Below are 121,896 nucleotides of genomic sequence, written 5' to 3'. Positions count from 1 at the left end.
CCCCGAGTTGTGAGTGACCTGGCTTCCCCGGAGCGTTGGGGCCGGAAGCCACAATGGGGTGCCACGAGGAGGCCTGCGTCGGCGCTCACCTCGCGCCCGCAGCCTGGTGCAGGCTTCTGAACACAGCCCGCTCTGCGCCCTTCCCCGCGCCCTCTGCCAGGGTGGGCCCGATGGAACGGCTCCTTCGGGATCGGGCACGTGGGAAGAAGACAAAGCTTAGTAGAGACAACTGAGCAGGCTTCCTCGTGCCTCGGGACACTGGAGTTGAACTTGCAGGCGGCCATGCTAGCCCCACGATGCCCTTTCTCAGCCAGGGTCGAGGGGTGGTGGCCGAGACAGAGGATCCGTGGATCTCCGCTTTGGCAGCCGCTTTGGTGACTTGGTGAGGAGGTCAGAGAAAGAGTGGTTGGAACACAATGGAAATGAAAAGCGTTGGCCCAAGGGGAGCAGTACGCCAGGAACGAACGCCTCTGCGGGAGGCCGAAGGCAGCCCTTTCCCACCCCGGTCGTCCTCCTCACCCCTCTCTCCACCAGCTTAGTGTGCGCGAGGGTCGCTGCTCTCTAGATGGCTAAAAAAGGCAACGCGAACCCAGCGGGCTTTGAATTCTCAGGGCGCCCTCCCTTTGTTTAACAGCTTTTAGAGAAAGGAAATTGTAAGAGAGATTTTAACTTCCTCCGAAGAGGAGAAACCCCTTTTCCACAGGCCACAGGTATAGCCAACCCCCCCCCCCACACACACACACACACACATACACATACATATTCTGTCCTTGAGATTCTCAGGGGGAGAGGGGGTCATTGGTTTGAGGCCCGCTAAAAGGAGGGCCCAGCAGGAGATGCCTCCGATTTGGAAAGCTCAGATTGCACAGGAGTTTCTGTGCACGCCTCCCACGCACCCACCGATTTCTGTTACTTGTAAGAAACGGCCCTTCCGCGCCTCCACAGGCCAAGGTCACAAATGGCCCGATCCCATCCCCCATCAACTGTCAATCCAGCCAATCCTAGCTGCTCTCCCTCTCTGCTCTTCCTCACACCCCTTCCAAGAAGTTCCCATTTGTTTTATTTTTTCTCCAGCCCGAGGTCCTCGGTGGTAGACTACGGTAGACTCCAGCAAGGCTGTTAATTGCCTCACTTGGCAGTCTTTCTCCCCATCCATCAGTCAGAAGCTGGACGGCGGGTGGGTCGGGCGGCAGCGCGCTCCAAAGCCCAGGACCGGGGCGCCGCCGGGGATCTCGCGGCTCAGTAGGCAGGCATTAGGCGCTACTAAGAAGCTGAAATGAGCCCATTAACGCGGAGGCGCCCTTCCCCCACCATCCACTCTCGGAGCTCCAGAACCGCTCGGGATTCTGGCTCTGTCGCTCGGCTCTCGAGGTCACAGCGACCCTAGCACCCACTGGAAGGAAGGCGGGGCGGGAGCCGCGCCTCCTCCTCCGCAGCGGGAGCCAGACCCCAAACAATACGCTAATCCCAGCGAAGGTAAAACTGCTCCCCGCCACCCTTCCCACCTCGCCCAAGCCTCTCTGGCCCACCCTTCCCAGAGGCCAGCGCGAAGTCAGCCGCGTTAGCACCCTGGACAGCGCATCCGGGCCGGCAGGCGACGCCGAATCCCTCCCGCCTTGCGCTCGGCGGGAGCTCGCCTGCACACCTCCCACCCACTCACCCCGACTCCAGCTCCTGAGCACTGTCAGTCTCTCCTCCTCATTCAGCGCACTCCCGCCGCCCGCTCCTCCATCCGTTTCGGGTTCCCTCGCCTTCAAAATCACTCAGGCGCTCTGCGCTTTCCCCTCTCCTGGCTCTGAGAACCCTCCCGTCCCCTTCCCTACTTAACATTCTAGGCTTTCAGAGCGTTGCCGCCACGTCTCAAAGCCCTAACTCCAACACACACACACACACACACACACACACACACACGCACACACACGCACACGCACACACACGCCCACGCAGACACGCACGTTTCCTGTCCCTGAGTGAAACCTACCCGCGGCCGCGCGGGTCCCCGCACGTTGCCCTCCTCTTTTCACACACACACACACACACACACACACGCACACACACACGCACACACACGCACGCGCGCGCGCGCAGGACCGAGCCGAGGGCAGCTCGCCCACACTTCGCACTCGGAGGCGATCTGCTCCAGTCTCGCAGCGCCGATGGCATCTCCCGGCTCCAGCTTTTGGTCTTTCGGGTCCGAAGATGGCTCGGGGGACCCCGAGAACCCCGGCACAGGTAGGAAAATCGGGACCTGCAGCAGGCGAGCTTTGAGGGTGGACTGGGGTTGGCGGAGCTAGGGAAGAGGAAGGAGGTTTGCCACCTGCGGTGGGAAACTTGAGCGGCTTCGTCCTCCTCTCGGGGTAGGTCCCTGGCGGCCCAAGAGACCAAACCGCCGCAGGTCCTGATCCCCTAAGAGGACGCCCCGTGAATCCTGGGTCCGCTCCGCCGACGTCTGGGCGAGCCTTCTCAGCAGAGGCGTTTCCTCGACCCTCAATTCCTCAGGCCTGGGACGCTGCCACCATCTTGGTGTTGGGATCCTAGGGAGGGACAGAGTTGCAGCGGGGAAAGGACGCATTGGAAAGGGGAGAAAATTACTGGTTTGAAAGGAGAGCCTGCGAGGAAAGGGACAAGCTCGGTGTCTAGGAAAACTCGCCCGAGCGAGGCAGGGAGGGGAAGGAGTTTGCCTGAGCCGACTGGCCCCTAGAAGCCGCGGTGTGGGCTTCACCTTGGGGAAAGAACCCGAAAACGGAGGGCCGGGCGGGATCGCCAGACTCCCGCGCACTTCCCGCACCTGCCCGCGGTGCCAAGCCCGGGGCGGCCCCTTCCTGGACGCCAGGTTTATCGACACTGTTTACAAAGAACGAAATTTAGCACGTCCGTCTGTCTGCTCTGCTCTTTCTGCCTCGCCGACCTCGTGCCTGTCTTTCCTTACAGCGAGAGCCTGGTGTCAGGTGGCCCAGAAGTTCACCGGAGGCATCGGAAACAAGCTGTGCGGTGAGCGCGGGTACCCCGGGGCGGGAGGCGAAGAGGGCAGGGCGCCTCGGGGCCCCGGCGCCAAGCCACCTTCTCAGCTCTGCATCCTCAGCAGCGGGGTCGGGGTTCCTCGGTGCGGGGTGGGCGAGGGCTAAGGAGCCGGGCCCAGGAGGCGGCTGACCGAAATCCGCGCTCGGTGTCTTTGCCCAGCTCTGCTCTACGGAGACGCCGAGAAGCCAGCGGAGAGTGGCGGGAGCGAGCCCCCGCGGGCCGCCTCCCGGAAGGCCGCTTGTGCTTGCAACCAGAAGCCCTGCAGCTGTCCCAAAGCGGATGTCAACTATGCATTTCTACACGCAACAGGTAAAGGCGCCTCGCTGGGCCCCTGGAGCCAGCGCCCGAGGCTCTGCCCGTGCGCAATCCGGCGCCGCGAGCCCGACCCCCGCGCCCAGGTGGAGGGCGGAGGATGACTTTAGGAGAATCTTCAGCTGAAAGTGAGACACGCAGGGCCTGCCCCGGGTCCGAGACCCGACCCCCGCCTCTGCGCGGTGCGGGGCGACCGCGCTGGAAGGGGCTGCGGTGGCCGAGGTGTCCTCGCGCCGGGAGCTCCTGGTCGGCTTCTTGGTGCTGGTGCGGCCTCGGGTGGGACTCAGTTTCCAGGTCAGAAGTGCAAAGACTTTCTGTCTTTAGAGCGCAAGAGCAATTTGTAACTGCGATTTCACAGGAGAACGATTCTATTCACGTGAGAACTGCAAGCGGTTTTGCTCCCTTGCATTTACATACCTAGTCATCCAAACAAGCGCGCGTCACACACACACACACACACACACACACACACACACACACACACTGACCTCGGACACAACGGGCCTTCCTAATGGGTCCGAGTTCCTAACTTCGCATGTTCCGCTTTGCCTGGTTTGCCCAAACGCGTTGGTTCCTCAAACGCTCTGACGTGGACAATTTCCATAATCGTGTCGGATGATTTACTGAGAAATAACGTTTCCGAAGAGCCCCTGCGAAGAGGCACACTCTGTTTTAAAAAGAAAGCAATGAAGTTTAGAATTGAAATGCAAGAATTCATTTGGGGTGGGGAGAAATACTAATTTCTCTCATTCCTTCCTCTTTGAAAAGTGCCTCCCTTTGAAAGAAAATGCTCTGCGTTTCCAGATTTTTTTAAACATACAATTGCCAGTTCATAGAGAAATTGCTGGATCAGATCTTACCTGGGTATTTTCATAGTAAAATTAAAATGTGGCATTTTGATGACAGTATTCTGGACATATTGGGTTACATAATATACTATATTATTAAAATTAATTCTACCTTTAAAAAAATAAAAAAAATAAAATAAAATGTGGCATGTTGATTTCATTCCTTAGACCTACTGCCAGCCTGTGATGGAGAAAGACCCACCTTGGCATTCCTGCAGGAAGTTATGGATATTTTGCTTCAGTATGTGGTGAAAAGTTTCGATAGATCAACCAAAGTGATTGATTTCCATTACCCTAATGAGCTTCTTCAAGAATATAATTGGGAATTGGCAGACCAACCACAAAATTTGGAGGAAATTTTGATGCATTGCCAAACAACTCTAAAATATGCAATTAAAACAGGTATTGTCCCATCAGAAATAATAAAGCTCTTTTTTCTTTCACAATCTTTATTTTTTTTCTATAAAATATTTTCTGTTTTTTGGAGTTACTGATATTTTCAAATTTACAAAATTTTTCATCATTTAAAAAAATAGACGTTATTAGAATGATGCTAATCAAAAGCACCCTTTACTATTAGCGTTAATGATTCTGAAGTTGATAATGTCAAAACATTATCTAATTATAAATTGTCATATTTTACATTGCACATATTTGGTCAAAGAGATTAAGCACGGATATAGAAACAAGCATTTGTCAGCAGAGGCCAGTAGCAGCGACCCAAAATGCAGAGAGAAAAAAAGGGGGGAATATGAAAATGAATGCTCAAAAAATATGATCTAAACAAAAGCCCAAATGCTGATGTAGTGCTGGTAATTACTTTGGCATAGGAAGGGTGAGAATTTGGACAAACCATCCTATGTAATTATTGATCTAAAAGGGATAATATTTTGGCATTGTCTCAAATGGCCAACACTTTAGATTTGAACTTCAGTTTGTCTCTATTTTCAAAGAAATGTACACAAAAGAAAACACAATTTAAACTACCTTAACAATTTAGCCATATTATACAAAATGTGTGCTTCATAGTCACTCTGTATATAAGATAAGGAGGGGGTGGTTGGGGTGAGGGAAATCAGATATCCTTAGGAGCAAATTTATTGCTTTTTCACAGTACTCTTCACCTTCTATCCATTTTATAGTGCTAGGTATACCATTTGTTCGGGTGCATTCGAAGTTTTAATTTTGTCTACACAAAATCAGCTATTCATCTCCCAGGTCATGATTACCCCTTTCTTTTCTACATCATCTCTAATCATCCTGATACTTCATTAGAGCAATAAAAATGACTGAATTTTTCAGGGGGAAAAAAAGAACTTATGGATCTAAATTGATTTGTGGCTAATTGATTTGGAGCTAAATTTGATCCATATCATTCTAATCAACAACAAACATTTTAAGAATATCTGCTGTGTGATTTTAGCTCTTTGTGTGTGTGAGTGTGCATGTGTATGTGTGTGTAGTGCGGGGGTTATTCTTTGTACATTCTTTAAACCAACAGAGAGGAAAGGTATGCATAGAAGAAACCGTAGGAAATCAATTTACTGAATCATTGGTATCCGCTTTTGTGAGGCTATAGACTTAGGACTAGATATATAGGGAAAGGAATTTAGTTTGGTGATTTCTATCAAATTCCATCTGTGCAGTATGGTTTTGAAGGCTTGTTGGATATCATTCTCAGTTATGTTCATAGAGAATCCACATGATTTATATACTAGATGTTTCTTTCTCCCAGCTTTTCATGTATCTGTAAGTACAAACCTGAAGAATGCTTTTAATTCATTTTTTGTTTAACCCATTCCCTTAACTTAATATTTAAATGTTAATAGTAAAATGCTACCTAATTTTTTTTTTTGCTACCAAACCAAAAAGAATCTATACAAATGTTTCACATCTTTGTCCTTAAAATCTGGTGGTGTCTGAAATACAATTTAAAGACAAGATAATGGGAAATGCAAGTCAATGAAAGTAACTCTGTCAATGTTCCATTTAGTGTCAGGAAAACATGGGTCAATTCAATTCTTTGACTTTTACCATAATGTTTTTACATTTTTGGGGCAAGTATAGCTCTCATGCATGTTATTTAAAGTTCAGGAAAAAATATGATGGATTAAGTTGGATTTTTAAGCAAGGCATATTGATATTAATTCAATATCAATATTATTCATAACATACATATTCTTCCCCCTTACTCTCAAATAGAATTTCAAAGAATTAACAACAGTAATCTTCTCTATAGCATAAACTCCTATAACCTTATTAGTTATAGGAGTTTATGCTATAACTTGACAAAAAGTATTATTTAGGGTCTGTAAAGTAGTTACTACCCTGCTACATTAAGCATTTTAATGCTTCTCAGGAGATTGTTTTTTAAAAATGCATCTTATCACCTGCTTTCTATTGAGAGCCGTTAACCTAAATTTCCACTTGGGATTCAAGCTTTGAGTGGAGTGAGGGGCAGTGGGGAAATAATGCCTTCATGTTTTGATAAAATCACCTCTGTAAGAAATATTAGGACCAAAAACTGCCAAAAATGGTAAAAATCCTGGAATAATTAGCGTTTGTGGGGTCCTTAGATTTGGTGGTGGTGGTGGTTGGGTGATGGAAGGGTTAAATGTTGTCTTGAATCTTTTAACTAAACCATCAGCCAAAGGAATTGAAGGGTTAGTAAGTAAAACCTCCTTCGGTGCATGTTACCAGTACAAAGAGAACAGTTTGGACGACTTTAGGCCCCTCCCCAACTGATTCTAGACAAGCGGTTTGTGCATCCTTCCTGTCTCATTTGCTAATCTGTGGGGAGCATTCTAGAGCCTGGAGCAGCTCTAATCTCACCTTTTAAACTCACCGTATCACTGGCTGCTCAGGCTATCCTGGCCACCTGATTCCTGGCGTAGAGCCTGGCAACACAGAGCCCGGTGGGGGCAGCAGCAGCAGCTGGATGCCAGGGCTGCCAGGACAGCTTGCAAGCTGGAAGGCAGGTCTCTCACTCTCCTTCTCTCAGAGAGCCCTGCCTGGATTACCTGCGGCTTGTAGGGGTCATTTGAAGGGAGCAAAATAATATTTCTGCAGAAATCAAAAGGTCATGTTGTTCTTATCTGTCACACTATCTCCCTCTATATTTTCACATCATTATCAGGAAATGAAAATTTTGAGGGAAGAGAGATTTGGGGAAAATGGACGACCAAGGCCAAAAAGAAATACAGAAGGGAGAAGGGCCATTGAAGTATCAACTTTGTTCCCACCATTTCCCAAAGGCAGTCATCAGGGGCGACTGGTCTTCTGACATTTAGGACCATAACACAGGCCTTGGAATCCCTCTCAATTTTATGCCAAGGTTTTCATGCCAAAGTTTCCATAGAGTTAAATAGTGTGTGCTAGCAAACACCAGGTTCATGGAGAAAATGTCTGTGAATTGGTATGGTAGATGAACAGATAGATTTGCTAATCCTTATTAATTTCCTCGCTTTAAAGAAATGGTTTAAGGAAAGGGAAATGCAGGGGCACCAGGTGGGAACAGAGGACTGTGGTTTCAGCTGTGAGCTCTAATGAAATGGGGAGTCAATGAGGCAGAGAGAAGAGGGTTGTTCCAGAGGGCAGTGGTGGAACCCAAAGAAAGCTTTTTCACTTTCCACGGATACACAGACTGACAGGGTCAGCATCACAGGGCCTGGAAAAGAGCAAAAAAAGATAGAGGGGCACTGTGCAAGGCCAAAGGGAGGTAAAACAATGGTGGAGGTGGGGTAGAGAGCTGCACAAAACCCAATCTCTTTCAAATGTGCTCTTTTCTTTCCTGGCTCCTATCTTTTCTCAGCATCTAATTGTCTAGCCACATGCTGGCGGCTGATAAGAGAGCACTCCAGTCCTAGAGATAGCATCCCTGCTTTCTGCATTGCCTTTTTAAATCGTGTTTTGCCCATGCTAGCATGAGAGATTTTCACATCCCCAGGCTCCAGACAGGTGTCCAGTAAGTGGCAGGTGCCTTTTTATCAGACGCCATTTCCATAATTGTTCATCTTCCAAAATTTTTGCTGCTAAGCAAATCACAGATTTATAGATAGATTTTATGGGGCAAGACACAGAAGTGGAATTCTAATGAGATACTTACCATCACATTTAAAATAATGGCCTCAGGAGTATTTGGATGTCAACCCCCTTTTGAGAGTCTATGAGAAATCCAGAAATTAATTAGATAAGCCTTGCTAATGGACTGATCGGTCCATTGACTATATCTTCATGTATCTTGTTGACAAGACAGTGATGTTGACTGTATTCCTCTTTATTTTAAATCACAGCTATGAAGGAGTTCTGTTGTTTATAATTAAATATTTGGACAGAAAAGAATTGACAAGAATTAGGTTTTTCCATGCCATCTTTAGACAATCATTACCTTTTGAATCAAGGGCAAATCATTCAACAGAATGTCCTATTTTCTCATTTTTGCCTTGTCTTTTGTAATCATCAGCCATTTGTCACTGATATCATTATGAATGTTGGCATGGCTGGCGGATGTCATGGTATGACTGATTCCAGAACAGCTTCAACAAAAAAAGGATTTTTAATAGCACCAGTGTAAACAAGAAAAGTCTGTCTTTGAATAGCTTTGGATTGCACAAGCACTATAGTTTACAAATCTTCTGAAAAAAGGCTACATTTGTTCCACTTTGCAGACCACATTTGTTATTTTTATAAACAATATTTATAGAGAATATTTAAGGACCATATTTAGAAATACCAAAAATCCAAAATGATCTCTCTTGTTAGAGGAAATGTTCCTTTGGGGGCGCGGGTGTGCGTGCATGCATGCGTGCATATTGGGTTTCTGAATATGGATTTCCTACTTCTATAGGATCTGTCAAGGTTCTTTAGCAAAAGAAATTGTGTGTTTGAGAGGCATTAATTTTCATTGGATGCAGTCCTGATTCTGGGCATCCATTTTATTCAGGGCATCCCAGATATTTCAATCAACTCTCCACTGGACTGGATATGGTTGGATTAGCAGCAGACTGGCTGACATCAACAGCAAACACTAACATGTAAGTAGGTAAATGTGTTTTTATGTAATCAAGGATAATTATTAGTGAAGTTTAATAGTCTTTATTCTACTTCTCATGTGAAAATCTCTTTTATTAAGTAGCCCCTAAAATAGTGATGTGGATGTCAGACATACATTGCTGTTCACTCTAACTTAATAGAATATAGTGTTGATATAACTTTCATGCAAAGCTGTACAACATTTTTTAAACACAAAAAGGGACCTTTTTGAATTTTGGATTTATAATAATGTATATTGTAAAAGACAAATGAGATTAGATGTTATCTTTTAAATAGTGTTACTCAGCAATGTTCTTTATTTATTCAGTACTAGAGGCCTGGTGCACCGATTCCAGCACCAGTGGAGTCCCACGGCCTGGCCTGCACGGATCCAGCTAAAACCGGCGGTCTGACATCCCCCAGGGGTTCTGGATTGTGAGAGGTGCAGGACAGGCCAAAGGACCCCATCGGTGCACTAATCTGTGCACCGGGCCTCTAGTATGCATATAAGATCTTTGGTTAATTTCTTCCTTCCCTCTCCCCTACCCCCTTCCCTCTGAGATTCATCAGTCTGTTTTATGTTTCCATGCCTGTGCGTTGAGTGTCTGCCCCCTGGTAGTCAGTGTATGTCATAGCTACCAGTCGAACAGTCAAATGGTTGCTTAGGCTTTTATATATAGAAATGATAAATGACCATTGCGCACTAAGCCAATAATTGAAGCTCTTAACTTTACGGACATAGAAAAATGAGCAAACCTTTTAGAAGACTTTTTTTTTCTCTACTTCATGTATAATCATAACATTTGTGAATGCAGGATTTGAAAAAAGGAAATAGTTCTGTAGATACTATAGTGGTGAATTATTTATTTGAGTTACATAAATAAAATGTGGCCATTACTGCATTTCAGGTTCACCTATGAAATTGCTCCAGTATTTGTGCTTTTGGAATATGTCACCCTAAAGAAAATGAGAGAAATCATTGGCTGGCCAGGTGGCTCTGGCGATGGGATATTTTCTCCTGGTATATGATATTTCAACTTTTCTTTGTGTTTCTTTCTTCTGGTGTGCAGTGCCCTATTATGAACCTGGGAAGTCTTAAATACCATGTTTGTATTTCTGCTTAAGTTCAATAGTCTGTATATTGATAAAAAGAATGAGTGTCATTAGGTACACTTGACCATTGGCCATGCTTCTAAGCCAACTATCCCATGCTTGAACATTAGTTATTTGTGTTCAAAAAGAGCATAAACAAAGATTATATTTACTCAGGACTTCTATTGGGCTCCCACACACAGGATGTATGCATCATGTGGAACAAAAGAATAAAGATGCCTAATAAGAGAATTCACTCTCTGATGCTCTTCCCAGAATTAGAGAAAGGAAAAAGGCAGCCTCATTTAATAAGCATTCTCTGTTTGAGGATGCATGACAGGCAGATACTTAATAGATCCTAAGAACCCTGTTCCTCTCAAGCAACAAGCAGAGAAGCTGATTTACACTAATTTCAAGGAGGGTGGAGAGTGCCTACCAGGCAGTTTGTTAGAACTGAAGGAGAGGGTGATGATTTCTTCAGGAATTTTCTCCTTCCTTCTCTTCTTTATCAAGCCATTCAATCTCTCTCATCCTGCCTTTTATCACCCTCCATTGCATTCTAAGCTCCAGTTATTTACACCTCTTTCAGCCAAGAGAATCAACCTGAAACAAAGGCCTGTGCTTGCTTCCCAGTTTGTGTGTGTGTTTGTGCGGGCACGCGTGTGTGTGACCTTGGTTTGATGCAGAGAAGAAACAGAAGTTAGGAGGGCAGTGGGAAAAAAAGAGCCAGTGACCCATGGAAAAGAAACCCGGTGTGCAGATCATCAACTAATCAGTGCAAGGGGGAGGTCATCATAACGGGTGGGCGACCCCCCGCCCTCCCCCACCCCCTCCCCGCAGAGGAGCCGCTCCACGCCTGCCATTGTGCCAGGCCTCGCAAAGGCCACATTGTGATCTCTCTCCAGCAAATCTACAAAGACAAGGGGATAATGAGGGAGGGAGAAAATAAAACACAGATGGAAAAAAATGATAGATGAGCAACAGTAGACTTAAAATCAAGCAGCTTTTCCTATAAGCTCAGATCTGCTATTTTATTTTATGTTTTTAAAGCTATAGCACTTTTTTTTCAGGTGCTGAAGGAAAACCTGTTAGTTAAATTGTAGAGAAAATTAGCCTTTTCTTTATAAGTCATTGAGTGCCAGCTGTGAAGAATTTTTAGCTATCCTTTATTTGTAGAAAAGTTAGTACTTAGTTTTTTTTTTTTCCTCTGGGAAACCATCCCCTATTGAGGGAACTTTGTCATCATTGCCTGGAACTGATGCTCTTAAGTTCTTAAGGCTTAAGGTATTTTTTCATGAGCAATTAGATAGGGTTCAGAGATCAACATCACTTCTACCTTTATTCTTTCTCCTATTATAAGGTTAGTTGCATGATTGAGTTGTCCCTGAGGGAGCCAGGAGCATCCCAGGATCTATTTTAATGGTTCCCAGGAAGGCAGAGTGAACATGTGCTAACAGCTGCTCATGTGGACCCTAAAAAGTTGACTAAAGGGACTTGAGACAGGCCTAACTTACCTGGCTGGCCTTGAAACCCACCTGTCCCAGAGAAAGCATTGTCTCTGGCAGTTGTGCTAATATAGACTGAGGACTTCCCCAACATCCTCATCAATGACAGCAAATGATCAAGAAAAGGGGTTAGATAAGACTTAAGCTTGATCCTGGGGCTCCTCTTTTGGCCCCAAAGACCTAAAATAGAAGCCATCGATGTCATGTTACAATGCAATGTAGACATTGTAAAGTAGGGAGGGTACAGAAGAAAAGCCATTGGCAATCTGTTTCTTCTCTATAGACATTACAGAGGAAAGATTGATAGCATCCTGAATCACTAATACATGTCTTTCTAGGTAGCAGTCAGCCTTATTTCTGAAGTAAAGGGTCTTACAATTTAAGGGGTGAGGAAAGGGGGAAATCACACATATTACCTGCCTGAGATCTGAAAGTCCTGTTGTCTGGGACTAAACATGAAGAATTAGGCCTGTGGCTGAATATATATAGCTCAGCTGTTTGCCTTACGCCTCCATCTATAACTTCCAGAGGCTTTGTGTTTCACGGAAAGTCCTTTAGGACTTCTAGAAGAAATCCGTTTATGTTATGTCACCTGTGCCTGACAACCAGAGACCCGAGCACTTGTCACTGCTCAGCAAGTCATGAAGGACTGAGTGGGAAAGAAGAAAGGCTTGGCTTACTCACACACCTTCCCTATCTATAGGGTTTCCAGAATGATTCAGGGCTTGCTTTTGCATCCTTTCTCTTGAAGATTCATGGGCAATAAGAGCATGCAGGACTCATGCATCTGTCCTCCTACCTGTGCTGCACAATGCAGTCTGCTCTGTGCAGAGGTCCAGAAGCCTCTTCCTCCCTCTCCGGGATGCTGAACATGACAGAGAATGACTGAGGTGCAAACCGAAGAGTGGGAAGCAGAGCTAGAAGCCTCTTGGACAAGTGTCCTGTGAAATGAAGTTACTTTTTTAAAAATATATATATATTATTGATTTTTTTATAGAGAAGAAGGGAGAGGGATAGAGAGTTAGAAACATCGATGAGAGAGAAACATCGATCAGCTGCCTCCTACACACCCCCTACTGGGGACGTGCCCGCAACCAAGGTACATGCCCTTGACCTGAATCGAACCTGGGACTCTTCAGTCCACAGGCCGACTCTCTATTTGTCTTCTGCTCTCCTTTCTCCCTGGCCTGTCTGAGAAGAATGAGGGCAGCAGTTCTCAATGGGAGAATTTTGCCCCCAATGTTTTCCCTCAGGGGACACTTGGCAATGTCTGGAGACATTTTTTGGTTGTCACTTTGGGGGAGCACAGTGCTGCTGGCATCCAAGGGAGAGAGGCCAGGGGTACTGCTAAACACCATGCAATGTACCGGACAGGCCCCCATAAGTAATTATCCAGCCCAAACTATCATTATGCACCAGAATTAAGAAACCATAGCTAGAGTGCAAGTTTCTTTAAAAGCTGCTCCATTTTCCAACAGCATCCTACACAGTCAGACTTTTAGAAAAGGTGTCTGCTCAGAGCAGGTCTGACCTAGATTCTGCTTGTCCCATGTCTCTGGGGTCCAGAAGTAGGAATCGTCCTCATTCTGACTGATGACAAAGCCAGGATCTTGTTGACTGCTGTGTGTCAGGCTGCCTGCTTGTGTCAGAGCCCAGGGCTCATGGGGCAAAGATCGTGCCCTGTGTAGGCCATTCAACTAAATACAGAGAGCTCTTTTGCTCTTCAGCCACGTGAAGGGAAGGGAACTCAAAGTACTCACATAATGATAGGGCCTGGGCGTGCCCCTCTTTGGGTGAGGGGGAGATAGTACCTTTGCTCTGCCTCATGATCTTGATCTCACAGTTTCCATGCCCACATATTCATTTTCATGCAGAAGAATCTGTGTGTTTTTTTTTTTTCTGGATAGCAAAAATCTTAACCTTTCCAACAATCCTGGGGAAAAGTTCACTCTTCTTTGTACATCAGATAAAATTCTACTTATTAGATACAAATTTTATTGTATGAAATTCTTGACAGTCTGAGGATGACACAGAAAAATAATTCAATATGAATTTAAAATTCCCTTAGTTGCATGTCATCCCATAACTATAAAATAAGGTTTTGTAAACTATTATGATTATATTTAATAATATCTTTAAGAAGGAAGAACAATTTAGGGAAAATTAACAAATAAGTATGGTGAGATGGGCTTGGATGTATATTCTCATTCTGTAAGAATTGTTGATTAACAGCAACTGATTTGTAGCAGTTCAAGTGCAAGGCATTTGTATGAGCTGAAATGAAAAGAAATGTCTTCTACATGAGGATATAAGTAAGATTTTCCTAGCCTCATGCAGAATGACTGCACTCACAAGCTGGGAAAGAAGGCGACAATTTCTTAGTTCTTAAATGCTGCTTCAAAGAGCGGAATCAATTGCAGTTCCTCTTAGTGACAGAGATGGGTGTGGAGGGAGAACATCTGTCCCATGGTTGGGCCCAATGCTCCTTCTCTGGACCCTCTCGGCTAGTGCCTGAGTCTGAGTATTCAGTTCAAGGATAGCCAATAAAAAGTTCTTCTCCTGTATCCAAGGAGGACTCTGGGTCACTGGAAATAGGAATGTGGCTTGCATGTGAAATGATGTTGATAATGACTAGAAAAGGTAACTATGTGTTGCTGTGCACCTTAGGTGGCGCCATATCTAACATGTATGCCATGCTGATTGCACGCTTTAAGATGTTCCCAGAAGTCAAGGAGAAAGGGATGGCCGCTGTTCCCAGGCTCATTGCCTTCACGTCTGAGCATGTACGTGTTTCTGTTCTTTCCAAGTTTAAGGTTCTATTTTGTAAAGCCTGGGTTTAAAAAATGATATTTAGAAATGCTTTATCCCCAGAGGTTCTCTTTCCAAAAGATACTTTTTGGAAAAGAATTAGGGGAGAAAAGAGCTGAGTGGTACAATGGGTTGAATTTCTCTTTGAAATTCAGGAAAACTCGAAGAGAAATCAGGATGTTTTACCTGCGGTTCCTACACTTCACTTTTTCGTACTAATGTTGTGTGTTGGGGAAGGGTAGGAGGAGAGAAAGCAGACCGGCTATGAACTCATTTGGACTATGGATATTACTGCACCTACATAACTCCAAAGTAACCTGTTGATACAGTCTTGGTGTTTAAAAATTCTGACCAGATATCCTACTCTCATGGTACCTTGAACCACTTTAATGTTAACTTAACCAGAGGTTTTATCACTGTGGAGAAATGGCATAGTGATCTGTCATATCTGATCTCTCAGCCAACCACAGGCTCCTACCTACTATCAGGCTGCTGGCCAGGCAGGATGCTGGGAGCTTGGGATTCCCATCTTGAATTCCAGGAAGGAGTCCAGGGCCTTCAAAGAGCTAATGCCACCAAGGCATTGCAACAACTGTCCTTCCTATTCACGTAAATTGAATTAACAGCTCTGCTAGGCCGCCTGCTTCCTCTCACATACCTAAGACTGCTCCATCACAACCTTTCCTCAAAGTAGCCCCAGGTCTGGAAAACAACTGCCTCAAAGATCAAGTAGCCCTTTGATGGTAGGGAAAGTGGAAAAGGGGGAGGGCAGCGAGGGGTTTATAGGGGAACTAGAAGTTCTTGAAAGAGACGTCGTCAGGCAGGAGAAGCAGGGAATCATAGTGGGGCCTCAGCTCTACTACAGAACTTTTCTTTTTATGTTTTAAGGTGTGTGTGTGTGTGTGTGTGTGTGTGTGTGTGTGTGTGTGTTATAACAAGGAAATGAAGGGCAAGTACAAGTTGGAAGCCAGTGAGTACAATTCATAACCACAGCAGTAGCCATAGAATCAAAAGAAACTGATTTATGTTAACAAATTATCTTCAGCCATTGTTTTTAGTCATGTTTACCATAAACGTAGTGGCTTAAGACAACATGACTTCATTGGAGGTCAGAATGGAATGTGGGTGAGCAGGGCTGGGTTCCTTCTGGAGGTGGCAGGGGAGCACCCGTTTCCTCTGCTCGCTCTGACTTCTGTTTCTGTCACCATACCTCCTTCTCTGGTTCTGACTCTCCCGTCCGCTCTTTGCTCTTTCCCTTGTTAGGACCCTTATGATTACTTGGGTCTACCCAGATAACCCAGGTAATCTCCCACCTCAAGACCCTTAACTTAATCACATTTGAAAGATCCCTTTTGCCATGTAAGGTAACATATTCCCAGGTTTCAGGGATTGGGATATGGACATCCTTGGGGAGGAAGACATTGTTCATTCTACTAGGCCTAGTACCCCCCATCATCAGCTCGTTTTCATTTCTCAGCTTTTCCAAAGGTAGAAAAACATGGTGCAATATTTTCTAATTACTGTTTCCCTGCAGTGGATTTGGACCCCTACATAGGTAAATGTTACTATATTCTCAGTCTCAAAAATCCCAGATGATATATTGGGTATCTTTTTCTTTTGGTTTCTGTGCCGATTACACAACCTGAAATGAGGTTGATTAACAAACAAGCTGCCCTGTGCTCTCTGGTTTCTGAATGAGTTTCTTGGGCTCAAGCTTCATGCAAATTGGCTTAACCTTACCCAGAAATCTTGGGTCATATAGCCTGGGAATGATTTTGCTATGCCTTATTTTCCTGATATCGCAAACTTGGAGTCTAATTCTTCATTTCTAAGGAAAGAAAGGTAATTCAGTAATACAACAACCATTTGATTCTCCCTTCTCTTTTTTGGATCTCTATCCACACACATAATTATAAAATAACATTTGAATTATAAACCTGCCCTAAAATACCAACTGGTTCTAACTGGAGGCTTATTTTTGACAAACGAAATGTTTTTCTAATGTATAATACCTTATATCTATCTGGTAACTATTTGACTGTTTCCAACATACTTCCAATTACATTAGCTCATTTGATTCTCACAACAATCTTGTGCAACATACAGAACAGAGATTATTATCAGTATTTTACAAATGGAGAGGCTGCAATTAGCTACGTAGACAGAGTTAGGATTAAATGGGTTTCCTGACTCGCAGACCAGTGAGGTCCCTGCCTCGACTACCAATGTAGAAACCAGATTAAAAGTTTCAGCAACAAAGTTTTGTACACCACAGTTCATCAACTGATTTAACATCTTCTACCTTCCCAAATCAAATTTCCACCAAGAGATTTTTCTTAATGTGAAGGTGATGGTACATTGTTACCTCCCCCAAAGACAACACCTCCTCATTATCTCATAGGGCCGAGCTGGAGGGGGTTTTCCAAATTTATTGAAAGTGCTCCTGTGTCTCCTTGAACAGTTGATCCAAATCATTCTGGACAGGTGAGACAATAATTCGGTCAAAGCCAAGGAAGGGGAAGACGGGGGAGGGTGGAGGTAGTCCAATTCAACAAATATTTATTAACTATATGCTACAATAAAATTTTCCCCTAATGCAGCTTATGTTTTATTAGGGTATTGACAGTGGGTAAACTAATAAATATTTATGCCACATTGTGACAAGAGAATGGGATGGTAGTGAGCTATTCTACAAGATTCTCATAAAAGGTCTCTGTAAAAATGAAACATAGCAGAGACCTACCTCGAATGAGGGAGGGAGCTATATACATATCTGAGGAAGGATTTTTCAAGAAATGAAACAAAATAACAAAGGCATAAATGCAGAACAAGTTGAGTAAGCTCACAGAAGACCAGGAAAGCCAGTACCACCAGGTAGAGAGAGTGAGAGGTAGGGATGTGGGACACAATGTAGGGAAGGGTTAGGGGTAAAGTTAGCTAGGTACTGAGGGCTGTCTTTACATATATATATTATTGACTTCAAAGAGGAAGGGAGAGGGAGAGAGATGGAAACATCAATGATGAGAGAGAATTATTGATTGGCTGCCTTCTGCATGCCCCCCACTGGAGATCCAGCCAGAAACTGGGGCATGTGCCCTGACTGGGAATGGAACTGTGACCTGCCTGGTTCATAGGTTGACACTCAACCACTGAGCCATGCTGGCTGGGCATGAGGGCTTTCTTAATAATCTTCGTGTTCCCTGAGCCCAGAAGAGGATTTCCCTGAAACCCTGTCATCCAGTAGGCACTGAATCTGAGTCTCAGTTAAATACCTGGATGTGACTAACAATGGCTTGAAAGAATTAATGCAACTTTCCAAACTGCTTATCTAAATTATAAAGAGGAAGAGAAACCAGCATGTCAAAAGACTGACCTGGTTTTTTTCAGAACTTTCCACCATTCTCCTTACTCTCCCACCATCCCTAAAGACAGGTAAGACTTACTGCACCAGGGCTGCATACAAGGATGGAGCTCATGCCTGTGGGCTCTCATCCTCATTCTCACTTTGGACAATCTCAACACACCCAAACCCTGCTTACTTTTCACTTACAATTATTTCATAACTATAAAATCCCATACTTATCTGCACATTTTAAATATCAACTGAAACATGTATCCTGTGTCTAGATTAATTAATGCTATTTTATCAAAAGATACCAGTAAATTAATCTTTATTTAGTATAAATTAAAAACATATAGGTTTTAACATCTATTACCCTTGAATTGAAATATGATTTTGTTCTAAATAAGCACTAGATTCTATCAGGGGGCTTATTGTTATTTTTTTCCAAAATCAGGGAGGTGGGGGGGGCCAGAGGGTTTTCATTAGCTCATTCCCCAGCTATCCCATTGATGAACTGATTATTAAAACAGTCTTGATCATTTGAGGGACACATCTGAATCCTTATAGCTGCCAATTTTTGTTCTGCTTTCTGAAGCCACCAGAGCAGTCAGGCCATTCCTCTACTCGTGCTTTGGCATAGCCCTTCAGATACAAAGGCCACGCATATGCCACACGTCCCTCTTTTTCTCTGCTTACGGCCAAGTGTTCTCTGAGACGTCTCTAGACACTTGGTGTCCAGGCTCCTCAGCATCCAGGTTGCTGTTGTGTTCTGGTTCCTCAACAAGTGGTTCCAAACGATGTGGTGCTAAGGATTACAAATGACTCTCCATCAGCGCAGAGAGATGGGCCATTTAAGCTGGCTTCACTGTTCCTTCCTCATTAGGCAGTGTCTTTTTTGTGTGTGTCTCAAGTCTCTTCCGCTTTATGGGTCCCTTGCTATTTGTGGACAACATCTAGCTATTTCCCTGCTCCCTTTCCTGAAATATAAATGCGTTCGGTATCTAATTTTCTTTTTTCATGCCTCATATCACCTTTGTTCCCCATCTTCAAGCTTTCTATTTGGGCATGTGTTTGTCTTTAAGTGTGTGGTATTTGGTACAGTGATCAATTATCCTGGTTAATTGCTCCTCATTTGAGGATCCTTACCCTTTCTCATTAAATACCAGATGAGACGACTTCCTCTCATTGACCAGGTGCATCAGATCTCTTACTTATCCCCAATTTGCCACTTGGCAGTTTAGTGCTTACAAGCTCATTCGCTGAGGGGTCTAATTTGAGGCTTGTGTTTGCTCACTGGGGCAGCTGTTTCCTCTGTTCTGTGCCCTCCTGGCAGGGAGACTTAGCGCTGTTTCGCCCTTTCCTGGGTGGCTTAGGGATCTGCTAAGTAAGCAAGAGAGACTACTATTTTTTTAGTGAGGGAGACATGCATCTTTTCAAACCCAATTAAGCTTTCTCTCCTAGTTCCCAGGTATCTTGGTAACAAATGTCCACTTTGTCTTTTCGAGGTTGTAAAATGAGGCTAATGGCCCTTTCTCATTACTTCTCAGCGACACTGGGCTTTTAAAACGCTTCTGTTCAGTGCCCTGTTAACTGGTTTGCATTATTTGCTACTGTTTTACATGTGATTTCCTCTTGTTTATGAGACACACCCCTAGAAGTATAGCAGTGCCTAAGCTGCATATTTAAGAATTCAAATAAGTCAAAAGTGGGCCTTTGAAAAGAGAGCCCACTCAGGAACCATAACTTAAAATTCCAGCCAGCAGCCCTTTGGAGATGTAAATTGAGGCATTGGCTCCCCTCTTGGACAGCTTAATGATCTGTAGTTAATAGTTGGAGGCTGCTGAGCAGATGCGGTACAGCTGGGCTTAGGTTAGCCTCTCAGCTTTCCACATTGCACAGTGATACAGCCATTAAAAAAAAAAAAAAGATTCAGCTTCCTATCCGGAATCAATAACCAAGAGCACAAAGATGTGGCAGTGCCTTGTCAGTGTGGCCTTTTCCACGCAGCGTTCTGCCCAAGCCAGGAACCAATGCCTCCTTCCAGAGCCCAGCCCCGGCTGGGCAGTCACCTGCACAACAAATAGCCCCTCCAACAACCCTGGGACCAAAAGTGCTGAATGTAAAGCCAATCACTCCTCTTACTTGAGTGCACACAATTTAACTGAACTTTGAGAGAAACTTGAGTGTAATCTCTTGGTAGCAAAATATAAGTTTGGGAGCCATACATACACAGCTGCTGGAGGCAGTCGATGTGCTCTTACCCCTTGTATATAAAATTGGCTTGGATTACTGTGTGTTGGAGTAGAAGGTCCTTTTACAATTTCCAGGGTCTTAGTATTTCACTTAAAGTCCAAGTGAACTCAACAACAATAGCAACAAACAAACCAGCAAACAAACAAAACATCTATACAAGAGTGGTCAAAGGACTTGTATAGACATTTCTTCAAAGAAGATGTACAAATGGCCAATAAGCACATGAAAATATGCTCAGTATCACTAATCATTGGGGAAATGCAAAGCAAATCCATAATGAGGTATCACTCCACACCCATTAGAATGACTATTCTCAAAACAAACAAACAAACAAGTGAACAAAACACAAAATAATTGTTAACAGGATGTGTAGAAACTGGAACCATGGAGCAGTGCTGGTGGGAGTGGAAAATGGTACAGCTGATGTGGAAAGTAGTATGAGACAATTCCTCAAAAATAGAATTACCATATGATCCAGCAATTCACTTCTGAGTATACTCCAAAGAATTAAAAGTATGGCTCAAAGAGATATCTGCACACCCATGCTCATACTACATTATCCATAAGGACAAAAGGTAGTAGCTATCCCAATGTCCATGGACGGATGAATGGAAAACAAAATGTGATGTATATATACAATGAATATGATTCAGCCCTGAAAATGAGGGGAATTCTGATATAAGCTACGACATGGATGAATTGTGAAAACCTTATGCTCAGTGAAACAAGCCACTCACAAAGGATAAATAGTGCATGGTTCCGCTTACATGAGGTTCCTAGGATAGCCAGGTTCATAGAGACAGAAAGTAGAATGGTGGTCTCCAAGGCTGTGGAGAGGGAGGAATGAGGAGCTGTTGTTTCATGGGTCCAGAGTTTCAGGTTTGCAAGATGGAAAGAGTTCTGGAGAAGGATGGTAGTGTTGGGTGCACAACATTAATGTACTTAAGGCCACTGAATTGTGCATTTCTAAGTGGTGAAGATGGTAAATTTTATGTTATCTAGATTTCACCACAATTTTTTAAGCCCAAGTGAAGGATGCCTTCTTCTCTCAGCAATCCAGGCTTTGGAGGGACAGGTTAGAAATAGGAGAAGTGAAAAAAAATAGCTAAGGGAGTGGATTTTAACTTTATATGCAACTAATTACTAATATGCTCTTTTTACAGAGTCATTTTTCTCTCAAGAAGGGAGCTGCAGCCTTGGGCATTGGAACAGACAGCGTGATTCTAATTAAATGTGATGAGAGGTAAGCATGAATATGCAACCCTTTTTGGTTAGCAATTTGCAAATTCCACACATATGTATACCTTTTAGTCTGAAAACAGGTGATGACCATAGGGGCAGAAAACCTGGCTCCATCCTGGCCACTGCCATTCACTTTCTTTTTCACACAGGCTCTTGCCTGGAGTTGTGGGATGGTGTCCCTCAATGCCATGGAGCCTTCCATGCCCCTTGACTGAATCAAAATGTTTGTTAAATCTATTCAAAAATTCTTCACCAAGATGGTGCACAAGGACATTCATCAACACCAACAACTTGATCGCTGATTTATGGTGATGTCATCATTCTAGGCACCCTGGATGGTGTGCACTTGATGGAATAATTACAGAAGTGGGGGCATTTTAGCCAGTAGGGAATAAATAACCCCTCAGCATCTCATCAGCTTTATGCTGGAACCAAAGACGGATCCATGTTTTAATTGACACCCATACCTTCTTAGGCATTCTGTGAATAGGTGGGAGGGAGTGGGGGAGGGGAAAGAAAGATTTAATAGCATTTTAAAGATATTCATGTAAATTATCATTGGCCTGGCCCTAGCTGGTTTGGCTCGGTGGATAAGAGCTTTGGCCTGCGGACTGAAGGGTAAAGGTTTGGTTCCGGCCAAGGGCACATGCCTAGGTTGTGGGATTGATCCCCAGTAGGGGGCATGCAGGAGGCAGCCTATCAATGATTCTCTCTCATCATTGATGTTTCTATCTCTCTATCCCTCTCCCTTCCTCTCTAAAATCAATAAAAATATATTTTAAAAAATTATCATTGGCCTGTAGCTTGGAGCCTATAAAAATAAATTAACCACTTATTTATTGGTATGAATTTATGGGACACACATTTATGATTGTCCACCATACTACTAAGCTCTAGAAAAAGATTAGGCAAAATCCCAGTGCCCTGACAGAATATGATCTAAGTGGAGAGATGGAGAGACATTGATATGGTTGAATTGTGTGGCCCAGAGTACACATTGTATACATTGGTAAGGTTGAAAGGCTTCATGCAGCAGTGAGGGCTTGAGCTGGAGGGTGGGAGGGGGACAAGAGCAGAAGATTGAGTACCACCAGCAAAGCCACAGGAGTAGCAATGAGCTTGTGGGGCTCCAGGAGGGGAAGGGGACAGCCTTCTGGACATGTGGGATTTTGAAAACTCAAAAAAACAAACTGATTAACAGCCATATCTCCCTCTGGAAGATAAAATTACAATAGCCTGCCACGTTCTTGTTCACACCTTTGTATATTGTCAGAATTTGTTTGCAAGGAGTGCACATTACCTCTACAATGAGAAAAAACTGTGATGTTTTCTTTTTTCTTTTTGGGGATAAAAAGCTAAACTTAGCATTTGAACTTGATGAGGCTGGAGACCAGGTAACTTGCAAGCATTTTTATCTGCGAAGGGCATGAGTGAAACACCCTCAGGGAGCAAGGAAGAGGAGAGACTGGTCAGTGACTCTAGCAGTAAGATGGAAGTGAAATGATAGAGTACTGGAGTGAGGTGAACACATTCTGAAAAAGGAACTGCTTATACTTTAAAGGCTGGCAGTGTTCCTCACTATCAGGTACTTGAGGAGAAAATTGGCACAGACACAAAATTTGCTAACTGGGGATAAAGATTTAAATAACAAAACATTTCCTTAATCTGTAGCCAAACGGTTATAAGTAATGAGCCTGGAATCCAGGGAAGAATTGTCTGACAGGCCGTGTTTTTTCCTATCTAATCAGTTTGCCTTCTTAGCTTAATTCATAGGTGTTCTTTAAAAAAATGTGTGTGTGTATATATATATATATATACATATATATATATATATATATGTATATATATATATATATAATTGATTTCACAGAGGAAGGGAGAGGGAATAAGAGATAGAAACATCAATGATGAGAGAGAGTTATTGATCAGCTTTCTCCTGCACGCCCCCTACTGGGGATCGAGCCCACAACCTGGGCATGTGCCCTTGACCAGAATCATACCTTGGACCCTTCAGTTCACAGGCCAATTCTATCCACTGAGCCAAACCAGCTATGGCTTCGTAGGTGCTCTTGAGTTGAATCCCAGTGGGAGGATAGATGATCTGGGAGAACAGAGGGGGCTCTTGACTCCACTCCTTATGGCACCAATATTGCTTCTACTGTGAAAGTCAGGCTATGACCATGGAAATAGCCTTGGGAGGAGTCCACTAAGCCTGCCCGCCAGGTATTTATGGAGCAAAAGGCTGACCTGAGGACATCTGACTGTCTGGAGGCAGCATCATGCTCCATAGAGAAGTGCAGGCCTACTAGTAGAAGAAGGAAAAGCAAAGTGTTGCAGGGAAAGAAACCACTGACAGGGCGGCTGGGACAGAGGCCAAAGGCGTCTGTCATTCACCCCAGTGGGGCCAAGGGGCTTTGTCTCCTTCTGCTCAGGGGCCTTGTGAGAGGAGGAGGGGAGGAACGGAGCAACACAGGAGAAAGAAGAAAGAGAAAAGGAAAGAGGGAAAAAAGCATATGAAATAAAAGGTGGGAGAAATAAGGACTAGAAGAAAAATCTTGTGTGAAGTGAAGCAAGGGGAAGGAAGTAGAGGGAAATGGGAGTGGCAGCGGGAAACATTTTTAACATTTAAAAAGCAATATATGCTCACTTTTAAAAATGTAGAAAATAGCAGGGGAAAATCATAATTCTCCCACCCAAAGATTGTACTATATTGCTGTCTAAACCTTTGAGTCTCTTTTTAAGCATAGAGGTTTATTCTTTTTTCCCCCCTCTCTTTTGAATAATATTTACATTTGTGATCATGTTTCTTTTTCTAACTAAGCATAACATAAATATATTTCTACATTATTACAAATACAACACACTTTACATAATTTTTGAGGTGTGACTGAGGGAAAACATGATAGTATGCTGTTTAAATAAATCTCCGCTCCAGCACTAGCTGGGACAAACGCCTGTTTCATCAGCTAAGGAAAGGAAAAGGTAATGACACCTGCTTCAAAGGGTTGTTGTGCAGATTACATGCATTGACAAATGTAAAATGCTAAAAATGACAGCTAGAACAGAGCAAGCACAAAATATTAGTCCCCTGCTGTTTATTTCCCTATTTCTGGTGTTGCTCTTGTAAACAGCCTTTCCACCCTTCAGGGAACATTCTTACGTGCCCAGGGCTTCTCTATCTATGGTTATTTCTTTGTATAATTGCTAACCTAAACTCTATGAACATTCATAAGGAAAGTGACACATCAGGCCATATTGCCTTCCAACAGGTTTCATGAATTTACTCCTAGCAGTATTGTATGAGAACATTTTGGAAAAGAAAATTAAAGCAATGTTGGTAGCTACAGATAGTCTTTGATTCTAATAATTCATACCATCTGTAGAGCATGAGTTTAAGATTGAGAGCCTGGTCTTGATGGATTAAGTAAAATTGACATGTTTGGAGCCAGGAACCAGGAGGAGGCCTTGAGCAGTCATCTGCAGCCACAGTTCCCACTGGAATATGCTCAAACCCTCCTGGTGGCCATGTTGTTCTTATTATCTACCAAGTCCCCTTGAAAATCAGGCGTGCAGTTCAGAAATCACCTGAGACTGACAAACTTTCTCCTTGTGTGCTTTACAAAGTTCATCCAGACTTTGCAAAACATGAACCTGGATCTGCTCTCTAAGGCTTTCCCTTCTTACAGTTACTTTTTCTGACTGCTCATCAGTCTATCGGTGACTGGGTAACAGATTTTGTCTTGTTCTGCAGATAGTTGACTTAGTAAGAAGCTCACAATTGAAGGCAAATATCCTAGTGAAAGATGAGAATAATCTGTGACCTTCTAACAAGCTCATAGACACATGTAAAAAAATATTCCGAGAGATACTGTCCCTTAATTAGCAATTAAAGGGGCTCAGTTTGGTGATCCATTTAAAGTGAAACATGGTTTTCAGTTAAAACAGTTCTTAGACAGGTATAGTAAATCATTTGTTTGAAATAGGTTCTCTAAGAGTTGAAAATAAAAAAGAATTTTAATTTTATTATTTATACTGTAAAAGGTAAAATAAGATAGGGTAATGGAAGCCTCAGTTTCCAATGCTTTACATTTTAATGGAAGTATCATAAGTAAAAAGAGTACTACATTTTGTAAAAATTAATTATTAAGTTCAAAAGAGGAAAATGTGTTAAATGAATCCTTAATTTCCTAAGTTTTAATTTAAGAGTTCCCTTTCCTTGTCAGCAAAAAGTTGAATATTCCCAGTGATGGGATTACTGAACTTTTATTCAAGTGTCATTGGGTCTGATATTTGCAAAATTTGACTTAGTGGAATCTAAAATATGATGCATTGATGTGCTTAAGGATAGAGAAGAAAATATGAATTAGTATCTAGAGGAAAATAAGTATTTGTAGAAGAATTGAGTGATATTTCAGAATTGGATGAGGCCACTAACCAAAAAGACAATTCCCAGAAGTTAAGACAGGGGATAAGGAGAGAAAACTTCTATTCTATAGATGATAATTTTGGAAGAATAGGAAGTTCCCCTCTGATGGAAGTGAGAACCCTGTGAGCTACTTCTTTTGGCTCTAGGAAGGGGCCTTGGTTAGGAACACAGGTGGACATAGACACAGACTCGGCAAAACTTAGTCTGGTGTGCAAAAGGCAGACTTTGAAACAAGCAGAGGCCGTGGCGAGCTCCAAGCCATGGATGTGAGAGAAGTTGGCTTGTCCCAGGAACTGAAAAGAAGTTCTGAGGGGCAGTGGTCAGAATCCGATAACTCAAATACAATAGGATAGCGATAGCTCAGGTTTTACAGCTGATCGATAGGATGTGTTAATAGAAACTTGATTTTTCATCCAGTTATTACCTGATGTATACACCTATGCATACAAAATGTGAAGAAACTTTTTCATTTCGTTTTTAACAGGTTTTCTTCAAAATGTGTAATGGGATGAATAGTGAGCTCAAATTGAAACTTGAAATCATATGTGTACATGAGAATGTAGGGTTTATATGCATCTTTTATTGGAGAAAGAGTTTCTTCAGGAGACCACAGAATTCTTAGTGTTGGCTAGCATAGCGGTTTACACTGGAAACCGAGCTTTGCTTCCTGTTGTTTAACAGATTTGAGATCTTACCAAAAGCTGGACTGAAAGTGGCAGTTTTTACTTCGTCTGGTTTGTAACCGATAGAATTTTCTTCCCTTACCAGGACTAACTAATAAAGCATGTTCAGAAATAAAAAAGAAGAAAAATACAGATCTTTACCAAAGGGCGCAAAAAAAGATTTGTGTCCTAACTGTACCATGAGCTGGTTAGTTCATGGGTCACTCTCCTCAGAGCCACCACAAACACTAAGTGTGGCAATCAAAGACAATGGTCTCTTTATGGATTACTACTGATTCATCAGGAGGTGCCAATAGGGAGTCTTTGAATATTTGTCAGCCTGCACCATCTCCTGTACATTACTTATTTTGAAAACATTATTTATTGACAGTCCAGACTCCTACTTTTCAGGGTCAGTTTGCTGAGATCTTGCTAAAATTAAAATGTTTCCCGCATAGTTATTCAAGCCAGTTTCAACACTGTCAGAATCAATAACGGCAAAATATTTCTCTGCATAATTTTTTAATAATTTGGTAGCACAGACCTTGGAAAACTCTCTGTTTGCCCATGCATACTGAATGCTAGTAACTGCCTTGGGTAGGTATCTGCCTTCCATCTGACTGTACATGTGCCAGATGTAACTGCAAAGTAGTTCTTCTGCCATTCTCTCAGGTGCATAGTCCAAGAGCCCGAGGCCTGCATTTTAGAGATTCAAGTCTGAGGTTTAAGTCAGGTCTCCAAGAAAAAGTAGATGAATGACCTTAAACAAGCCTCCAGTTTTATCTGGAGCTTCTCAAAAGTGTGCAAACCGATGTGTGCCTGCCTGTATTTTTCTTCTTATAGATTAGTTTCAGTTTACTCACTTATAGTTTCAGATACTAATTATCATCTTACCTCCATTCCATTCTTTGCATTCTTGCAACAAATCCTATTTAGTTCCATGCTAATCCTTTATTTTCTTCTAGATTATATTTTCTAATATTATATTTGAGATTTTTGTAGCTATACTCTAAGATGTATCTATAGATTTGGGGGGCTATATTTGACAGATTTTGCTTTCACAGTTAGCTAATTTCAGGAAATAAATTCAAAGCTTTCCATCGTCTTCTCTATAAAGCTAAAAGAGCATCATCTGCCAATAGTAGACTTGTTAATATTCACTACCAAAACATCAGGGCCTGGCCTTTTGAGGAACAATTTTTTGGAAACTTTTTCCCACTTATTATTTGTGTTTTTTTTTTTCAAATTTTCTATATATTCTTGAATCAATTCTTTTAATTTACATGTTCCTGGAGGAAATTATCTATTTCCCCAAATTTTAAGATTAGCCTAAGGTGCTCCATAGAATTCTCTTATAATATTAAATACATAATATATATACTAGAGACCTGTTGCACAAAATTCATGCACAGGTAGGGTCCCTAGGCCTGGCCAATGATCAGGGCCAATCAGGGCCTTCCAGCTGCCAGCTGGGGCCTTCCTTCATTCCACGCCTCCCCCTGGTGGTCAGCACAGGTCATAGTGAGGGAGCGAACTCCTAGTCTCCCAATCAAACTCCTGAAGAGACATTTTGCATATTAGCCTTTTTATATATATAGAAACCCTTACCTCCTTTCTCTTTTCAAATGTTACATTTTCTCTCTTTTCTTTAATTGGACTAGTCAGATAATTGTATATTCATTGATCTTTTCAATGTTCCATCTTTTGAATTTAAATGTACTTATAGTTTCTAATTCATTGAAACATTCATTCTTTCTGCCTACCTTGTTGTTGGATTAAATATTCAGTTTAGTTGCCTTTATTCTTTGTTATTTAATTGCAGAAGCATTTCAGGCTATTCATTTTCCTCTGAGGATGATTTAGGATGCCTTATATTTTTATCTGTTGTATTCCCATATCATTAATTTTTAAGGTTCTGTAATGGCAGTTTTTATTTTCTCCTGGTCACAAAGTTATTTACAGTAGCCAAGCATGGTTTCTTACATGATAAATTGAACAATTTATCATGATCCTTTTCTTCTCTCTACCAACAAGCTCACAGAAGAGGGATGTTAGTTTGGGGACTAAGAGAAGTGATGAGAGATTGTCAGCACACCTTCTAGCACACAGACATTTCCTTTTCTGCACTCTCCCTCCATTGCCAAATGTCTTGCTCCAAAGCAGCCTTGTTTTAACTGAATTAAGGGGATGACCTAAAAAGCAGGGTCTGTGCCGAGTGCACAGTGGTAGGAGGGAGTCCACGGAACTTGCCAGAAATTGTAGTCTTGCATCATTCAGGGAGGAAATGCATTTATTTCTGAAAAGAGATGAGAGTTGTTTAAACTGATTATTATTATCAACGGTTTAGGGTTGGATTTTTACCCTCATGTTGCCACTTGTCAAAGACAAAAAAGTAAAGTATTCAAAGTAAATCTATACAGTAATCTATTTTTCCTTTCAGGGGAAAAATGATCCCATCTGACCTTGAAAGAAGGATCCTTGAAGCCAAACAAAAAGTAAGTTTTTGTAGGGAGCTTTATCTAGCCCATAACAAGCTAAGGGTACAACTTTGTAGTCCTATCCAGTGGAGAACACACTTTGGTTTTATTTTTTAAAAGAGGACCAGCACCTCAACCTCCCAGCTTTAATGAGAATATGGAATTTTGCATCTACTCATTACTTATTTCTCCGGGTTGTAGGCTCTGCTTTCTAAAGGTCTAAGTTGCTGAATAAATAACATCCACAATAATATTGTAGAAGTTTCCAAAGCATTTGTCTTCTTGTGTGAAGAGGCTTGGCATCAAGCAGACACATTTGAAAGATCAGAAAGTGGAAAATATCAGAATGCTAATGCAGCGTGTCAGTTACTGCTGTGAGGTTATTGGAAAGGGGCCATTTTTCCTGCCTGTACACATACTGGTATGCCTGGCTCTTCAAACGCCTTCTTTTTCAGAAACCATTTAGAACTCTTTTTAGAAGTAACAAGTTCAAGAGACCTGTTACAGATTCCCACAAAGCTCTGGGAAGTCATGTACATCCCTGGATGGTTCGCAAGCCATAGAGCTTATTTCTAGAATTCTCTTAATTTAATGTCCACTGAATATAACCTACAGCTCCTAGTTCAACGCTGTAACACCTTTTGATTATTATGAGTTCAGGAATAATTATTTCTATTTATATGCCTCCCCCAACTCCCACGCCCCATAATGTGCAGCGGGAGATTTCTCTTGTTCTTGTACTAGAACTTCTTTGTAACGTAAATCACAGATTAGGCCTTTGCTGCCACCTACAGACTGACTCTGTAACATCATGTTGTAGCATGTAGAGTAACATGTTCATCTATTTGAGTCATTCTTCTGCAGCCATCTCTTATTTCAATCACTTTCATTTAGCCAGGGCCAGACAGACTGAGAACTACTAACACGCATAAAAGCCAGGGGTTATTGCTTAGCTCCACATGAATCCTCTTCTCTAAGACTCCAAATAAGTTATCTGAGGATTTTCCAAATAGTAGTAATGAGCTGGTTGGAGTTCCTTCTCATTGTTCTCTTTTCCGCTTATTTATTAAATTCAGAGGTCCTTTTATGAACAAGAAAGACTAGAAATTTAGCAAAGGGTAGGAGGAAAGGCCAGAAACCCTCCCTAGAAAATATAAATGACTGTGAGCACCACAAAGCTTATTCCCCTCTGGGTCCAGTGTAGCCTCTTCTGAGAATCAGAATGTCTTCTGTTCTAGAGGAATGGCCTGGAGAACTCCAGTCCTGGAGCGTGAACATTGTTCCTACCAGGCTCTGAGGTTTCAATGGCCTTTCTGATGGCTCCAAAAATGCACCTGTATGAGAGGGGGGATTTCCTTGCTTTTGCCAGCTATTTTAAAGAATCTTTTACATGTCTTGGGGCTTTCTCATTTGCATAGGGATTTGTCCCTTTCCTTGTGAGTGCCACAGCTGGGACCACCGTGTACGGAGCATTTGATCCCCTCTTAGCTGTCGCTGACATTTGCAAAAAGTATAAAATCTGGATGCATGTGGATGTAAGTATCCCATAGGCCTGCCACTAAAATGTCCTTGTGCATTTTCACCTGGGCGCTCTCTCTCTCTCTCTCTCAGACCTTATTTTCAAATGGTGATAGTTCAGCTTTTAATAACTGCAAAGACAAAATAGCTCACAATTGACAAAACATACAAATTCACTGGAAGCAGTCTGAGGTTGATTATGCCTTAATGTTCCCGACATGATAATATTCTTATTTATTTGGCCAGTACCTGAGCCGAGCACTTAGTTCTTAATCCATTGAGCCACAATGTCCTTTGTACACACACACACACACACACACACACACACAGCACACACATGCAGAGCTTACTGCCCTGCAAGAATGCTCAAATGGACAAACAGGAATTGCATTTATATAGGAAACCCAAAGGCTCAAAAAACTCAAATCAAGTATTTGCATATACTGAGAAGAAAGCAGACTTGACAGCTTGCTAAGAAATATCTGCCACCACATTTCCAATTTCTTAGCTTGATCAGCTAAGAAGATAAGCTAGATGTGAGAATTTTGACTCTAGGCTTAGTAACACTAAAAAAAAAAAAAGCCCACGAAAAGATTTTCAAATGAAAAACTGTCAATTTTTAGAAGGACGAATTGCAGGGATTTACATTTAGGCCAGTATTTTTCAAAATGTGGCTCAAGATTAGCTGCTATCTGCAAACTGTTAATGATCCAGGATGAGATAAAGAGTTGGTGTCAAAATATCGTTAAGCACAGTATTTGGTAAAGCTGACATTTTATTATTATTATTTTTATTGTGTGGCTTTCTCAGTGAAGGAAGCATAAGCTGATTCTGGTGCAAGAATGTTGGTGAGTAGCACTGACTCTAGGCCATCTTGGCTTTATGATAAGTATTCAGAGCAAATTATTTCCCCTCTCTTTAGGAGCAGAAAACATTCAAAGGCTAAGCTAATAAATTTCTATTATTCCAGAGGTATAGTCTGCAAAGCAATTACCAAATTTCTTTTCCTTCCCTGATTCACAATGTGGTTGTGCATTAAGCTACCAGAGACCCCTTCGTTTTACACATGAAGACACTGAGAAAAGGTTGAACAACTTGAGTACCTTCAGTGACCTGGTTTCAGAACTGGGAGTCTGTTAAGCCTTGCTAGCCGACTCAGGGAGACAATTACCCTGACTGCTTTAAAAATAGCAATGTCCGTGTGTCCCAAGCTAGCAGATGCTGTGGTCTTTCTTTTAGGATTATAATTACAACAGAGCTGGAAGGTCTTTTAACCAATTGTATTAGCTTTCTTTGAAACATATCAAGTTTACTACTTATTCTCTTTAATTTTTATACATTCTATAATTAAGCTAAAAATCTTAAAAGATTACACATTTGGAAAATTGGGTAATTTTTGAAAGTGCAAAAGAACTGAAATTACAACAAGGCAGGGGGAACAATTAGACCCTAACAGTGGTAGGGGTTTTTCCTTTAAAATAATCCCAGGAATATTTTTTACCCACAAAGAAGGTTAATATCTTCCAATGAATCTCTATCTTGACATCCTATTTTTAAAGATTACTCTACCAATTCAAATCTTAAAACTTGAGAAAAAAAATGTAAGGGCCATGTTCTAATTGCTCAATTAATTGACTGGTACAAATCTCTCTTGCTTGCTTTTTTGGTGGTAGGTTTTTTGTTTGTTTTGCTTTTGACAGAGAAATTAGTTTATCCAAAATTACACAGCAGTGGAACTGGATTGTGAAGCCGCGTCCTCCCTCTGGATTCATTCGGAATTGTCAAAAGAGTTTTCCTTGCAACTTGGAAGATGTTTAAAGGGTCCCCAGCCCATGTTCTCGACTCTACACTGTGCAGATAATAGGTTTTCTTGCTCTGAGATGAGGAGCTTTACTAGGACTGAGTGCTGGTGATGGGCTGTGGGGAGAATCTGTCTCTTTCTCTTACAGACTGAGGGAAGGTGGCCCCACTCTGGCTCCTTACCCCCATATGAATGCGGGATGGAGTCTGAGACCTTAGAATAGCCCCTAAGTTAAACTTTGAAAATCTAGTGCTAGAAGGTGGCCAACCCCTAAGTTGCCTGGGGTCAAGGAGACGCTCACTGTTCTGAAAGACACCAAACTATAGAAATTTAAGCAATGAAAAACTTCTACCTTTTTCCTTGTACAATCTTCCTTTTCCAGGCCGCTTGGGGTGGGGGATTGCTGATGTCCCAAAAACACAAGTGGAAACTGAGCGGCGTGGAGAGGTACACACATTTTTCTTGTTCACGATGTTAAGTGTGAAAGCTAAATGTTGAAAGCAAGTTACACCCGGTTTCTAAGAGCTGTTATATACAGGTGAGCCCATTCTGTGCAGTCCTTGTGTGCCTTGCCTTGTGTGTTCATATATGTGTAAACACCGTGTGTAATCAACAAAAAGAAACCAGAGCCCATATCTAATGACGCAGGGGGAACATCTCTCAGACACACAGATTCCCAACTGGGGCCCACGGTTCACCAGAGAAATCAGGAATGACCTTCCTAGGATCTCTGAACCAACCACCCAAATTGTTTAAAACTTTCCTAGGGAGATTTATGGCTTTTGGGTTCCATAAAGGATAGCATCCACTGCTTTAAAGAAACCAGTAAATAATTTAGCAAAGCAAACAAACACCTTGTAATGTATGACGTGTTTGGGTTTCAATGGCCACTTTGCTTAAAGTGGAATATGCTTTTATTCCCATGGTATTTTTTTTTTTCTGATATAACTCTGAGGGATGCTGCAAAGCACCTTTATTCAGAAACTAAGCAGTAAATCATTGAGAAAAAAAGTTATAAAACACAAAAGATATATTATTTGATTAGTGTAAAGCATATTCGGATCCACAGCAAAAAGGAAACAAAAATCATAGAATAAAAAAACCAGCCTTGGGCTCTGGACCACGTGCAAAGGGAGCTCAGAGTTCCCTGTTCTCCCATCATGACACCGCAGGTCAACTGCGGTGGTGAGCTCTGACACTCCAGGCAACTGAGCAGGCCTGAATTCATTGGAGGCTGCCAAATTCCCAGCGTGCCCTGACAAGTAGCCAGATGCCGCCCAGGAAAAGCTTTCCACTGGCTCTGCCCCCAGACAGCTTGGCACAATTTCTGTTCCAGGATGAGGAGACAGGCTCATGGCACTCGGGAGCATCTGTCAGCACTGGTCCTGCAGAGCAGCCAGGCCAGACCAATACCCAGGGAATCTAGGAGTAGACAGAGGAGTGGGGTTGCCGAGGCAGAGTCAGGGCATCCTGCCTGCTTAGTGAAGAGAAGACTGGGAAGACTCGAGATAGACCAGCAGGGTCGCTGTCCTGAGTCGCTGCCCTTGCTCTGATTGCAGGTGCCTGTGGGTGTGGGTGGATGAGGACAGGCCTGTGCCTTCCTACAATGAGCCACTTCTAGTCTCTGCTTCTGGTCCTTCAGGGCTCTCACAGGCCTCATTCCTCATCATGAAGATCTGCTCAAAACCCAAAGCTTAAAGAGGAGGCGATGAACTAAACAGGGAGAGGCAATGAACAAAAGGGAACAATTGGGGAGGTGCCTGTTTAAATGATTACAACAGGAATTAAATTCATGTGATTTCGACAGAAGTGTCCTGTACACAGTACCTTCTCTTTTCTGAGTTTCTTTGTGTGACTGGCACAAAAAGTGAGCATCTGTTATTCTACCTTTAATGCCACCTGGGACTCTAAGTGCTCAAAACCATGCAGCATCCTACGCTGATGATGACTTAAAAGCTGCTAAATTACCTCCCCTGAGCCTGGGAAAAACACACCCACACACCTTTGCACTAAAGACTTATTTGAGAGGAAAACTTAAAACACTCGCCATGGAACAGAGGCCTCTGCCACTGCCGCAGTTCTTGTGACTGTATTGTAATGAACTCTACTCAGTGGAACACCCAGAAATGAAGTCCTAAAAACGAGGGACTGATGGTGTTTTGCTTTAATCAGAATCCCTTCAATTCCCTCCATTTATCTGAGATGATCCAGCTTGCTGACTTATCATCAGCCAAAACACACTTTTGTTGGTGACTAAGGTTGCAGGGCCCGTGGAAACCCCTGGGCCTAATGTGCATGGGCACAAATTTAGGAAAGAAATTGGCCTCACTTGGAGTATCATGTTTTCCCGAGCATTAGGACCCACGCTAAAGTGGAGTAAATCGATAGTTGATTTTTGTCCCCAAATCCAGAGGTTTCCTTGTGGTCACAGGGGTCCCAGAGTGCTGTCCTCATAACAGAATGGTACAAGCTCCCAGAGCTCTGCCGGCATCCCCTTCAAGAACCAACCCAATTCTCAGAAAGCAATTCTCTTCCTCGCTAGCACTGTGCAAATGGCTAGAGATGGTGTCACTGAGAGTGCGTGCCAAGAGCCCCGAGGCTCCAAAGTCTGTTTCTGTGCACTGTAAACGGACTACTTAAAAAAAAAAAAAAATACACCTCCATTGACTTCAGAGAGGAAGGGAGAAGGAGAGAGCAATAGAAACATCAATGATGAGAGAGAATCACTGATCAGCTTGCCTCTCGCCCGCCCCCCTACTGGAGATTGAGCCCACAACCCGGGAATGTGCCCTGAACCATGACCTCCTGGTTCATAGGTTGAAGCTCAACCACTGAGCCAAGCCAGCTAGGTGTAAACTGACTTTAACCCTCCCCCAGCAGGCTGCTGCGCACTTACATGAATCCACTGCTGTGGTCCGCTCTCAAGGCTCTCTGGCCTAGCTGAAAGTTCCGGCGCAACTTATGCCCTGTTACCAATTTTGCCCTCACTTCCCTCCAAGAGTCAGAGGTTCCGAAATTCAACTCACTAGTTGCGGAACCTCCGCCGTATGCAAGCCTCGCACTAGGCTCCATGAGAGCACAAGGATGAATATGACAGGAAGCCTCTTCAAGGGGCTGAGAGTCCATCAGGGAAGACTGACAATCAACAATGGATTAAAATTCAAGGCAGAGAAAGTAAAGGCCCAACATACAGACAAGCGAGCTGTGTGGAGGGACCGGGAAGGAAAGATTCCTCCTGAACAGGGGTGGGCATCGGAGCTTTATCAGGCAGAAATGGAAGAAGTACAGCAAGATGATGAGCAGGGACTTGCAGGCTTGAAAGGGTCCTTGGAGAAAGTTCAGATGAGTTGCTTGGAGACTGTGATGGAGTCCTGGCAGTGCCTAGGAAGCTAGCAGAGTGTCTGCAAGTCCTGTCCAGTGCGCCTGCCCACAGAACCAAGTCAGGCTCAACCCTGAGCCTCTATTACGCATGGAAAGCATGACATTTCTTGGACTGGGGAAGAAAGCAGTTGAACCCAGGAGGTGGGGAAAGATAACTGCAAGGGGCGCTGTCAGGGGACCAGGAAGAAGAGAATGAAACCAAAGTCTCACAGGTTTGGGAGCTGGATGCCTGGGAGGAAGATGGAGCAGGGAATGAGGCATAGAAGATTAAAGGAGAAAGATGAGGTCTGGAAGGATGGGAGGAGCCAGTGAAAGAGTTCCTTTGGGGTCTGCTGAGTTTGAGGTGCAAATGAGGGCACCTGGCTGCGTTTGAAAACAGCCCTAGGGGACTCAGTTCTCTAAACTTGTGGAAAGTCACAGACACCACGTGTCTGAATCCAAGGGCAGAACATTTTGAAATAAACCCAAGGGTGTTTTTTATAAATTGCCAACATTTCTCCAATAAATTAAGGCTGCGTCATTGAATCACTCTGCTCAGCGTTTTGCTGTCTTTATGAGGCAGCCCCTCTGGAACAGAGCAGGACAGTGACAGGTAGCTGTGGACTTGGGTACCTCCTAGTCTAAAAAGACGCATTGGCCACTGCATAAACACCCACAGTCAGAGCGATGGAGAACAGCTGTCTTCTTTTCCATTAGAGTCATTACTGACGGCTGAGTTTCCTCAGGAAGAGGTATATAGCTGTCCAATATTATAGAATGGAAGCATCTATGTACCCACTGTTACAAGCTAATAATAATAATAAAACTGAAATCAATAGCAAAAGCCAACCTTATTTAATGCTTATGGTATGTCAGAGACAGTTCTAAGCACTTTACTGTACTATTATTCTATTTACAGACAAGGAAATCTAGGCATAGAGAGATTGACTAACTTGCTCAAGATCACATAGCTAGGAAGTGATAGAACCTATATGCAAATACAGATTGTCTCCCAAGCTGGCTCCCTTAACCACTATTACCTACTGCTTAGAGCCCAGGTTCCTTGATTCTGGTCCTGAAGTCATTTAGCCCTCTTTCCAGGGGTAGTATCCATCTGGCCATGAAATTCCTATGCTTCTTGCCTCAGTTCCAGCCAAGAAGAAGATCTGGACTATTCACTGAACAGATAAGATCCCAGGCCAGTAAGTGTTCTTTCTGACTGGCCGCTGAGCCTGCCATTCATCCAATAGATGAGCCAGATCTTTCCCAGCTTCTCATTTCTCCTCAAGGTTTTTGCACCTCGGGTGCTGGGCACAAGGTGACCCCAAGTCTGTTGTTCAGCAAGGGGGGCAGTGCTCACAGCAGCTGTCATGGATGATACTGCTACTCTCCTCCTTCTGCAAGTCTCTTTATACCAAGGTCACATGCAGCTTTTCAGAAGTTGTGCACAGGGACTCACTTGCCTGATAAGCATAGAAAGTGAGCAGTAGGAACTCACTGAGGGACAACTGCTTTTCCTGGGAACTGGAGGAGTGCCAGGGGTCTTATCCAGCATCTAGAAGTGTTAAGGAATCTGGAGAAGGGGTGCAGTAAATTAATAAAGAGTCTAGAGATGAAACATAATTTTGGAAGGCATTTTGGGGAGCCAGAGGAGACTTAGCTAAAGAAAGCAAGTCCTCCTGTCTCTCTGGACCCAGAGCTTTTTATTTACACAGATTGCCCTGAAGCAGATATACATATCAAAGGGTAAGGTTTGGTATACAGTAAGATTATCAGGTTTGGGAGAAACTGCTTTCAGCTGTTCAGGTGTTTGGCCAGCAGGAGGCAATAACATGTAGATTGAAATGCCCTCAGCTGTCTGGCAGCAAGTAATCATTTATGCATCCTTTTCAGGTTTGGGGAAATGCCCTCAGCTGTTTCCAACAGGCAATAACATGTGATTCAGCCCTGCTGCATTCCCAAGTTCCATCAACCTTTTGATGAAACGTCTTGCATTTATGACATGCTGGAATCAACTTCCGGCAGAGGAGGAGGCGGTTGGAGCAGTAAAGTTGAAGTGAGGGAGACAAATTAAACGAAGTCCAAGAAAGATACAGAGATAAGACTTGATCCAGGCCTTAAAGAATAAGTAAAATTTAGCCAAGTGAGGCAAAGGGAGGTGCCATTCAAAGAGAAGAAACCACATTAAGAGACCTTGGACCAGAAGCGCAGAATTCTCTGAGAGAAAAAAAAAAAAAAAGTCTGGTGTGATGGAAATGGGTACAAGAAAGTGAAAGGACAAGATCGAACACATTAGATGCCATGCGGGTATCATAACTATACCCTGTCATTTGAATTTGGGCTGGAGGCAAAAGGAAGTTGTCAACAATTTAGAAAGAGGAGAGGGCCATAAACAGCTAAGAGGTAACTATGGAGCTGGGTGGAGGATAAAATGGAAACCGAGAGTCAGTTAAGACATGATTGCTGTATCTAGATTAAAATAATAATAACAATTCTTATTATTAAAGGAATCTGAAAGAGGACTATGGCTTAGACTTTTCAAACAGCATAAATCCCTGAGCTGAGAACCACTAATACTGATGATGGAAGAGCATTGTATTTCTCCAGTGTGTTGAAACCAAGTTGATTAAACGCTGCTGTTGGAGCTGTAGTGTGTCTCACTTGCAGTTTGGAAGGATAACTCTGGATTCAAGAAGAAATGGAAGCAGGGATGAGTTAAAAGCTAGTATGAAATGACACATTTGAGAAATTTGGTAATCAGTTGAATCAGAAGAAGGAGAAACTGGGTTGGGAAAAGGTCAAAATTCAGCAGTGGAAAGAGCCATGGCTCTGAACTCCAGGCCACCACTGTGTCAGGAGCAGGGACAGGGGAGACCTGCACCATGGCAGCTCCTTCACTTGCCTGCTGCTCTGCTCCTTGGTAGCCAAAAGGGGGCCCCTGGATTGGATGATTCCAGTCATTTGAAGGGGCTCTCAGACCACCTTGGAAGTCAAATGAATGCCTCGATGGAAAAGAGAAAAGGATATAGACCTGCTGGTTCTTTTGCAAACGTAGTGTCTTCCTGGCGTCTGAAAAACAGTGCCAAGAACCCTGAAGCTCTGTTGCCCAGGCACAGGGAAGCAGTCTGAGCTTGTCATGATGCCACCTCTTAAGACGACTTGTTTTCCTTAGGGCCAACTCTGTGACATGGAATCCGCACAAGATGATGGGCGTCCCTTTGCAGTGCTCCGCTCTCCTGGTTAGGGAAGAGGTACGTCATTCTGACTGGTAGCCCAGTCCATCTATGGGGTCTCATAAAGTAAATGTGTGCAGTGACAGAATCAGAACATGGATGATTTTACAGGCTGGAACAGTGAGTTAGATCCCAAAAGGGGAATTGTTAATGAGGATAATTGTAAGGTCTGTTCTTATGCCTTAGGATAGTCTGGTTACAATTTGACTAGACAAGACAGTCATGTGTTACACGTGGCTAAATTGTTCTACTTGTGAAAAAGCCTAGGACATTAGGTTGTAATCTGTGGGGTTAATAATGGGTCAAGAGAATTACTGTCCACAAAACATTAATGGGATGAAAGAGTGAAGATTCAGGATGAGGTAGTCCTCCACGTCTTCTTGTTAAAACACACCTGGCGGGGTTTGCTTATATTTGTACCAAATAGTATATGGGACCCTATCAAGCTAGAGCTTGAATAGTAGAGAACACTTGGTAAGCATGTAAAAGAAGGGTTTGAAAGAACTAAGGATGTTTAAATGAAGGAAGGAAGGAAGGAAGGAAGGAAGGAAGGAAGGAAGGAAGGAAGGAAGGAAGGAAGGAAGGGAAGGAAGGAAAAGAAGAAAGGACCTGAGAAGATAGCCTGTGTTTAAATTACTCTCACGTGGAAGAGATTTTGTTTTTCTCTTGAGGTTTCAGGGAACTGGATTAGTAACACTGCTTGGTACAGATTTGGTGGCAAAATTAGAATACACCATGATTTTACATCTGAGTTGGGGGTCAATAAAAGGAATGCTTTTCTGAAAATTAAACTGCCCAAAAAAGTAATGAATGCTTTATGTAGAAATAAATGCCTCATCAGGGGAGGTGATTGAATGAAGTTGGACAATCACTTATTAGTAAGAGTACAGGAAGGATACCCTCATTGGGAAGGAATAGATTCATAGCTCCAGGATTCCTTCCAAATCTATGATGCTGTGACAGCATTGCCTTTGCTGGGAACCAAGGAATGATGGTATTCTACATATTCTGCGGTAAGAGAATTCTTAGTCTTCAAAAAGCTTGTGATGCATTGGGTTAAAGAGTTAAAAACAAGTTTAATTATTTCTGGGCATATCAGAGCCTTTAATATGCAAATATCTGAAAATAAGGGATTTATGATATAGAATTTCCTATGCTTATTTGACCATGGGAATCTTTTTGACAGTAACTAGTTTACAGCACAACACCTATTCATGTATTTATCATAGTTTGGGACATAATAGTTTATAACTTTGTAATGGCCCAGAACCAGGATACTATCTGACTAAGGCCCTTTATGTGAAAAACAACTTCACTTCTACTTATCCTTTTACACAAGGAGACTAGTGCTCTCTGACCTTTTAGAGGTCATTTGCTCTGAGTGACCTTTCCTATCCCAGGAGAAGCTGTGTTGTGGAGCGGATGCGAGTGAATGACCACTGGAGCCCAGACCAAATTAAAATTTAGGGAGCCTTTATTAGCCGGGTGGCCGGGCGACCCGGCAACTGCTCTGCCATTCTCCACGCAGGGAGACCAGAGAGCAGCCGCGACCCTTTGGGTAGGACCGCTTTTAAGCACATTAACCACATCCGGTTTTTGCAGAACAAGTAACCCAAGACAAAACAGTTTTTCCCAAGCAACGTCAGGATCATGCCAATGATGACCATGTTATTCACAGGGTCATCCTGTTCTCCAGAAAGCTGACAGTGTTCTATGAAAGAAGGCTACGTGCTGGGAAGGGGCCATGAGTCCCTATCTCAAGGCCTGGCCTGGTGTCAGCACTGACAACTCTATCTGGGGCATAGTCCACGGCCTCTCTGGAAGCATGCTCAAAAATTCCCACTCTCCAACAGCTGGTCTGATCCATCTACCATTCCACGCTCTGGGATGGCTCCCTTAGGACTGATGGAACCTTTATGCAAGCTTGTAGGGCAGAGAAAGGTTGGTGCCAAGTTTCTGTGACCATGAAACAAAACAGAATCACCTGAAGTAATTTTTTACTTTGTTGGTCAAGTGAATTTTCATTTTCAAATTCTATGTCTTTCTACTGCCCTATTTCAATTATATTGTGTAATTTCCTTTAGTCTCAAAAAATAAAAATAATTTAGTCCACTAAATATGAAGCCTAAACCACAAGGCTGAGCTCTAGTTAAGATCTTAGCTGCAATGCATTTTGTTTTAGTTTGGATAATTTTTTAAAAGGGTTCTCACTGCTATCTTCTACTAAATGATCACATTTTTGTCTTTTCTCTGGTCATGAGTCACAAGAGAAAAAAATGCCAAATCACAGTTATGCTGTGGATGATGCAAGAGTCAAGGGATTCATGTGGCTCATGACAAACTGAAACGTGGTGGGGTTTCTAATGAGGAGACAGACAGTGCTGTCTTAGTCAGAGAGGATGATTCATTCACCGTCCTTTGGAAAAGTTCAATCACTTTGCCACCCATTTTCCATAGTAAGCTTATGGTGACCAAGGAGCTTTAATGGTCATCTACAGTGAGACTTTCTGCTGTAACTTCCATACACAACTGAATATGAAAATACAGTACAGACACACTAACCACTCTTGAGAGCATGACATGACATTTGAAATATTGGTTATTTAAGAAATCACAGAGTAATAATGTCTTTATTTCTTTTTGATTCCAGCATATAAAAATGATAGCAGTGAACTATCTTAAAAGCTATGGTTTCCAAAGAGAATTCAACCTTAACACCTAAATGATCAAGTATTTGAACTAATAGGAATGAAACCATAGAAGAATCATACTAATAATATTTTGCAGAACCAAAGAGTTCCCAAAATATTATACTTGCAACAAAATCAGAATATCAGGATGTTCTCCCAAAGTATGAACATTACACTCTGATTGTGATTTTTTTAATGCCTTCTCTGATTAAACTCTGATGGTATCTGACACTGAGCCATTTATCCCACAGAGTGGACTTAGCACAGCCCGTCCTGTCCAGACATTGGTCCCACTTTTTTTCCATTTGATTCTTACTGTTTTTTTTTTCCTCTAGGATAGTCAAGGTATCTCTCTTTTATTTTTCCTTAATAATTTCCATCACAGAGTTACTCTAATAGAATACCGAGAAAGTCAATACAGTTTCCTAAGTTTTCTCTCCTCTTTTAGGGATTGATGCAGAGTTGCAACCAGATGCACGCCTCCTACCTCTTCCAGCAAGATAAACACTACGACCTGTCTTATGACACTGGAGACAAGGCCTTGCAGTGCGGACGCCACGTTGATGTCTTTAAGTTATGGCTGATGTGGAGAGCAAAGGTGAGCATGTGCAGATCTGCCGAGTGTCTACTGCAAACACAAACTGAATCTTATTGTGAAGTGTTAATAATTGATTTCCAAATTGAAAAGCCCTTACCCAAGATTAAGTTTTCTTTTAAAAAATATATATATACTGTTTAATTTCAGAGAGGAAGGGAGAGGGAGAGAGAGATAGAAATATCAATGATGAGAGAGAATCATTGATCGGCTGCCTCCTGCACACTCCACACTGGAAACTGAGCCCGCAACCCAGGCAGGTGCCCTGATCCATGACCTCCTGGTTCATGGGTTGATAATCAACCACTGAGCCATATTGGCCAAGAAGATTAAGTTTCTTTAAAGCTATATCTACATATCTGCATTCTACAATGGGTAAGAATATACTAAAATTCATTATATTTTTTTCTTTTAAGCCAGTTTGCTCTGAATGTTCATTTATCTAGAAAACAAATCCATGTTGCTTTGTATGGCACAAATCTGATATTTAAGAAGTGTTTTGTTGTTGTTTTCTCTCAACTCTTGGCTTTTACCCACTGATTGATCACTGTGCACATTAACTGAATCTAAAAGTATATGTTTGGAGAACAAAAAAAGAAAAACCCATCATGATCGCTTATTTTTGACATTTCAAAGGGGTAACCTCTAGTTATAAGTCTTTTTTAAAAATTACAGAAGTACAGTTTCTCCTTTGTATGATTTTTTGGTTGACTTCAGAATTTAACTGTGGATGATGACTCCTCTCTCAGAAACACAAACTCTGTATCTAGTGGTGTGCAGTTCTGGCTGGACCTACTATAGCCTTTTAAGGGCATTGTGTATGTTTAAGTGTAAGCGGCTGGAAAGGCCGAAGATTTTTTTTCTTTTTCATTTTGACCAGACTCTTAACTTGAATGTCACAAATCAATGACTTCGCATCTGGTCTCATTTATCTCCCACAGGAGGCAATGCCTAGAGCCAGCTGGACATGCTAGGAAAGCCCCACTGCTAAAAGGGTACATGAGGGAAACCTGACGAAGGAAATGGGAAAGGAAGCAATAGGAAGGAAGTCATCATGCCCTGATGGCCTATACAGATGGGAAAGGTCGCACAAATTTGGCTCTAAGCTTTCTAAGCAGCCAACACAAACATGAGACAGGTTCAATCCCATAGGAACAAGCAGATAACTAGGTCAGTGGGGGTGAGACATGCCAGGATTAGACCACAGAACGGGCTCTTCCTTGGAACTGGGTAAAGAGGTCTGAACCATCTCCACACCCACGAGTCCCTTATGCTTGTTTATAAAATTTTCAAAGTAAAATAAATTGCCGTAAGCATTTAAGAGAGGAGGATGGCTAACAAGAAAAAGAGGGAGCTTGAGAGTCAAACAATATAGTCCATCATGATTTTATAGGCTCTTCTTTAAATCCATCCTGGGGAAAAAAGGCAGGTGAAATAGAAAGAAGCTTCATGCAGAAATAACGCTCAGATGGTCTCCTGGGATGGCTGGACAGCATGCTCTGCAGGCAAACCTCCATAATACTATTTACCCCAGCTGAATGTTCTCTGTGTGTTGCTAAGTATTGAGTAGCTCCCTGGAATGAGGCCCCAGGTTAGTTTTTATCCCATTAAGGTAGTGTGATGGGTGAGCTGGGCAGGGAACCTTTTCCTCTTTAGAAAGTTGAAAGCTGGACGTCCGGAACACGGCGATGGCGGTGCCTGGAGCTCGGCGGCCGCCCAGCGCCCGTCCCAGCCGCGCGGCCCTCGCGCGCCTGGTTCCGCGGGACGCGCGCACCGCGCACCGGACGGAGGCCCGGGCGCCCTCTCCGTGCACCTCCCTGCGGCGCTAGACTTCAGTAGAGTTGACTGAATTCAAGGGATTAAGAAGTATAAATTGGGGGGACGCCGCGGCGGCGACGTCCGGAACACGGCGATGGCGGTGCCTGGAGCTCAGCGGCCGCCCAGCGCCCGTCCCAGCCGCGCGGCCCTCGCGCGCCTGGTTCCGCGGGACGCGCGCACCACGCACCGGACGGAGGCCCGGGCGCCCTTTCCGTGCACCTCCCGGCGGCGCTAGACTTCAGTAGAGTTGACTGAAATGAAGGGATTAAGAAGTACAAATTGAGAAGTTTGAAAAAGATGGCGGCGGAGGTTAAAGGCTGTTCTGTTGCCTCGCACCCAGCGAAATCGGAGGGGATGAGGTGTGGAGGTGCGTGGGTCTGGCTGGTGGCGGGGGAAAGGGGCTTTTGTTCCAAACCTAAGGGAGATTAGCTCTCCATCACCCTGAAACCCATCTTCTGGCGATCCCCGGGAGACCCAGATGCCTGCGGGGAGAGGCGGGACTCTTGCAGAGGTGCGCCCAGCAATCAGTGTTTGCTGCGCTGGAGTGCGGAACGAGGGGACTTGGATACATGGAAGGCAGAAGGACCAGACTCACAGCCATCGAGGCTCGCCGCACCATGGCCTGTTGGCGCCCTGAGACCCCGCCCCGCCCTGGGACCCGCCCCGCACGTTTTGAAGACCTGCCCCGCAAGTCTTGCAGGCACACCTGCGCCCCAAGCAACGGCTTATGCATGTGGGTGGCCTGCCCTCTGGCAGCGGACCAGATGATCTGCTGTTCTAGTCGGACTGCTCCAGGGCCACTCAGACAGGAGGAAGAAACTACAGTTTTTGCTGTAATCCTTGCTGAGTGCCTAAGGCAGTAGCTGATCTACACCCCATTGGAGACCCAGAAACGAGGGCATCTAGTGGTCTGTGGGAGATGACACCAGATTTCAACCACGTGCATAAGGGACACATTCAACGGGAATATTCAGTGAGCGCCAAAGCTTTGCTGCACCAAGACCCGGCCCATAAACGTGTCTCCTGCACAGCAACTCTTCCTTTATAGACAAAGAGAGCCCCCCCAGTGACACCAACAACAATCAAGACTTAACTATACAAAGGAGGACCAAGATGGAGGCATAGGGCAGAAGCCTGATTGTTGCCTACCACAACAACTTTGAGACTACAACAAGAGAGCAGAGCAGACACCATCCAAGACCACCATAGGGCTGGCTGAGTAGATGCTCTACAACTAGAATAAAAGAGGGATATGTGGGATGATGCTGATGCCGGTGACCCAAATACCACACTTTAAGAACTACAGCTCAGGCGACACAAAAGAACTATGGCTCAGGCGATACAACAGCGGCCTGGAACGTGCTCGGCGCAGTTCCCCCGGCGGTCTCCGGCTGAGGGGACGGCTCCACTGGCAGCCAAGCACGGACAGACGAGCCCCTATGAGACATGGGGTGGGAGACTCCGCGCTTGCTGACCTCCGAGTCCGTCAAGAATCTCAACGCCCCGGAAGCGGCCAGGTGCGCATGCTCGGCGACCGGCCACCGATGCAGACCCAAGGGCCGACGCAGCGACGCCAGACTGGCCCACCGCCATGCACCGGGTGCACCAGAGCTTCGCCGAGCCGCCGCCCGACGAGTTCTGCAGCAGCCATACTGGAGCTCTGGAAGGATGGCCAGGGGAATTGCTGAGGGGGGATTGACCGGCAGGAATTGGGATCGGGAAGACGGGGCCCCGCTGAGACCCGGGTGCGGGCGGGGTTGCGCGCCTCTGGGCTCGGGTGTGGTCACACGTCTCTGGGTATAAGTGAGGCCTCACGTCCCTGGGTCTAGGTGAGGCCACATGCCCCTGGGTCCAGGTGAGGCCGGACTCCGGGTCCGGGTGAGGCCAAGTGCCCCTGGACCCGGATGACGCTGGATCCCGTGCCCGGGCGAGGCCAAGCGCCCCTGGGTCTGGGAGAGCCCACACACCCCTGGGTCCAGGCGAGACCATGTGTCCCTGGATCCGGGTGAGGCCGCGTGCACCTAAGCCCGGGTGAGCCCAAGTGGCCCTGGGTCTGGGAGAGGCCAAGCGTCCCTGGGTCCGGGCGAGACCATGCGTCCCTGGATCCGGGTGAGGCCTCGTGCACCTAGGCCCGGGTGAGCCCAAGTGGCCCTGGGTCTGGGAGAGGCCAAGCGTCCCTGGGTCCGGGTGAGACCATGCGTCCCTGGATCTGGGTGAGGCCTCGTGCACCTAGGCCCGGGTGAGCCCAAGTGGCCCTGGGTCTGGGAGAGGCCAAGCGTCCCTGGGTCCGGGTGAGACCATGTGTCCCTGGATCCGGGTGAGGCCTCGTGCACCTAGGCCCGGGTGAGCCCAAGTGGCCCCGGGTCTGGGAGAGGCCAAGCGTCCCTGGGTCCGGGTGAGACCATGTGTCCCTGGATCCGGATGAGGCCTCGTGCACCTAAGCCCGGGTGAGCCCAAGTGGCCCTGGGTCTGGGAGAGGCCAAGCATCCCTGGGTCCGGGTGAGACCATGCGTCCCTGGATCCGGATGAGGCCTCGTGCACCTAGGCCCGGGTGAGCCCAAGTGGCCCTGGGTCGGGGAGAGGCCAAGCGTCCCTGGGTCCGGGTGAGACCATGTGTCCCTGGATCCGGGTGAGGCCTCGTGCACCTAGGCCCGGGTGAGCCCAAGTGGCCCTGGGTCTGGGAGAGGCCAAGCGTCCCTGGGTCCGGGTGAGACCATGTGTCCCAGGATCCGGGTGAGGCCTCGTGCATCTAGGCCCGGGTGAGCCCAAGTGGCCCTGGGTCTGGGAGAGGCCAAGCATCCCTGGGTCCGGGTGAGACCATGTGTCCCTGGATCCGGGTGAGGCCTCGTGCACCTAGGCCCGGGTGAGCCCAAGTGGCCCTGGGTCGGGGAGAGGCCAAGCCTCCCTGGGTCCGGGTGAGACCATGTGTCCCTGGATCCGGGTGAGGCCTCGTGCACCTAGGCCCGGGTGAGCCCAAGTGGCCCTGGGTCTGGGAGAGGCCAAGCATCCCTGGGTCCGGGTGAGACCATGTGTCCCAGGATCCGGGTGAGGCCTCGTGCACCTAGGCCCGGGTGAGCCCAAGTGGCCCTGGGTCTGGGAGAGGCCAAGCGTCCCTGGGTCCGGGTGAGACCATGCGTCCCTGGATCCGGGTGAGGCCTCGTGCACCTAGGCCCCGGGTGAGCCCAAGTGGCCCCGGGTCTGGGAGAGGCCAAGCGTCCCTGGGTCCGGGTGAGACCATGTGTCCCTGGATCCGGGTGAGGCCTCGTGCACCTAGGCCCGGGTGAGCCCAAGTGGCCCTGGGTCTGGGAGAGGCCAAGCATCCCTGGGTCCGGGTGAGACCATGTGTCCCTGGATCCGGGTGAGGCCTCGTGCACCTAGGCCCGGGTGAGCCCAAGTGGCCCTGGGTCGGGGAGAGGCCAAGCGTCCCTGGGTCCGGGTGAGACCATGTGTCCCTGGATCCGGGTGAGGCCTCGTGCACCTAGGCCCGGGTGAGCCCAAGTGGCCCTGGGTCTGGGAGAGGCCAAGCATCCCTGGGTCCGGGTGAGACCATGTGTCCCAGGATCCGGGTGAGGCCTCGTGCACCTAGGCCCGGGTGAGCCCAAGTGGCCCTGGGTCTGGGAGAGGCCAAGCGTCCCTGGGTCCGGGTGAGACCATGCGTCCCTGGATCCGGGTGAGACCATGTGTCCCAGGATCCGGGTGAGGCCTCGTGCACCTAGGCCCGGGTGAGCCCAAGTGGCCCTGGGTCTGGGAGAGGCCAAGCGTCCCTGGGTCCGGGTGAGACCATGCGTCCCTGGATCTGGGTGAGGCCTCGTGCACCTAGGCCCGGGTGAGCCCAAGTGGCCCTGGGTCTGGGAGAGGCCAAGCGTCCCTGGGTCCGGGTGAGACCATGTGTCCCTGGATCCGGGTGAGGCCTCGTGCACCTAGGCCCGGGTGAGCCCAAGTGGCCCTGGGTCTGGGAGAGGCCAAGCATCCCTGGGTCCGGGTGAGACCATGTGTCCCAGGATCCGGGTGAGGCCTCGTGCACCTAGGCCCGGGTGAGCCCAAGTGGCCCCGGGTCTGGGAGAGGCCAAGCGTCCCTGGGTCCGGGTGAGACCATGCGTCCCTGGATCCGGATGAGGCCTCGTGCACCTAGGCCCGGGTGAGCCCAAGTGGCCCTGGGTCGGGGAGAGGCCAAGCGTCCCTGGGTCCGGGAGAGACCATGTGTCCCTGGATCCAGGTGAGGCCTTGTGCAACTAAGCCCGGGTGAGGCCACGTGCCCCTGGGTCTGGGAGAGGCCAAGCGTCCCTGGGTATGGGTGAAGCCAGATCCTGAGTCCGGGTGAGGCCGTGCGCCCCTGGATCCATCCGGGTGAGGCTGGGTCCCAGGCCCGGGTGAGACCACGCGCCCCTTGGGTATGGGTGAGGCCACGTGCCCCTTAGTCCAGGTGACGCCGTGCCCCTGGGTTCGGCCGAGACCAAACCAGAGGGAGTCGGACCTCCATTACCACCATTTGTCCACCATCCAGAGCTGAGGGGTCAGTGCTGACATGTACACATAAGGAACTACTGGACATCGAAATTGGGTCTCAAAAGAACTGTTGGTCCAGGGGGAAGCTCGCTACAGATTGATTCATTTGCCTGTCAGCATAAATATTATTGCTCGTCTCACATTCAGTTCTTATTAGTATATATCTAGTGACATTTGATCTCGTTCATCTAGAGGAAATGATGAACAACATAGACTGAGGAACAAGAACAGAACCAGAAGCAAGGAGGCATCGATCGGACTATCGGGCCTCAGAGGGAGGATAGGGGAGGGTAGGGGGAGGGTGGGGGGGAGGGGGAGAGTTCAACCAAAGGACCTGTATGCATGCATATAAGCCTATCCAACGGTTAAGTTCAACAGGGGATTGGGGCATGCGTGGGGAGAGGGGTGGGATGGGAATGGGGGGATGAGGACAAATATGTGACACCTTAATCAATAAAGAAATTTAAAAAAAAAAAAAAAAAAAAGAAAGTTGAAAGCTGACAAGGACACATGCCTAGTCCTCATCACCCAAGATGAGACTCATGCAGTTGGCAATGACACTTTAATTTGAAAAAAATAAATAAATCAAGAATATGAATTATTGGTGTATTCTCAAGCTATCAAAAGGGCTGGGCTTTTCATTTCATCAATTGGTGGGAATTACAAAATATCAGCCAGTAAGTTGAGGTAAGCTTGATCTCTAAATATTGTTCAGTACCATCCTTTTTGTCTCCTTTCCTGTGGCATTTTTATTAAGATGATGATCATCAGCCACGTTTACACAAAAATGTTTCTCTCATGCTTCATCAGTTCCTGCTGCTCCTCTTCCATCTGAAGCTTCCTCACCAGCATGGTGCAGCTGCTTGGTGCTTAGAGAAATAACTTGAAGGACATCAGGTGTGAATTAAACAGCAGGAACAAATGAAGCCTGAAATGAAGGCAAAGGATCCAGTTCCCAAAGTGCTGAAATGAAGGCACCAGGAGAGGGGGGGGGCGGGGGAAGAGGAAAAAGATCAATCCCAGCAGCCAGATAACTTATGAACACATGGTCTCTTAATTCCTTGTGTAAAACCTTAAGCATCTAGACATCTAAATAGCAATTTGGCTTTCAACAAACAAACAAACAAAACAAAACAAACAAAACAAAACAAAAAAAACTGCATTTTTGCAAAGTGAATTGATAATAATTATTAAAGTAATAAGTGTAGTCCTACACTCTGGATCAGAGGTGAGGATAATTGCCTTCTCACATCATAAAACTGTCTAGTAATGCCAGCCACGGAAGGGGAGGTCATTTCTCCCGAGAAGATCCAGGAAAGAGTGAGCCACGATCTTCTCTCTGACATGCCCTCTGGCTCTCAGAAATGAGGATACAATCTGAAAAATCAATAATCATTAAACCCTCTGTTATCTGATACGCCTGAAGAATGCAATGTTTCAAGTGAATCCACATTTTCTCCCAAGATAAACTACTTGAAAGATAGCATCCTATGTATAAATTACTATTCCTTAATCTCTTCATGACTAATGGAACGAAGTGCACTGATGACAGCCATCACATTAGGTCCAAGATTACTTGATTAGACCAAATTTATTTCTAAAAAAGCCTCCTGATGTAGGATGCTGGGAGGTGCTCTAGACTGCTTCATGGTACGTGTGTTTAGCAAGGGCACTGTGCCTGCCCTCAACTCTATTCTAATTGAGTAGAACTTTCATTTTGTCTGATGATTATTTTCCTTCTTGACACATTTCTTCAGAGGTGAAAACTTGGTGGTAGAAAAAAATTGTTTAAAATTAGTCCCCCTTTTTTGGCCTGCAGGGATGGTTTAATATGTAACTAATGAGTTTTCACAGTAAATCTCTGTGTCTGTATCTTTATGCCAATTGACAGGTTTAATTTTTTATATAAATATATTTTTATTGATTTCAGAGAGGAAGGGAGAGGGAATGAGAGATAGAAACATCAATGATGAGAGAGAATCATTGATCAGCTGCCTCCTGCACACACCCCACTGTGGATCAAGCCTGCAGCCCTGGCATGTCCCCTGACCAGGAGTCAAACCGTGACTTCCTGGTTCATAGGTCGATGCTCAATCACTGAGCCACACCAGCTGGGCTTGGCGGGTTTCCTTTTAGTTTTCTGTGATTGGCCTCCCTAATTTCAACATGGATAACAAGTGGACTGGCTAATGGCTGAGGGCTTCCACTCCCTTTGCAATACAATCAAACTCACTTTCAGAGCACTCATGTTACCTTATTATGCCTCTGTGTGGGAAATCACACAGGCACCGCTATTCCCACATGACCAGAGAGACTAGCCAAGGTCATACACTGGACAGGATCAGAGTCATGCTGGTCCTGCCATATCCTGGATCAGGTGTGTGCAAATTTAAATTCAGCTCTAGCCTGGTCCAAAGGATCCAGTTTAAAGAACAACTAACCTCTCTCCCTCCTACCTAGGGTCCATCCCAAGTGGACCCAAACTTCTAGGTCAGTCTAAACCACTCCTAATTTCTTTGGCACCCACAGACTCATGGAGCAGATGGCGTGGGTGTTAGTGTGAGCATTCAGGTGTCAGCCCAGTCCTTCCTTGGGCTCTCATCAGGAACCACTCAGCCTCCTTAAATCAATCAGCTAGGGCCGCAATCTCCAGAGAAATAGATTGCTAAACCCATGAGATTTTTTAAATGCAGTTTATTCTTAAATATGTGTCATATACTAAATGTCACTGCCCATGCTGGGCCCCTCTTTTAGCTAGAATGACGGGATTGTGTGTAAACAGGAAAGTGGGTTCATCTTGTCTCCGTTACAATTGCTTGCTCTAGTTTCCATGTTGGATTAGTCATTGGTGGGCCAGTTCTAAGAGCTCCTGGAATGAGCGTGAGCTGCTTTTCTAAGCTTTCCATTAGCATGCCACAAGCATTGAAGGCAAGCCATTTTGAAAAGCCATTCCCTAGTGTGGCCTGACGTCAGTTAAACAGTCCAGGTCCAAGGCAGCTGGGCTGTTTTTCCTAAGTCCAGACCCTGGGCTTCTGAAGCTGAAAGCTGAAAGGCCTCTGTGACCTTGTTGGCCCATTACACACACATCGGCCATTGATCCCCAGAGGAGAAATCTAATAAACTTTGCAACGTGACAGGCTAACAAAGCATCTGCATGCCCCTAAAGATTCATTCATTCATGCATTCCACAACTATTTACTGAGACTTTTCCTGTTTGTTCTACGATGGGGTACATTTTGTGAACAAAAGTGGGGTCTGGAAATGACAAATTTACATGATAGGCAGGGCCTAAGCAGGCCTCCGGTGTGGGGATGGGGGTGGTCTCTAATGATGCTTCTTATCCACAGGAAGCGAAGAGCCCAGCCCTCCTGTCATTAATGACTTCTATAATTACCCCTATGAATGCAGATGCAAATTTTCCCCTTGAGTAATCAAAATAATTGCCTGGGGAATGGAGGCCCTGGGAAGAAAAGGAGTCTCCATGGAGAGCAGCAATGCCAGACAGAAAGGGAACAAAAACACCTGAGGGGGAGAACAGTAAAGGAGAAAGAATTGCCAGAAAAGCTTCCTGCAACACTCTCTTCTGTTAGGGAAGACACAGAGGTGGCAGGAAGACCATCGGTCTCGAGGGATCACTTATCCCATAGCTCAGCCTGGGTGCTCACCACTTTTCTCGGCCTGCCTGAGGCTCTCTTCTTCTCTCACTCAGGGAACTGCTGGGTTTGAAGCACATATTGACAAGTGCTTGGAGCTGGCAGAGTATTTATACAATATCATAAAAAACAGAGAAGGATATGAAATGGTGTTTGATGGAAAGGTAAGTCTTCTGATTTTTAAAATCCCAAAATGTTTAGTTAATTGCCATTCTTGTGCCTGATATATATATATTTTTTTATGTCAATAATGTACTATCCAATTAAGTGGATCATTACAAAGGAGAAGCAGGGATGAGGGGGTAGCTCTTCTGAGCTGGAGTAAAAATCAAACTCACAAAAAAATAACGGCAATGGGAGATATCTGTAATACTATCAACAATAAAAATGTATTAATAAAAAAATTAAAAAGTAACTGAATAATGTTGTGAAAGTCAGGCACTTCAAAGGTGATTATGGATTTAAAAGTAGGAATTGTATTTAGAAGCTGCAGAATAAGTAGGTTGGAAATGTCCTTGGGGTTTTCAAAATTGCCAGTTTGTGCTGAGTGTGAATCTTACTTTCCTCTATGTAGCCTCAACATACAAATGTCTGCTTCTGGTATGTTCCTCCAAGTTTGCGTGTCCTGGAAGACAACGAAGAGAGAATGAGCCGCCTCTCAAAAGTAAGTGATACAAGCCCCTCTGATATGGCCGTTGGTGGTACCTTGGGGCTTTCCCATGTATACTTTCATGACATATTCATAGGTCTGTAGGAGAAATCCATCCTTAAGCTAGGTGCATGGACCCTCACCCCTCTGTGGGCTCCTGCGGAGCCAGGGCATGCAATGCTGGTATATCCAGACTTTTAACAACTGTACTTGCTGGCCTTGACTGACCTGCCAAGTGAAACTGGTGCTCAGTTACAAGCACAGAAGAGACTTTGGGCACCAGAAATAGTTGGAAAATAAAGCTGCTGATGATCCTCCTGAGATGTCAAGGTCAAGGCTGCCCGATGGGCCCTTAGAGCTGTGGTGACTCCCAGAAGGTAACAGAGCAGGGAGCAGTAATAAGGACCACTGGGTAGTGTGTGGTGTGTCCCAGGCTCAACTTGATCTAGTATGACATCATGTCTCTCTCACGGCCACTTACTTTGGGAAGCATTGTTGTCTCTCTGCTCCACTGATGGGGAACCTGAAACACAGGGAGAAAAAGTCACTTTCCCAAAATCACACCCAAGTCTGACCCCAGAGCCTGAGAGTTTATGCTATCAATTATACTGTGGCCAGTAAACCCCCTTTCTCTTATCCTCTCCTGCTCCCATCACTACACACAAGTGAAATCTGGGTTATTTTGCCTACCAAAGAGAGCCTTGAGGGGGGGTAAATGCAGGGGTCCATCTGCCACAGCGTTGGAGGAATGGGAAACTAGGGATAAGCCTGTATATTTGGATCTTCAAGGGTGGATGGGTTGGCTGGTTGGCTGGCTGTTTGCTTGGTTGATTAGTTGGTTAGTTTTCTATTTTCCACAAAGGAGAAGACCTCCTCCAGTCACTGCCCAGAGCAGAGGAGGCCCTCCCCTCCCACCCCACCCCCACTAAGGCGGCTGGGCTGCCTCACTGACCTTCCGGAACACCTTATTTCCTTCTGTGTTAAATGAAGAACAGGGTTTTATGTGGGGTTTAAAACCTCCAGAAAAGCTTATAAATGTTAACACCTGCCCTTAGAGACCCAGACAGAAGAAAACTTACACATAGTTGAGGTTCTTAAATCAAGACTTCCAGTTAGAGCTTTGGTTCACATCCCTGGCTACACATTAGTATTGTTCCCAAGCTTTATAAAATACTGGTGACCAACTCTTACCCCAAGATTTTTACCCAATTTGTTTTAAATGGGCTTGGGGATAGTTCTAAAAGTTCTCCAGGTGATTTCAATGTAAAACCCATGCTAAGAGCAGTGACCTAGAGCAGTGGTCGGCAAACTGCGGCTCTCGAACCACATGCGGTTCTTTGGCCCCTTGAGTTTTTAGCAAAGGCCAGCTTAGGAGTACCCTAATTAAGTTAATAACAATGTACCTACCTATATAGTTTAAGTTTAAAAATTTTGGCTATCAAAAGAAATTTCAATCGTTGTACTGTTGATATTTGGCTCTGTTGACTAATGAGTTTGCTGACCACTGACCTAGAGGAACAATGAAGAAAGCTTCTAGAGCATGGGTGTGTGTGTCTGGGGTGGAAGGGATGGTAGCCATGTTTGCAGGTTTAGAGAAATTGGTTCATTGCAGGAAATCAAGCCAAGGGCATAATGGAGTAAGGATGCTCATATTGGAGAAAATTATAGGTTCTGGCAAAAATAAAAAATGGCCTGCTACTGTTTGAGAGGAAAGAATTCATTTTTTTCTGGAACTTTTATGGTGGCTTCTCCATGGTATATATTATCTTAACAATAACTAATTTTATTTGTCAAGTTAGTTAGAAATTAGATATTTCCATTTTCATTGGCTTTCGCTCCTTTAATTCTCTGACCAGGCAGAAAATGCATAGAGTAGTTTGGCTGATTCCATTTATTAAATTGATAAATTATTGCTGGGCTAAGGGATGGATCAAGATGGGAATACAAAACAAAAAGGATTTTTCATCATTTTCTGAGCAAAAGTCAACTCTGAGTTCCCCAGTTAAATACAACTTTCTTCAAATACCTCTTAGATTTAACACATCACATAAACTGTAATGGAATGGAAATTATTTCTTGAGAACAGCCATTAGAATATTAGTAAGTTACTTTTATGCTGTAGATAAATTAAATTTGAAAGTCTCCTGGGATTGCAAAATGAATTCTCCTAATTTTCCCCTATCCTGTGACTCCATTTTCCTAACTCTAATAGAGAGAATTCAGCAATTCAGAATTGGAAATAAAAAAAGAACCACTAATATCAAGGTTAAATTTCTTTTATGTCAATAATTTTTCAGAGTTTCAGAAAAGTTTTTCATTAAGTACAAAGCACTTAAACTATAATGTTCAGGGACCAGTGAAATTGATACACACACACACACACACACACACACGATCCCAAAAGGAAAAGAGCTGAGGCAAGGTAAATCATCTGCACTGTCCAATGTAGTAGTAATAGCCATATGTGGATATTCAAATTTAAATCAATTAAAAATAATTTCAACCAGAACTTTACTTCTTCAGTCATACTAGCCACATGTCAGGTGCTCAATTTGTGGCTAGTGGTTATTATTTCCAATGGTTCAGATAGAGAATATCTCCATCATTACAGAATGTTCTTTTGGTCAGTGCTGATAAAGACCCCAAATGGGGAGAAATATGGAGTCTTCAATGTGGTATATGGCAAACAAGAAAATTAAATTAGCCTTGGCCAGTGTTTCTCAGTGGTTAGAGCATCTACTCATGGACTGATGGGTCCAGGGTTCAATTCACAGTCAAGGGCAGGTACCTGGGTTGCAGGTTCAATCCTTGGCCCTAATGGGTGTTTGTGGAAGGCAACCAATCATTGTGTCTCTCACATTGATATTTCTCTCTTTCCCTCCCTTCTACTCACTCTCTTTAAAAATAAATGGAAAAGGGTAAGAGACCAACCAAAGGGCTTGTGTGCACGCATATAAGCATAACCAAAGGACACAGACAGTAGGGGAGTGGGGACATGTGCTGGGGGGAGCGGCCTGGGAGAGGTCAATGGGGGGAAAAGGAGACATATGTAATACTTTCAATGATAAAGAATTTAAATTTAAAAAAATGGAAAAATATCCTTGGGTGAGGATTAACAATAATAAAAAAAAGAAAATTAACTTAAGTTATGTGTTTAAGCATAAAATAGGCACTAAACAGTGTTGAGCTAAAGTGTTATTTGAATCTTTCAGAATAGGGAAGGAAATAAGTAGGAAACCTACTAGTGAACCATGGGCCTTTTCTCAGGCCACATGCTGGCTTAGGGATAATTATCAAGTAACAACTGGTTATTACCAAAACAGGCATAAGTCACAGTTTCATGAGGGAGGTAAAGATGAGAATCTGGTGGGTGCATTTCCTGCTGCCCGTCAAGACTGTGACTGTGCAGGTAGCACACTGTCATGGAGGCAGAGTGGGCATGAGGGCCTAGGGTGCTATGGAGACATGATCACTTGCCTTAAGGGACAGCACACAGACTCCAAATGCAGGAATTTATCAGATAAGAATCCAAAGGCTGCATATTGATCATCACTTGTATTTCTAGTTCTTTATTATCATTATCTTCTTATATTTTAATTTTTATTATATTTGATCATTATCTGCATCTCTTCTATCAGCTTTTATAGTCCTACTAGAGGCCCAGCACATGAAATCATGTGCGGGTAGGGTCCCTAGGTCTAGCCTGCGATCAGGGCCATCTTCTGCCTGCTCGTTAATCCCCAGTCATGCCCCGCCGCCACCCACCCCAGTTTCCTGTGGTTCCCCATTCGCCATCCTGTGATCAGAAACTGCAGGCTGGGGAGGAGGGACTGAGAGGTGGTCAATGCACCTCATAGAGACTGGTCAAGCCGTCGTTCTGGTCGTTACGCTGTTATGGTTGCTTGGCTTTTATTATATAGGACTAGAGGCCCAGTGCATGAAATTTGTGCACGGGGGGCGGGGGGGCGCGTGGGTGTCCCTCAGCCCAGCCTGCACCCTCTCTAATCTGGGACCCCTCGGACATCCCTCTCACAATCCGGTACTGCTGGCTCCTAACCACTCACCTGCCTGCCTGCCTGCCTGATTGCCCCTAACCACTTTTGCCTGCCAGCCTGATTGCCCCCTAACTGCTCCCCTGCCAGACTGATCACTCCCAACTGCCCTCTCCTGCCAGCCTGTTGGCCCCCAACTGCCCTCCCCTGCCAGCCTGATGGCCCCCAACTGCCCTCCCCTGCCAGCCCTTCCCTACAGACCTGGTCGCCCCAACTGCTCTCCCCTACAGAACTGGTCTCCCCAACTGCCCTCCCCTGCCAGCCTGATTGCTCACAACTGCCCTCCCCTGCCAGCCATCTTGTGACGGCCATCTTGTGGTGGCCATCTTGTGATGACATGGGGCAGCCATATTGTGATGACTTGAGGGCATTGCACAAGGGTGCGAGGGCGTCGCACAAGGGCGTGAGGGCCTCCTAGGCTTTTATTAGTATAGATACTGATTGGCATACTTTCAAAAGGTCAACTATGGAATTAAGAGTAAATTTGTAAAGAAGTATTTAACCTCATATTTGTTGTGACTCTTCTGTTATTAAATGTAATGGGGAGACTTAAGCATTATAGAATGTCTTATTTATCATTATTCTGCTATTTCATTTTTCAAAATTTTCAATCACACTTCCAAGATTTAAAAACATTAAGGTTTTGTAATACACAGTGAAAAATACATTTCGTGATGCTTTAATCTGAGCTGTTTTTGGAGGAAGAAAAAATGTGCATTCAAATTATGAAAGAGTCGTCTGGTTATTGTTTTCTAAAGGACTGGAAAACCTAATGGCACAAAGGAGAAAATAATACCCTAAAACTTTTAAGGCAGTTCCAAAGAGCTCTTGCTGATTAGGCCCTTAGTGAATTCTTCAATATGCAGTCCTCTCTTTTTTAACCGACTTTCTTAATTCAGCAAACCCAAAAATGTTACACACACATCCTAGAGATAAGTGAAAGCTCTATATAGTCATCAGAATAGTCAGAATTTTATTTTCCTTCTTAACTTCCAATTAGTGATTATGTAATGAAATAGATGTTCCATGTTCCTGCTAATTTTAGTTCATCAGCATTTTCTGGAAACAACTAAAAGTCACATGTATTTAGACAGCTGTGATTTCTGCCATCCCAGCTAGCTTCAGGAACTGGAGGGACTCAATCTTACTTAATGCCAAAATCTGGGAAGATGGCTGTTACCATTAATCTTTTAACCTTTGATTTGCATTTATCTGAAAAGTTAGAGGTGGTTGTTCTTAATAATTAGTTCCATTCCTATATGTTTTTCTTGTTTTTCCCATGCAAACTAAATCAGGGTTTAATTCACTAAATATGGTCATTGTTTTATCAGTTCTAAAGAGCAAACATAATTGTTGCACAGGTAAAACTAAGGAACAGTTATGTGATTTTTTTAAAGTTCCTGCAGATACATGGACTTGGAATTCCTTTTTTTTTTTTTTTAATCATAATTTCTTTTTATTCCTTTTTCATTCTCATGACATTATGATTTTATGGGATCTTTTTCTTTTCTTTTATAGCAGTCCCAACATGCAAAATAGAACCCTTTCATTTTTAGATTTAAAAATATTTAAGCAAAATACGTAAAAAATCATTAAATTCTTTGTATAGACAAGAAATTTTGAAATGAGTTCAAATGATAATGCACATTTTATTTTATATTTTACATATATATATATATTTAGTAGTGTTTTTCTTTTATTTTATTTTCTTTATTGATTAAGGTATTACATATGTGTCCTTATCCCCCCATTGGCCCCCACCCAACCCTGCTCATTCTCTTCCCAGGAGCACATTGTCTTCCTCTGCTTCCTAGAACAAAGTGGTAAATGTCATGTCCTTAGGCTAGAATATTCTAGGCAATTCATTTTCAGAACTTAATCCCAGACTTGAAATATTACATTTTTATTTATATTTACTAGAGGCCCGGTGCATGAAATTTGTGCACGGGGGTGTCCCTCAGCCCGGCCTGCACCCTCTCCAATCTGGGACCCCTCTGGGGACATCCCTCTCACAATCTGGGACTGCTGGCTCCTAACCGCTTGCTTGCCTGCTTGCCTGCCTGCCTGCCTGCCTGATTGCCCCTAACTGCTTCTGCCTGACAACCTAATGGCCCCTTAACCGCTCTCCTGCCAGCCTGATTGCCCCCAGCTGCCCTCCCCTGCAGGCCTATCACCCCCAATTGCCCTCCCCTGCCAGCCTGGGCACCCCCAACTGCCCTTTCCTGCTGGCCTGTTTGCCCCCAATTGCCCTCCCCTGATGGCCATCTTGTGGCAGCCATCTTGTGATGACGTCAGGCGAGGGCGTGGTGCAAGGGCGTGATGCCACCTAGGCTTTTATTATATAGGATTCCCTTGGATGAGCCCAATGCTCTGGATTTAGTCTTAATCCTTTGAGTTGAAAGAAGGATCAACCCAACAGAAATATCCCTCTTTATATTTCCTCCCCATGGAATAAGGAAGGGAATTAAGAATTTGGTAATATTGAATCAGAAAACTCAGTGCTGGAACCATCCTCCACATTTTTAGATGAGGAAATTAGGTTTAGGAAGTGAAGGTGAAATGAAGGTGAAGGTGCAGTTTGTCTTTGGTGATGAAGGATAGCAGCGTTTGCCACCAAAATATGTCTTTTGAGATATTGGTTATTTTAAGCTGGTTATTATGAAACAAACAATTCAGAAATAACCTTTGACCATCCCCCATTACCTGCCTAAAGGAATTTAGATAGAGAACCTGCTCCAGGAAGGGAAATATTATCACAGATAACTATAGTTTAATATAAACTAAGTGCAATAAACAGGAAAGAACCTAGCATGGTCCCTTTGATCAAAGTCCTCTCTGTGTCTTATTGTTAAATATGGCCCAGCAAACATTTACTAAACTTTTGCTTTTTCATCTTCATGAAAATTGCCTTCCTGTCCCAAATCACAATCCACTTCCTCTTTTCCTTGGCTCAAGATGGCATATAAGCCCTTAACTGTCCAATCTGTCCATGGTTCTCATTCTTATGGCACCTGTAAAATAATGTTTGGACATTTTCTCCTGTTAAACTGTGTCCATTAAATTTGATTATTAATCCATCTAGAAGAATTTAGAAGGTGGGAGGAAAAAATTTTTTTATACTCCCGGTTTCTAAAAAATCACTAGGTCTGATGGGAACTACATTGATTTTGTGCATTGAGTACTTTGAAGATGAAAACCTCATTGTAAACCAATGATTATTTATGGGTTGGCATTGAAAAGTGATATGTTCCTAGTAGCATTCCATTGGAATCTAACTATCCTTCATTTCAGATAAATGATCCCCATTTTTTAACTGAGTTGTTGACTATGTTTATCCGAATGAGTTTACAGTGTTCCTATCACCTACCATTCCTGGTTACATGTTTACAGTAATAAATTTAAAAGATCAGATGTTATATTTACAGACTCGATGATAACATATCGTTGGACAGACCATACATCCAGTTAGACATAAATTAAATGTATGCCTTTATAGTCAATAAGGGACTCAATAGGCACCCAGTACCACTGTAAACAAAAAAAAAAATGGAAGGCTCTGTGCTTGCCAGTGAAGTACAGAAATAAAATGTATTTTCTCATAAGAGGACAAATGGAAATTAGAATATAGTCATAACCTATAGGTAAGGATCATATAGTGATGAATTAAAAGAGAGAAGATGTTAGTGGACTAGAGGAATCAGGAAGGAGTTCATAGCAGTTGTAGGACTCTGGTGTAGCCTTGGATTGTGTGTTGAATGTGAACCATAAGACAAAAGAGATTCTAAGCAAAGAGAACAAGTGCGACAGAACAAGTGTGAAGGGATAAAAATATGTGTGGTACACTCCAAGGGTATTACATAGGTAGCTCGTGTCAGAGTTGAAGGTTTCTTTTGGTGAGCTGGGTGACAGGCCTTTATGCTGAGTGAAGAGTTTGACTTTAATTTCATACACAATAGAGGACAGCTGGCACTGTAGTCATCAGACTGGCAAACATGTGGAAAAACCTCAGCTGTGGTTGACTTCTGTAATGTTAAGTCCTTAGGGGTTCAGCCTTTTGCCTCAGCTGATTCTTCATCATTTTTAAGGAACATATTTCAAAATATTTTATAAATTAAGTTAATGCAAAAGGTGAATGAAAAGGAACTAGAAAGCTTTAGGGTCTCAAGAAAAAGATTGCTGTAGAGTCTCAAAAGTCTTCGGATTTTCATACATCACTTGATATTGAGGCTTATCTCTTGGAAACCATTCTCTGAACAATGTTTTACTTCCAATGTTTCTACATTTATTGAGGGGGGGGGGAATACCCTCTCTCAAATGTTGTACTGCTAAACTATTTAGCCTTGGACCAACACCAGATTCTTCTCATTCTCACAAAACACTGACTAGAAAGTCAAGAAAAAGGTAGCAAGTACTTAGTAGCCTACTGATATGTAGAATAGCAAGCTGTGACTCTCCTCTCAGATGCTTGTCTCACAAAATTTGAAGAATAAATTCGCAGACTAAAAGATTTTAAGCAAAACTGTGGAAGTTTTTTTAATTAATCTTTATTGTTGAGATTATTACAGATGTCCCTCTTTTTTCCTCCCATAGCTCCCCTCCACCTGGTTCCCGCCCCACCCCACCCCAGGCCCTCAACACCCTATTGTCTGTGTCCATAGGTAATGCATGCATGCATATAAGATCTTTGTCTAATCTCTTCCTGCACCCCTCCACACCCCCTTCCCTCTGAGAATTGTCAGTCTGTTCCATTTCCATGCCCCTGATTCTATTCCATTCACCAGTTATTCTCTTCATCAGATTTTTTTATTTATTTGATTTTTAGATTCACTTGTTGATAGATATGTATTTGTTGTCACTTTGTTGTTCATAATTTTTATCTTTACCTTTTTCTTCTTCTTCCTCTTCTTAAAGAATAACCTTCAGCATTTCATATAATCCTAGTTTGGCGGTGATGAAGTCCTTTAGCTTTCTCTTCTGGTTGGGTGTTTTTTGCTTCCTCATATTTCAAATCATTGATTTGATTCTCAGGATCCTCTAATCTACTGATGAATACCTGTATATTATTCTTTATTTCAGACAGTGTATGCTTAATTTCTGATTGGTCATTTTCCATTTTTTTGGCATTCGCACTAAGATCCTTGAAAGTATCACTAAGTTCTTCAGTGGTTTCTAGACAATTGAGTAACCTTATAACTGTGGTTTGAATTCTATATCCAGTAGTTTACTTTCTTCCATTTCTTTCATTTGTGACATGTTTCTTTGTCTCCATATTTTGGCTGCGTCCCTGTGTTTGTTTCTATGTATTGGGTAGTTGCTAAGTCTCCTTGAGTTGATAGAGTGGCCTTGTGTAATAGGTGTCCTATAGGGCCCAGTGGCTCAGCCTCCCCAATCACCTGAGGTAGACACTCTTGGTGCACCCCTTTGTGCACAGTTTTATTGTAGTTGAGCCTTCATTGCTGTTGGTGTCACTGGGAGGAATTGACCTCCAGGCCAATTGGCTGTGGGGACCAGCTGCAACTACAGTGGGAGAGCTGCTGTGCAGGAGACACCCTTATGAAGCAGGACTTGCTTCAGTGGGGCTTTGGTGTTCACTGAGTCTTCCCCTTGAGTGTGTCACTTATGGATGTGAAGAGTGGTAATCTGGTATGGTCTCACACTGACCACTGGTACACTGGCTCTTGTGTTTCCAGGGAGGTGCAAAGTCAGCCACTTCCTGGGGCCATCCAGCAGAAGCTACAGAGAGATCTGCAGATTCCTCCTCTTTGTTTTTGTTTTTTTAATCTTTATTGTTCAGATTATTAAGGTGTTCCTCTCCACCCCCCCCATAGCTCCCCTCCACCTAATTCCCCACCCCACCCCATGCCTTAACCGCCTGCCACTGTCTTCATCCATAGGTGTAAAATTTTTGTCCAATCTCTTCCCACACCCCTCACACCCCCTTCCCCCTGAGAATTGTAAGTCCACTCCATTTCTATGTCCCTGATTCTATTATATTCATCATTCCATTCTGTTCATCAGATTTTTTGTTCACTTGATTTTTAGATTGACTTGTTGGTAGGTATGTATTTGTTGTCATTTTGTTGTTCATAGTTTTTATCTTTACCTTTTTCTTCTTCTTCCTCTTCTTAAAGAATACCTTCAGCATTTCATATAATCCTGGTTTGGTGATGATGAACTCCTTTAGCTTTTTCTTGTCTGTGAAGCTCTTTATCTGACCTTTAATTCTGAATGATAGCTTTGCTGGGTAGAGTAATCTTGGTTGTAGGTTCTTGCTATTCATCACTTTGAATATTTCTTACCACTCCCTTCTGGCCTGCACAGTTTCTGTTGAGAAATCAGCTGTCAGTCGTATGGGTACTCCCTTGTAGGTAACTAACTGTTTTTCTCTTGCTGCTTTCAAGATTCTCTCTTTGTCTTTTGCCCTTGGCATTTTAATTATGATGTGTCTTGGTGTGGTCCTCTTTGATTCCTCTTGTTTGGGGTTCTCTGCACTTCCTGGACTTGTAAGTCTATTTCTTCCACCAGGTAGGGAAAGTTTTCTGTCATTATTTCTTCTAATAGTTTTTCAATATTTTGCTCTCTCTCTTCTTCTGGCACCCCAATAATTCGGATGTTGGTACGCTTAAAGTTGTCCCAGAGGCTCCTTACACTATCTTCATATTTTTGGATTCTTTTTTCTTTTTGTTTTTCTGGTTGGGTGTTTTTTTTTTTGTTTCCTCATATTTCAGATCTTTGGTTTGATTCTTGGGGTCCTTTGATCTAGAGTTGAATTTCTGTATATTCTTTATTTCAGACAGTGTATGCTTAATTTCTAACTGGTCCTTTTCCATTTTTTTTGGCATTCTCATTATGGTCCTTGAAGGTCTCACTAAGCTCCTTGTAGGTCTCATCAAGTTTCTCAGTGGTTTTTAGAAGATTCTTGAGTAACCTTATAAATGTGGTTTTAAACTCTATGTCCAGTAGTTTGCTTTCCTCCATTTCTTTCATTCGTGACTTGTTTCTTTGTCTCCCCATTTTGCTGCTTCCCTGTGTTGATGGAGTGGTTTTCTGTGGTAGGTGACCTATAGGGCCCAGTGGATCAGCCTCCCCTATCACCTGAGGTGGACACTCTTGGTGCACCCCTTTGTGGGCTGAGTGCAAAGTCTTGGTGTAGTTAAGCCTTGCTTGCTGTTGGTACACTGGGAGGAATTGACCTCCAGGCCAACTGGCTGTGAGGACCCACTGTGTCTATAATGGAAGAACTGATGTGCTGGAGACACGCTTATGGGGCAGGACTTGTTCAGTGGGGTTTTGGTGCTCACTGAGTCTGCCTCTTGAATATGTCACTTATGGATGTGAGGAATTGAAATCTGGTGTTGTCTCACACTGACCACTAGGTACACTGGCTTCTGGATCTCCAATGGGGTGCAGGTCAGCTACTGTCTGAGGTCACCAAGCAGGAGCTACAGCGAGAACTACAGTTTTCTCCTCTTTGCTTGGGGTTTGGAGGTTTTGGAGCTGTCTGACCAGGGCTGCAGTTTGTTAGGTTAAGCTGCGATAGGGCAGGCCATTTATATGCAAAAGCTGCTGTGTGGAGCTTGGGTGGGTTTGTAGATTGTGCAGGGCGGGGTCTCAGGGAGTCACTAGGCTAGGGCGTGGCAAACAGTGATGGCTGCCAGTCAGCCCTCTCTGTGTCTCCAAGATTCCCCGTCCCCGTGTCTCGCGCCCCAGTGTAGTAAACAATGATTGCTGCACACACCTCTGCAAGAAAGCCACCCTCACTTTCTGACCCAATGGCAGACAGTCCAGCTTCTCCCCGTAGGAGTTTGGGTCCCCAACGTCTCCCTAGAAAATGGAGTTCAGAGTATTTGGGAGCTTGTCTCCCTTTAGGTTGAAAAAGCAGCGCACCCAGTTGCCCACTGCCAGCCCGATTCATGCACCTCCGTACCTCAGCTTTTCAGTGCTTGTGCATGTCTCAATGCTCTTTTTTCTTTCCTTCTAGTTGTAGAACTTCCACTCAGCCAGCTTTCCTGTGGTTCTGGGTGATAGACGTTTTGTCTTTTAGTTGTAGTTCTGAAATTGTTGTGCGAGGCAGCAGTTTAGGTGTTTATCTATGCTGCCATCTTGGTTTCCCCCCCATCAGATTCCTCCTCTTTGTATTGGGTTTGGAAGTGCCCAGATGAGGCCCAGCTGTAAAGCAAGGCAGGCTGGTGCTGGTACTGGTTTTTGGGCCTTTTATTGATAGGTTTGGGGCTCCCAGACCCAGCTGCAGCTTGTTTGACAGGTTTTACCCTGAGAAAGGACAGACCATTCATATGCGAAAACCACTGCACACAGCTTGGGTGAGGTTGTAAATTGGATAGGGTGGGGTTTCAGGGAATCACCAGGGTGGAGCAAACAGAAATGGTTGCCAGTCAGCCCTGGCCTGGGGAGGTGCCAGCACAGGAACAATGACCACTATGAGCACCTCTGTCTGGAAGAAAGCCGACTGTGAGTTCCTGCCCCAATGCCAGACAGTCCAGTTTCTCCCCATTTGTGTCTGGGTCCCCAGAGCCTCTCCCGGCACTGGAGTTCAGAGGAAGTGGGAGCTTGTAAATGCAGCTCATGATGCCAGCCTTTTAAGAGGAGCAGCTGTGCGGGGGCCAGATGTGGCGGGGATCTCCCTTTTCCGTGTCCAGCACGGAAAGAGAGATGAACGAACCGGTTCTAAATGGAGCCAGCCAGGGATTGAGAAATAATAGAAAGAAAGAAGAAAGAAAGAAAGAAAGAAAGAAAGAAAGAAAGAAAGAAAGAAAGAAAGAAAGGAAGAAAGAAAGAAAGAAAGAAAGAGAGAGAGAGAAAGAAAGAAAGAAAGAAAGAAAGGCACAGAAATAGAAGCAAGCTGGGAGCCAGGTGGGATGCCATTCTCTCTGATGGAGAGGCAGCGATGACGACCTGAGCCCACGCAGCACATTTATTTTATACCCCCAATACCAGGAAGTATCACCAAAACTTAGGATCAAAGGAGCTTATTTGCATTCTTAAGTAGGCCCTAGCATTCCTGGTGCTTGACTAGATTTACATATCTAGACCCACCCCTGCTGACACCTGGGCTGATATGAAGGCCAAGCTGACAACACGTCCAGCCTCATTGGGGAAGCATGTTCCCAGGGCGTGGCTCTGCCTATCGCCCTGAGTTCAGCTGACGATAATTAAAGAAATGCCCATGTGCCTTCCCAGGTGGCCCTCTACACAGCTGGGTCTCCAACAGCCTGTGTGTCACTCAGCCCCAATCTGCACTAGTTTTTACAGTCCATAGTTCTTACAGCCCATAGGGACTTCTTTCCCGAGCTCTGGAACCCTGGGATGGGGGTCTGGTGTGGGGCTTGGGCCCCTTGCTCCTCTGGATGGCCTCTGAAGAGGCAAGCTTCCTTCTGATTAAAAAAGCAGCACACCCCAGTGCTGGACCAGCCTGTTCCGTGCCTCCACACCTCCTACCAGTCTCAGTGTGCTTTCTTCTTTACCTCTCTATGTGTAGTACTTCCACTCAGCTAGCTTTCCTGCAGTTCTGGATGATATTTGTTCTGTATTTTAGTTGTAATTTTGATGTGGTTGTGGGAGGCAGTGAGTACAGGCTTTTACCTATGCCACCATCTTGGTTCTGAACATTTATTTTAAGCATACACAGATTCCCCCTGGGGCAGGGCCCCCAAAGGGGAACTCCACAGCGGGGGGATCCCCAAAATGGGAAAGCCCTGCTCTCTCTAAAATGGGAAAACCTAGTCCTGTGATTTTCTTTGTCTACAGGTTTATAAATGCTGAAAACTTCTTTGTCTGTTCATGTCACTTTCTATTTGGACCCTTCCTTATTTTATGTCCCCCATGTTTTCCTAATTGGCCACTTCCCCTCCCCCCCTCTCTCCCTGCCCCTTATGCCTGCATGATATCAGTTTCATCATTTCAAAGCTCACCTGGTGACCCCCTCTTCTTCTTCCCATTATCTTGTTACATTCTTATAAGCAATCTGGCAGCTTGGAGCTGTCTCTGCCTGTCACGTATGCATTCCTCTCCCATGGACCTGCCTTCCCTAAAACCCGCCTCTCCTATCTCTAAAATCCTTTCACTACCATTTATTATTCCTCTGATCACCTTTAAGATCTAAATATACAGATGCTCCAGTCCTCCAATCCCAAGGAAGCTTGGAGGCAATTCCTTCAAGGAAAAACAAATATGGTTGAATTGTTTCGTTAAAAGCTGAAAAAATGCTACTTGATAGCAGATTATTTGACCAAGGGAAGAGCCTCCAGGAGAAACAGTCACCATATTGGTCTGGTCTCTCACACAGGTGGCTCCGGTGATTAAAGCCAGAATGATGGAGTATGGGACCACAATGGTCAGCTACCAGCCCTTGGGAGACAAGGTCAATTTCTTCCGCATGGTCATTTCAAATCCCGCAGCAACTCACCAAGACATTGATTTCCTGATTGAAGAAATAGAACGCCTTGGACAAGATTTATAATAAACTAACTCACTAAGTTGGTTCAATTCTCTAGGTAGACAATTAAGTTATCACAACCTGTGTGAATGTATTTGTAGTCTGTTCCAAAGTAAACCTATTTCTATATTGTGGTGTCAACGTAGAAGTACAGTGAAAAACAACAACAACATTGCTCCTTTAAAAAACCCTTTCTTAAGTTAGAATACCTCTCTAATAATTAGTGACAAAGGCTGTGTTCTAGTCAATAAGGAAAAGCTTAAAATTGTTATAAGTACTTCCCTTACTTTTAATAGAGTATGCAAATCAAATGTTATTTTCACTTAACAGTAGTATGATTGAATAGTGCCAAATTGCCCCTGAATCATAAAAGGTTCTTTGGGGTGCAGTAAAAAGGATTAAGTAAATATAAAATGTATGTTGACAATAAAAACTCTTGCCTTTTTCATAGTATTAGAAAAAAATTTCTAATTTACCTATAGCGACATTTCAAATGTATTTAAATACATATAATTTTACAAAAGTAAAATATATATATTAAAAAGAAATCCTATTTTGTAACATATAGATTTTTATTTTATATGGGTTATACAAACTGCAGGGGCAGATATAAAAACTAAGCCAGATTTTTTTTTTCTTTTCATGGAGGCACAATAAAACACTTAGCAGTTATTTTGAAACATAGGCCCACAAAATTCTTAAGAAAGGTATGATGCCTTCTTTGTATTCATGTTATGGCTTATCACATCTCTAAAGTCAGTATTATAAAACAAACACAAAAGAATACTGCAAGTCCCTTAATATAATTGATCAGATAAACAATAAGACTCCCTTCCCATTTAAAAATGTTTTCCACCCAGTTGACCCTTTGCAGATCTGCTCAGTGATCATGACAAGCCAAGCTTCATCTTAGACTAAATTAGGGTAATCCTCTCTATTCTACTTTCCAGTTCACCCTGTTTTAAACAGAAGGTTGATGCTGATTCTTATGGCATCTTCCCAAACCATATCTTTTATTAGGTCATTTGGATTAATTAGAGAAAAATAAAATCTAATCAGCCTGGGCGAAGAAGAACAAAGCACACTCCAGAATGTGGTGAGCCCAGGAAATTAAAGCCAGCCATGGGAGAAAGGATGTCTGCTTGAGAATAATGGTGTCAGCCCGGACGCCGCTTTGCCACTGTCCAAGAAAGAGTCCTTTACCACCTGAGTAATTGCTTAGTTTCATTTCCAACCATCTCTACCCACGAAAGTCTCCCCTGCTAGGTGCCCCATCACTGGGATCCCAAATAATTATTTTCAACTCCATGGGTAGTTACTTTTTGTCCTTCTGGTGAAAATAGCTCCTCATCTGGGATTTTGAGACAGCACCTTAAGACCTTCTTTTCTCTATCTCCCACCAAGACCCAAGGTGCCCAGATTATGCAAAGATTAAGGTCCTTAGAATTCAAAACAATATTTGAAAGCATCCTCTGCCCCTGTAAACGTGATGGAGAGACATGAGCTAACAAGAGGTCCCACAGAGAGTTCTGGGCCTCTGATTCTCAGATGCTGAGTGCTGGCAGAGGGCACTGCGGACTCATATGTGAGGCTGCAGGCACAGATTTAGAAACATTTCTCCTTTCTTTATGAACCAGAAATCGCTTTTACCAACAGGTGACTTTCCCCACCCCTTGCTCCTTCCAGGTCCTTTCCCCAAGTTTGCTAGGAGCTCACCCATGTGTAGTGAAACCCCTACCAGCCATAGCCCAGGGAAGGAGGTAAATAGAAGACTAATAGGTCCCGGCAGTTTAATAAATATTCTTTAAAGCAGGTCTGTCACCCACTCAGGTGGGAGGGAAGTTGTTTTGAACATTAGCCAAAATCCCCAGTGCCAAAGGCTTAGGTGGAAGGAACCATTCTTTACAAATTTTAGAAAAGTTGGGTTGTACCTTTGATCAGAATTAACATGACCATTTTCGTTTATACAGCAATATTGTGTTTATTATTTTAAATACTTGAAACAAGTGTGGTATGTCTTAATCTGAGACATATAAATCGGATTGAATTTATGTATTATCGCAAGCTGTGAGGAAAGAAAAGGAATCAGTTGTGTATGTAACTGTGTTGCCTTTATTGTATTGATAGTACTGTCTTGTCACCTCAGATTGTGGTTGTGTGCTTTAGATATGAACTTTACAGTGCTGCAAATCAACATGTGTTGCTGTAAAAGCTTGTACAATATATTATTGATATGTCTTTTTTCTGTGTGGTAGCTGTATCGATATTCTGAGAACTGCATTCGCACTGTTCCCGTAATCTCTCTCTTCCCCTCTCTGCTAAACTGTACGCCCTCCACATCAGCTCTAATACAGAACATGCCCTTGGCTAAGCACCCCACTGAGAATCTCCTTTGACAATTGTGATTTCACAAAAAGCAAGGTGAGTGCTACTTTATCTCTGAGAACAGAGGAAACCAATATGGAATGTCACATGCTGCCAAAATTGCAAGTATTGTCCCTACTGGGGTTTGGAGTAGGTCCTACTCCTCGGAATAAGGACAAAGAAAGCACAGGTGTAAATATAGGGCAGGACAGGGTGTGAAGGACCCTAAAAGTGGAGATCACCTTGCATGTGCTGTCCTGTTTTCAAATGCTAAGTACAAACACTGTGTATTTATTAGCTACGTGTGCCAAATCGTGTTCCCAAATGGTGTTTCTGCAAGACATCACCATCTCCCCAGCATTATTCCGTTACTAAAAGAAAAAAAGAAAAAATATAAACCTGTGGCAACCTGTTCTTACCAAACATAAACTTGTGTATGATCAAAGTATTTTATGTGTCGTCTCTCTAAACCCAAATAAATGTGTGAATGTGGACACAGCTCAGGCTTTGTATCGTTATTTCTGACCTTGTGGAGCTAAGTTTTAGTGAGCTGCCTGAATAAAAGGCCCTTCACCTGTCACAGCGCTCAACGTGTCTCTGGGTCTTTGTTGGGAAAAAAAGCTTTTATCTCTGCAGTTGCCCCCACTGTAGCTTCTGCAGCACATTGCTTACCACTCTGGGTTCTCTTTCAGTCGGATCCAATCTTTTTAAATAATTTTTTTAATGGGAACTTTTGTGTACATACACACGTGGAGAAAACAGTGTAATAGATTCCTCCTCATGAAGGCCTCCCCCAGCTTCAACATTTGCTGACTCAGGGCCTGAATCTCATTTCATCTATTCCCCCATCTCATATCCTCCCCACCCCAAATTATTTTTATGTGAATCTGTAAAAGAGGATTCCTTAAATAAAAAAGGCCTCAATACCATTATCACAACTAAAACTGTAATAATAAAATTTCCATAATGATATCACATATTCAGTGAGTGTTCTCCTTTCCCTGATTCTATAACAAATGCCCGGCCTGTGGCCCGGGAGACCCACGGAGGCCCACACACTTTTCAGGGCAGCTGGGACACATGTGAATCAGGCACGCAATACAACACTGTATACACATGGGCTGTTGAGGTGCGAGCAGGTTAAAAACTAGAAAGCCATGGGAAGTGAAGTGGTGGAGTATATTCTGATATGCCTTGCCAGGGACTTGTGTGGCCGAATAAATACAAATCAGATTTAGTCTATGTTATGCGTGCTCTAATGCCATGGGGAGGAGGTATCCTGAAGGACTGGGTTTGGTGGCCTGGAAACCGAAGCTCCTGCCAGGAGAGGTAGGATCCGTGCGCCCACGTTTTCATCCTTCCCATGAGGCAGCTACTGGAGCAGCTGCAGGAGTCAGGCTGCCTGGCCTCAGGTGCCAGCTCTGCTATTTATCTGCTCTGTGACCCTCGGCAAATCACTTAACCTCTCTGAACCTCAGTGAGCTCATCTGTTAAGTGAGGACAAAAACAGCACTTACACAAGGGTGACGGTGAAGACTGAAAGAAAAAAACCCAATGCCTGCCACATAGTGGATGCTCAGCATGTGGTAGTTTTACTTGTATTCTGGGCAGCTGCCTGGAAGAGCCAGGCCTCAGATGTAAGCCCTGCATGCCCCGTAACTCATCTAGACAAGATTGTGCTGAACACAGAGAGCATGTGACCGCAGCCCCTCCCTGTAGAAAGCCCAGGTATGAATTATCCCTGAGGACAGCAGGCTGGTGGCTGAGGCAGCCTGGGTCTCAGCCTTGGCCTCAGCTTTAATAGAGAAGGGGGGAGACTCAGAAAGGCTAGCGGAGTGAATGGGAAGAGCCAGAGGAAGTAACTGGTTTTAGTTGGGATGAATTATCCAGTACCTGTTCTCAACTCCTTCCCCAGGGCACACCCTAGCCCCAGACAGGCAGCCGTCAGAGTTAGAACAAATGACATGGGACATCAGCTTTGGCTTCATTGGAACTGCCAATGCGCTCACTCACCTAAGGCTGACAGCTTCCATTCACACAGTGAGACACAATCATTGGGGCACACCAGAGAAGGAAGAATGACTTGTCCTCCGCGCAACCCCCAAACCATTAAAGAGTTTCCAACGTCTCAAAAAGCAAGTAGCAAAGACGCACTAAACGTTCTAAATTGAGGGTCATCCCTTCCTAGCACCCGCTGCCCTTAGTCCAGGCCTGGTAGCACATGCTGGATAAACACAAACAAACCACAGCCTAAGTGGCTGCACAGACCCTTCTCTTCTGGGAATCCTGCTTCCCACTTTTGGAGAAAATATTTGTGGTCTCTATTAGAGTGTCAGAACTGAGGCTTCTGGCTCAGGAAAACTAATTAAAAGTGTATTACAATTGACAAGAAAAGGACTTTCCAGAGAAATTTCAATTTATTTAAACATGATTACTTTGAAAATTCCAAGAAAATTCTATTATGCAAACTTGACCAGAGGAGAGTTTCAAAGTTTCTTTCAATTTAGAGTTTAGACAGTCAAAAGGAAATCTTGTTGCTAAAGCTTTTGCTTTCCCTGTATGTCCTTAGATGTCTGTTTTATGATTGTGGAGATCAAGAGAGTAAAGAGGAGGAATTTTCTTGCCCTAGCCGTTTTTGCTCAGTGGATAAAGCATTGACCTGTGGACTGAAGGGTCCCGGGTTCGATTCCAGTCAAGGGTACATGCCAAGGTTGCAGGCTAGATCCCCAGTAGGGGTCGTGCAGGAGGCAGCCAATCAATGATCCTCTCTCATCATTGATGTTTCTATCTCTCTCTCCCTCTCCCTTCCTTTCTGAAATCAATAAAAAAAAATATTTTTAAAAAAGAATAGGAATTTTCTTTATATTAATTTTTGTTTAAATTGTTGCCTAAGGGTACATACATTCCCTCTGTCCTGTGGAGACACATTCCAGAGGGAGCACCGTTGGGCATCTCCACAGTTGGCTGAGCCCAGGCTGGTCTCTGTTCAGGAAAGAGCAGATGGGTCCAATTCTTACTAAGCAGCCAAGAGGTAAAGGAAGAATTTCTCCTTTTTAAAGTGGCAAAAACAAAGCATTTGCTCACATCACTTTTTTAGAAGGGTGGATGGGATTTGAGGTAAAAGATCTATTGAGAATTAATTGAATTCTAACATTGACTGATTCTCTCTGCTCCCGTCATTATGAGCTATAATGATAATTATTATAAGAGCTGATTTAGTTTAGGAATAAATTCAATGCATGAAGGACCCCAACCCAGTGACACTATTCATCCAACAGCTATAGCAACATTCAGTGAGATTCCGTGTGGAAACGGGGAAGGGAGGTTCCTCCAAGGGGCAAAGGCCTGGCCTAATCCCTTTCTCTAATGCTCACCTTCAGCCTGAGGCAGCTATTGTGAAATGTCAGAAGCCCTTCAATAATTCCTGGACTAATGACAAACTTCCTACTCCATAATATATTGTCTCTTCTCTTTACACTTCTGAATGTTGTTTCCTCGTCTGCCAACTTGGCTTAGTGGTACTTATCACAGAGGGTTGTAAGGATCCGATGAGAAAACCCCTCTAAGGCCCTTGGCAATAGCAGTGACGATTCCCTTCTTTCCCCTGCTCTGTCCTGTGATTGCCCTGCCTTCCTAGTGTTAGAATCACCTCCCGATGGCTGGCTGCTGGGGAGTCAACCTATCCACACCCTCACTAGGAGTGTCATTGCTGCTCTGGTAGCTTTTCAGACAAATTAAAGGGGTTTTGTTTGTTGGTTTGTTGCTTAAACAAAACATCAATGGAGACCATGTACTTCTGCAGAGTCATGGGCTTGAGCACACTGGGAGCAGGTTTATTCTGGGAAATGTATTTATAAGGACGGTATTAGATTCTATTAAGTCTGGGCCCCACAAGGGCAGGCTAGATAATCACCTATTAGCTGGTGAGCAGCAGCCACCTGAGCAGAGGATCCCCGGTTGACAGATGCCACTACAGCTACCTTTGCTGCAAAGAGATGATTGGTGGGGGCTATGGAAGGCCTTGTCACACAGGGAACAGCACCAGCAAGGCTGCATATCCCACACCCCACATCATGAGACTGGCACTTAGGAAGAATCCCATTCTGCCTTCATTCACTCTCCCACAGGCTCGAGGAAGCTGCTCCCCCTGCCTCTCCCAGGACCCTTCACAGCAGCACACTGGAGCATCCCTGCCAGCTAAGAACAGCGCTAGGTTCTGTCTGACACAGGAGCCATAATTATCTCATCCTCCTGTGCCCAATGGAGGGATTCCTCTAAGAAAGAATGAAAAAGACTTTAGTCATTCCCTTCTGAGGTTAAATAACACAGTATGCTTCAGAAATGGGAGAACCATAAGAGCCCCTAATGACATATATATATGTGTGTGTGTGTGTATTAGAGGCCTGGTGCATGAAATTCATGCACTCAGGGGGGTATCCCTCAGCCTGGATTGCGAGAGGGCACAGGCCAGGCTGAGGGACCCCACCAATGCAGGATCAGGGCTGGGGAGAGAAGCAGGAGACTGCCCAGCCAGGGAGGGACCACGGGAGGGCTCCACAGCATGTCTGGCCCATCCCACTCAGTCCTGATCTGTCGGACCCCAGCAGCAAGCTAATCTACCAGTTGGAGCATCTGTCCCCTGGTGGTCAATGCACATCATAGCGAGCATTTAAGCTGCCTTAATATATCATTAACACTAGAGGCCTGGTGCACAAAATTCGTGCATGGGGGCGGTCCTCAGGCCAGCCTGCACTCTCTCCAATCCAGGACCCCTCGGGGATGTCTGACTGCTGGTTTAGGCCTGATCCCAAACCGGCAGTTGGACATCCCTCTCACAATCCGGAATGGCTGGCACACCTTCCTGCCTGACTGATTGCCCCTAATTGCCCCCCCCTGCCAGCCTGATCACCCCTAACCACCTCTGCCTGCCAGCCTGTTCGCCCCCCAACTGCCCCCTGCCGGCCTGGTAACCCCCCAATTGCCCCCTTGCCAATCTGGCTGCCCCCAACTGCCCCCCCTGCTAACCTGGTTGCCCCATGCAGCCTGCTGTTCATTTGTTTGTCCCTCACTAACTCCCCTGCCAGCCTTGTCACCCACGCAGTCTGCTGTTCAGTCATTTGGTCATTCCTCACTAACCCCCCTGCTGGCCTGGTTGCCCCCCAATTGCCCCCCTGTGGGCCTGGTTGCCCCCAACTGCCCCCTCTGCCACCCTGCTCACCCCTAACCACCTCTGCCTTGGCCCTGCCACCATGGCTTTGTTCGGAAGGACATCCGGTCTCATGGTCTAATTAGCATATTACCCTTTTTTAGTATAGATATTATGCTTTGATTGGTTGAATGGCCAACCAGATGACCAGACACTTATCATATTCAGCTTTTATTATATAGGATATTCCCTGTGCCCATACCTCCACTTTCCTTCTCCAGCCGCCTACCTTCCTGAATGAGTAAGGCAAGAGTAAGGCAGCAAAGCCATGGCTGGTTTACTCAGGGGTTAGAGCATCAGCCCATGGACTGAAGGGTCCCAGGTTCTATTCTGGTCAAGGGCACATACCTCGGTTGCAGGCTCATCCCTGATCCAGGGTCAGAGTGCATGCAAGGACAGGCAATGGATGTGTCTCTCTCACATAGATGTTTCCCTCTCTCTCACCCCCTCTTTTCCACTCTCTGTAAAGACCAATGGAAAAATATCCTTGGAGTGAGGATTAACAAAACAAACAAACAACAAACAAACAAAAAGAGTAAATCAGCATAGACATTGAGTCTTTGTGATGTGTTAGCTGCAGGCAGACCAAGATGAAAGATCGTAGTCTCAGGTTTCAGGAAGTTCCCAGCATGGCAGGAGAGATAGGACTAGGATGCCTCCTTGGGAGGTCAGAGAAGGCTGGGTCTTGAAGGACACTTTCCAGAAGGACAAGAGGGAGAAAGGCATTCTGGGACTTGTGTAGAGTGTGACAGGCATGGGAGGCTCCCCTGGAGCATTCCTCAAAGAGAGAGCACACAGTGGCTGGGAGAGCCTACAGTGGGCCCACCAAGGAGCTATGGTCAGAAAGAGAACTAAATGCACATTGTTGGCTAACACACATGAAAAGAATCAAACCTAAAAGAGTCATTGTTCTGGAAGCAGCTATGAGAAAAGGGAGTGGTCTGGAGAGTGGGAGACAAATATGCATTTAATTAGGGTGGAAGGTTTCTCCTGGAAGCTCCTGCAGCCACAGCAGAGCCAGGCTGGTCCTGGCAGAGAGCTGTCAGCACCTCCACTCTGCCCCTGCTTGAAGGCTGGATCAGACCATACAGAACGCACAAGGGTCAGGAATGTTATTTGCTGCTGTAAATTATTGTTAGTAAAGATGACCTGTAGCATAATTAGTCCCTCAATTGTTTATAAATTATCCAAAAAAGATAAAGCCATCCTCTAATCCACCTATTAAACAAAATAAAGCATTGGTGGTAAATTCATTTTCTTGCCTTTAATAAAATGGGACAATGCTTATTCTGCCTCTATAGAAACCCAGTTAACTGAAATATCATACTTCTCAATCAGTAGATTAAAAGGGTCTTGATTACACTAAACATGTATGTTAAATACATTTCATCATACAGGCAACTCATACATCAACAAAACGTATTTTCAAATCTGTCAAAATTGGGATGAAATGGAACTCTTATTTTAGGATCAAACACTTAGAGGAGGAACTTGGGCAAAAGTATGTTGTAGGAACATCAGACAGAAAACTCCCCTGAGAGAGGGCCTCGCCTGTGTCTGCCACACTTCATCTGAGAAAAACTGGGAATATTTACACACCTTAATTAAATAAGAATTTTTAGAGGTGAAAAAGGCAGGTTTAGGGAATTTTTAAAATTAAAGGTGTCCATGGAAGAAATACAGGGCTACAGAGCTACAAAGGTTACATTTCCATAAGACAAGGAAGCAGGGAGCAGCAGAAGTTACATTTCCATAAGATAAGGGAACTGGGAATAGCCAAAGGTCTATATTTACAAAATAAAGAAGGAGGGCCCCACACATTCCATGTGAGGTTTGACCTTTGAGCTCAGGAATAGATTAAAAGGGTCTTGATTACACTAAAATAGTGACCAAATCAAAGGGAATGTTGATCAATCAGAGGGGATATCAGGACACAGGAACTGCAGCCTTTATAAACCATGGAAGGAGGAACTTGGTGGGAATCCCCCTCCCTACATGGGAGTCTGTGCTGTGAGATTCTTTCCCCTTCCTCACATTGGAGTCTGTACTTGTTCTTCAATAAATTTCCACTTTGCTATACCATCTTCTGTCCATGGTTTCATTCTTCGACTCCCACGGACAAAGAATCCGGGAAGCCACCCTTCTCAGGGGAACACCGGGTATTCCAGTCCAAAAACCCTGTATCATTACTACCTCAGAGGCCTGGTGGCCTAAAGTTTCCTTGCACACAAATGTATTTGGGACAATTCAGAAAGCATTCTCTCAAGTTTGCAACCTCCATCTTCAAAATATATTTTTAAATCTTAAGACATATTATTTTGCTCTAAATAGCTTCTATTGTTTACTTAAGCAAGCTTGGGAATTCTGAATTTTAATGGATTCTGAAATAATATCCATGTGATTTTTTTTCTCTCTAATTGCTGTCTTACCTGATTAATGTGTATTCCCAACTGTGGCCAATAGTTGCCAGCTGCCTTTACTGCTACACTATATTTCATCAAATTCCAAACAGACACAAAAAGGGAAAAGGAATAGAAGAGGTACAGCTCCAAGGTTGGATCACTTAACATTAGGATGAGAAGAACTTTCTAGAAAAGGAAAAGAGAACCCAGGATCCCTGCTCCAAGCCATTGTTTGCTTAGTAGGAATTTATCAAAATCTTTTCTGGTTCCACTTACTTAGATTCTTTCCTGGCTTCCAAGAAAAATCTTAGTCAGGAGTCTGTCTCCATGAATGTCCCAGTTTAGGACACTGAACAAGTCTATCAGCTGTACCCGTGTGCAAAGCCATTCGCAGTAAGCAATGGTGACTTGTTTCCTTTCTGACTCTGTTTCCTCCCTGCCATCTCCTTCATCCCTGCCCACTTCTGCCCCGTTGTGATTCCAGTTTTGCTAAATCTGGCTTGTTAGACACTAGATGGATTCAGAACTATGGGGCAACTATATGGTACATGTTGACTGAAGCAAGAACTAAAACCTGATTTTTCCCAAGATTGTGGGTCTGAGAGAGACACCATGAGACTTGCATTGGGAAGACATGATTACTGTATGTGAAGCAAACCTCAAGTATTGAGATGTTCCTGAAACATTCTGATTATCATTAGTAACTTGAGATTTGCATCATCTAAAATTATATTTAAGACTCTCCCCTCATGCAGGAAATTCTATGACATCTCCCTAAAATCCTATAAGAAAATTTCAAATAGCCTTACTAGCTTTTTCTACAATATGTATCAAAGAAAAGCACCATCTTTTTCTCATAGGAAGCTCTCACCAGGGCTTTTAAAACTTCAACTCTAATTTAATTATTCCCTGGAGCCTCCCACATGGCTACCAATCATCTATATATATAAAAGCCTAAGTGACCATCGCAACTGAACAGACAACTGAACAGGCTGCATGGGGTGACTAGGCCGGCAGGGTGGTTAGTGAGGGACGACCAAATGACTGAGCAGCAGGCTGTGTGGGGTGACCAGGCTGGCAGGGGGGGCAGTAAAGAGTGACCAGGACATGGGGGGCAGTTAGGGGCAACCAGGCTGGCAGGGAGGGCAGTAATGGGTGACCAGGCCATGAGGGGCAGTTGGGGGTGACTAGGCTGGCAGGAGGGGCAGTTGTGGGTGACCAGGCCAGCAGGAGGGGCAGTTGGGGCGATTATGTAGGCAGGCAGGTGAGCAGTTAGGAGCCAGAATTCCTGGATTGTGAGAGGGATGTCCAACTGCTGGTTTAGGCTCAATCCTGGCAGTCGGACATCCCCTGAGGCGTCCGGATTAGAGAGGGTGCAGGCTGGGCTGAGGGGGACCCCTCCCCTCCAGTGCACGAATTTTGTGCACCAGGCCTCTAGTCTCTCTATATAAAAGCCTAAGTGACCAAATGACCATAATGACCATAATGACCATTATGCACACTGACCACCAGGGGGCAGATGCTCAACACAGAGCTGCCCTCTGGTGGTCAGTGTGCTCCCACAGCAGGAGCATTGCTCAGTTGACCAACCTATCCCAGCAGCCCACCAGCCAGGTGGCAGCCACTTACTCCCTCAGTAGTCCTGCAGGTCCAATCTCCGGAGAACCAGGCCAGGCACCAATGGACCAGTGCCGCTGGCATGATCCCAACAGTGCCCTCAGACTTCTGGAAATTGGCCTCGGGCACCGCAGCCACTTCCCCTCCCTAGATGCCTCACAAGGAAGAAACAATATAAAAGTGGCTGCCAGGTGGCTCCCCGACAACCAGCGCAAATGTCAGCAGGATGGATCCGGATCTCAGGCCAGCAAGAGGGCCAATCTCATCCTGCCCCACCCCCCTTGGGACCCCACCCATGCACGAATTCATGCACCAGGCCTCCAGTATATAATAAAAGCCTAATATGCTAAGTGTTCGACCATTTGACCAGTCGCTATGACGCACGTTGAACACCAGGGGCAGGCCCTTCGACCGGTAGGTTAGCTTGCTGCTGGGGGCCTGCTGATCGGGATTGGACGAGATGGGCTGGATATGCCCTGGAGCCCTTCCACGGTCCCTCCCTGGCCCTGATCATGCACCAATGGGGTCCCTCAGCCTGGCCTGCACCCTCTTGCAATCTCCGACCCCTTGGGGGGTGTTGGAGAGCCGGTTTCGGCCCTATCCCCACAGGCTAGGCAGAGGGACCCTACTGGTGCATGAATCAGTGCACCAGGCCTCTAGTACTTCACATAAAAATACTGCACTTGGAATACATGACTACATTTTCTCAGAAATTAAAGAGGGAAGGATAAACTGACAGGGTTGGACTTTAATCACTCAACCCATCCCAGTGGACTTACTTTACACAATGACCTTACTTTCCCTAAAATGAAAAACTGAAATCTTTGGGCTGCACATAAAACCAAACTGGTAGACATTTCAGGGAGATATGAACCCAACATTGAACTAGATGTCTAAATGCCTAAGTGTTCCTTCCCAATACTTTTCACCCATTATCCTTTCCTCCACCCCATAAACAGCTTATAAAAATTCCACACCCACATGTAATAGTCCTAATAGATCTCCACACACTAACCACCCTTCACTGTGTGATGAAGTCACCTGAAGTTGCCTTTTTCATCAGCATCTTTGTAGCTTATATCTGGCACCTACTTGATGCTCATACACCAATACTGATATTATTATCTCAGAGAACATGTTCTGGTATCTAGTATCGTACTGTCGCCTCCACAGTTACAACCTGTGAAAATGGTAGTGCCAGGAAGCAGCAGTATCTTCCTCAAGGAATGCATATTGTGTTTCTTCTGTTTTCCATGTGCCTTTTAATTCAGACAGCAGCTACACTTGCATTATTCCCCTCCAATGTTCACTTAAAAGAATGGGCTCACTTAGCCGTTTCTGATCATTCATTCTAAGGAAAGCTATGTTTTCCAGATCCTTACTTTTATTTTCTTCTGCTGCTTGCACACTGCAGGACACAAGGAACACACTGAGCAGGTGGTCTCCTGCAATAACCAACCAGCAGTTCTGTGATCTCTGTCATCATCATAAAGTTCTTTCACCTCGGTTTCTAAGGACATGCAGAAATAATTATTTGGTATTCTTGCCATTTTCTCATCTTTCATTTCTAATTCTCTATTGTGGTGCTTGGAAGGCAAATCTTTTCTTTTGCCATTTATTTATTCTTCATATATAACTACACTCCTCAATTTCCTTTCACAAGCAGAAAGTGGAACTGAGCACAGTTAAATCGAAAGAAACTGTACTCTGAGCCACATTATCACATCCTGATGAATGCTATCCCTGAGGCTGGAAAATCATAATTAATAGTTCTCTTAAAAAATAAAATGATCCCCCATCTGGAGTGGCTTGGTGATTGAGCGTTGACCTATGAACCAAGATGTCATGGTTCGATTCCTGGTCAGGGCACATGCTTGGGTTGCAGGCTCAATCCCATGTGGGGTGTGCAAGAATATCATCATTGATGCTTCTATCTCTTTCTCTCCTCTCTCTTCCTCTCTGATGTCAATAAAAAATTTTTAAATAAAATTATCTGTAATCCTTGATAAATACTATATATGAACCATTATATTACTTCCCATTATATTACTGTTCTAGTCTGCAATGGGAAACCCATTGCTTCCACGAGGTTCTACTATAAGAACACCTTCCAGTAATTTATAATTAGGAAAAAAAAATGTACACTCATACAGAGTTGGAGTGGAGAGAGATAAAGATTGAGAGAGAGTGAGAATGAATGGTGAGTCACTGAATGAGTGAGTCAATGAATAAATATATTGGAATTCACAAACCACCCAGCCATAACTATCTTCTTAATTGATCATAGGAGTGTCTTTTCATTTTATAAAAAGATGAACAAAATAATGGAAAATTGTTTTCCCATCTTATATTTGTAAACATAGTAGAATTCAGAAGTTTCTTAGAAAACAGACCAGTAACCGCCATCCAGTTTGCAGGGCTGTTGTTGAGAGGATCAGCAGGACTAGAAAGTTGGGATATTGGAGCTGCTGGTGAAGAATGGGACACCCAGCCCAGAAGAAATCATCACATACTGGCAGAGGGGGCACATGGGATGTGGTTAGGAGCAATACCACATGATCTATGGCTACAGAAAAGGGGAGCACAATGTGGTCAGAAAGGCCTCAAACTCCTCCTTGACATAGGAAACTGATTTGTACACAGATTTAAGCCCAAGTGAGGTGAACACTTCAATGTTTATTCACATGCTTTGTTTTCCCTTTGAAGTGTCAAAGTTGTCCAAATTTAATATTTCTGCTAATCCTATCTAATAAAAGAGTAATATGCAAATTGACCATCACTCCAACACACAAGATGGCTGCCATGTGGTCAAAGATGGCTGCCCCCATGTGGACACAAGATGGCCACCACAAGATGGCCAGCAGGGGAGGGCAGTTGGGGGTGACCAGGCCTGCAGGAGAGGGCAGTTAGGGGCAAACAAGCTGGCAGGGGAGCAGTTAGGCATCAATCAGGCTGGCAGGGGAGTGGTTAGGGGGTAATCAGGCTGGCAGGTAGAAGCAGTTAGGGGCAATCAGGAAGGCAGGTAGGCGAGCAGTTTTGGGAGCCAGCAGTCCTGGATTGTGAGAGGGATCCCAGATTGGAGAGGGTGCAGGCTGGGTTGAGGGACACCTCCCGTCCCCCCGTGCACAAATTTCGTGCACCGGGCCTCTAGTGTTACTATATATGCCTAAACAAAGAAGAAGAAGGGGTGCTTTAAAAAAAAAAAAAAAACACAGGAAAAGAGAGAAAATTTTAAAAAATCATCAAATTAGTCATTTTAGCTCCAAATGGAATGAGATTAAAAAGAACAAAACTGGTTTCTAATAAGGTACCAACCAAAATCCAAGTATTGCTCTCTGCTCCCTACCCCAGCTCCTACTCCACACACCAATAAACGAGAAACACAGCTAAAGCCCAATGTGTTATGTTCTGTTTAAGAAATGGGCCTGACCCCAGGCTCCACAGCTGGCTGCCTCTGCCAGTGGGACACTGTGCACAGAGATGCTTTCAGCTATAGTAGGATTCCACATGGCTGGTCAGGGTGGGAGAGGATTTTCAGAATCTTCTTGTGGTTCCTCTGTAGGCACTGCAAAGATGGCTGGTGAGGGTTCCCTTTTCTTCACATCCTCACCAGCGCTTGTTGTTTGTTCATTTATTGATGATAGCCTTTCTGACAGGTGTGGTTTTAATTTTCATTTCACTGATGATTAGGGATGTTGAGCATCTTTTCATATGGCTATTGCCCATCTGTATATCTTCTTTGGAGAAGTGTCTATTCCTGTTTTCTGCCCATTTTTAATTGGAATATTTGTTTTTTTGGTGTCAAATTTTATAAATTATTTATACATTTTGGATATTAACTCTTATCATATGTATCTTCAATGAATATTCTCCCATACAGTGCATTGTCTTTTAATTATGTTGATGGTTTCCTTTGCTATGCAAAAACACTTTAGTTTGATATAGTCCCATTTGTTTATTTTTTCTTTTGTTACTCTTGCCAAAGGAGATATAGATGAAAAGAATATTTCTATGAGAAATGTTCATTATTTTACTGCTTATGTTTTCTCCTAGGATTCTTATGGTTTCAAGTCCAACATTTAAGTCTTTAATCCATTTTGAGTTTATTTTTGTGTGTAGTGTAAGAAGGCAGTCTGGTTTAATTTTTTTTGCGTGTATGTGTCCAATTTTTCCAGCACCATTTATTAAATAGACTATTGTTGTTCCATTGTTATGTTTTTGCCTCTTTTGTCAAGTATTAATTGACTATAAAGATGTAGACTTATTTCTGGGCTCTCTCTTCTGTTCCACTGAACTATATGTCTGTTTTATGCCAGTACCATGCTGTTTTTATTACTATGGCCTTGTAGTATATTTTGGTATCAGGTAGAGTAATTCAACCACCTTTGTTCTTCTTTCTCAATAGGGGCCTGGGATAGGGAGGGGAAAAGAGATACTTGGATTTTGGTTTGTACCCTACTCAGGGTCTTTTGTGGTTCCATATAAATTTTTGGAATATATTTTCTAGTTCTGTGAAATACACCATTGGTATCTTGACAGGAATTGCATTGAATCTGTAGATTGCTTTGGATAGTATGGACATTTTAATGATGTTAATTCTTCCTACCCATGAACACAGTATATGCTTCCCCTTATTTGTATCTTCCTCTATTTATTTTTTCAGCATTTTATAATTTTCTGAATTCAAGTCTTTTACAATCTTAGCTAAATTTATTCCTAGGCATTTTATTCTTTTTGAAGCAATTGCGAATGGGTTTGTTTTTATAATTTCCCTTTCTGATAGTTCATTATTGGTGTATAAAAATGCAACTGATTTCTGGCTATTTATTTTGTAACCTGTTATGTTACTGACTTCATTTATCAGATCTAGTAGTTTTTGGTGGAATTTTTATGGTTCTCTTTATACAATATTATGCCTTCTGCAAATATGACAGTTTTACTTCTTCCTCTCCAATTTGGATGCCTTTTATTTCTTCTTCTTGTCTGATTTCTGTGGCTAGGACTTCCAGTACTATATTGAATAAGAGTAGTGAAAGTTGACATCCCTATCTTTTTCCTGATCTTTAACTGGAATGCTTGTAGCTTTTCCCTATTGAGTATGATGTTGGCTCTGGGTTTGTCATATATGGCCATGATTTACATTGAGGTATGTTATCTCTATTCCCACTTTGCTGAGAGTTTTTACCATAAATGGGTGCTAGATTTTATCAAATGCTTTTTCTGCATCTATTGATATGGTCATGAGGTTGTTATCCTTCAATTTGTTTATGTGGTGTATCACGTTTATTTTTCTGTGGATATTTTATCAACCTTGCATGCCCGAGATAAATCCCACTTGATCATGGTGTATGATATTTTATTTTTATTTTTTTATTTTTTAAAATATATTTCTTTATTGATTTCAGAGAGGAAGGGAGAGGGAGAGAGAGGTAGAAACATCCATGATGAGAGAGAATCACTCATCAGCGGCCTCCTGCACGCCCCCCTACAGGGGATCGAGCCCGAAACCCGGGCATGCGCCCTTGGCCAGAATCGAACCTGGGACCTTTCAGTCCGCAGGCCGACGCTCTATCCACTGAGCCAAACCGGCCAGGGCATGGTGTATAATATTTTAAATGTACTGCTGGATTCAGTTTGATAATATTTTGTTGAGGATTTTAGCATCTATGTTCATCAGGGATATTGCCTATAATTTTTATTCTTTGTGCTGCCTTTATCTAGTTTTGGAATTAGTATAATGTGGGCCTTGTAAAATGAGCATGGAAGTCTTCTCTTGAATTTTTGGTATAGTTTGACAAGGATAGGCATTAGTTCTTTGAATGTTTGGTAAAATTCACCTGAGAAGCCATCTAATCCTGGGATTTTGTTTGTTGGGAGTTATTTTTGTTACTGTATCAGTTTCACTAGTTTTAATCTGTCTATTCAGATTATCTGTTTCTTCCTGATTCTCTATTTATTCCTAATTAGTGCTAATAGGAAAGTTGTATGCTTATAGGAATTTATCCATTTCTTCCAGATTGTCTAATTTGTTGGAATATAATTGGTTATAGTATTTTCTTACAATCTTTTGTATTTCTTTGGTGTCAGTTGTTACTTCTCCTCTTTTGTTTCTGGTTTTATTTATTTGTGTCCTCTCTCCTTATTTCTTGGTGAGTGATGAGTCTGATTAAAGGTTGTCAATCTTGTTTATCTTTTTAAAGAATTGGCCCTTGGTTTCATTGACATTTTGTGTTGAAGTTTTTAGACTCTATTTCATTTATTACTGCTCTGATCTTTATTATTTTCTTTCTTCTATTCACTCTGATGGGTAGTATTGCCAATCTCCCAGTCTTTCCCTGAAAGAGGTTTATTTGGATATTTCCAATGCTACTGCTTAGGGTCAGCTTCTAATTCAGCTAGCACACAGAATAGAAAAGCCAGAGGATACCTCTCTTGCTTTCTTCCTCTAACTCACTCCAAATCACCAGTATCTTCCTAGAAGAAGTTTGCACAACATCTGGAACCCCAGTTTTTTTAGCAGCCAACTAAGGGAAAATCCTCCTAGATCACCTGGCTCTAATACTCAACAGGAATTGCACTTGAGTCCCGCAGGACTGTAGCAAACAAAGTAACAGTTCTTAATGGGTCCAGGGTCACCACCTCGAAGCTATACCCCCCGACACAGATGGAGCTGGAAAAATGCCCATCTCTAAGTTTCTCCTGGGAGGAACATAACTACATACTTTCCCAGCTGCTACTTGAGGGACCAGCTTCTAATCATCCTGCACCTCAGTGATGACTGTAATCTTCCCCCTTTGGGACACTGATGTAATGCTACAACTCCTAGCTACATCTTCACCATTATTTTGTACCATCACACTGTATGATCCTGCCATATTAAATTCTATGTAAGTCCTTGAACAAGCCCTTTTGTTTAAATTAATATGGCTATCTCTCTCCAAATTCTTCTCAGGGCCCTTTCACCTAAAGTTGTTATTTCAGGACTAATTTCAGATTGGTAGTACTTCTGGAAAACCTCTGATTTCATAAGTATAATATTTCAGAATGTACTGCAGAAACTTTCTTCTTTGAAATAATTTGGAAACTCTACTACTTACTTCCCCAAATTCCCACATCAATGAGTCAATAATTCAGTGGCTATCCCTCCAATAACCCCTTTAATCTGATTATATATGTATTCCTTCATTTTTTTTCTACCCATCTCTTCTGCTGGTTCAAAATTAGGGGGTAGGTAGCAGAGAAATCATCAGAAGCCAGGTGTTAGGAAACAATATCCTTACCCTACTCAGCAGGTGAATAGATGGTTCAGCACCAAGGACAGGGGCACCCAGACTTATTGTCCCATTCATATGCTTTTAGTCATGCCATGATTGTGTTCCTTAGGCAAAGAGCTCCCCCTCGTTGCTCAATTTATCTCAGTCATAGCTGTCATCTTATATTGAAATTATTTGTTTCTTATTTATCGTCCCTACCACACTTAAGGGTTCCCTCCTTAGCCTCACTTAGTACAATTCCTGGGACTTAGTAGACTCAGTAAAGTATACATGAACTAATAAGTGAATCAATCACTCAACAAATAAACAAATGCATTTCAGGAAAATAAACAGTAAAGTCTTAGGACACACTTAGAAAAAAACAAGTATGCAAGGATTCAAAAATCATATATTTGCTATTAGTCCTTCAGATATCAGTTCTCAACCCTGGCTGTTCATCAGCATGATCTGTAGAGATTATTAAAAATGCAAAATCCAAGTTGCCTCAGAAAGGTAGAATACGAATCCCGAGAGTGGGGGTGTGGCATGTGTAAGGGAGTGGGGGACAGATGATATCTAAGGGCATGAAATAATTATTTTATATATAGCTTTAAGTGCTGCTATCCTAGAGGAGGAATTAGGCATTTTGGAGGGGAGGAAGCTCCAGCTGTGTTTCTATGAGCAAGAGGCAGGATCCAATCTTTTCAGTGAGGTTAAAGGGAAATCAGGAGAAAGTATGTCTTTATGCTGACATCGCTGATCTCCAACTCCTGCTGGTAAAGTTACTCTTTCTGGTCCTCCCCTTCCTATCTGCAACCTATAGGTATACAGTCCTCAGAACCACTTTGCTTCCCAGGTGGTGCCAGTAGCACAGGCAGGTCCATCCTGCTTCAACTAGGGAAGCAAAGAAATGCCCAAACCAGCACAGTGGACATGAGAGAAAATCTCTTTCAGCTTTTGATTTCCTTTCTTTAATCAAACTTCACCTTTCAGGCTATCTTTGTGGAACTTGCTGCAAAAAGTTCTTATCAAAATGTGAGTGCTAAACATGTTTCATTAAAACTTGAAAACTCCTATATCTATAAGTAATTTGAGCTGCCAGGTACATTTCAATTATTTCAATTAAGGTAATCTGTTGTCTTTTTATTTTTGTCCAGAAACCATAAATTTTAACTTTAAACACTTATGTAAAGGGATTTCTGCCAGATTTTTCACAGATCTGAAGGCATTTATTAACTGGACTTCATTATTCAATTCAATTCATAAAAATCATTCCTGGGTCTCTAATTATGCCCATCGTTATAACAGTTGACCCAGTCCTTTCCTTAAGTAGCTTATGGTCTGGTTAAAGTATGCAGGGCTGGCCTCAAATTATGTGAATGGAGACTTCATCCATTCTCTTCATTACTCTTCTGAGAAACCTAGGAGCCTTGTGACTGTTATGACATAACTATGCTGACCAAGAACAATTTACTTGACAAATCTACAAGGCAACTTCATTTTTTAATTGAATTTTAAAACCTTGATTTATTAACTCTGTTATTTAAAACTTGTGTTTTAATATTTCTAAATTCCATATTAATATGGTATGAGAGTTGTTTCTTTGCAGGAGAATATTCAAACTCTAAAAATTATAATCAGTTTTAAAAGATAACATATGGCCCTACACGGTTTGGCTCAGTGGATAGAGTGTCACCCACAGACTGAAGGGTCTCCGATTCGGTTCTAGTCAAGGGCACATACCTCAGTTGCAGACTTGATCCCTGGCCCCAGTTGGGGTGTATGCTGGAGAAAACCAATAATTGTCTTTCTCACATTGATGTTTCTCTTTCTGTCTCTCCCCCACCCTTCCACTCTCTCTAAAAATCAATGGAAAAATATCCTCAGATGAGGATTAACAACAACAAAAAAATACAATATTTGATGAAAGGTTGAACTCTTCAGTGTATTTGAAACCATTTAGAATTATATAAAAATGTATATCTCCTTCAGTTAACATAATATGTATTGTATTATATTATATAAATAATATATATGTATATATTTCCTTTCTTTAAAATTAAAAAAAAATTTCTACATTCCTAATCTTTTCAGAAAGGCTAATTATTAAAATACTAGAGGCCCATTGCACAAAGATTCGTGCAATAAGCCTTCCTTCCCCTGGCTGCCAGCACGGGGTTTCCTCCGGCACCTGGGACCCAGGCCTTTGCTCCAGCCGTGGTGGTGAAGCCAAGCCTCTACAGTCTTCAGTCTTCAGTCATCTTTAGTCTTCAGTCTTCAGTCTTCACTCAGACTGGAGCCTTCTGTCTTTGCTTCGTGCCTGTGTATGCAAATTAACCCGCCATCTTTGTTGGGTTAATTTGCATACTCACTCTGATTGGCTGGTGGGTGGCGTGGAGGTATAGTCAATTTGCATATTTCTCTTTTATTAGTGTAGATAACAAAAACTTTGTTATAGTATTTGTTGTTCAAGGAAGGAAAAGCTCTTTTTAAGTACAACTAAAATCAATGTACTTATAGTAATACTAGAGGCCCAATGCACAAAATGTGTGAACTGGTGGGGGGAGGGTTACCCTCAGCCTGGCCTGCGCCCTCTCACAGTCCAGAACCCCTTGCTCCTTACCGCCCATTTGCTCACTGCTCATTAGTGCTGTCATGGAGGTGGGAGAGGCTCCTGCCACTGATGCTGAGCTCGCCAGCCATGAGCCTGGCTCTAACTGAGCAGCGCTCCCCCTGTGGGAGTGCACTGACCACCAGGGGGCAGCTCCTGCATTGAGCATCTGCCCTCTGGTGGTCAGTGCGCATCATAGCGACTGGTCGTTCCCTGGTTGGTCTGCCATTTGAATGATTTGCATATTAGGCTTTTATTATACAGGATTACTACAGTACCTGCCACATGGCTTCCATCTCCTGGTCTGTCAAAATAGAAGTGATAGAAAAAAAAGATAGTGCTAAAGATACAATGAAAATGAGGAAATCATTAAAATCACTACAGATGAACATAAACTTTATAACTAAATACTCTTGTGTGAATTGTCATACAGAGAAAGCTATTTAAAGCATGATTCAAAATTGTGTCTATTGATTTATGTTCTTAGAAGCTAAAAATGTAAGATACTACAAGTGTTGTGCATTTAAGAAATGTTTTGAAGAGTTCCAGTCAAGATGGCAGCGTAGGTAATCACCATACTTAGAACCTCCAACAACTACATCAAAATTACAACTAAACTGCCTGAAACCTAGCTGAACAGAAGTTCTATCACTAAGGTTGTACAGAAGAAGCCTCATTGACACTGGTAGGAGGGGTGAAGACACAAAATGGCCTTGTCCCACACCCCTGTGTGAGGAGTAAAAATCAGGAGGGATATCTTGCCTACAGTGGTCTCCCCTAAGAAGTGAGGGGTCCCAGCCTCACATCAGGCCTGTCAGCTCAGGGTTCCAGTATCAGGAAGAGAAGTCCCCAAACCTCTGGCTGTGAAAACCAGCAGGGATTGTGGTTGAGTGAGACAGAGGGCTGCTGGAGTCACAGATAGTTCCTCTTAAAAGGCCCATGCTCAGACTTACTCAGACTCACTCTCTCTGAGCTTCAGCACTGAGGCACCAGACATACACAAGGAGGAACTGAGTTGTCTGGCATCAGGGCAAGAACTGGAAGGGCAGCTTTCTACCAGAAAAAAAGTGCTTGCAAAGGCCATTGTTCCTTTGCTGAGCCCTCCCCACACAGAGCCTTCAGGTGAGCCCCATAACTGAGTCAACCTGGCTAACAGTTTGCTCCATGTGATTCCCTGGCACTGAGCCTCACCAAACTTGTGGGCCCAGCCAAGCTGTTTCTAGAGTCTTTTCCATACAAATGCGCTGTCTTGGCTCATGCTTCAAACATTTCTAAAATTTCTCAAACAAGCAGCATCTGGCCTAGCAAGCCCCATATATCTTGCTAAGTGGCCTCAGGCCTGGTTCTAGCAACAGTCAGCCTCAGTTTAGAGCTTGGCCTCTCCTGGGCAGGGAATAGGCAGTGGCTCACCTTGTACCTCCTGGGAGGCCCTAGAGCCAGTGAACATGGTGGTGAGCTTCAGATCATGCCAGATTACAACCCAACCACCTCCACAAGCAACACATTCAAAGGGAAGACTTGGAAGGCACCAAACTCTCATTGAAGCAGGTTCTACTCTGTGGGATCAGCCCCTGCCCAGCAGATCCTAAGCTATAATTGCAGCCAGTCCTCACAGCCAATTGGCCTGGGGGTATGTCCCTCCCAGTGACTTGCCAATAACAATCAAGACTCAACTACAACAGGACAGTACACACAGCCCACACATAGGGTGCACACCAGCTCAGTGACTGGGGAGGCTGCACCACTAGGTCCTATAGGAAACCTACTACATTAGGCCACTATACCAAGATCTAATACATGGAAACACCCACAGGAAAGCAGCCAAAATGAGAAGACAAAGAAAGAGATACCAAATGAAAGAACAAGAGAAGTCTTTAGAAAAAAAGAACTAAATGAAAGAGAGGTAAGCAGATACAGAGTTAAAATCAATTGTTTAAAGGATGTTCAAAGATCTTAGTGAGAAATTCAACAGCATGAAAAAGGATGTGCAAAGCTAAAACAACGACAACAGCAACAACAACAACAACAACAACAAAAAAAAACAGAAATGAAGAATACATTTATTAAAATGAAGAATTACAGGGAATCAATAGTAGAGTAGATGAAGCCAAGAGTCAAACCAGCGAATATAAGGAAGCAGAAAACAATCAGAACAGCAAAAAGAAAATAATTTAAAAAATGAAGATAGTTTAAGATGCACTGGGACAACTTCAAGTGGTCATGATGTGATCAACTTTCACATCATGGGGTGCCTCAAGGAAAAGACAGAGGAAGGAAGTAAAAACCTATGTGAAAAAATAATGACAGAAAACGTCCCTTATATAGTGAAGGAAGTGGACATACAAGCGCAATAACTGCAAAGAGCCCCAAAAAAGATGAACCCAAATAGGCCTACACCAGGACACATCATAATCAAAATGCCAAAGGTTAAAGACAAAGAGAGAATCTTAAAAGCAGCAATAGAAAAGCAGCTCTCATAAGACTATTAGCCAATTTATAAACAAAAACTTGGCAGAACAGAAGAGACTGGCCACAAAATACTCAATGTTATGAAAAACAAGGACCTACAACAAAGATTATTTTGACCAGCAAAGCTATCATTTAGAATTAAAAGACATAACTAGATTCCCAGACAAGATAAAGCTAAAGGAGCTCATTACCACCAAACCAGCATTCCAAGAAAAGTTAAAGCATCTTCTTTAAGAAAAAGAAGGGGGTGGGGGGATAAAAATATGATTAATATAATGACAATAAGTACATATCTATCAACAATTGCTTTAAATGAAAATGAATTAAAGCTCCAATCAAAAGACATATGGTGACTGAATGGATAACAAAACAAGACCCTTATTTATTATGTCTACAAGAGACTCATTTCAGATTGAAATACTAGGTGTACCGGATAATAATATGGATTTTCAATAGATGGAGTTACACATATGTTGATATATATGCTATTTGATATGTATGCTATTTTGTTGTATTGACAACAAGCTTCAAAACTTCATATGTCAAATTTTCTGAAGGTGTTAACATCATAGGTATTTTTACACTTAAAAATGTCGAATTTCATGCCATAAAAAACAGCATTTGTGGGAAGTTTTAATTCATTACTCTATTTTCAAGAAAAGTGCTGCTGAAAGTTACCGTATACTTTGGGAAGCTTATGGTGAACATGCTCCATCTCAAGATATTTGTGAACGCTGGTTTAAACGCTTGTGATGATTTTGATGTGAAAGACAAAGAACATCCAGGTCAATTTGAACCACGCTTTGATTGTAAAACGATCAGGATGAGCCAGAAGACACGGCAGAGTAATTTTGCTTCATGATAACGCACCATCATACACTTCAAAACCAGTTAAAGACACGTTAAAAGATCTTGCCTGGGAAGTATTAACCCACTCGCCGTATTCACGAGACCTTGCTCCTTCAGATTACCACTTGCTCCGATTGATGGCACACGCACTTTCTGAGCAGCACTTCAAAACGTACGAAGAAGTGGAAAATTGGGTCTCTGAATGGTTTGCCTCAAAACAAGAAAAGTTCTATTTTAACGGTATCCACAAATTACCTGAAAGATGCGGGAAATGTGTAGCTAGCGATGGACATTACTTTGAATAAAGCACTTTTGATGTTTCTCTTGAAATTATCGTGTTTTCTTTGATTACAAAATCCTCATTATTAACTGGTACACCTAGTAAACACACAGATTTAAAGTAAATAGTTGGGAAAAGATAGTTCATGAATAGGCTTTAAAACAAAGGCTATCTAACAAAAGACAAAGAAGGACCCAGCACTGCCACTTGTGGGTATTTATCTAAATAAACATAAAAGGCTAAATCGAAAAGACATCAGCATCCATATGTTCATTGAAGCATTATTTATAATAGCCAAATATGGAAGCAACCTAAGTGTCCATGATTAGATGAATGGATAAAGAAGTGGTACATGGAATATGACTCAGCCATAATAAGGAATGAAATCTTCATATTATTCTGGGAGAAATAGGTCAGACAGGGACAAATGCCAGTTGATTTCACTTATATGTGGAACCTAAAGAACAAAATAAATGAGCAAGCAGAACAGAAACAGACTCGTAGAAACAGAGAACATTTTGAGGGTTGCCAGTATGGGGTGGAGATGAAGGATGGGTAAAAAAAAAAGTTGAAGAGATTCAGAAGTACAAATTGGTACTTACAAAATAGTCCCAGGGATGTAAAGTGCAACACAGGGAATGTAGTCAATAATCTTATATAATAAAAGCCTAAGCGACCATTCAACTGTTCCATTGTTCAACCGATCAACTGGTAGCTATGATGTGCACTGACCACCAGGGGGCAGATGCTCCAACCAGTAGGTTAGCTTGCTGCTGGGATCCAGCCAATCGGGACTGGGCAAAACAGGCCCGACACAACCTGGAACCCTCCCATGGTCCCTCCCCAACCCTGATCGTGCACCAGCGGGGTCCCTCCACCTGGTCTGTGCCCTCTTGCAATCTGGGACCCCTTGGGGGATGTCTGCAGGCTAGGCTGAGGGACCCCACCAGTGCAAGAATCCGTGCAGTGGGCCTCTAGTATTGTAATAACTATGTATGGTGTCAGATGGGTGCTAGATTCATTGGGTGATCATTTCCTAAGTTATACAAATGTCTAATAATGTGGTTGTACACCTGAAATAAACATAATATTGTACATCAACTGTTATTTACAATTTTTAAATTAAGAAAAACAAAATAGGATCTTTGTAATAGCTTTATTAAGATGTAATTCATATACCCTATATTACCTCACTAAAGTATACAATTTTTTAAAAGTTTTTTTTTCTTGTATTGTGTTCCAAAGACCAATGTGACCACACATCTCATTCTCCAATTCATTATGATATGTCAGTAACCGAGCTAGTAATTTCACCTCCATCTGCCTGACTCCTAGGTTCTAATGTCAGAAGGGAAAGAGGGCAGTCATTTGCTACCTACCCCACCATAGCTCCAACAAGAAAGATGACTACACAACACTTAGAGAAATTTTTCTTCTTCCTTGATTTTATAATGATGCTCTTTGTCCAAAATAACCCCCATATAAAGAGGGGGAAAGTTACATTTTAGAAAAAATTGTAATGAAGCCAATATCAACCAAAGCACAACAAATACAAGTAGATGTTCATTCATTCAACACTAATTTATTGATAGGCTACCATTAAATTATATCTGAGATTATAGGATGGAAAGTAATGTTGCATTCTCTCTCGGAGACCAATTTGATAAACATATTCAAAGTACACAAGTACACATTTTCAAATTTAATATATTTTCAGTAACTGTTGATACTTTTAAGTTAAATTTTGATATCATTCTTATTTTAAATGTTATAGAAATAAACGTAATATGAAATGTAGTAAAATCAAGTACATTTGCCCATTTAAAACATTGCAGTTCATTACCCAACTGTGACTAGATTAATGTGCAAAAGGAAATACACTGGGCAGTTTGTAAATATTAAAAACATGTATTTCGCTGCAAAAAAAAAAAAAAAATGAGGAAAAATTTATTGACCAGGGAGCTAAAAAGTTAAGTAAAGAGAAAAAGAATAGGAATAAGTTGAGCAAATATCTGTATCCTTCAAAAGATAAAATGACTATGGGACAATTGTCTAAGTGAGCAAAGTGAAGTGAGGTCATGAGCAATTACATAGAGCAATATAAAAACAAGTTGATTAAACTCATCTCTGCCTTATGAGAAACTAGCATAGCTGCTGCGATAGTTTGAATAGAGTTAAAATTCAGAGTAGAAAGGCACTGCCTTGGTGATGTAAACATGAGGCCTGTGTTTAGTCAGGAAGATATCTGACTCAACATTCTGTTGAGATGCAGATGTACATGAAATGTTCTGTCTGCCATGTACAAAGTTAAAGTCTTAGGAACAGTAACTATTTTAGCTTTCATGTATTTGTATATAGAGTGGCTAAACTATTGAATACACACTTTGAGAAATGGAAAAACTTAAATCAATCATTAGAATTCTAATATTTTATGTAAGTGTCACAAACGGACCAACAGTCTAAAATCAATCAATGTAAAATTGAGTCTCCCTATTTAACACAGATTTAAAGAGCAATGATTGAAGAACTGTCATGCCATGAATTGTGTTAGAAACACAAATACTGAAAAAAACACTTGAACATAAAATATTTTGAAACCAGAGAAATTTCATCTGTTAAAAATTTTCTTGGAATAAGTTTTCAGTTATTAGTAAAATATTTTATGTACAAGAAAATCTAACTAGTCCCTGGCAGGGTGGCTCAGTTGGTTAGAGCTTCATCCCATACACCAAAAGGCTGCAGCTTCCATTACCAGCAGGGCACATAACTAGGTTGCTAATTCGATCAATTGTTGGGAAGCAACTGATCCATGTTTCTCTCTCACATCGATGTTTCTCTCTCTCTCTCAAAAACAATGACAACAAAAATATTCTTGGATGAGGATTAAAGAAAAAAAATCAAGAAAATCTTACTAGTGATATTTCTGTCCTAATTTTATCTTTTGTATTTTATAATATCATTAAACTGAAATTACTTCTGATGTATAGAATAAACATCCCAGAATTAAACTAAAATGTAAATACTGAAGGTAAAATCATCAAAACAGACAAGCAGTCACTTATACTACTAAATGGAATCACGTGGGCATAGCTAACCTTCATGTTATGGTGAGAGAAGCAACACGTCTAAATATTCTGAAAGTGGAGAAAACTGAAAGCATCAGCGATTAGTGATACTTTTTTTTTATATATATATTTTATTGATTCTTCACAGAGAGAAAGGGAGAGGGATAGAGAGCTAGAAACATCGATGAGAGAGATACATCGACCAGCTGCCTCCTGCACATCCCCCACCGGGGATGTGCCTGCAACCAATGTACATGCCCTTGACCGGAATCGAACCTGGGACCTTTCAGTCCGCAGACCGACGCTGTATCCACTGAGCCAAACCGGTTTCGGCTAGTGATACTTTGTTATAATTATTTTGCTTACAGTTGGAAAAACAAGGTAGGAACAGTCCAAAATGTTAAAACCTTGCCAATAAAGGGGGTTGAAAACAAATTCAATATTAAGGTGTTTTAACATTTTACTCTCCAGAATCACAGTTTAAGAATATGTAGAAATGTGTTGTTTTGTAATGGCTCATCCCAGACCTCACCCCATTCTTTCATTTTAGACAGCATGTTAGCACCTCTAATAGTCTTACTTTGTGTTCTCCTCGTAGCAGTAATTAAATTCCCAGAAGCTCTAGAAGGCACCTTCTGTCTGTAAATCTCAGGACTCTGTAAACAGCAGCTGTATAACAAGTCTTTCCAGGTGCTCTGCAGGGATGTGTGACTGATCTCTGTATCTGGATAGAGTGGCGCTTTTTTACTCTCTATTAAGTCTAGCATGATTTGGTGAACCAATATCCCACATGGAAATTATTCATACCTTGGAACCAATATTAAGTTTAAACATTTTTTTTCAAATTATTTAGAAATACTAAAAACAAAAACACTTTCTTTCCAAAAGATTAAAGAAAAAAATTTTCACAAATATCTTCTCTTGTATTGCTTCTGCAGCTACACACTCTTTCATCTTCATCTTCTGAAATGAGACATCAACTGATTTTCCTGGTGAGAACTAACAAGAACATTTTAGGTTTGCCTCATGCTTACCAATTTACAGAAGTATTTGCCATTCATTTTCTTTTTGTACCCAGTAGTCCAGTTTCACAACTTTGAAGCACTTAGACCATATTTGCCCAAAAGGTGGTCTAAAAATCCTCAGCTTTGCTCTTCTATGATGTGTTCCGATGAAGGCAAATGGAAAAACAAGGTTGAAGCCTTATTTAGCCCAGGCCTATGCTGTTTTTCTCTGCATTAAGGCCATAAAAGCACCATCAAAACCATAAGCCAACATGCACTGATTGAAATGGGTATTTTAGTGAGTGACAGCATCATGGTGAAGTGAGACCTCCTTTGTATGCCCCCTGAAATCTACAACTAGTCAGACATCCAGAAGCCAACAAAGGTTCCTGTGTACCACACACTAAAAGGTCCACGGCCAGTACTTCCGAAGGTGGGCCTATTGAAATGTGTAGGAGAGGCAGCATGAGAGGGGGCAGAGGGGACAACAGGGACAGACCCATCACTGCAGCAAGGCTGAACCTACAGGCCCAGCAAACACAGAAGCAGTGGTTGAGTCAGGGTGCAGTTCCCATACCACAAACCAGTGCAGGGCCACTGCCAGCAGCATTCCTAACTCTCCCACCCCCCAATCCAGATCCCTCCCCAGTTGCAGCTGTGCTCACACCATCACAGACCAGCATCAGCAGCAAAACAAAGTGTCCAGCCTCCAGGCCACAGTACCTTGCTGCCAGTGGCCATAGGGAATGAGGTAGCAGCTCAGTGGACGCACACACTGACTCCCTTCAACTGGCCACATCCCCTGCCAGGGGGGTGGTGCCCTGAGACCTAGGCAACCTGTATCCAGCATCAGAACCCAGTACCCTGGTCACCTCACATCCACTCCCATGTCCAAGGCAAAGCCTCCTACACCTTTACTCACAAGCATCCCCTCCCCAAGCTTAAGTAGTACATATAAGAGAAAACAAAAACTGCGCTATACTCCCATCTACTGGATAACAAAAGAAAGACCTCAGATTATCAACCTGCTGAATTGTGTAAAGGAAACTGTTCCTAAATAAGAAAAGTGTTCACCACTTCAAATGTGCCAGCAGAGGAACAACCTATCAAGCAGCATGGACCATCAGGGTAACAATTACACAGGAATTACACATTATACTGCCCCTCACCCCTATGTTAATCTTTCCCTATTTAATATTTTTGGCTCTATGTAGAGTAGAAAAACTATAAAAGGTAGTTTGTCTAAAAGCACCCTCTAGTGATAATAACAAAGGTCACAATCAAGAATGAAAATTCTCCCGAAAGGAACTCAAAATAATGGATGATTGTGATATGAAGGAGAGGGAAATCAAAACAGCAGTCATGAAGAAACTCAATGAGATACAAGAAGGCAGTTCAATGAGCTCAGGAATAAAATTAATGAACAAAAGAAGTACTTTACCAAAGAGATGAAAACTATAAAAAGAACCAAACTAATTATGGAACTAAAAAGTTCAATGAATGAGATAATGAATGGATATATTAATAACTGATATACAATGAAAACTAGTTGCTATGTCAAGATGATCTGACACTGCCATCTTAGTTGTCAGTCATTCAAGGGCTGGCAAAATACAGACATTAGTGAACTTCATTTAAAAATACAAATATAGGGAGAAACCAAGATGGCTGCATAGGTAAACACCTATACTGATGCCTCACACAACAATTTCAAAACTGCAACTGGAAGACAGAGCGGACATTGTCCAGAACCACCAGAAAACTGGCTGAGTGGAAATTCTACAACTAGAAGGAAAGAGAAAAGGACACTGAGACTCAGAGGAGCTGTGGAGGACAGAGGTGCGGAGACCCGCACGAGCGGAAAGGGCGGGTGGCTGAATACACGGCTGGCTTACTCACAGTGCGTGGAGAGGGCGGGCAACAAGCGCGTGACTAGCTTTCTCGTTTGGGAGGGAAACAAAACCTCCCGATTGCACTGAAGTCCAGTTCTGGGTGAGATTTTGAATACCAAGACTCATTTGGGGAGAAACTGGACTATCTGGCAGCAGGCAAAACTCGAGAGCAGCCTTCTCTCAGAGGTGCATGCAGCCATTACCGCGGGACACTGAGACACAGGGGCCTCTTAGGGCGGGGCTGACAGGCAACCAAGGCTGCATGCATCCAAGCTGAGCACAGAAGCTCTCCCAGTGGAGACACAGCTGATCCTCACAGCCAATTGGCCTGGAGGTCAACTCCCCCCAGTGATACTAACAACAATCTAGGCTTAACTACAACAAGACTGCACACACAGCCCACACCAAGAGTGTTCACCTCAGGTAACTGGGGAGGCTGAGCCACTGGGCCCTATAGGACACCTAGCACACAAAGCCACTCCATCAACTCAGGGAAGCAGCTAAAATGTGGAGACAAAGAGGCAGGTCACAAATGAAGGAAATGGAGGAAAACAAATGACTGGATATAGAGTTCAAAACCACAGTTGTAAGGTTTTTCAAGAATTTCCTAGAAAAGGCCGATAAATTTAACAAGACCCTCGAGGATATGAAAAAGGATCAACTAGAAATTAAGCATACACTGATTGAAATTAAAAATATTATACAGCCGAAACCGGTTTGGCTCAGTGGATAGAGCGTCGGCCTGCCGACTGAAAGGTCCCAGGTTCGATTCCAGTCAAGGGCATGTACCTTGGTTGCGGGCACATCCCCAGTAGGGGTTGTGCAAGAGGCAGCTGATCGATGTTTCTAACTCTCTATCCCTCTCTCTTCCTCTCTGTGAAAAATCAATAATATATATATATATATTTAAAAAAAATTATACAGAGACCTAAAAGCAGACTAGAGGATTGCAAGAATCAAGTCAAAGATTTGGAATACAAAGAAGCAAAAACTACTCCTCCGGAAAAGCAAAAAGAAAAAAGAATCCAAAAATATGAAGATACTGTAAGGAGCCTCTGGGACAACTTCAAGTGTACCAACATCCAAATTATGGGGATGCCAGAAGAAGAGAGAGAGCAAGATACTGAAAACCTATTTGAAGAAATAGTGACCAAAAACTTCCCCCACCTGGTGAAAGAAATAGACTTACAAGTCCAGAAAGCCCACAGAACCCCAAACAAAAGGAATCCAAAGAGGACCACACCAAGACACATCATAATTAAAATGCCAAGAGCAAAAGACAAAGAGAGAATATTAAAAGCAGCAAGAGAAAAACAGTTAGTTACCTACAAGGGAGCACCGATACGATTGTCAGCTGATTTCTCAACAGAAACTATGCAGGCTAGATGGGAATGGCAAGAAATATTCAAAGTGATGAATAGCAAGAAACTACAACCAATATTACTCTACCCAGCAAAGCTATCATTCAGAATTGAAGGTCAGATAAAGAACTTCACAGATAAGAAAAAGCTAAAGATGTTCATCACCACCAAACCAGAATTATATGAAATGCTGAAAGGTATTCTTTAAGAAGAAGAAAAAGGTAAAGATAAAAATTATGAACAACAAATACGTATCTATCAGCAAGCGAATCTAAAAACCAAGGGAATAAAAAATCTGATGAAGAGTATTAACTGGTGAATATAATAGAATCAGGGGCATAGAAAGGGAGTGGACTGACAATTCTCGGGGGAAAAAGGGAGTGGAGGGTGCAGAAAGAGACTGGACAAAAAGCGTACACCTATGGATGAGGACAGTGGCGGGGAGGTAAGGGCAGAGGGTGTGGTAGGAACCTGTTGGAGGGGAGCTATGTGGGGAAAAAAGAGTAACAATTGTAATAATCTGAACAATAAAGATTTATTAAATTAGAAAAAAATAAAAATATATAAAATAAAAATTCAAATATTTCCTTCATTTCACTATTTAGAAAATGTACAAGTGCTCAGCAAGACATTTTAGAAAATGTGCAACTGCTCAGCAAGACATTTTAGAAAAACTGAAATAAAAATTCTGTAAGTAGCAATTAAGAATGTGCTCTACATAAGAAGATGACAAAAATTTTCACGTAAAAACAGAAATTAATCAGTTTAGTATTACAAGTTTATTTAATTCATTAGAACAGATTCTCAGAGTAGGAATCACCAAGTTTTCTATTGCATGCAGAACTGGCCTCGTATTAGTAAGCGCTCAGTCATCTGTTTTGTTGTTTCTACAAGAAGGAGAACTTCAATGCTGACCTCTGCTAGCTGCTTCTGAGCCCTGTGAAGATTGTAAACAACAGATGCTTAGTATTTTATTTTTCCCTAAGTGACTTGCATTTTTTTTAAGTAGCCACAATAGTAAATGGAATTTCCCATTAAATAACATTTTTAACAATGAAAATGTGTCAGAAAAGACCTACTCTATTCAAGTATACGTTCTAAAAAGTACTTATGTTTCCAGGAAGTGGGGAGAAGGGGTCCCAGCTAAGTAACCCAAAGTAGGGAGGCTGTCAGTGATGCAGATGGCTTATCAGGTAATACTTGCTGCCTCTGGAAGGGCTGTACTTACAAGATCCTTGAAGATGCCCTTGGACATATTTAGTAGCCACTTTAGAGATTTAAAAAAAAAAATCCCTCAAAGACATTGGCCAGCATTTGCCTTCACCACCTTGTACAATAAACTCATTACCTTGGAGGTATTAATCATTTGACACCAAGGCATAATTTAGAGCAACAGCCTCTAAGGGAGAACAAGATAACCTGCCTGGTGATCAAATGAACTAAAACAACTCCAGAGGCCATTGCTTATAACATTGTTACCAAGGTGTTGGAGGGGGGATCTGCCCTTTCTGTCTTCCCCACACCCTCCTCCTGCAGATCACATTATTTTTAGCCATTTTTTCAATTATACTGCCCCTCACCCCGATGTTAATCTTTGCCTATTTAACATGTATGGCTCTATGTGGAATAGAAAAACTACAAAGGAGAGTTTGTCTAAAGGGGCCCTCTAGTGATAATAACAAAGGTCACAATTAAGAAAGTAAATTTACCTAGTACCAGATTGTGTTGGAGTAAGTTAACCCATTGTGTTTAAATTGTTATCTTAAACGAAATTCATGCACAGGGGCGGGGGGTGGGGTGGTGTCCCTCAGCCCAGCCTGCACCCTTTCCAATCTGGGACCCCTCGAGGGATGTCCGACTGCCCGTTTAGGCCCGATCTCACCGGGCAGTCGGACATCCCTCTCACAATCCAGGACTGCTGGCTCCCAACTGCCCACCTTCCTGCGTTCCTGATTGCCCCTAACTGCTTCTGCCTGCCAGCCTGATCACCCCCTAACCACTCCCATGCCAGCCTGATTGATGTCTAACTGCTCCCCTGCCAGCCTGTTTGCCCCCAACTTCCCTCCTCTGCCGGCCTGGTCACCCCTAACTGTCCTCCCCTGCAGGGTTGATCACCTCCAACTGCCCTCCCTTGCAGGCCTGGTGGCTCCCAACTGCCCTCCCCTGCTGGCCATCTTGTGGTGGCCATCTTGTGTTCACATAGAGGCAGGATCTTTGACCACATGGGGGTAGCCATATTGGGTGTTGGAGTGATGGTCAATCTGTATATTACTCTTTTATTAGATAGGATAGAGGCCTGGTGCACGGGTGGGGGCCAGCTGGTTTGCCCTGAAGGGTGTCCTGGATCAGGGTGGGGGTTCCCTTGGGGCATGGGGCAGCCTGAGCGAGGGGCCTGTGGTGGTTTGCAGGCTGGCCATGCCCCCTGGCGACCCAAACGGAGGCCCTGGTATCTGGAATTTATTTACCTTCTACAATTGAAACTTTGTAGCCTGGAGCGGAGCCAAGCCTCCTGCTGGCTCTGTGGCCATTGCCGGCAGCCATTTCTGTTGGAATTTATTTACCTTCTATAATTGAAACTTTGTAGCTTGGAGTGGAGGCCTGAGCCAGCCAGGGTGTGCGGAAAGCTTTGCTTCCTCCATTGCCAGTGGCAACCCTAGCCTCCCACTCTTTCCAGCTCTGTGGCTGCCGCCATTTCTGTTTGGATTTGTTTACCTTCTATAATTGAAACTTTGTAGTTTTGAGTGGAGGCTTAGGCTGGCAAGGGCAGGCAGAAAGCTTGGCTTCCTCCATTGCCTGGGAAACCCAAGCCTCCCTACTGCTTTCTGTGGCTGTAGCCATCTTGGTTGGGTTTATTTTGCCTACTCGCTCTGATTGGCTGGTGGGCGTGGCTGGTGGGTGTGGCTTGTTGGTGTAGCGGAGTGATGGTTAATTTGCTTATTACTCTTTTATTAGGTAGGATGTTTCTATTTAGAGGAATTCTGACAAGCGAGTTTAAAATAATATTGATAAATTTTAGACCTTCAAGACATTCAGCTTAAAGACTAGTAGATCAGGTTAACTACATGAAGATATTAAGGGGGAAAAAACTAAAGGCACCCAAAAAAGGATGAGAAATGAAACTATTTTGGAAGAACATTTGAAAGTAACTTTATTTACTAACATCATTTGCCAAAGTTATACTATTTAGCTTTCACGCCCTACTAATCTCATGAACCTGGCACAGTAGTAATTATGTTTTAAGTTTAGAGGCTAATTAATGAGTTAAATTTATTTTCTCAGATTCTGCATTTGATTTATAAAGTTCATTTCTTTTCCAATAATTTTCTGGGTTCCAATTCTTCTTGGTAGAGTTGCACATATTTTTCCTATTCTCTTTTTGCTGTCATCTTGAGGAGTTTGCAAAAAGAGGAGTTCTGGGTTCCAAATGACTTCTTATTGAAGCATTATGCATACATACTAACTTCTCTAGGGTTTCTTGAGATGCTCTTTGTGTCTACAGCAAATAAAAAGGATACATTTTTAAAGTAAGTATAACCTGAATAGTTACAATTGTTTTCTTTAGTTTTGAGTCAAAGACTCAGAGATCAGCTTTAAGTGTGAAAAAAAGCTGACATTTAAAATATTTATCATCAATGTCCACTGAATTAAATCTGAGTTATAAAATTAATTATTCTTCTATTAGTACTCATGTAATCTGATAATTCAAAGAATAATAGAATCAGTTTAAACATTTTAAAGTAGAATGATATAACATAATTCAAGAGTATGGAACAATTTTTAAATCACATTTTCCCCTTTTCTTTCAAATAGTCTTGTTTAACATCAACTGATCTTAATAATAAAATGATCCTTTACTAAGAATCATTTGGAAAGATCAATTCAGTGATAATAATGATGAAAACTAAATACTAAAAGGGAAAAACAAATGCCACCTTCCTTCCAGAAATCTATAAAATAAATTGCTATTAAAGGAAGTAGAGGAAAGGCAAAAACACTGTATTTATCCAAAATGTAATTTGCAGTGAAGTGAATAAAAGCACATTTAGTCAATAAATTAACCTGTAAAAATAAATCAAGTTGTGTCACTTTGTCTGCTACATCCTTTGTAGTTTCTTCAATCTTTAGTTTATACTTTTCTCCCACAAAGCTTTCTGCCATATGCGTTTTCATATGTGTTCTGAGGTTTACTGCTCTTTGTTTCCATTTCTCTGTTTTAGCCTTTAGTTCTTCCACTGATAACTCCTGTGGAGGTGTCTTTTGTTCATCCAGACATATACATTTTGAAGATGAAGGTTGCAGTTGTGCTATAAGCTCATCATTCTGCATGAATAAAAGAATATAGTTTGGTTATGAAGGTGTGGACACCAGTATGAAATGTTGAAATGAGTTCAGTTGCAATAAAATGTTATCTGTACAATGGAAGAGTCTTCAAATGTGGAACCTTGAATTACTCAGAATCAAAACCAAAGTTAAAACGACCAGGAGTCATAAAAATATTGTTCTGTTGTCGTCTTTGCCACACAACATCTGCACTTGACTTTATACTTCTTTTCCTATGACTGTTTCATGTCTTTCCTCCACAAAATGACTACATGTTGCCCTTAGTAGAAAGTCTCTTACCTCTTCCCCCATCTTAACACTTCATAATCTTTAAAAAAGTTTTAGAGCTATCATATGTGGTATTCGGAACTGTCACCAAATGCTTTCCAAGATAAGACTTTCAAAATGAGACTAATTAATTAATCTTATAAATATGGACTCTAATGCCATAGGTCTTTTACTGAACCAGAAACATTTTATGCTAATTTGCATTGCATTCCAAGAAGAAATGAGTCCCTGGATTACAGAGAAATTAAAACTCTTACTGTCAAAGTTTAGCAACATAAGCCCTACATTTCTTAAGAACCAAAAAAGTGGGGGTAGGAGGCTTAATTCAATAATGCTATCTTGAAATTCTCTGTTACTTCCCACAAAATAAGGGAACATCCTAAACAAAACAACATCATCATCAACAATAACAAGCTTGCTGGAATGTCAGTGATAATGGTGACTGCTGTGTGCCTGCTATGTCTGCTGCCATCTGACCCTCTCCCCAGGAAAGCTCACTCTGGGAACCCAGCCACAATGTTGTGAAGAACAAAGCAGCCCAGGCCACGTGGTCAGTCCTCATACAGGTGTCCAGCTGAGCTGCCCTAGCGAATGTCTCAGCCAAAAGCCCGCTGCACCTGACAAACCCGTGAAAAAAACAAGCCTTTAGATGATTCCACTTCCCAGCTTCAGGTCATCCCAGCTGGTGGCAAGTGGAAAAGAAATGAGCTGGCCTCACTGCAGATTTGTGAACAAGTAAATGCTGCTCTAACACACGAGGTTTGGAGGCGGTTATTAAGCAGCAATAAGTAACTGGCACAGATACTGACATTAAAAATCGGGTGCTGCTGGTTTTCAAAATGGTGGCCAAATAGGCAGATGTGTCCTGCACCTTCTCATGGAGCAGATAGAAGGAACAACTAAATCGAATAACATCCACCCAGAATTGACAAATTAAGCAGCTGGTGAGACAATCCATGGCTGGAAATGACAGAGGACACCTGGAGAATGGTAGGATCCAGGATCTGAGCTGGAGAGAAAGACTCGCAACCACTGGGACAAGAGGGTCAGAAAGAACCTGCGCTGCACCGAGTCCATTTGGGACACGTGTAACACTCGACTGTGGGAGGGGGTCCACAGGACGGCTGGCAGCCAGGGAATCTAGATATAAGTCCACAGCCATGAGAGGCTGCACCAGAAAAGGCAGCCTGAAGAACTGCCCGAACCTCATGGTACCAGGGGCAGAGAAACTCTCAGTGGCACGGTTGTTTTGCCTTTATATTTTCCTTGCTTTTTACTCACTAAACCTAGTTCATAGGACCTTTCAATTACAAACACTCACCGAGGCTGTGGTGCAGGTGAAGGTGCAGTGTTGTGGAGGCTGGGGAGAGGATGTGGAGAGGGGCAGGATAGGGAAAGGTGACCAGAAATCTGGCACTGGCACATTCGGGACCCTCTAACCCTAAGCAGCCATTTTTCTCCTGAAGAGCCAGCCCCTCCCAGCACCCGTAGGACAACTAGTGCAGCCACACCCAGCCTCCAGCTTTGCAGAGGAAACAAAGACTCTGAATAGCGCCAGGGAGCCCTTGGGAACTGGGTTGAGGTGCTGTTTTGTCCCAGAAACCAATACAGCACACTCCCACCTAAAGCCCATGTCAGAAATAGCCGCTTGTGTAAATAAGAATGAAAACAGGCAGATAAGTAGGCAGATTGGCCCCACCTGCCTGCAACCAAGGCTGTGGAGACAGACACAGAGGAGTGGTGGATCACTGGGAATTTCTACCCAGTGCTGACTACCTAACAGGAAACTGAGATGTGGCAGACAGAACAGTAGAGAGCAATCTTAAACCAGCCCCCATGGGACATTAAAACTGGGCTGAAATGAATGACACTTCAGTTTTTTACTTTTTATCTTTTACTTAAAAATTTTTTTGCTTTATTATTCTTTAACCTTCTATTTTTGTATTAGTTTTCTTCATTCCATTTTTATTTTTTATCATTATTTTATCTTATTTTTTTCTTTTTCCCACCCTTTTCTTCCTCTCTTCTCCCTTTTTCATCCTGTTTCTCTTCTCCTATCCCTGCTATAATTTTCTCTCTCCTTTCTTTTTATCCCTTGTTAAAAATGATCTTCTTTTATCTGCTTTATTGACATGTTATTATTATTGTAGTCTCTGTTGGCTTACTCATATATCTAATTTCCTCTCCCCTGCTTCAAGTCCATGCACCCTTCTCTTTTCTCTTTCTTTGTTAGTCAGTTTTTTTATGCTTTTGTTTTTCCTCTCCTCTCTTGCTTTCTTCTTCTCCTAATGGCTTAGTTAGTTCCACTCACTAAACTCAGTCCTATCTGCTCTTTCCTCTATTCTCCTTTTCCAAAAATAGATGGATATATCCTATACTAGAGGCCCGGTGCACGAAATTCGTGCACTGGGGAGGTGGGGGGGTGCCCCTCAGCCCAATCTGCACCCTCTTCAATCTGGGACCCCTCAGGGGATGTCCAACTTCCAGCAGTCGGACATCCCTCTCACAATCCGGAACTGCTGGCTCCTAACCACTCACCTGCCTGCCTGCCTGATTGTCCCTAACCCCACTGCCTGCCTGCCTGCTCGCCCCTACCTTGATCTCCTGCCAGACTGATTGCCCCTACCTTGCCCTCCCCTATCAGCCTGATCACCCCAAACTGCCTGTGCCTTGGCCCCCAGTCTGGCCTCCCTCTGGAGGCACCACCCCCATAACCCCAATGCTGCTGCCACTGCAGCTGGTTATGGCTGCCTGAACCTTGGCCTTTGTAGCCACTGCGGCTTTGTCTGGAAAGATGTCCGGAAGACAACCACTCTAATTAGCATATTACCCTTTTATTAGTATAGATTTGGGGACCATTACAACCACGCAGAACTTGAAGAAAACACATGGCCCTGGTCAGTTTGGCTTAATGGAGAGAGCATCGGCCTGTGGACTGAAGAGTCCAGGTTTGATTCTGATCAGGGGCACACATGCCTGGGTTTCGGGCTCAATCCCCAGTAGGGGGCCTGTGGGCGGCAGCTGATCAGTGATTCTTTTTTTTTTTTTTTAATATATTTTATTGATTTTTCACAGAGAGGAAGGGAGAGGGATAGAGAGCTAGAAACATCGATGAGAGAGAAACATCAACCAGCTGCTTCCTGCACACCCCCCACCGGGATATGTGCCAGCAACCAATGTACATGCCCTTAACCGGAATCGAACCTGGGACCTTCCAGTCCACAGACCGACGCTCTATCCACTGAGCAAAACCGGTTTCGGCTGATCAGTGATTCTTATCATTGATGTTTCTATCTCTCTCTCCCTCTCCCTTTCTGAAATTTTAAAAATATATATTTTTTAAAGAAAACACATGATCTTCACTTTGGGCTTTGTCATCTTACAATATCCTTTGTGCAGTGTTTTAACTTCCCTCAACTTTCCTTTACCCACCTTTAAAGTGCAATCTATTTTGGGGAAGATGATCAGGAAAGTGATTCCAATGGGTAGAAGTTTTTTTTGGAGGGGATGGGTCATGAAGATATTTAAAAATTGAGCATGGTGATGGTTGTACCACTCTGAATTTACTTTAAAAAACCAGTTCATTGTACACTTTAGGTGACATGTACAGTATATGGGTTATATCTCAACAAAGCTGTTCTTTTATTTCTTTTTAAATAAAGACCAGTCTTATAATCAATTGCAGATGTTTTCAGAGGCCCCTCAAGATTTGCTCACCATGTCCCAAATCACGGCTGTGATTCCCAGTTGCCTCCAGTCCTGGTGGATCTGGATGGTGTGGTTTGCAAAGGAGAAGGTGGCAAGAGGCTTATGGAATTTCGGCAACCCCATTCCCCCGGTCTCCTCATAGGGCACCAGGGCCATTCCCACTGTGCCAGCTCTGCTCCCTTTAACCTGTTGGGCAAAAGAATCCTGCGTGCTCTGGCCAGAAAGTGCATTCTTTCTTAGGTGGCCCGGATGCTTTTTTTAAGGTCGTTTTATGGATTCAAAAGAATAAACAGAGATGTGGAAAGCTTTTGTCAAAATCCTTTTACATGGTTCTTCCAGTCTCATGGGAAATGAGATGTGGCTCTGAATTCATCCCAAAGTGTGTCTTTGGGCAAAAGCACCCAGAATGGCACAACTCCTGTAGAATGCCCCACACACTTTGCTGTCAGGACTCAGGGGGGCTTGAGGGTGAGCGAGGCGGCGGTGCCAGCACAGGACCTGGGAGAAGGTAGCGCTTTCTACACTGCCCAGGCCACGTGGACTACAGCAGTACCCGCCCAGGTGGGCAGGGTGTTTCTGCTGTTTTGTTTTGGTCTGGCCTCCACCCCGTCAGCCACAGACCTGTGCCTGCACTGAGACTGAATGGTTTGATGGCCCTACTTTTTGGTGGACAGTGGATGCACTCCCAGAGACTGGCAGTTAGACTCTGGCGGCTTCTGAGTCCCTTGCGGGGAGAGCCCGGCCCTAGGTCAAGAACAGACTCAGGCGTCCTCGGCCAGGAGGCCTCCTTGGGCTAGGTGCCGCCACAGTTTGAAGGCTGGCCATGACCCCAATCCTGGCAGGGGTCTCCTCTGGGGTGCTGGCAGGCCTGGGCTAGGGCTGCAGGCGGTTTAGAGGCTGGTCACGCCCCTGATCCTGGTGGGGATCTCCTCTGGGGCGCTGGCAGGCCTGGGTTAGGGTCACTGGCAGTTTGGAGGCCGGTCACGCCCCCGATCCTGGTGGGGGTCTCCTCTGGGGTGCTGGCAGGCCTGGGCTAATGGCCACCCTGGTTTAGAGACTGGTCAAGCCCCCGATCCTGGCGGGGGTCTCCTCTGGGGCGCTGGCAGGCCTGGGCTCTGGCGCCGCAAAGGGAGAGGTTCCTGAACCTGCTTCCCACACACCTAGGCTAGGATACATCTTGTAGGAGGAGGCTTCAATGCCGGGAGTCAGTGATCAGGTCCTCCGGAGCCTCGCTTTCTGGGCTGCAGTCCCACGTCTCCCAGTGCCCCAGCCTCGGATGTGCCCACGCAGTTGCCCCCACCACCAGCCACCTCAGCGCAGGCCACAGCAGCTGAAGCTAGCATCTTGGAAGCCAGGCCACCACACCCACCACCTCTAGTAGCTCTCTGCTGCTCCCTCGCTGAGCCCTGTCCTCTGGGGTGGGGGAGTGCTCCCAGCCCAGAGGCCCTCCCTCCCTCCGCAGCCTGGCTTGGGAAGCTGGCCTCGTGCTGGGGCTACTATGCCAGCATGCCCACTCGGCTACTATGGGTGCAACACGGGCCCCACGGAGGCCAACCTGGAGAACGTGGACCCCAGCTCTGCATCCGGCTGCTGCAGATGGCCTCGGTGGTCAACTACCACCTGCTCCTTCCACTGGCCCCATTGATCCCTCTCAGCACCAGCCATTTAGGCCAGGGTGGCGATCGCCCGGGGACCCCGCCCTGGGAGCGGCTGGCTAGGTCCAGCCACGCCCCCCCGGGTCGCGATCCAGCCCTGGATCCCGGGAGGCGCCTGGCTGGGCCTGGCCACGCCCCCCCCCGGGTCGCGATGGGCCCCGGGACCCCCGGGAGGTGCCTGGCTGGGCCTGGCCACGCACCCCCGGGTCGCGATCCGCCCCGGCCCCGGGGTGGCCTTAGCCCCCGGGACCCCCGGTAGCGGCTGGCTGGCCCGGCCACGCCCCTCTAGGGTTGCCATCGCTCCCGGGACCCCCGGAACTAAGAGGATTTGGCGCCGCCATCTTGGTTTTCTCAATGGCCAGATAGGCCACCCAGAGTCCCGCCCCCAGCCTCTCGCAGGCCCAATCATGGGCATAGCGGAGGTGCGGTCAATTTGCATGTTTCTCTATTATAATGTAGGATAATAAAGAGGGAATATGCAAACTGACCATCACTCCATCACAAAGCTGGCTGCACCCACAGCTGAGGCCAAGTTCCCATAAGGAGCCTTAACAAGCAATCAGCAGGGACCTGAGGCTACACCCTCCCCCACCCCTGTGGGGCTTGACAGGGGACCTCAAGGTGTGCTTCCTGTCCTGGGGCTGGGCTAGGGGACCTCAGGCTGCTCCCCCCGCTCCAGCACCAGGCTGGGGGACCTCAGGCCATGCCCCCCACCAGGTGGGGCTTGACAGGGGATTTCAGGCCATGCCCCCCACCCTGGCACCAGGAGGGGGACCTCAGACTGCACCCCCCACCTGGCGGGGCTTGACAGGGGACCACAGGCTGTGCCCCTGGCCCCAGCACCGAGCCAGGGAACCTGAGGCTGCACCCCTCTGCCTGGCTGGGATTGACAGGGGACCTCAGGCCACGCCCCCCACCAGGTGAGGCTTGACAGGGGACTTCAGGCCATGCCCCCCACCTGGAAGGGCTTGACAGGGGACCTGAGGCCGCGCCCCCAACCTGGCAGGGTTTGACAGGGGAACTCAAGGTGTGCTTCCCATCCTGGTACTGGGCTAGGGGATCTCAGGCTGCTCACCCCTCCCCAGTGCCAGGCCAGGGGACCTCAGGCTGTGACCCCCACCCCAGCACCAGGCTGACGGACCTCAGGCTGCACCCCCTGCCCCAGCACCAAGCCAGAGGACCTGAGGCTGCACCGCCCTGCTTGATGGGCTTGAATGGGGGCCTCAGTCCATGCTCCCCACCCAGGGGGGCTTGATGTGGGACCTGAGGCTGCACCCCCCTCCAAGTGCTGGGCTAGGGGAACTGAGGCTGCACCCTCGCCCTGCCTGGTGGGACTTGACAGGGGAGCTCAGGCCATGCCCCCCACCTGGCAGGTCTTGATGGGGGACCTCAAGGCACGTACCCCCCGCTCCGGTCTGGGCTGGGGGACCTCAGGCCATGCTCCCCGTCCTGGCACCAGGCCAGGGGACCTGAGGCTATGCCCCCTGCCCAGCGGGGCTTGACAAGGGTGGGACTGGCTGGGTCTGGATCTAGCCCAATGCGGAGGGGGGCAGCCAGGTCTGGGTCTCACACGATTTTGAGGCACATGTGGGTGACTTGACTCTGGATCCTGTGGTGTGCTTTAGACTCTGACAGGAGGAAGGTTTTCATATACATTTTACTAATTTTCTTTCATCTCTGACACTTATATTATAGACAAAGGGCAAATAACAATATTAAATTATTTCCTCTAATTAATCCCCTTTTAATGTGCATGAATTTCGTGCACTGGGCCACTAGTAGATAAATATAAAAAATGTTTTTTTTTATTTTTTTATCTTTCTATTTTTTATTTATTGATTATTTTGTTTTTTACTTTTCTTCTTATCCACTCATTCTCTTTCTACCTCCTCTATACTGAACCATGGCCATTGCCCTATTCATTTAATTCCTCTACCTTACTTTCTGGATATAAGCTCTGCCTGTACAGATTCTTTCTCCCACCTCCCCATTTGTTCTGGGTATTTGTTGTTTGAATTTTTTGGTTTATTTGTTTGTCTCATGGAGTTTTCTCCCCATATATGTATATATTTTTTTCTCCTTCATTTTGCTTCTTTTTCTTTTCTCTCTTACCTTTTTTTTCTTTTTCTCAGTACCATGTTTGCTCTCTTTTCTCTCTCCTAATTCTCTTTTTTTTTTCCTCTCTTAATTCTCTTTCCTCTGGTGGTCACTTTTATTGGGGTTATCGGTATCATGGGTACATTTGTGTTTTGTTCCTTTTGTGTCATATCTTGTCAAGTTGTATTTTGTGGTCTTTGGTCAATGTGGTAGAGAGTGAGCTGCATAAACAGACACCCAGAGAGGAGACTCCATCCATGAATGGGACAATAACACTCAAGACCCAACTACACCAGGAGAATCCAAATATCCCAAGTAGGGAGCATTCATAGAACACACAACCAGAAGACCTAAGAGTTGCACCACTGGGTCCCACAAAACATCTACTATACAAGAAAAACTAAAAAAAAAAATCTGGGTGATATAGAAGTTTGATCTAATACATAGAAAAAACCCCACAAAGGAACAGCAAAAAACAGGGAGAAAAACAACACAACCAACATACAAAAAGAAAGGAGAAATCACAAGAAAAGGATTATAAACAAAATGGAGGCAATCAATTTGTAAGAGAAACAATTTAGAGAAATGGTTATAAGGATGCTGAATTCAACATATGTAAGAATCAAGGAGAAATTAAGAAGAATCAAGTGGAAATGAAGAATGACATACCTGCAATAAAGAACACAATGGAAAGTATCAACAGTAGATTAGAGGAAGCTGAGACGGCATCAGCAAACTAGAAGACAAGGTAACAAAACAAAACAAAACAAAAACACCTAAGCAGAGCAGCAACTGGGAAAAACAAACCTTAAAAATAGGAGAAGAGCATAAGGCAGCTATGGGAAATAGGAAATGAACAACATCTGCATAATAGGGGTGCCAGAAGAGAGGAAACTGAGCAAGGAATAGAAAACCTGTTTGAAGAAATAATGACAGAAAACTTCCCTGATATTGGGAAGAAAAAACTCACTCAAGTCCAAGAAGCACATAGGGTCCCAAACAAAAGGAACCCCCCAAAAAACCAATACCAAGATATATCATAATTAAATTGGCAAACAAAAACGACAGAGTAAGAATCTTTTAAAGGCTGACTGAGAGAGACAGAAAGTTACCTATAAGGGATCTCCCATTAGATTATCAACTGATTTCTCAACAGAAACACATCAGGCCAGAAGACAATGGAATGAAATATACAAAGTGATGTAAAGCAAGGAACTGAATCCAGCAAGGCTATCATTCAAAACTGAAAGGGAAATCAGGAGCTTCACAGACAAAAAAGGACTAAGGGAGTTTATTACCATCAAGCCAGCAGTGCAAGAAATGCTAAATTGACTGCTGTAAAAGAAAAAAAAAATAGGAAGGGAGGAAGGAACACAAACAAAAAAAAACAAAAATGGCTACAAACACATACCTATCAATAATAACTTTAAACGTAAATGGACTAAATGCTCCAATCAAAAGAAATCAAGTGGCTAAATGGATAAAAAATCATGACCCATATATATGCTGTCTACAAGAGACCCATCTCAGAACAAGGAAGTCACACAGACGGAAAGTGAAGGGATGGAAAAATATCTTCCAGGCAAATGGAAATGAAAAAAAGCTGGGTAGCAATAGACCTCAAAATGAAGACCATAACAGGATATAAGGAAGGTCACTTCATAATACTAAAGAGATTGATACAAAAAGAGGATATAACCCTGGTAAACATATATGCACCCAATGCAGGAGCACTCAAATACATAAAAACAAACAAACAAACAAAAAACCTCCTGGAAGATATCAAGGGAGAGACAGACAACAATACAATCATAGTTGGGGACATACCCCACTGACACCACTGGAGAAATCCTCTAGACAAAAAAATCAGCAAAAAACAAACAAACAAAAAAAAAAAAACAGCAATCCAAAATGACTCACTAGATCAGATGGACTTAATTGACATATTCAGAATATTTCACCCAAAGCCACAAAATATATGTTCTTCTCAAGTGCACATGGGACATTTTCAAAGATAGACCACATATTGGGTCACAGGCAAAGTCTCTCCAAATTCAAGAAGATAGAAATCATATAAAGCATCTTTCAGACCACAATGGCATAATATTAGAAATAAACTACAACAAAAACAATTTAAAAAATTCAAACACTTGGAAGCTGAATAGCATGCTATTAAACAATGGGTGGGTTACCAAAGAGATGAAAGAAGAAATTAAAAATATCCTGGAAATGAATGACAATGAAAACACATCAATCCAAAATCTATGGGACACAGCAAAAGCAGTCCTGAGAGGGAAGTTTATAGCTTTACTGGCCTACCTCAAAAAACAAGAAAAAATTGTAATAAATCATCTAACTCTACAACTTAAAGAATTAGAAAGAGAGCAACAAGAAAATTCCAGTGTGAGCAGAAGGAAGGAGATAATAAAAATCAGAGCAAAATAAATGACATAGACACACACACACAAAAAAAAAAAAAAAGAAAGAAAGAAAGAAAGAAAGAAAGAAAGAAAGAAAGAAAGAAAGAAAGAAAGAAAAAGAAACAAAAGATGAATGAAACCAAGAGCTGGTTCTTTGAAAGGATAAACAAGATTGATGAACCTCTAGCCAGGCTCATCAAGTAGCAAAGAGAGAGGATCCAAATAAACAAAATCAGAAATGAAAGAGGTGAAATAACAACAGACCCCCCAGAAATACAAGGGACTGTGAAAAAATACTATCAACAACTCTATTCCAACAAACTAGACAACCTACAGGAAATGGACATAGTCTTAGAAAATTACGACTATCCAAAACTAAGTCAGGAAGAATAAAAAAAGCTGAACAGTCTGATAACTACCAAAGAAATTGAAGCAGTCATCAAAAAGCTCCCAACAAACAAAAGCCCAGGGCCAGATGGCTTCATAGGGGACTTTTCCAAACATTCAAGGAAGAACTAAAACCTATCCTCCTCAGACTATTCCAAAAAATTCAAGAAGAAGGAACATTTCCAAGCTTCTTCTATGAAGCCAACATTACCCTAATACCAAAATCAGATAAAGACAACACAATGAAAGAGAATTACAGGCCAATATCCCTCATGAACATAGATGCCAAAATCCTCAAAATTCCAGCAAATTGGATCTAGCATTGTATTAGAAAGATCATACACCATGACCAAGTAGGATTTATCCTGGGGATACAAGGTTGGTATAATATCTGCAAATCAATAAACGTGATACATCACATAAACAAATTGAGAGATAAAAATCACAGAGTCATATTAATTGATGCAGAAAAAGCATTTGACAAAATCCAACACCCCTTCTTGATAAAAACCCTCAGCAAAATAGGAATAGAGGGATCATACCTCAACATAATAAAACCCATATATGACAGACCTATAGCCAACATCATACTCAATGGGCAAAAACTAAAACCATTTCACCTAAGAACAGGAATGAGACAGGGATGCCCACATTCACCACTCCTATTTGACATAGTTCTGGAAGTGTTAGCCATAGCAATCAGACAAGAAGAAGAAATAAATGTATCCAAATTGGAAAAGAAAACATAAAACTGTCATTATTTTCAGATGACATGATACTGTACATAGAAAACCCTAAAGAGTCCATCAAAAAATTATTAGATTTAATAAGTGAATTCAGCAATGTAGCAGAATACAAAATTAATGCCAAGAAATCTATGGCATTTTTATACACCAATAGTGAACTTACAGAAAGAGAAACTAAAAAGGCAATCCCATTTACCATCACACCAAAAAAATTAAGATACCTAGGAATAAACCTAACTAAGGAGTTAAAAGACCTATACGCAGAAAACTACAGGACACTGAAAAAAGAGATAGAGGAAGACGTAAACAGATGGAAGAACATACCATATTCATGGATTGGTAGAATCAACATCATTAAAATGTCCATACTATCCAAAGCAATCTATTTGACACTGAAATAATGAAGACCTGCTGGTAACGCCACAGGGAGAGGACTCTTGGAAGCTTGTGCCTGGTGTCCTCCACATGTTGTCACACACACCCTTCCTCTTTCTGATTTCGCTTTAGACTTTCCCTGTAATAAATCTTTTTTTATGAGTAAAACTATATGCTAACTCCTGTAAATTTTTTTTAGGAATTAGCAAACTTAGGTATGGGTTTAGGAATCTCTAACAAAATTGCATTATGTGAAGTTGTTATTATTTGGGTTGATGTGTTATACATGACGATAGTCAGAAGTTGTTTTCACAGAATACCTGTCATTGATTTGCTTAGGTCCATGCTTGATTTTGAGTGTGCCGCAGATCTATAATTATTGGAATAAAGACATAAAATGAATAAAGGAAACAATGATGTCAGAAAATAATGTGAAACAAGCAACTTTACTATTTACTCAGAATAGGAAATACAGAATTCTAATGATTGACTAAATGTTCTATAGTATCAAAGTTCCTATAAAGAAAATAAATACATCACACTGACAATTTTCTACAACTACATGGGGTTTAATTCCTTTTTTACAGTAGTCATGAATCAATCCAATATTTGGAAAACTGCAGAAAAACAAAAATTATCACATATACCAAAATAGTGTTCTAGTTATAACATAGTTCTTTTTATTTGTTCCTAATGTTTTTAAAATTTCTTATTAAACTAAAATCATGGTTCACCTATTAAAAGCAGTTCTTCACAGGACAAGTTAAAAGTCAAAGAATTGATATCCAAATGTAGAGATATTCTACCAACTCAACATGTATAGAAAAATACTGGTCTTTCCTATTGAACTGTTGCTCTTTCCTGATCATCTGATAAAGTCCTATTCTTCATGCCAGTGCACTACCTGGAAACCTATCAGTCACCTTAGATTTCTTTCTCCTGGCCACTTCTTACATGCGATCATCAGGAAATCATATGAATCAGCCTCCTACTGTCTCTGCTTTATTTTGCTACTGCAACTGCCCTAGTCAAACATGAGCTCCTTACAGGTGGCTCTCACAGCGGGATGATACCACTAACTATTATTGTTTCTTCATAAATTAATAAGATTTTTAAAACAAAACAAATTAAAAAGGCATAGAATTAGAAAACACCAACATTTTAAATGGAATAGATTGAGTTTCCTGACACATTTTAGCATGGATGGGTGAAAATTTCATATTGCACTAATGCTAGTCTATGGAGCCAAAATCTTCATTTGCCTCTAAGTCTCATTATGTGGTTTCCTTCCATCTATCCTCTACATGAGGGGTCAGCAAAATAGGACCCACAGGCCAAATACAAGCTGCCATCTGGTTTTGCAAATAAAGTCTCACTGGAACACAGCCATGCCTATTCACTTGCAGATGGTCTAGGACTGCTCTCACACTGCAATGGCAGACTTGAGTAGATGTGGCAGACCACATGGACTAAAATCAGGCCCTTTCCTGAAAAAGCTTGCTGATCCCTGCTACATATCACTACCACCAGGCCCTAATAAAATCTAATTTCTTACTCTTCTGCTGAGCACTCCAATAAATCCCAGCAGCAAGTATTTCTGCCTCTCTACCTTAGTCTTCATTCTTGCTGGAGAACCACAATTGTATTTGGACATTTAATGTCGTGATACACACAGAATGTGGTATCTCCCCAGCTCCAGAAAGGGAAATAATTATACTAAGCTCATCACAGTAGCTAGTTTACCAATAACTGGTTTAGGAAGGGGCATGGGATGTAACCCAAGCCTATAAAATGTGAGAGGAAGTAAACAACAGTTTTCTTCCTATTTTAAAAGAAACACATAGGCCCAGCCTGTGTGGTTCAGAGGATTGAGCGTTTCCCCATGCACCTCCCCATGAGGTCACTGGTTATATTCTAGGGCAGGGAACAGTTAGGCTTGATCCCCCATTAGGGGGCGTGTAGGAGGCAGCCGATGGATCTGTTGGTTCTCTGTCTCATTGATGTTTCTATGGCACTCTCCCTTTCCCATCCTTTCCCTCTAAAGACAATAAAAACATATTTTGAAAATAGTTGAAGAAAACACTTAGCTCAACATCACTAATTAGATAAATGCAAATGAAAGCTACAATGAAGTACCGCTCATCCTCTAAGAACGGCTGTCATCAAAATAAAAATAAAAAATAACAGGTGTTGGTGAGGATATGAAGAAAAGCAAAAGGTTCGTGCACTGTACAGGTGATTGGTGATTGCAAATTGGTACAGTCCCTGTGGAAAGCAGCATGGACATTCCTCAAAAATTTGGAAATAGAACTGCCATTCTACTACTGGGTATTTATCCAACAGAAATATAAACAACGAAATCCAAAAGATATCTGTACCCCTATGTTCACTGCAGCATTATTTACAATAGCCAAGATATGGAAGCACCATGTTTATCCATAGGTAAATGAATAATGAATACGTGGGTAGTATATATATAAGCAACTGAGATACCTGGCCAAGGCCTCACCCACATTTTTAAAACTCTAATTCTCATCATGGATGTAAAGTGGCTGGTACATACTACACACCAATACAAAAGAATAAACAAGGATAATTATAAGCTCCTAATGTGCTCTGGCACATCGTAAGCACCAAATAGAGTAATGTAAATAATAGAAATGACAATGATAACAATAAACTCTTAGAAGGTAAGGATTGCGATTTTAAAATATTTCAAAACTGCATCATCAAAATATCCCTTAGTACCTAAAAGACACCTGAGAGTTCAATAGCAGACAATTAAGCAGAAAAATGAATTAACTGAATTTTGAAATTTTCCTTGAAAATTCTGATTAAAAAGCTACAGAAATAAACTAGGAACAGTTCTTTCATATTATGAGCACCTTCAAGGTCAAAGCACTATTTCATCTTTTCATTTCCTATAACTTGCAAAACGAACCAACAGAAGTCCTTTGATAAATCCAAGGTGTCCTCATACAGTTCAGATTACACAATGAACTATGTGTCACATCTGGGTAGCACACTGACATTTTTGTTATTGTGAAACACTTTTGTACTTTTATTATAATTTGCTGTGTCCAAAGTGGGGCTATCTGGATATTTATGATTATCTTTTAACCAATGGCAACAGAGAATCTTGTTCTAAAGAAATTACATTGTCCTGACATTTATTCAACAAACAGAAGGTAACATCTTGTTCTAATGAAACAACATATCTCATTCTGTTTTGACTTCTGAGGAATGAGGTTAATAGCAGTGAGACCTAGTTGATATAATATGTAAAATACCCTATGTTTTCAACAGGCATTGCCTTTCTGACTTGTGTACTATGAGTAGATATCTTTAAAACACAATCTCATCTGAAGTGTTGCACACTGGCTAAAAGAGGAGCACTTATCATTTGCCATTTGTTTGTGCTACCAAGAAATTATTGATGAGTTCCTAGTTTAGTTACTTTTTTAATAAGGCAAATCACTATGTATAACAATATTCATTTACTAAATGTAATCCATTTGCTGTAAAAAATAAATAAATGATCCATTTTTAGAACAAGTCCAATTTGTTATCATGTGAATATAGTAGAAACATACAACATTCTAACTTAACATCTTCTTTCTTTTTTAAATAAAGATATCATATGGGCTTTTAAGGGTCAGAATAAATAAATGAACTTCTTTTCAAACAAAATAGCCCCAGATTTTAAATTACCCACAATTAACATTTTTAATCATACTGAATACTATTCTATCAAGAAAGAGATTAACAAAAACTATACATGCAACTTACACATTGTTTAGTATTTTTTCACTGCTCTTTTTTTTTTTTATCAAAACTTCTTTACTCTTACTGCATCTATGTTAGGAGCACCAAGAACAATTCACTATCAGAAGTCTTACCACGGTGGGTACTTTCAGATGTGTGTGGTCTCCTCCTTTCTTTATATCCAGAAGTTAGTTGTTGCTTGCTGTGTACAAAAAAAATGGTGATAACTAATATTAGTACCTTAATACTAATATAAATATATTTTCCAAATATAGTAAATTCTTAGAATATTTTAGATATAATCAGAGCTAATATTAAAGCTTTAATTATACCATACAACTTCACATTTGTAAGTTCTAAAAACTTTTTAGGACTTATGTAATGTTTTTTAAAGTAAACTGGAACAGTCATGATTTGAGGGCAGTATACCTCAGTGAATTAGAGTAGCTTGAAATAATGGCAAGTGTCTTGAACTCAGACATCCCTGTTCTGTAACCAACAGCTATTTATTCTCAAACAAGTCACTTTTCTTTATTCAAGGCCCTCCTCTATAGAATAACAATCTTACTGCCTTATTTTAGAAGGTTGTTAGGAAGATTAAATGGGCTAATACAGCAAGAAAGTGCTCAGAGAAACAGTAAAGCAAAGGAAAAATCTGTTCATGAACAGAATTTATTGAAATTCTTTGGGAATCTGAAATAAAACTCATCGTGGCTTTTTCATCATTTCTAACATCAAATGTTGCTGTTTTGAGAAAATGTTATTACATTGGGTTATTACCAGTTTTTTCCTTGTGTTTTGTAATTCAGTGTATCTCAGCTATTATGTAACTTGCAACTAAATTTATGTACAAATATATTTCCTCATGAAGTCAGATAACACAATACTCCCTTATTTTTGTAGTGAATCATACCAACGGCAGAAAAAAAAAAAGGTAATAGAACCCAGGACCTGGACTGGACTACTATTACCCTTTCTCTACTTACACAAACTATGAACCAGCAGATCTTTATGAGAATGATGCTTAATCTTGCTGTCCACCCCTAATTGGCTTGGAAGTTAGAATCCTACTTGTCACACATGGATACTGATGAGTCATGGATGAGGGCTTAGCTATTGTAAGGATGAATAACCTATTTTAGTTTTTTGTTTTTGTTTTTAAATAATTCTTTATTGTAGAAAGTATTACATATGTCCCCTTTTACCTCCTGCCGCAGGTCCTCTTCACCCCACTGTCTGAGTCCTTGGGTTATGCATATATGCATACAAGATCTTTGGAATAACCTACTTTTGATTGAGAGCTTTCTGTTGACTGGCTTCCATGAGAAACATAATTTAAAATATTTTTAAACCTGAAGTAAATTCCAATCAATTGGGCAAGTTTTACTGTTACGGCAAAGAGATCACTTGAGGGGCCAACCTCAATTATGGATCCTCAGACAAGTTGGTGCCTATTACTCTGGGAAAGGCAATATGGGACCTCCCACAACCTAAACAATGGTGCTCTACAGGATATAAAGTGACTTTGGTGTACAGAAATGGTAACAAAGGAGAAAGGAAAGTCTGGTCTTTTCCTGCAGCATTATTTGAACTTTTCTGACAGTTTAGAATGGTTCCAACTAACACCTGCCAGCAGAAAAATACAAACAAAAAGCTCAAAGGATAATTAGTCCACAAAAATCCGGGGTTAGAAGTGAACTCCAAGTTGGCTTTCCAGTGTGTGTGTGTGGCGGGGGGAGAGCGGGGGGGGGGGGGGGGGGGAGGTAGGGAAGGTCAGTGGAGGCTGTGAGTGGCTAAACCTAGGAGGCCCAGCTACCAATATAGGATGGTGGTAATTGGAATAGTGGCTGAGCATAACAGCATATGTATGTGAACTAAAACACACACACACACACACACACACACACGCACACACACACACACACACACAAAACCACTCAGACTTTCAAGTCCAAGAGAGAATCATCCCAAAGACTCAGGTATCTGGATCAACAAGGCCAGCCTGGGAGCAAAGATGAATCATGACTATAGGACCAGTTTCAATGGTAACTCTGCAGCAATAGAATCAGTGGAAACAATGGAAATATTACAATGTCCTCTTTTACCTCTCCATCTGACTTGTGAGAGATGATTGTCTCCTTAGCCTTAGGGAATCCTTTATGTTCCTGGAGAATTCACCTGGGAGGGTATAGGAGATAACCCTCAGAAAATACAGATATTTCTACTAAAGTGAAAAGTTCAAGACTTCAAATAACTAGTTAGAAAAATCAGAGATAAGACTTCTTTTTAACATTATTCATAGGGGTTCTACTTGGAATGAAATAGGTAAAGATCTTAAAAGTTCTGAGATACAAAATCTGGTGCATTGTTTCTTCTAACTAGTTGAGCCTGTGCTTGGTTTCTGGCTGAAGACC

At 43.2% G+C, this 121,896-nt stretch overlaps 1 protein-coding gene across 1 annotated transcript; it reads left to right on the top strand.

Moving 5' to 3' along the window:
- The first annotated feature begins 2,067 nt into the window (after nt 1–2,067).
- GAD2 (glutamate decarboxylase 2) lies at nt 2,068–67,372 on the top strand. The gene is made up of 16 exons (XM_008148870.3): nt 2,068–2,232; nt 2,932–2,991; nt 3,181–3,330; nt 4,350–4,583; nt 9,124–9,214; nt 10,121–10,233; nt 14,477–14,592; nt 21,377–21,456; nt 28,984–29,038; nt 30,439–30,555; nt 32,722–32,786; nt 38,872–38,950; nt 42,071–42,220; nt 52,251–52,358; nt 52,769–52,858; nt 67,199–67,372. Exons 1-16 carry the CDS (start codon nt 2,157–2,159, stop codon nt 67,370–67,372), a joined length of 1,758 nt encoding a protein of 585 aa, XP_008147092.2. The 5' UTR covers nt 2,068–2,156.
- Nucleotides 67,373–121,896: the final 54,524 nt, after the last annotated feature.

The sequence above is a fragment of the Eptesicus fuscus genome, chromosome 2 (assembly GCF_027574615.1).
Source record: "Eptesicus fuscus isolate TK198812 chromosome 2, DD_ASM_mEF_20220401, whole genome shotgun sequence".
Taxonomy (NCBI): Eukaryota; Metazoa; Chordata; class Mammalia; order Chiroptera; family Vespertilionidae; genus Eptesicus; species Eptesicus fuscus.
Note: the sequence above shows the minus strand (reverse complement) of the source record. Positions and strands in the feature narration are given on the sequence as shown.

Bases quoted from the DNA above. Each gene is read 5' to 3' on its own strand.
- GAD2 (XM_008148870.3), top strand. From the start codon at position 2,157: ATGGCATCTCCCGGCTCCAGCTTTTGGTCTTTCGGGTCCGAAGATGGC. The intron at 4,584-9,123 runs GTATTGTCCCAT...CATTTTATTCAG, and splicing joins AAAATATGCAATTAAAACAG to GGCATCCCAGATATTTCAAT. The intron at 10,234-14,476 runs GTATATGATATT...TGTGCACCTTAG, and splicing joins CGATGGGATATTTTCTCCTG to GTGGCGCCATATCTAACATG.